The 121,896-nt window shown below is 49.4% G+C and overlaps 3 protein-coding genes across 4 annotated transcripts; 2 read left to right on the top strand and 1 right to left on the bottom strand.

Moving 5' to 3' along the window:
* The first annotated feature begins 428 nt into the window (after positions 1-428).
* Positions 429-41,306, top strand: LOC127392991 (tyrosine-protein phosphatase non-receptor type 11-like). Its single transcript, XM_051637571.1, has 16 exons — positions 429-500; positions 21,818-21,940; positions 28,184-28,378; positions 30,996-31,188; positions 31,298-31,417; positions 31,690-31,803; positions 32,229-32,325; positions 32,874-32,953; positions 33,705-33,860; positions 34,740-34,871; positions 36,158-36,312; positions 36,813-36,880; positions 37,710-37,861; positions 38,692-38,792; positions 39,294-39,413; positions 39,828-41,306. Exons 1-15 carry the CDS (start codon positions 487-489, stop codon positions 39,376-39,378), a joined length of 1,785 nt encoding a protein of 594 aa, XP_051493531.1. The 5' UTR covers positions 429-486; the 3' UTR covers positions 39,379-39,413; positions 39,828-41,306.
* Positions 41,307-43,962: 2,656 nt separating this feature from the next.
* RNF223 (ring finger protein 223) lies at positions 43,963-45,248 on the bottom strand. The gene is made up of 2 exons (XM_051637451.1): positions 45,197-45,248; positions 43,963-44,853 (listed from the first exon to the last, which is right to left on the bottom strand). Exons 1-2 carry the CDS (start codon positions 45,246-45,248, stop codon positions 44,006-44,008), a joined length of 900 nt encoding a protein of 299 aa, XP_051493411.1. The 3' UTR covers positions 43,963-44,005.
* Positions 45,249-67,845: 22,597 nt separating this feature from the next.
* On the top strand, positions 67,846-85,445 carry C20H1orf159 (chromosome 20 C1orf159 homolog). 2 transcript variants are annotated; one of them, XM_051637185.1, is made up of 10 exons: positions 67,846-67,916; positions 68,489-68,644; positions 72,896-72,986; positions 74,369-74,444; positions 76,199-76,303; positions 77,235-77,300; positions 78,538-78,672; positions 80,765-80,790; positions 81,128-81,158; positions 82,799-85,445. In XM_051637185.1, the coding sequence occupies exons 3-10, from the start codon at positions 72,915-72,917 to the stop codon at positions 82,894-82,896; spliced, it is 609 nt and encodes a 202-aa protein (XP_051493145.1). In that variant the 5' UTR covers positions 67,846-67,916; positions 68,489-68,644; positions 72,896-72,914; the 3' UTR covers positions 82,897-85,445. The 2 variants fall into 2 exon arrangements, with proteins under 2 accessions (XP_051493145.1, XP_051493146.1); XM_051637186.1 differs by lacking the exon at positions 77,235-77,300.
* The last annotated feature ends 36,451 nt before the right edge of the window (positions 85,446-121,896 follow it).

Here is a 121,896-nt window from a genome sequence, read left to right as displayed (position 1 = left end):
GGGTGCGGGGTGGGGGGAACGGGAGGCGGGGATCGGGGCCGGGGGGTGCGGGGTCAGGGGGACCGGGGGGGGGGGGATCGGGGCCGGGGGGAGGCGGATCGGGGGGTGCGGGGTCCGGGGTGCGGGGTCGGGGGGACCGGGGGGGGGGATCGGGGCCGGGGGGTGCGGATCGGGGGCTGCGGGGTGCGGGGTCGGGGGCTGCGGGGTCTGGGGTCGGGGGGTGCGGGGCCGGACGGTGCGGGGTCCGGGGTGCGGGGTCGGGGGGTGCGGGGCCGGAGGGTGCGGGGCGAGGCCGGTTGTGCGGGCGCTGCCCCCCCCCCCCCTCCTCCCGGTGCTGCGGGGGGGGTGGGCGGGGCGGGGGGCGGGGATTCCCCCGCGTCACAGGGAGGGGTTTCCCCGGCGGCCCCAGCCCCCGGCGCCCGGCGGGGCGGGCAGTCGGTGCGGGAGCGGGACGGTGCGCGGAGCCCCGCGGAGCCCCGCGGAGCCATGACCTCCCGCAGGTAAGGACCGAGCGGCTCCCCCCGCTGCCGTGGCCACCGCCGGAGCCTCCGTGGCCACCAGACCCGGTCGCCGCCTCCTCCTCCGCTCCCGCAGCGCTGGGCTTTGCCTCCTTTGCCCCGCGGGTGGTTGTGCTGGCCCGGCTGCCCCAGCTCGGTGGCCGTGCTGGGCTCGCAGGCTGCTGCTGCTGTTGGCCCTGGGGCTCAGGAGCTTTTGGCCGCTGCCCCGAGGGCTGTTCGGGTCCCTCTTGGACGGGACGAGCGCCCCGGGAGAAGCGGCTGCTGGAAGCATCTCGTCCAGGCTGGAGATGCTGGAGATCCCGCTGGTGCGGGAACAAGGCGTGAAACTTGCTTGGAATAACTTTGTGGGCTGTGAGCTGGAGAAAGCAGAGTCGGGGGGGGGGAGGAAAGACCCTGTGGTGCCTCTGGTGTGTCGGTGGTGCCTCCCCAGCCTCTCCCAGAGAAGCCGTTTCAAAGCTTCAGTCTCTTTTTCCCCCCCCGAGGACTCACACAAGGAGGCTGTGCGACTTGGGGACATGGTCCCTCCTCAGTTCCTCCTCCCCTGCCGTGGCTGAGTGGTCATTAGTCATCCAGGGGATGGTCTTTCTGTGCCCGTTTGGCTGCCAGCTCCAGGCACCAGGTCCCACCCAAGGCTCCCCCCAGGCTTCAGTGCAGAGGGGCTTCCTAACAGCTGGTTTGGGGGTTCCTCCTTCTCGTCTGTCTTTCTGCAGCCTCCAGGTGACCCAAGGAAGCGTTGGTTGCTACCAGAAGTCAGGGGTGTTCTGTAAACCCCAGGAGGGTGAGGCTGGGGAGGAGCCCTCCAGCTGGTGGGCACTCCAAGTGGGAATCGGGCTCAGTTTTGGGACAGGGAGCACCCCTGGGGTGTTGGGACAGGACCCAAGAAGGGCAGGTGCTGAGTGGGGTTCCCAAAACCATCTCTTGAGCATGTAGAAGCTCCAGAGTCTCCTCAGGCCTGTTCCTGCAAAGCCAGGACTGAGGGGCTTGGTTGCTTTGTGGTGTTTTGGGTCTCTTTTTGCCACCCAGCACTGGCTGGCTGGCCTGTCCTGCCCTGTGTGAGTGTCTGCCTGGCTCAAAGTGTGGAGAAGCAGCTGAGGAAGAGGAGGCAAGTGCTCATCTGGGCACCACCTGGAGCTACAAACCCTGCTTGGGGATGGGTGATGGAGTAGAGAGCAGAGGGCTGGGACCTGGGGGCCCTGGATTTCATTCCCGTGCTCTCTGAGCCCACAGGCAAGTCAATATTTATCCACAGTTACCTCTGCCTTGCTCACCCCACCCTGTTGGGCATCACCAGCAGCCTGCTTGGAGAGCAAGGTGGTTGTCATGCTGCTCCCTGCAGGAGCCCTGGGAAGGGCTGGGAGCTGGGTGGGTTGGCTTTGGTGTTGGGGGCCGATTGCTCCCAGCCTCTGCTGCCCTCATCCTTCCCACCTGTGTGCTGGAGTTGGCTGGATTTGCTGGTTCTCAGGTCCAGGGCTGTCCCCTGGCTGCGAGGTGGGGTGCTCTGGTGGGGGCAGTGGAGCTTTCAAGACCATCTGCTGGGACTGAAGGATGCTGCATCCCCTTCTGCCCTGGTACAGGGGCAAGGTCTGAATCCAGGGAATGGCTTCAGGAAGCAGGCGTGTTGGGCCACCAGCCTGTAGGGAAGGAGGGACAGATCTGATCACCTAAGGAGGGGGGAGAATTTGTGAGAATTTGTTGCCATCAGCCTGAACCATCAGCTGTGTCAGAGTCAGCTCAGAGCTGCTGCCAGGGCCTGGCTCTCTTATTCCTTCAGCAGCAGCATGTGGAGAGAATGATGGTTTCTTTCCCTCTCCCACCTTCACTGGCATGGGACCCCTCAACTGCAGGAGAGGTTTGGAGGTCAAGGAGGTGCTGCAAGGACAGGGAAATCCCAGCTCTTCTGGAAGGGCAAGAGCCTGGGAATCCAAGAGTAACAGCTGCCCCTCCTCTGCTCTGTGTCTGCTCAGGTGCCATTAGGGGCTGTTTGCTATGGTGGGGGGATCATGGATGAACCTGAGACACCCCCATGGCTGAGGAGCAGCCTGCAGGTCCCAAACCCCCTGTTTCTTTTCCTGGAAAGGAGCTGCAGAGTGTCTGGAGTGCTCAGCCAGTGGCAGCTGGTTTGGGCATTGCCCTTGTCTGCAGGGCAGGTTTTTTTCCTTTCCAGCCAGGTTTCCTGGGATGCCATGGCTGGGAGGAAGGGCAAGTCTGGAGGAAATGATTGATGCTGCCTTCTGGGGGAGGATTGTCCCCAAAGCAGGGCTTTGCCCCAGGCCTGCAGGGTTCTGTCCCAGAGTGGCCCTGTCCCAGAGCTGAACTGCTTTGTCCACACGGATTTTCTGGCACGTTGTGGGTGGTTCCCTCTGAAGTCTTGGATCCCTTGTAATGAGGAGCATAAGCTGGGCTGCTGCAGCCCCCGGGGTGGGAAGTGGTGGCTGCTCCAGCATGGCTGAGCACTCAGGACTGGCCCGAGCCCTGCACGTGCTTTCCCCACAATGGTTTTCCCTGCTTGCTGCACATCAAATGCATCCAGCTGGATCCTGAAGCCTTCCCTGCTCAGCAGCCTGGAGCATCTGCTGCAGTGACAGGGGATAGAAGGCCAGTTCCCTGAGCAGCCTGTGGTCCCAGCTTTCCCACTCCCTTTTCCAGTGAGAAAAACACCCGCTTCCTGCACTGAATCCAACATGTAAATATTAACCTTCAGTGTTTGCAGTAGCTGATTACTTTGGCAACTTGGGGGGGGGATGATGTGGTAATTTTGGGTCCAGGAAGCAAAACCAGGTCAGTGTTCTGGCATCTGGGGTCTTCATAGAACGACCCCAGACTGGTCTGGGTTGGAAGGGACCTTAAAGATCATCTAGTTCCAACCCCCCTGCATGGGCAGGGACACCTCCCACTAGATCCCCCACTTGTACCCATCAACAGCACATCGTGGGCAGGGCTGAGGGTGCTGGTGGCTGGAACCATGTGGGCTGTGGGTCTGACCCTTTTCCTTTCCATCTCCTCAGGCAGGACTGGAGCACTGGGCTCTGGATACTGGGCACCAAGAGGGAGGGCGAGTTGGAGCAGATGGGGAGAGGTCCCAGCAAAGCAGCTTGATTTCACACCCTGCCTTGCTCACATCAACAGGCTTCCTGAGACCTTCCCAGCGAGGCAGCTGGTGCCTTTTCCTCCCCTCCTTTGCCCTCATGGCACCTGAACCTCAGCTCAGATTTCCCCTGGGTGTCTCTCCCTGGCCAGGCTTTGTGAAGGTGTCTTTGGACACAGGCTCTGTTAGCAGCAGGGTGGGAGAATCAAAGCCCAGAGGCTTTTAAGACTGCCCAGGCAGGCGGGGAGAGGAGAGCTGGGAAATGCTCTGCCAGTGGAAGGAGCAGACCTGCTTTTTCACCAGGCTTCACTGTGATAAATGAGGATGAGGACGTTGGCAGCAGCTTAAATTGCACTTCAATCACAAGCCCCCAGCCTGCTGCTCCTTTCCAGATAGGGCGAGTTCCTTGCTGCAGGTCATGAAATGTGGAAATGCACTGTTCTCTCCCCTCTTCCAGGGAGATCATCACTCTGAGGGAGAGATCCAGCCTTGCCTGGGAGAGCTTTTGGATCAGGCCCTCAGTGATTTATTTTTTTTTTCCAGTATCCTATTGGTTCCCCCCAAAGCAGAGCGAGCTGCTCACATTATGATCCCAAGACAAATGAAGCCCTCAAGGCCCTGGAGCACATTTCTCAGCTGCAGCTGGACCTCTTCTTCAGGCTGCCAAGGAGAATTCCTGGCTGGCTGCAGCAACAGGGCAAGGCAGAGCTCACCCAGGAGGAAACCAGCCTCCCAGCTCCCACTGCCAAAGCTATATTGAGGGCCAGTTTCCTTTGTGGCTGGGTGGTACCAGAGCTTCTGGCTGCTGCTTCCAGCAGGGTTTCAATTCAGCAGGTTTCTAGGAGGTGGTTCTTCTCAGGAACCTCAGAGGCACCTGAACGAATGGGTGGGAGCTTTATGCTCCAGTGGGGCTTTGCCAGTGGAGCAGCAGCTTCCAGCTGGAGAGTCCCAGGGGTTTTGGTGCAGGTCTTGCTTGGAAGGGGTCTGTCAGAGTGGTTCCAAAGAATGTTTATCAATATGGTGTTAGGAGCTTTATAAATGTATGTATATAGGTGGGTGCTGCTGCTTATAGCTGGACAATCCCAGGGGTCCAGGTGCAGGCCTTGCTCCAAGGGGATGGTTCCATCAGAGTTATTTCAAAGAATGTTTATCAATATGGTGAAAGGTGCTTTATACATAAATATGTATATAAATCTATATATATATGTCTGCAGCAGCATCCAGCTGGACAGTCCCAGGGGTCCAGGTGCACGTGTTGCTCCTAAGGGAGCCTGGAGAAGGCTGCTGGTGTCCTACCAATCTCCCCAGAGTCTTTCTGGTGGTCACCCTCCCACCCTTGCAGTCTGGTCGCTCACTAAAAACTTGCTATTTGCTGCCATTTGGGGTTACATCCCTGCCCTGAGGGACCAACAGAGCCAATTCCAAGCCTAAAACAGGCCCACACCTTCTGGGGGCAGAAGTGCTCCTGAGGCTACAGCTCTTGGAGCATTGGCTGGTCCTTTTTCTGCAGGGGGAATGGGTGACTTCTCCTGCTTTTTCCCTGCTGTGACCAAAAAGCAGTGGCTTGGGCAGGGCTGCACCTTCTGAGGTGCCTGGTGGGGTGGGATGGAAGGTGGTTCCAGTGGCACGTTCCAGGAAATGTGCGTGGGACGGGGCCTAATCAGATGATGGGGCTGGGCTGTTCACAGGCTTCCTGCCCAAGTCTGAGGGGAAGAAGGAAATTCTTCTCATTAAACCAAGCTGGAGATCAGGAACTGTGTGCTTCCTGTGTGTGCAGGGTTTCTTTTCTGCAAACAACTCCTGCTGCTGCTTGTGCCGTGGTGCTCTCCAGAGACCTCTGCCTGCTTGCAGGGGCTGAGGGACATACTTGGAGGAGATGGACGCTTCAGCATCTCCCCCTGGGCTTTCTGAGCTGCTGCTCTCCTCTAGCAGATGCTGTGGCTGTCATACCAGGCAGGTCTGATGTGGAGAGGATGTTGCTTTGACCCGGCTGCAGTAGAAGCATCTCTCGGGTGGCCTGGGAGGGTGTGACTGAGGGCATCAGGCTTTCCTTGGGAGGACCTGGGGGGGGGGAACACCCTACTTTGCAGCCCCCCTTGGCTCTGTGTTGGAGATTTTTCTCATGGACATGAGAAAGAGATAAGCCTCATCCTCTGCTGCATCTTCTTTTGCAATGGGAAGGTCTCAGCATCTCCACCCCGCAGCCCCATCCCGGCTGGCTCCTTGGCAGGGGCTCTGGGGCCTCCACGAGCCCTGGCTGGGGGTCAAATGAGCTCTGTCCTGCCCCCATCACTGGGGCACAAGCAGGCACCCCGATCAGGGCCTGGAGGAGTTGGTCACTGGGCCCAGCTGTGGCTACTGGCCAGGGCGAATCACGGCAGCGTCCCCCACAGCCCCTCAGGGAGGGCTGTGGGCTGGGGAAGCCTCTCCCAGCAAGGAGGGATTAGGTTTATCTTGCTTTGTGGCAGCTTCTTGGTGTGGAAAGGAGAGCTGGGGGAGGAGAGGGTGAGCTGGTGTTGGCTGCAGCTCTCCTGATGACCTGATCAGGTGAAGAGCCCGGCTGGTAGCAAGGATCTGCTCAAGGTCTCCTGTGCACGAAGCTGGTGGGGGTGGTTCCCAGCCTGGGCTTGCTGTGGGGTGTGTGTCTTGATCTTCCCAAGGACAACACAAGTGCTAGTGGTGGGAAAGCTGGCTGGCCTGGGAGGAAAGGTTGTGGCAGCAGGGAGAGGCAGGTGCCAAATCCAGGCACCTCCACGTGCATCTCCCCACGGCCCCTCTTGCACAGAGACAGGGTTGCTGTGCAGGTGTCCAGCACCCTGCAGGCCAGGTGATCTTCATACCTTTTGCATTACCTGGGGGAGGGGATCTCTGTGCTGTTGAGATCTCTTTCATTTCAGCCCTGTCCTTTTCCTTCTTTCCATCCAGTTGAGCAAGAACCTGCCTGTGACCTTAAGATAACGAGGTCTGGAAATTCCTCTCATTCCCACTGTACAGTCATTGGACTTATCTGGATGGGGCCATGACTCCTGAGCTGTCTGCTCAGCTCCTCTGGCTGCTACAAAAGAGATTGAATTTTACTTTTTTTCCACTTAAATACATCTCAGGCTTGCAAGAGTCCCCACCAGAAGAGCTAGGTAGGAAGAAGCTTCTCCTCGTGAGCAGGTGCTAAATAAGAAATGTGGCACTTCTGAAAGTTCCCTTTTTGGTCAGACTGTACCAGTGAGTCTTCAAGGGTCTTGCTGTGGCTATTTTAACCCAGCTGAGGGGGAGAGAAGATGATGGAGAGAGGAGCTTTCCCAGGGTCCCTGGTCCCCTCTCCCACCTGGCTTTGGAAATCCTGTTTCCTTCTGCCTCACCCTCCAGGACACGAGTGGGAACAGGGCTGAGCACCTTGGGCTCTGTCTGCCTTGACTGAGGTGGTTTGGGGAGATGGGTGCTGTGGGTGCCCAGGGGGTGGGAAAAGGCAGTGGTTGGGATGCCAAAGCCCTGGTAAAATCCCATGGTTTGCTGTGGTTTGCAGTTCCCCTCCACAGCCCCTGACAGAGGGAAGCAGCTCGAGATCTCAGGACCTGGGGAGTGTCTGTGGATCCTGGACACAGAGGAGAGCCCATCCCTTGGGATGGGTTGTTTGCCTTGGGGGTTTCAGGAGGGTGGGAAGGTGAAAAAGATTTCATTTCAAAACAACAACAACCAAAAAAATCCCCCTTCACACCCTTGAGCAGCATCCCTACCATGTAAGGTCCTTGCCAGGGCTTATATTTATCCTTGGTTTGTTTGTTTGGGGTTTTTTTTTGGGAGGGGGGTATTTTTGTTTATTTGTTTGTTCCACCCTCCTGAAATATTCCCACCAGTCTCCTCTCCAAGAAGTGTAACAAGCCCTGGACTGATTAAATTCTAAATATAACCATGATATGATTATATCCTCCCCCCTCTCTAACCCCCCCCCCTCCCCTTTCCAGTTCCTCATGATGCATCCAGGTAAAAAAAAAAAAAGAAATAGCCTTGGCAACCCTTCAAAGGGGACACGGGGCTGTATTTTTGTCTTGTCACCCTGCCCAGGTCTGAAATCAAACCTCCTGGTTTTTAATGAGCTGGTGGGGTTGGGTGATCCTGGGAGCTGAGGGTGTCTGGGCTCAGCAGGAGGGCTCGGGCAGAGCACGACGTGTCGGGGCAGGGGCCACGGGGCAGGAATCTCCTCTCCTGCTGCTGCCAAGTGGGATGGAGCCCAGGGAAGCCCAGATGCTGTAGCACGAGGCCACCCACCCATCTGGTCCCTCTCCTCCCAGGCTCTGCTCTTGCCTTCCTTTCCTACTGCCTCGGTGATTTATTTGTTTGGTGGTGGTTCTTGGAGAGGAACCTGCTGAAGGAGGAAGAGCCTGGTTAGCTGGAGCTCCTGGGTTCCTGGGCTGGCTCTGCTGCCTTGGGAGGTGGTTTTGGTTTTCCACAGCTCCTGGGAGAATGGCTCAGGGTGGGTTTTCTGCCCTTGGCCTCATCCTAGCAAGAAGTTGTTTCACTCCTGGCTGAGGGGAGCACAGTTCTTTTCCCACAGCCCAGGTCTGAATGTGCCACCTCCCTGGAGACACTCGGGGTCAGGCTGGATGGGGCTCTGAGCACCCTGCTCTAGTGTGAGATGTCCCTGCTTATTGCAGAGGGGCTGGACTAGATGACCTTTAGAGGTCCCTTCCAACCCAAGACCTTCTACGAGTGCTTAAGCATTATCCTACTCCCATTTTCCCAGCAGGAGGGGTGGGAGCCAAGTGCTTCCCTCTGCTGGGAGCTGGTCTGTGCAGCCCCTCTGGCTCTGCCACGGCTCCTTGACTTGCTCTCAGACCAGTTCTCTGGGGCTGCTGCTGGAGGAAAGGTGCCCACCTGTGGTTTGCACTGTGCAACCTGGAGAGCAGGACTCCCCAGAGAGCTCCCAGGGTGGAGATCAGGTGCCCCAGTGATGGGTTCTGAACCAACTAACTCTTCAGGTTCTCCTACTCACCATGACCCCGGTGGTCCAAGGTGGGGCTGGTCCCCTCCCGGGAGGATTCTGCAGCTTCCTGCCCTCTCAAAGAGCTCCCCTGCCTGAACCCAAGGGGCTCACCCAAAGCTGCTCAGCTTCAGGCAGCCCAGAAGGTGAGCAGGGAGCAGCCTCTTTGCTCTGCAGGGCTTGAAAAAACTTGCCAGCCACCAGATGGAGCAAAGGAACTCGAAACACCCACGGCTGACCCTTTGGTCAGGGGCTGCCAGGGGGCACTGAGGTGTCACCCCTGCTCGCTGGGCAGCTGCTGGGACCTGTGCCTTGCCAGGCTTTCCATTGCCTTCCTTCTTCCAAGCCTTCTTCCCAGGCTCAGGGTTGTCCTGGGGGCTGTCTCGGCCAGGTGGTGGGTGAGTGGAGCTGCACGTGTGTTGCAAGGCTCTTCCTTGCCCATCAACTGCTGTTGGGGCTGCAGGTCCCACTCCAGGACACCTCTTCAGTCTGGGCTGCTTCCGACCCGTGCAAGTGCTGCACCAGCAGTGCCTGGTTGCTCTCAGAGTTCAACCAACCCAGCAGCTGCTGTCACCAGCTCGGAGCAGGGTTTCAGTCCTGCCCGGGGAGCTGAGGTGTCAGTTGGTGTTGCTGCTGTAGCTTGAAAGCAGGGGGGGGGGAAGGTGTTGGTGTTGACATCTCGCTGGTCAGAGCTAAGAGGAACTGCTGTACTTGGAGAAAGTGCAGTCTGGGGAGGAAGGCAGCGTTCTGAAGTGTTTGAAATCAGCAGGTTTGGGGTGTCCCTCCTGACCCCTGGAAGAAGAGGGACACAATGCATCTCTGGGATCTGGACTGGCTCCTCCAAAGCCACCCCTCTAGCCTGGTGTTTAGCATTAGCCCCCTTAGAATTAAGGGTCTTCAGACCAGCACAAGTAGAAAGAAGCTGGGATTACCCCTGGCTGGTGCTGAGGGGAGTGCCTCCAGGCTGCTGATCTTGGGTCCAGGCTGTTTGCACGTGGTCCCTCATCCTAGAAACCATCTGCTCCTGCAGCAGTTGTGGTGCCATCAGCCAGGACAATCCTCCCACCTCTTGTCACCAAGAGGTGTTTGGGCAGTGACTCTACCTAGGGGAAAGCAGGCAGCCATTTCTTCTCCCTTCTTTGGCTTATACAGGAGTCAATATTTATTAAATATTTGTTTAAAGTGTATTAACTAATTCATATGTATTAAATATTTGAGATCTTTCTCCCAGAAGAAGACTCTTGCTCCAGCTGCTGCAGGTTTCCCTGGCTCCATGGCAGAGGGGCTGGCAAGAGTGTTGGGGGAGAAGGGAGCACTGAACAGGTTCCTGCAGGGAAGGGATGGCTAAAAAGCTGTGGGGGGCACGAGGGTGTCACGTAGTGAGGACACTGAGATGTGGTCTGGGCTCTGAAGAAGCCCTGCAGCAGCAATCAAGCACATTAATGAAGTGTCAAGGAAAGAGCTTGAGGAAAACAGGGTGGGATCTCATGCAAACATCTGGCCTGAGCTCCAGCAATCTGGTTGCAAATGATAAATGTCCTGGGGGGGGGGGGACATTTAAGCACGAGTTGACAGCCCAGTTAGCACTGCAGAAACATTTCTGAGCAGCCTGGAGGCTTCTGAGATCACTTGAGTCTGGGGGATGCTGAAGAAAGGTGTCTCCTTGCTCAGTGTTCTCCTCCCAGCCTGGGGTGGACATGGTGCACTTCCCAGGGAGGCAGGTTGGCTCCTTCAGCCCAGGGGTGACAGTGGGAGCTGTGGGGAGCAGGGGCTGAGCAGGATTCACTGTGCTGGGCACTGCTGGGGCTGCATCTCCAACCCTGGGGTCAGTTCTGGGCCCCTCAGGACAAGAAGGACATGGAGGGGCTGGAGCGTGTCCAGAGAAGGGCAGTGGGGCTGGGGAAGGGGCTGGAGCACAGGTCAGAGCAGGAGCAGCTGGGGGGGGGGGGTCTCAAGGAATAAGCAAGAGAACAAGAGGAAATGTCCTCAAGTTGTGCCAGGGGAGGTTGAGACTGGATCTTGGGAACAATTTTTTTCCTGGAAAGGGTTGTCAGGCCCTGGCCCAGGCTGCCCAGGGATTTCCAAGCCCTGTAGATGTGGTGCTGAGGGACACGGGGCAGTGGTGGCCTTGGCAGGGCTGAATGGTTGGACTCGATGGTCTCAAAGGTCTTTCCCAACCAAACCAGGGCCATAATCCTATTAGGAATTTTTTTTTCACAGCAAGAGTGGTTAGATACTGGACCAGGCTGCCCAGGGAGGTGGTGGAGTCACCATCCCTAGGTGTGTTTGTCATTTGGTTGTGGTGTTGGTGGAGATGGTTTAGGGGAGAACTTTGTAGAGTAGGGATGATGGTTGGACTGGGTGATCCCGAGGGGCTTTTCCAACCTGAATAGTCCTATGATTCTATGATCCTGTGATTGTCAGAGCCCCCAGGGAGACACCAGCTCTTCAGCACCCACTTTGCCGCCCTGGGGGGGGGTGTGCTGTGCAGGGGCAGCCCCAGCTCCCTGGAACCTCTTCATTTTCCCCTTTTTCCTGCAGCATTGCAGCTGTTCTCTCTGGCATCTCTGACCTCTGCCCACACCAGCAGGGGAGAAGTGTCTGGGTGCTCAGGAGGAAGCTGCTGGGTGTTCCAAAGCCCAGGTTTGCAGGGCAGTGCACAAAGCCCAGGCCTGGTCCAGTTGGGAAGCTGCTGATGCCCTTGGTTGTTTGATGCCACTTCAGCTCTTCCCGTGGCAAAACCTGGTTTGGTTTTTTTTTCCAGTGTTGCTTTCAGCCTTGGGATGATGACCCAGAGAAGGAAAGAGGATGAGTTTCTATTCCCTGGATATTTTGTTGAGCGTCTTTGGAAGAGTTTGGCTGTCAGGGTGATCTCAGTAGGAAAATCTGTCTTCTGTTTATGCTCTGGGGATAAGGAGAGAGCTCAAGTGCCAGTTCCAGGCAATGTCCTTCCCAGGGACAGCAAAGAAGATTTTTGAGGCTTTACTGCTGTGTTTGGGAGAGAGGAGCTCTCTTCTGTCACTGCAGCCCTTGGTTTCTTGCAGGAGTGGGAACACAAGTTCTTTCTGCCCAGGGGTGGCATGAGGGAAGGTCTGTGTGCCTGAAAGCTTGTCTGCATTTTCCAGTGGTGCCATCTGATCTAACACAAGGTGTTATCTCCCCCCGTGGACCCACTATCACGACGTTAAACCCCAGACCTGGAGAGATGGAGATGCTTGGCCATCTAACCACCCGTGTTGAGTGTCCCTTCTCGTCAGGGCAGAGAACTGGGTTCTCTTCTGCATCGCCCCCAGGAAGGGCTCATTTCTCTTTGTGCCTGAAGAAGGGGGACTGGGCTCTACCTTGGGTGCCCTCCAGCCTCGTGTCCCGTGTGCTCCTGCCAGCTGCCCAGGAAGAGCCACCTCCGAAGGGCTGTGCAGACCCACTTCTGCCCGAGGTACCCTTGTCCTTGGGGCCTGGCAGTACGTGCTGCTCAGCACATGGGAGCTCCCAGGGCTGAGAGAGGAGGTGCCCCACGGTGGGTCACAAACCCTGCTTTGGGGGGCAGAGAAACCCAGTCAGGGCCAAACGGAGGGAACGGCCTTTTAAGCTCCAAGCAGGAAACCCAAAAAGCAAGCAGGGATGCAAAGGTTTTTCAGGGCATCTGAGTATCCTGAGGGTTGCTCCCGAGGGAGCAGAGCCCAGATCCCTGAGCTGGTGATCTCCCTTGGTCCCACGACTGAAGGCCATGCCTGCTGCTTCCAGCCCAGCAGAAACCTCCGACTCGGCTTTGCGCGGGGGAGGCAGGTTTTGGTAGGACGGGCCGTTCAGATACAGGAGCCCCACAGCTTTGCCCACCAGCCATTCTTTTTCCTCCCCCCTGTAGCTTTGGCTGCCCATGAGCTGACAGACTGAAGCTGTCACGTGTGGTGGTTGCCCTCCCCAGTCCCCTCCTGAGCACTGAATTCACAGCTGCCGGCTTCGTACTGATAAGAGAACGAGATGACTTCCTTTTCTTCTCACCACCCCCGCTCCCTTCCAGAATAAGCTGGGCTGTTGTGTGTTTTTTTGGTAAATAACCAGCTGCCACCTCTTCACTTGAAACTTCCCAGGCTCCACCACCTTGGCCAACCCTCCTGAAGGATGCTGGAGGCTGGAATGTTCCTATCGGGCAACGAGCTGCCTTGCACATCCTAGAGCAAGTTCTCCCCACCTCCCAAACCCTGTGGGTCTTGCTGCCTTTTGGGCTGCCCTGTGGTTTCTGTGGACTAACGCGTCTCTCTGCTGGGTCAGGAGCCTTGACCAGTTATGGTGAGGTAGGAGATCTGCTCTGTGTGTGTGTGTCTAGCTGCTATTTTTAACAAAGCTGATATTTTTGAGCGGGAACCGAGCGGAGGGGAGAAGGCTGGAGGTCACCCCTGTGGGTCAGCTGGCACAGAAAGGTGGGGAGACTAATTAAGGGTGCTCATTAGCAAATTCTCTGCAGAAGAGCAAGACTCTCCAGAGGACACTACCCTTCAGATGCCTCTGCTGCCCATGGGTGCTGGTAACTTTCTCCTTGTGTGGTGTTAGCAGTTTTGTGTGTGTGATTGCCATAATGAATGCAATTACTGACGAGGCTTTTGGTGCTGACTGCAGCCTGGGAGAGGTGACCCCCTGCTGTGAGCACTGTGCTATTTCGTGATGTTATTAGATTTTTATCCCTAATTACCTCGTTAGCAATGCTGGGCTAATAGTTACTGGCTCATCTCTCCGTTTGCTCCGCCGTGTCATGCTCTGGGAACTGCTTGTTGGAGCATTGTCCCTTCAAGGTGCTGGGCATCTCTGAGTTTGGTAGGTGCTTCCAGACCACCTGGAAATGGCATGAAGTCAGAAGTGCAGTTTCTGAAGCAGTGGAGGTCATTTGGGGTGTGGAAGGTGTAGAAGCAGGTGTGTGGGAAAGGGTCCTGCTGGAGTAGGGAAGGGGGCCTGAAACGATCCCTCTGCTGGGCCAGGAGGCTCAGCGTGCAGGACACAGTCCTGCCTGCTGGAAACACAGGGAATGCATCCAGGGAATGCATCCAGGAGGGAGTGGGGCAGAGTCTGGAGCTGTGGTTGAGGCTGTGAAATGCAACAGGGCCGTTGTGCAAGTGGCTGTGGCTCTTTGCCACGCGGAACATGCCTTGGGTTTTCCTTTCTTCCTTCCTTCCTTCCATGGGCGTGGGCTGCAGTGCTCCCCAGGGGTTCAGAGGATGGAAGCCTGGTGGCAGCTTACACTCTGTTGTATCTCAAGAGCATCCCAAGGCTTTTTCTACACTCACCTCATTTCAGTGCTGTTCTCTTTGTGTGGCAGCAGGGGCTGGTTTCTCAGGCTCTGTTCTCTTCTTTGAGTGTGTTGTGCTTCACTGCATCATAGCACAGCAGCTAAACAAGCACTTTTCTGCTCCAGGAGGAAGCCTGTCAGTCAGACAGCAGCTGGGCCACTTTCTGTGCTGGCTGGTGATGTGTATTTTTAAAGCCCCAGCTGCCTGCCAGGTGGGCCTGCAATTTAATTTTAACTTGCTTTATGAGAACAGAAACATCTGTAACGTGGAGGCCAGTACATTTCCATCAATGAAAGGAGATTTCTCCTGTTAGATCTGTTGAGACCAGTAGGTAGAGCCTCCTCTGGCTGAGTTTCAGGTGTTCATGGTGGTCCTGACAGTGCAGGGAGTAGAAAAGGCTAATTCCAATAGAAGTTCAAGTCAGAAAAGTTGCAGCTGAAAATAAAAACCTCACACAGCTTCAGGGCTGATGTGCTCCAACCAGCCTGGGGGGACTTGGCTACTCCTTTTTTAATTAAGAGGACATGGGTGTGAATCCTCTGATTGACTTGGGAGAGTCCCAGCAGCCAGGGTCCTGCTGGTGCAGGTGAGTCTGGGTGTTGAAATGCAGGTTGGCCTGATACAGCCAGGCCTGCTCCTCCCATCCCATGGAAACTGAGACAAGTCAGGCAAAACTTGTGTCTTTTTCCCAGCAGTTTTGGGCTTGTGCTGTGCTCCTGTCCCTGGGAAGTTCTGCAGCACGTGCTAATAAGCCAGCAAAACCTGTGGGGATTGTGCCTGTACTGGGCAGGAGCAGGTTTTGCTCCTGAAAGCATCTGTTGGCCGTGGGATTGCTCCTGGATCCGTGCAGGCAGCGTGGAGGCTGGGGGTAAATCAGCTGGGTAGCATCCTGCACCCTGCTGTCCTCCTGGAGCAGCCTTCTGCTGAGCTACCAACTGGCCTTGGTTCCTGGCTGGAAAGTTCTGGAAAGGCACCTGGTGTCTGAAGTCTTCTGCTGCCTGTGGGAATGTGCACCAGCTGCCAGTGCCTGTCCCAGCCTCTTTTCTTCAAGTCCCATCAGTTCTTCTCTGCAGTTGACAAGAGTTTCTTTGAGGTTTGACAGGAGGTGGTCTCTAAATGACTGATTTTCATTTCCTGTGGCTCATATGCCTGTGTTCCTACATTCTTCTTGCTGCTGTGACTCTGTCCTCAGAGTGCTCTGTTGATAACACGTGTACGTTGGTGGGGCCAGGCCCTTGTGGGGTAGAGATCCATGGGATGCTCTGGAGAAGGAACTCTTGCATCCCAGAAAGAGCATGTAATATCTTGTTTTGGAAGTGAGAACATAAGTTTCCACTTGTGGTGGGAGGCCAGGCTCTCTAACAACTCTTTCCTTCCTGCCTTCAGTTCTTGGTTTGAAGCATCTCTTCCTGTGGCTAGAGAGGACCAGCTGGAGCCCCATGTTTGGCAGTGTCCTGTGGCTAGGGTGAGCCATGTGGTAGCCACAGGCACCACGGGCTGAAGAATGCAGGAGGGGACACAGACACGCTCTGTTTTGTATTGACCCCCCCCCCTCTGTCTCTGCAGCAGAGTGGAATGGTCAGCTGGAGTTTTCTCTGGCGTGTGGTCACTGTCCCCTGTGCCATCACTGTGTCCTCGCTTGCCACCCTTGGGGTGGACTCTCCTGGCTGCACAAGGTGGCCAAAGAGAAACCCAGAGCTGCTGCTTCTGCAGTTTGTGATGTGCTTTTAGCCAGGGGAGGGCTCGTGCAAGATGTGCTTGAGCTTTCACAGCCTGTTGCTCTAAGGGCTAGAGCAGCCACACCTCGTGTGTGCAAACCAGCGGTGCTGGCAGAGCTTCCAAGAGACACGGCCATCATCCCCCTTGGTTCCTGCACGTGTGCAGGTTCCTGGTCTGCAGGAGCTGACCTTGCTGGGGGTGTGAGATGCCAGGGGCTCACTGGGGGGAGGAGGAGACAGCAATGCAGCAGGTGCTGGTCTCCTTCACATCCTTCAGGTGCACCCATGGGAGCCTGTAACACAACTGGGCCCCGTGCTGCAGCTGGAGGTCACCCACTCATGCTCTGGTTGGTGTCTCACTGTTTGCTCTAGCCCTGTGGAGCACCGTGTCCTTTTTGTCTGCAGAGGATGTCTCTTCTTTTTGTGTCCTGGATCCTAATTTTGTCTGTGGCTTCCTTTCCTTGTGGCTGTAGGGTCTTTATCTGGGGAGTGCAAGCCATGATGGTGAGGGAGGTTTCCCGAGCCAGCAGCGTGGGGTGGGCTGTGAGGAAGTCCCCAAGATAGGCAGAGCCTTCAAACCAACCCCCTGGCTTGCTGTGTCTGCAGGCAGCGGGGATCAGGGGCTCTGCAGCTTGGACATGGCCTGGCCAGACACTGGGAGGGTCACTGGGACAGGGAGCTGTGAAACCAGCATCTCCAGTGAGCCATCCTCCCTTTTAGACCTGAGTCATTTTGGTTGGAAAAGACCTTTGAGATCCTGAAGCCCAACCATTCAGCACCACCGAGGCCACCACTAAACCATGTCCCTCAGCACCACATCTAAATGACTTTGCAATCCCTCCAGGGATGGGGACTCCACCAATTTCCTGGGCTGCCTGGGCTTGGCAACATTTTTGGGGAAGAAATCGTTCCTAATATCCAATCGAAACCTCCCCTGAGCACAACTTGAGGCCATTTCTTCTTCTTCAGTGGGAGAAGAGACCAACACCCACCTCACTACACCCTCCTTTTCAGGGAGCTGTGGAGAGATCTTCTTCCAGCTTTCCTGGAGCCAGGCTGAGCTGTGTCCCTATGAAACAAAAAGAGATCCAGATCAAAATGCTGAAGAACCAGGCGTGTGATGAAATGAGTGTCAGGACAGGGCAGCTGCTGTGCCAAAGGCCCCTGCTGGCCTAGCAGCAGGAATTCTTCCTGTATTTCCCACCAGCAGCTGAATGTGGATGTGGAAAAAAACCCCCACAATGTGCTGAGGTGTTGGTGTCCATGTGGTTTGCTGGTTGGGACAGAGCCCTGGCTGAGATGGAAGAGCCTGTGGGAGCATCAGCTGAGGAGCTTTGTGTCACAGCCTGGCAGGGGCTCCTTTGAGTCAAAAGGAAAAATATGAATGTGTCCCTCTTGTTTTTTCATCTCTCTTATCTCTTTTTCCCCCCCCATAGCAAGGCTGACACACTGGGTATCTAATGAGGAGGGTAAGAACATGACCTTTTGTCTGTAAAGTTCACCCAGGCTTCCTTAGCAGAGAGTGAAAATGGTGTGTGGTGCACGGAGCAGAAGGGAAGGTCTGTGTCTGCAGTTTCTTCTTACCCTTTCTGCCTGTTCTTCTGGAAAATTGCTATTTTTGAGCTGATGACCCGATTAATACTCTTGGATTTCCCCAGAGAGATAAAAAGGTGTGATTGCATTTTGACTCACAGATGGTTCTTCGCCCCCAGTGCTGGTGCTCTGGGCTCTGCAGAGCAAAAGCCACTGTCCCAGAGTGCTGGAGACCAGGCTGTGGGAGCCATGGTGGAGCACAAAGCTGCCTGCTGGACACCTTGAGTCCTGCTCAGGTTCTTTGAACTGTATGTTGTCCTCCCAGGCTGGTCAGCTTTAATAGAAATTAGGCTCCTCTTGGAAACGGTTCCACAGGGGTGTGAAGCACCAGCCCCAGTCTTGGTCCCACTGGCAGAACTTCATCCAGCCATGCTGCTCCTGGCCTCTCCCATGCTCTTCTTCCCAGGCCTCCCCTGGTGAGATCCTGTTGCAGGGACCACTCTTGGAGAGCTTTCTGCAGCATCCCTGACCGTGGGGCTTTGCTCCTCCTTGTGACTCTGCTGTAAAGGGAGTTAAGACTTAGAAAAGCACCACCTTAACGTGCTTGGGTGAAGGACTTCTGTGCCTGCACTGGTCCTGGCAGGCTTGGGACCTGAAAGCAGCTTGGAGATGGACTCGGCTCCACTTTCATCAGCCCAGACTGTCTTGGCTTCCCTGGATGGTTTGCTTGTGTCCATCCCAAGTGGAGGAAGGGATCCACAGCCTTAGCTGGCAGCTATGTGACAGGAGATTTTCCTCGTCCTTGGAGTGATTTCTCTCTGATGTCAGCCAGGATTAACCTGGAAATCTCATTTCTTGGGCAAAGAAATCTCATTTCTTGGGCAGAATCATCGCTTTAGCCACCTAACCAGCTTGAAAGCCTTTGCTAAGGGTCTGTGATGGATCGTGGGTGTGTTGCTGCTTGGTAGGAGGGTGGGGAGATGGAGTGGATGGCTCAGGGGGTGAGTGAAAGGGACAGCAGGTGAGGAGGATGTGCCAGTGGCAGGTGTGGACTAGAACAATTTAGATCAAGGGACTGAATCAGAGGGAGAAGATGAGAGCAGCATCTCGCATGTGTCGGGGAGACAGGACAGATGTGGATTTCTATTCATTAACAATTAATGCCAGCTGAGGCTCCAGAGCCAGCAAATGGAAATTGTCTGCACCAGCTCCCTGCCAGGAGGGTGTTGCTGCTGCTCCTGGTTTTGCAGGAAAGAGCTCCTGGAGAGCTTTTGCTGCTGGCTCTGGCTTTGGAACGTGTGCTCTCCTCTTTGAGCAAAGGCCACCCCCTGGCCCAGGCTGGGGGTCTGCCCAGCTGCCCTCCTGCAGGGGCAGGACTGCCACTGGAACGACAGGACACAGGACTGACCTTTCCCTTGCAGGCAGAGGCCAGTGCTCACCTCCAGCTAAAACCTCTTTGGCTGGAACCTCCCTGCCCAGCCTGTGCCATGTGGGGAGAATCCTTTCTGAAGAGCGGTGCGTGAAACCATTTCTGACTGTAGCAGCTGAGTTTCAAACCCAAGTGTGGGCGGTGAGTTCACCCCCCCCTCTGTGATGTGACACAGAGGAGTGTTGGGTCTGCTGCAGCTCAAGGCTTTGCCTTTCATGAAGGTCATCACCTAAGGGGCAGAGACACGGGCCGAGGCTTCTCTTGCTGCAGCCAAGGTCGTTTCACACCCTCCCTGTGCAAACAGCCCCCGCGTGTCCTTCTGCAGGACCTCAGCACCCAGCCCACCTGCCCTTCCCTGCTGTTGGTGCTGTTCTTGTCTAGAAGTGATGGAGTCACCTCTGCTGGTGGAACCAGACTGGCTGCATTGACACCTGCTTTGCTTTGGGCTGGCTGCTTGTGCTGCTGCTGAGAACCTGCTCAGTGCAAAAGCTGGGCTCTCGAAATGAGCCAAAGGGTGCTGGATATCTAGATTCTGCTGGCATTTGATGAAAACAAGGTGTGTACCTTCTCAGAGAAAGCAGTTGACCGTTCTCACCAGGGTGTGAGATCCACTGGGAGAATGCTGTGGATGTAGGGAAGGATTTGGGCTGGTTCCTGTAGCAGTGACTTTGGCACCCAGAGAGTGAGCCCAGGCTGTGCCTGCCGTGGCAGTGGCTGTGATCACCTGGAAGCGTAGTGAGAAACCTTCTGTTTGTTTTCAAGTTGTTTACAGAAGGCTTGGGGGATGTTGGAGGATGTGCGCTGGCACCGTGAGCTGTCCCTGTGCTAATTGCTTTAGAAAAGGAAAATATTTACCTGTGTGTAGAAGTGAAGAGATTTGCAGGCTACATTGATTTAGTACCCTCCCTCCAGGCTGTGCTTGGTTAATGAGTCTTGTCATGGGATTTCAGTTGAACCAGACTAGAACCAGCAGGTGTGGAGAGGCTGCAGCAGAGCAGAAGGGATGTCTGGTGAAGGTTTAATCCCCTCCTCTCCCTGTTCCAGGTTCTTGTGCCCCCTCAGCTTGCTGGGCAGGAGCTGGTGTGGCACCAAGCCTGCTGACACAGTGCGTGGGCATTGTCTCTCGAGCCACGTTTGCTTTGATCTTCTCCAAGCCTCATAAATAGCAGCTTTACCATCACACCTGCTCCACATCCTCTTGCTGATGTTGGGCTGAATTGGCCTCTAAGCCCTGGCAGCACCAGAGGGGCTGCAGTAGGTGTGTGCTTGGGGCTGCCTTCTCTGGGGATGCCCCAAAAGGGCAGAGGGCTGGGGCAGCTCTGCTCTGGAGACAGGCTGGGAGAGTTGGGGTGTTCAGCCTGGAGAAGAGAAGGCTCCAGGGAGACCTTAGAGCACCTTCCAGTGCCTGAAGGGGCTCCAGGAAAGCTGGGGAGGGACTTGGGACAAGGGCAGGGAGGGATGGGATGAGGGGGATGGATGAAAACTGGAAGAGGGGAGATTAGGTTAGACATTAAGAAGGTACCGTCCTCCCATCCCATCCTTCCACATTGGAAGGTTGGACATCAGGTCCTTCTGCTCCTGTCACCTTCTTCCCTGTGGCAGCCCAGAGCCTTGGACACTGGAAGATTTACAGCCCCAGCCCCTCTGTCCTCATCCTGACGCCGAGTTGTCCGTTCTCAGCATCACACAGCTCTGGCTCCAGCTGAGATGCAGCATCCCAGGACACGGAGCATTCACCTGGGAGCCTTGAGGGACAGAGGGGATGAGGAGAGCCTACCAGAGCTCCCATCCCCTTCTTTTACCAGAGATGTTTCCTTAGCTTTCTCCTGCTGTGCTCTGGCTGGTAACATCATGCTGGTTTTATGGCCATTAGGCGTTCAGGGAAACCCCCTGGGTGGCCCTGGGCAGGGCTGTGAGGTCCCCGGGCTCCATTAAGCTCCATTAGAGGCCCCGAGTCCTGTCCCAGCAGCAGTTCTGCTCCTCACTTAAGTGCTACACGGTGGCTTTGTGGCAGGGTGTCACTCGTGGTGTCAGGAATATGAGGCTTGGAAAGGCTGGGATTCCTGTTTACCATCTGTTTCCATGGCCCTTCCCTAACAGACCTCTCTCCTCCTCCAGAATTCAAGGATCTTTCAGCAAAACTGTTTGGCTTGTGGTGGGAGGGAGGAAGGCCCAAGCCATGGAGGAGACAGTGACATTTCTTGACCCTTTTTTTTTTCCTTTCCCATGTCCCTTGGGGACAAACACCCTGGGCTGAGCCTGTGCTGATGGTGGTGGGGTTGCTCTCTGGGTGGGTTTCCTGACGCAGGCACTGGAGGTTACACACGTTTCTCTGCAGCAGTTGAGATCAACTGCAAGAGCCTGTGGGGGCAGCTGGTTTACTAAACATTTCCAGAAATGCTCCTCCTGGGAACCTGCCTTTGGCTTTGCTTGGAAAACTCAGTGTTGTGGTTTGGAGCAAGGGGGGGGGACTGCAGCCCTGCCCTGTGCTGGGGCTCCCTCTCTGCCCAGGGGGAGTTTTGGGTCTGCAGCCTGGTCTCCTGTGGTTGGTGCTGCCCAGAAACACTAGATACTCTGGGTTGTTGCTCTCCAGAGTTAGCTGGGGATCATCTGCTCGTTGCTTGTGAGAAATACCCCTGCAGCCCCGTTGCAGAAAGCTCTGCTGGGGCAGGAGCTCAGGCTGGAGGTGCTTCCAGAGCAGGGTGACTCTGGGGTGCCCTTTGTGGGACTCGGGAGGTTGCTCAGTCACAGAATTATTTTGGTTGGAAAAGACCTTGAAGATCAAATCCAGCCATTCCCCCAGCCCTGCCAAGGCCACCACTCACCCGTGTCCCTCAGCACCACATCTAAATGACTTTGAAATCCCTCCAGGGATGGGGACCCCACCAGTGCCCTGGGCAGCCTGGGCCTGACAACCCTTTTTTCCAGGAAGGAATTCTTCCTAATATCCAGTCTAAACCTCCCCTGGGCAACTTGAGGCCATTTCCTCTTGTCCTGTCTCACTTGAGAGAAGAGACCAACCCCCACCTTGCTACAACCTCCCTTCAGAGCCTGGCCTTTAGAAAGTGGATTTTCAGTGGCTTTTCAGCTCTTCATGGTGGCACCTGGATGGAGGGCTTTTCTGAGTGAAGGACGTGGGCTGGGTGAGCTGCTAGCTAGGGTTGGGGCTCGGTGCCCACCTTGCAGGTAAGGAGATGGTGTCTGCCCCTCAGGCAGCAGGAGGGCAGGGCAGGCTCAGGCTCCTCACCATTTCACATCTCACCTTTGCACTTTGCAGGTGGTTTCATCCCAACATCAGCGGGATTGAGGCAGAGAAGCTCCTCCTGACCAGGGGTGTCCATGGCAGCTTTCTGGCTCGACCCAGTAAGAGCAACCCGGGAGATTTCACCCTCTCTGTCAGGTAAGCAGAGGGGAGGAGGGGAGGAAGGGGCTGTCTCCAACTCTCCAGCACCTTGCTTGACCTACGTTGGCTGCACAGAGATGACCTCTCTGTGGTACCCCTGGAAGCTCCAGGGTCACTGTGCTGAAAGCCACACGATACTTCCCTGGGTCTCTTCATCCCTGGGGATTTCACAGCCCCGTGTCCTGCCAGGGCAGGCTTGGTGCTCGTGGGGTGTGTTTCCAGAGAGCGTGTTCAGTCCCAGTGGGGATGAATCATCTTCCTCTGATTTCAGAGGAACCTAATGGAGCTGCCCTAGGAGGGACTTGGGTTCTGTCTCTGTAAGGGATCCCAGGAGCAGCCCCAGCAGAGAGTGAGCTTGCTGACCAGCCTCACCGGGGCCAAAACAGGATTGAGGGCATCCTGGCCTTGTGTTCTCTGGGACCAAAGCAGTTCCAGAAAGGAAAGGTGCCATTTTTCCAATGTTCTTTGTGAAAGTAGCTCCATGTGAGGGAGTAGAGGAGATGCAGTGGGTAGAACTTCATGAAGGGAAGAGGCACAGAGGAGCCTTGAGCCACTGAGTCCCTGAGATAAAAGGAGCAGGTTGTGGGTTCAGGACATGAACCTTCCATGAGTGTCACGCAGCTGGGGAAGCAGCTCAGCAGAGGTTTCTCCAGGCACTTTGCGACACAGACCTCTTCTTTGTGGTGGCTTCAGTTTCATCTAAACAGCCCTCGTTCTGTTTAGGAAACTCTGGGTGAGTTTATAAACCTTTGGGCCAACACTGTGTTTAGAGACAACTTGGACAGGGTAGACAGAGCTTTTCCACCTGGCAGGGCCCTGACATCAAGCAGTCCCCCCCGAGCTCTCCCACAGCTCCTCACCCTAGGGAGCAACACAGTGGAAGGGGAAAAGTCCAGCTTCTCCTGCACGTTGGCTGGGTGGGGAGAGTTTGGGTCTGACTTGACTTCACTCCCCAGTCATCTCGCCATCAGAAGCGGAGGCGAGTTAATGAGGGAGGGCAGGAAGTGTTTTTTAATTAGCATTAATGAAGAGAGCTGTGGTGGCTGCGAGGGGGTACGTGTCAGTCGGGGGGGGAGGGTTGTCTCCCTGGGAGCTCAGTGTCCCTGCTCTGTGAGTCAGGGTGTTGTCTGATGGTGAAGTGCAGCGCTGACAGCACCTCCTTAGCCAGGCACCTGCAAGTAGGTGCAGGTTATGGCTGTGCAACCATGTCCTGATGTGGAAAGATAGCCAGTCAGCAGCATAATGGCCCTGGAGCAGCAGGGTGGTTGCCACACCAGCACCCCTGGAGTCAGTCAGTCCACGGGGCTGCCCAGTTCCCTTCCCTTAGCTCCAGCCCTGTGCCTCAGCCCCAGGCCACCAGTGTTTCTGCTGCTGTGGTTTGCTGCCTTCCACTGGTGCTGCTGCCCTTCCTCCCTGCTCCCACGTGCTGGGACTGAGGGGATAAAATCCTGCCCACCCATGGAACAGCTACGCCTGCCTGCTGAGCCCCAGAGCACTTTCGTTCTTGCTCTTATTTCTTTACCCTCCTCTGCCTTCAGCCTTGAACAACTCTCCCGTGTTGGCCGTAGGATCGAGCCCATTAACGCCCTCAACGCCCGAGCAGTGCCCTGCACTCATGCCAGGCAGAGCAGAGGCCCTGACTTGATATCACAGTATTGAACAATCCCCCCCCAACCCGCTGTCAGGCTGTAACCGAGTGGAAAATCTGACCAGCTCACCCAGTTCTGAGTAAACCAAAGCTGTGACATGTACCACGTTTCCAGGAAAGCGCGTTAGACGTGACCCACCTCGGAGGCAACGTGGTGAGCTTTGGGGCATGGAAGAGAAGGAAATAATAATTCTTTTGTTGGCTACTTTGAGCTGCAAGCCCTCCCTCCTTCCTAGCTCATCCCGGTTCCATGTCATGACCTGAAGCAAGGCTTGTCCTGTAGTCTCAGGCACGGAGGATTTGCTTGGACGTGGTCCCTGGTTTGGCAGACCAGTGTTGCTCGTGCTGCAGCTGAGACAAGTGCTCTTTTTCCACTGCTGATGGCCCCAAAACGTTGCCATAAATACTCCTGAGAACTAGAGCTGCAAGACCTAATAGATTATAAAACAAGTAGCTTTATGTGCTGTGAGAGCTGAGAACTTGGGTGGCTGTCTTCTCCCTGTGGTTTTCCCCCCTTCCCTCTTACATTACACACACACAAAGATGCAGCAGCAATGTGCTGTTATTCTCACCTACCATTGTATCTTGAGAGAGCTTATTTATTACCTCTAAACTGGACAGGTCTGTCTATTTTTTTGTCCTCTCTGAGAAGTAAAAGGTTTTCAAAAGGAACGATACAAGTCCCTTCAAAAATATCCCTGAAATAGAAGTTTGGGTAGGAAAAAAATCCCTTTAGGAAAACACTCAGAACCTCTTCCTCCTTCTTTCAACCCTCCTTCAAGCTTCTTCAAGGGGTTTTGAAAGCCAGCGAGGGGAAATGCAGCTCCTTTGAATGGCAGAGAGGATGTGGGCTGAAAAGGAAGCAGGCACTGGAGCTTTGGCTGCCCAGACCACACACCAAGTGACCACGTGCTGCTGTGTATCCAGCCCTGTGTCCCTGAAGAGAGGCTAGGAAATGATATTGCAGAAGTGATGAGAAGGTTTCCATGAAGCTCTGTGGCTGCTTTCCCTTTTTTGACCTCCGTGTGTTCTTCCAACCTTTCCCATTGCAGCAACAAATCTTCACAGGGTCTTGGTTTGTTTTGCAGCTCCTAAGAGGCAACCACGTGGAGAGGACATGATGTGGTTAATTGAAGGGATTATGTTGGTCCTGGTTTTAAAATAATAGGAAAAACTCTTCAAAAAGGCCTCAGCTCAGAGTTCAAAGTGCTGGCAACTTGTCATTGGCCAGACCTGGCTCCTTTCATCAGCCTTTCCTCTTCTGAAACGTGCTCCTTCTTGGAATGTCTCTGCAGTGAAGTTGAAGAGCTTGTTCCACCTGGAGGACCAGACACACCTGCTGCCATCGGGTGCCAGGAGGGCTGTTTCTGAGAGGTCTTTGTTCAGTGTCCTGGTGGTGTATCAGTGCCAGGTCCTGAATTTGGACTGATTTGACTCTTCTTCTTCTTTAGATGCTTCAGCAAATTTGTGGAGCACATCCCCAGGGAGGAACGTGGGCTGGCAACTTCAGCTGAAGTGTTAGGGTGCCGGGGAGTCGTTCTGAGTAAAGCTGTAGTAAAAGCCACTGCCTTTTGGCTCCCTGCAGTTGCTGGAGTGTTGCTCTCTGCAGGTGTTGTGGTGTTTCCTCAGCCCAGCCAGAGCTCTGCACCACTGGGTCACTTGGTGTGGGTGGTGGTCCTCATGGCAGGGCTTGGATCCTGCAGGAGCTGGGTTGCCAGTGTTTGCAAAGGGGATGGACCCCAGCACTTCATCCTCGCTTTGGAGTGAGTGCCTCCCAAAACCTGCCCTGCATGGGAATGCTTGGAAGAATGCCTCAGCTCCTGAGCCTGGAATGGGCTGTGAGCTGGAGCTGGGCTGGCAGGAGAGCTGTGGAAGCTGGGATGGTGGGAGCAGAATCAGCTGCTATCTAGCAAGGGGGTTTGGGAGGATGCAAGTGGAGTTTGTTTGCTGCCTTCTGATGAGTGCCTCTTGCAAAAACTATCCTTGCTCTTCCTGGGTGCTGTGTCACAGCTATTTCCTAGAGGGACCTGCTCCTGGGTTTGCTTTTAATATCAAGCCTTCCCAGTTTTAACCACATTTTTTAACTCAACAGACCTCCTTTTGAAAGTGAGGGTTGTTAGGGGAGAAATCCAGGAGGCCGTGCAGGAAAAGCCCCCTGTTTCCAGCCTTCAGTGCTTCCTGGCTCTACCAGAGCATGTTTGCAGAAGAGCAAGTACTTCAAATGGCTTCTGAAGAAAGTGAACAGCATCTTATAGGTTTGGCCAGGTCTGGGGAAATGGCTTGAGCAAAAGGAAAAGGCATGTTGAAAGTTTCCCTAAGTGGTGCTTGGCTTGTGGCCATGGCAGCAGTGCAAGTGCCAGGACAGTTAAGAGCCATCTTAGGGACTGGGAATGAGGATTTGAAGCTCATCTCTAGAACTGTATGTTTGCAATTGCATGCAAACGTCACTTGCTTCTGTTCTGCTGTGTTGGTGGATATTGAGTTTTCTCTGAGAGCCCAAAGTAGCATTTAATTGAAAGCAAACTTTCAACCAGGCTTCTAAACCCTAGGGGAGGTTCTTCTTGTTTTTCCATAGAGAGCCTTTGGGGGGTTTTTTGGGTTGCTTTTTGCAGCTTGTCAGGGGGGGGGTCACACATGCATGCTGTGAAGTTCTGGGCTTTCTCTGACGCAGGCAGGAAAAGCACATGATCAAAAAAAAGACTTTTGGGGATGCAACAGCCCAATGTATTTCTGACATTTAAAGGGGCTCTTCTGCCTTCAGCGACAAAAAAGGGTCTGTTTGGGGCTTCTGCGAGTCCCTCTCTTATTGAATCTGCTCTTTTGTGAAAAAGAGCAACCTGGATCTGCCCTGGTGGTCACTGCACTGTGGTTTGACAGGTTGGAATATTTTGGATCAAGAGGGGTGTCTAGCTGAGGAGTTGTGCTGATGATGTACAGAAACTCAGCTCGGGATGGGGGCACCTCTCTCTTGTCTGACTGCTGGCTCTGAAGCTGCCAAAATCGTGGCATCTGCTATGAAACTCGGTGTCTGTCTGAGCTGGGTGCTCTGGGGATCTCCTTTGTGCTTTATTTCAGCAGCCAGTGTGTGGAGGGCAGCCTGTACTGGGTGCTGCCCTCCAGTTCTGCTGCCTGGTTTGGAGCCGCATGAGGGAAGAAAATGGGAAGGAAATGGGGATGGATCAATGCCCTTTGTGTTTCGCATGACCTTGAGGGCTCATGGGATAAAGGACCCTGGTTATCTCTCTGCTTTTCATCCCCAAAGTGCTCAGAGGCCGTGGGGGTGGGGAGGCGGGGCTGTGAACTGAGCCTTTGTAGGTCTGTGATGGGGTTGGGATGTGGGGAAGGAGCTTTGGAGCCTCGGGCCAAGTGGCAGAAACACAGTTTCTCTTCTGCTGCCTTCTGTGCTGCACAAAGGCTCTTGGTGTCCAGCTGCTGGCCGGGATGGCCGGAGCACTCGGTGTGCCAGCTCCTCTTGGAGAGGAGGCATTGTCATCCCAGTGCTGCCTGGGCTTGGAATTTCACAGCCAGCTTTCATTTCCATCTAATGAGGTCTGCTCCCAGCCCAGGCTGCCAGACTTTGAAGTCTCTGCCCACGGGACAGCTGGAGCTGGCATGCCAGGCTGGGTCAGAGCTGTACTTACCAGATGTGGCAGGAAGAGTTAACTCTGGGTCTCCAGACACCCAGGAGTGCCACTCAGCATGTTGGGTGCTGTCTCCAAGGCCTTGTTGTCGAGGTCTGTTCAGGATCCAGATGCAGAATTTCACACCTCAGGCCTGTTTGTCAGTCTTTTGCTGGTTTTGTTCTGCTGTTAATGTGGGATGATGGGGATGCTGTGGGTGCTGTCTCTGTTCACACTCAGCTGGCTGCTGACATGGAGCTGGCAGTGACTGGGCATCACCTCCATGCCAGGCAAAACATCCAAGAAGGGCTGTGTGAGCACAAAGAATTGCTGACACTACATTGACAAAGTCCTCTTTAGCAACTGGGATGGAGTGACTGTGGGTATGGCTGTCTGTCAGGGAAGGGTTTTGGGAAGAACCACAGCATCCCCTGAGGCAGATGGAGCCTGGGGGTTGAGGGCCAGATCTTCATCTCTCTCTGAAATCAAGAGGTAGGGTCCAGGCTCTGAGGCAGGCAGTACCTACAGCCCAGGAAAACTGAGCAGGAGATGTTTTTTTGGAGCTGGGGCTGGATGTCCAGCACCATCCAGATGCTGGGTCTTTCACTGCAGTGCTGTGGTGCTGTGCCCTGCTGCAGAAATGGGGTCAGTCCCACTCCTGAGATCCCCCGTGTCCCAGCTCTTCCTTTAACCTCGTGCACAGCCCCATGTAGCTTTTGGTGGAGGAGGAATTATTCACCTCCTCTGCGTGAGATCACCTGGGAAGCAGAAAGGCTGAGAGCCTGCAAGGTGCAGAATCAGTCCTTGGCTGAGTAACCTTGGCCAAGGAGCATCCATCCCTTCTCCTGCTGTGGGAGCGTGGCCAACGTGGGTGGATCCGCGTGGTGCAGCCTGAGGAGCTGATGGCCCTGAAGCCCAGGCCTGCCTTTCCATCCTCTCGTGCCTACAGTCTGGTTTGCCTTCCTTTCTCAGAAGAAACGACGAGGTGACACACATCAAGATCCAGAACACAGGGGACTACTATGACCTCTATGGGGGGGAGAAGTTTGCCACCCTTGCAGAGCTGGTGCAGTACTACACCGAGCAGCACGGGCTGCTGCGGGAGAAGAACAGCAATGTCATCGAGCTCAAGTACCCTCTCAACTGCCAGGACCCCACCTCGGAGAGGTAAGCCATGCTCTCTCACAGCTCTCCTGCTGCCTGGTGATGCTGTCTTCTCAGGTGGCTCAGGTCCTACAGCTGCACCTGGCCTGGCTTTGGAAAGGAGCCCGACACGCAGTGTCTGGGTGTGATTTAGCCTTAGCTGCACAGTTGCCAGTTGGACTTGATGATCTTGAAGGTCTTTGCCAATCAAAATGATGCTGTGATTTTTGTGTCTAGGATATGGTTCCCTCAGTGCTCTAGGTGCAGCCATGGCCAGAAGCTGGTGAGGTGCATCAGCAGGGCCCAGAAGCTGACACTTGCTCAGTGTCAGCATGTGCTGACAAGGTTTCTCTAGATTTTAGACAACTGGGAATGAAGAATCATGAAGAGTTTGAGTTGGAAGGGACATTAAAGGCCATCTAGTCCCATCCCCCTGCAGTGAGCAGGGACATCTTCAACTCCATCAGGTTTCTCAGAGCCCTGTCCAACATGAGCAGTGTGAGTCCATCCCAAAGGGTCCTGCAGGTGAATCCTAGCTTTGGTTTTAAAAGAATTAAAACACCTGGAAGTGACTTGTGTCTGCCTGCAGAACAGTGGGTAGAGCTGCCCTGACAGAAGTCTTCTCCCACCCCGTCCCAGTCCATAACCTCTGTCCATCCCAGTTGCAAGGGTGGGGATGGCTGACTTGCTGGGAGGAGCTGCTTGCCCTGGGCTACTTCAGGATGTTTCCACAACCAGTTAGTGACTTGCTTTCCTCCCCTTTGGTTGTGACACTCCAGTGACCCCCTTTTTCCTGTTCTTCCCCCCTCCTGTTTCCCCAGGCTCAGATGCAGCAGCTGCCACAGAGGGCTGCAAAGGGGGAGGCTTTGCCAGGCGATGCCCAAGCGGGTCCATCATTAACTTGAGAGGGTCAGGTGAAGCTGTGACTGGTCTCAGTTCCTGAAATGGAGCAGAGACTCTCCCCTCGTGAGCCAGCTGGGAAGTCCCTCCAGCCCATGTGCTCCCTTGTTGCCAGGGAGGTTTCTTTGCTCGTTCCAGATTGCAGGGTAGCATTAAGCAGAAGCTCTGGAAACATGGGAAGCCCCTTCAGCTGGGTTTCCCCCTCCTGTCCCGCCAAGGAAAGTCGGGCTTGGCAAGGAAACTCCATAAAGGTCTCAGCTCCAGACCACACATCTGGTGGTATCAGGGAGAAGGGAGGAAAAAGGGTCCAAGTCCTCTAATTCTATGAAATGCTGATGGTGGCAGAAGGCAGCAGGGTGTGTGGGGGGAGCAGTGTTTGCAAGGTCTGGGCCTGAAGATCGTGCTGAGTCGGGACTCAGCATCACCAACTCCTCTCCTGTAAACTTTGTCCTCCAGGCCCAAGTTGCTGAGACGTGACGTGATGCTGTTGCATTGCCCCTGCAAGGTTATTTTGAGCCTCTCTGCATTCCTGGCAGCTTGGCTGGCAGGCCAGGAGCCAGCGTCCTCTTCAAAGTGGGACCTGTGGCCTCTCCCCAGAGCCACTGCTGGGCGTTGATGGAGGGTGGGGGTTTGGAGGCTCTGAGGCAAAAAAAAAAAGAAACTCTGCTTCCCTCCAGCCTGCTCCTTGTCTCTGTGGAGGGCTGGAGCAGGGTGCTGTGCCCCAGGTGGCTGCTCTGAGAGGTGAGATGTTTGCTGAGCTGATGTAGCCCAAAGCCAGGTGAGCTGCCAGCCACAGTGCCCAGCATTTGGAGGCTGTGCCCATGGTTGGGCAGGTTATTGGGTGCTTGAGCCCAAGGTGTGGTGGCAAGGTTGCTACAGGCTTCTGACCAGGTGGGTTCAATGAGAACCTGCATTTCCTTGGGACTGCAGTGCAAGTGTGTCAGCAGGGCCAGAGAAAGGACGAAGAGAGATTAGATGGAGAAACAGGGGCACATGCACAGAGAGAGAGCTGGGGCATCTCGTGGCCACCCAGCAGGGCTTGGGAAGAGCTGAACACAACCCTCCACGTGTGGTGGTGATCCCTGGCCAGGGACGTGGCTGTGAGCAGGGCTGAAGAGGGAGAAGCCCCCTGGGCACAGTGAGGACCCTGATTTTGCCCCTCCAGGTGCTTCTGTTCTCCCACAGCCAGACCTGAGTGAGGGTTTGAGAGCTGGGAGGACCTTTCTGAAAATTCTCCTGAACTGTGTCAAAGCATCTTGTTCCTGGTCAGGGTTGTCCATGCTCATGTCTGATACTGTCCGACTGTAGCCTGCTGGCTCCAAGAGGTTTTTTCCTTTAAATATGAAAAGATGAAGGAAAACACAGCTATCTTCAAGTAAGAGCTGCCAGAGTCGTGTCTCTTACAGCTTCGTCAGAGCCCTGGCCCTAGATGACAGTTCTTGTCACCCATCACGTGGCAGCTCAGTGCTCTGATGCCATTTCACATGTGGCTGGAGGACTGAGCCAAGTCCTGACGCTGCCAGCCCCAGGCCAAGGTATTGATGTGACATTGCCAAGTGCTGGAGGAAAGTCACTGGGGCCTGTTTCTAAAATAACTCAAGCTGGTGTCACGCCAGCGGGTGAAGAAGTTGGGTTGGGAGCCTAGAAATGGGTTTCCCGTGAACACCATCCCAGCAGCAAGTGTGGCTCGTGTCCCTCTGTGCCTTTCTGAGCTGACCTTGCTCTCCTCCTGCTCCCCAAGGTGGTACCACGGGCACCTCACTGGCAAGGAGGCAGAGAAGCTCCTGACAGAGAAGGGCAAGCCCGGGAGCTTTCTGGTGAGAGAGAGCCAGAGCAAACCAGGAGACTTTGTCTTGTCAGTGCTGACAAATGAGGATAAGATGGAGACTGGGGATCGGAAACCGCACGTGACCCACGTGATGATCCACTACCAGGTGGGGAAGGTACCATCCTTGCTCACCCTGCCGTGGGTGCTGGGTGGGGGGCCCAGCTGGGAGCCCTTGTGTCCAGGTCTCACTGTGGTTTTGTCATCTTCTCCCACAGCCCGACGGGAAGTATGACGTGGGGGGAGGAGAGAGGTTTGACACCCTCACAGACCTGGTGGAGCACTATAAGAAGAACCCCATGGTGGAGAAATCTGGAGCTGTGGTTCATCTGAAGCAGGTCAGAGCTGCTTGGGCACGTGTTTGTTGGTTCTGTGCACAGATCTGCCTCTGCTCTTGGAGAGCTCTATGGCCCCAAAACAACCCCCTGGCTACTTGGCATGCTTGTCCAGGGTCACGCTTGCCACAGAGGTCCCTGGCCCCACAATCAAGGCCTCAGGAATGAACCCAACTCCTGGCAGTACCCTTAGGGATTTGGGAACTGTTTATTCAAGGAGAACATTCTCTGTCTGTCTGTTACTGAAAGTGGTTTGTGTTTCATCTGTCTTCCAGCCCTTCAATGCCACCCGCATCAACGCAGCCAACATTGAGAACAGAGTGAAGGAGCTGAACAAAATGGCAGATCACAGTGAGAAGGCCAAGCAAGGGTTCTGGGAAGAGTTTGAGGTACAGGATGCTCCTGTGCTCTGTCCTACTTGTACCTGTGGGTGAAAAGAATCATATTTGCATGGGAGTGTTGTGGTTTTCCAGCTCCAGGGACCTCTTCAACACTCTTGCTTCTTTCCTTGTTTTTGGTGTTCAGCTGAGCTGCTTCCTGGCCCTTTTTCTCATTGCTTTTCCTCATGTCTGAGGCAGTTTCTCCTTCCTCATCCTAGAACTGCCTACCTCTTGTTCCCTGCAGGGATTTCTGCCTCCTCCCCCATTAACTCTCTCATCAAGCTGCTTCTTGGCTCCCTTTCCCTTCCTGCCGGCACTCCCTCTGCTCTTCTCAGCAGTAGGAAGCCAAGGGGCTTGTCAGAAGAGCCCTTCCTTTGCCTCCAACCCTCCTTATCTGCCCAGAACAGTTTGTTCTTGTGTACTCTGCTCCACAGATGTTGCAGCAGCAGGAGTGCAAGCTCCTCTACCCCAGGAAGGAGGGACAACGACCAGAGAATAAGGCGAAGAATCGCTACAAGAACATTCTTCCCTGTAAGGAGACCCTGAGTACTGGCTGGGTTTTGTTATTTACACCACAATTCTGCAGCCTTCTCCGGGGCCAGTTAACCCTGCAGAGCCTTCTGATCCTAGTCGAGTTGGGAAGAGGTCTGCAGGGAAGTGGTCCAGCTAGTTCATGGCCTTCTCCATCCCCTCTCTAACCTGGTTCTTCCCTTCTGCGTGGGAAACAAGCGGTGAATCGCTCTCCTCTTTGTGCTGAGAGTCCAAATGTGGTGCAGATCTCCAGTGTAGCTCAAAAGTCATAGGGAGCCAGAGCCTCCCAAGGGAACTTGAGCTGAGGAGAACCTGCAACACTGCCTATCACTGCTAGCCATCCTGTGTTGCTAGCTTGGCCACATAGCTGTGGGACAGGTAGTGTGGGCTGCTGCTGTCATGAGGGGAGCGTTTTACACCACCTTCTGCAGCAGCTGCCTGGGTGGCTTCACAGCAAGGGCCTTGTGGCAGCCACTGTGCCCTGCAGTAGAGCCCACCCGTGCTCCTGAGGGGCTCCTCTCCTCATTCTGGGCTGTCTTCTCCCTCAGTTGATACCACACGGGTGGCACTCCGGGACGTGGACGAGAGCGTACCTGGGTCAGACTACATCAATGCCAACTATATCAAGGTACTTGGGAGGGGGGGGGAAGGTGCCACGTGGGGGCTGTTCCCACCCTGCTGCCGTGTTCCTGGTGGGTGGGTGGGGGGTCTGGTTTATGTCTTGAGAGAATGGCCTGTCAGGACCAGTATCTTTCACTGGCTCCAGGCCAAACACTGGATTTTTCTACTGTATCCCAAAGGATCTCCTCATTCTAACTCGTCCTGTTTCCCCCTATCTAAGAGTTTATCTCAATCCCAACCTTTCCTTCCCAGTTCAGAAGGTCCTAGGGGACTGACTCAGAGTCTCTATCATTGACCATTATCTCAGAGGTCAAATCATAGTTGTCATATGTAGTCTAAGAGCTGCTTGAAGCTGCATTTCCAGCAGTGCTGCTCTGGCACTTAAGCACCAGCCTTTGAGAAACCTTCAAGGTGGCTTCATCCCAGCCATGTCCACCTGCAGCTTCTGCAGCTGCCTGCTGGCAGGAGGCTGTGGGGCAGTTACGTGCCTTACAGCAGCATAAAGGTCCCTGGAGGCAGCCAGACCATTTTGCTGGCGACTGTTGGAGCTCGTGGTGAGAGAGGTTCATGTCCACGGGTCTGATGAATAAAGCAAAATCAGCTCAGAAACCCAGCGTGGCAAGGTCTGCCAACTTGATGATCTTCAAGGCCTTTTCCAGCCAGAATTATTCCATGATTCTATGACTTTGCTGCTAAAGGTGCCTTAAAGCAACTCTCAGTTCCTTACTCCAGTCTCACTGGCTTTTTCTCACCCTCAGAGCATCCCAGAAGACGGAAGGAGCTCGGAGCACTGCAAGGTCTACATCGCCACCCAGGGCTGCCTGCAGACCACGGTGAATGACTTCTGGGCCATGGTTTATCAAGAGAACAGCCATGTCATTGTCATGACAACCAAGGAGGTGGAGCGGGGCAGGGTGAGCACTTGCAGGAGCTGCCCCCACACCTGGAAGTTACCTGCTGCTGGTTGTGTTTCGTGATGCTGTCTCTGCTTAGGTTTCATTTCTCCTCTGCCTTGTAATGCTGCTTCATCTCATCGTGATGAAAGAAACGTTCTGCTTTGCTCTGCCCCACCAGTGCCCGCAGCTCCACCAGTGCCCCCAGCCCCAGCAATGCTGAGGGGGTGCCCCTCCTATGACTTAGTTCAAGGCTCTGTGGGATGGCAGGTGACAGAGAAGCAGTGTGTGTGCCACAGCCAAGCTGGAGAGTGTTTGGGGGGGAGGCATTGCAAGCTGAGTGTGAGAGGGACAAAAGTGGTTCTGCAGCCTGTCTGGGTCCCACCTGTCCACCTTTCGCTGGGAGTGAGTGGGCAGGAGCCCAGGAACAGGGTGAAATACCTGCCCTAGGAAAAAGGGGAGCTAATGATGGTTGGCACCAGGAGTTGGGCTGATGGGGGGAGGCTGTGCCTGGTGCAGCAGTGGGGTGGACAGCTCTGCTCTCCAGCTGCCTTCTGTGTTGGCAGGAGGACAGGAGGGTGCAGGCGGGCTGGGCAGCTCCTGGGGATGGAGACTGGGCTCGAGAGTGAGGCAAAGACCAGAGCACCAAGCTCGAGTGCTGCATGTCAAGACCCTGCCTTTGGCAAAGGAGCGCCTGGCTGAGGAGGGGGATTCCCCAAGGGATCCCATCCCTGGTGGAGGAATGACCCTTCCCGCTAGATCCCCGGGCGGGCGGGAGCTCCCCACGTCTCCTCTCCCCTTCCCACCTCTGCGCGGGGCTGCCAACCACCGCAGCACCCCCGGGCGAGGGGCCAGGGGCTTTCACCTCCCCTCAGGAGCCACCCTGGGGTGTCTCTGCAGAACAAGTGCTTCAGGTACTGGCCGGACAAGGGCTGCAGCCGGGAGTACGGCGGGATCCGGGTGCGGAACGGCGGCGAGCGCGAGGCCCAGGGCTACTACCTGCGGGAGCTGGAGGTGCTGCGGGCTGGCCAGGTGAGCTGCTGGGGCTGCCTGGGCTGGGCTCCTCTGCGTCTGAGGGGTCATTCTCTGGTTTGGGGGCAGGTGTTTCCTCTGTCATACTCTGTTTTATGTCTCGTTCTGTGTTTTACATAGAGCGATACACTTAATCTGTAACAGCGGGTGTCAGAGCTGGGGCAAAGTAGCCCAGAGCTTAAGCAGTGGGGCCTTTATGTATATAAAATAAATGTATTATAACTTTTTAATAGATATAAAATTAAATTCTATATAAATATAAAGCATTAATGATCTTTTTATATATATATATATACATACACACACACACATAGAATATATATACATACACACACACACACACACACACATATACACACATATACACACACACACATATACACACACACACCTGGTCTGGTTGGGTGGTGTCCCTGCTCTCACAGCAGGGAGGTTGGAACCTGAGGATCTTCCAGGTCCCTTCCAACTTTCACCATTCTGTGATTCTATGTAAAATTAACTTCATTTACAAATACATATAATTAACTTAATGTGGCCCAGTACTTATCACAGTGGGCCTATTGTGCATCCATATATATGTATATAAAGTTAATATAACTTTTATATATATATTGAATCTATATATAGAATTGACTTAAAATAACTTCTATATGTATACACACTAAACCTGGATATATGTATATAAAGTTATTATAACTTTATGTATTTTTTTTAACCTATATACAGAATTGACTTAAAATAACTTCTATATTTATACACACTTAACCTGGGTATATGAATATGAAGTTAATATAATTTTATGTATTTTTTTTAACCTATATATAGAATTGACTTAAAATAACTTCTATATTTATACACACTTAACCTGGGTATATGAATATGAAGTTAATATAACTTTATGTATTTTTTTTAACCTATATAGAATTGACTTAAAATAACTTCTATATGTATATACACTTAACCTGTATATATGTTTATAAAGTTAATATAGCTTTTATATCTATTTTTTAACCTATATATGAATTGATTTAAAATAACTTCTATATATATATACACTTAACCTTTACATATATAGAATTGATCAGCTTATATATAAATATATACTAAACTGTTACATATTTATAATTAACTATATATTATGTATATATTATCTATATAAAGAATTAATTGAGTGGCCCCACTGCTGAAGTTCTGGGCCCCTTTGCCCCAGGTTTGGTCAAACTCAAGGAAGGTGCAGGTGCCTGGCAGGGTGTTGCTGAGGGGTGCTGGGTCTCTGCTCCCTGCAGGACGAGCACCCAAGGCTGGTGAAGCACTACCAGTATTTTAGCTGGCCAGACCACGGGGTGCCCAACGAACCCGGGGGGGTTCTCAGCTTTCTGGACCAAGTGAATCGGGCTCAGCGAAGCATTCCAGGCACGGGGCCCATCGTGGTGCACTGCAGGTAGGAGCTGGTGTCACAGGGGACATCCCCCCCCCCACCACCACCAACCCCTGCAGTGGGGATGGGTGATAAAAATGTGGGGCTCTTCTTTTTTCGTCCCACTTGTGAGCTGCTGGTGGGCGAGGGGGGTGTAAGGATCCAGATGGGAAAATGCAGCCTGTCTCCAGAGCTTCCCAGGGATGAGCAGGCCTGGGGGGGAGCTGGTAGCTCTGATGCAGCCTGGTAGGTTCTGATCTCCTCAAGGTCAGCATTTCATAGAACACTTCCAGGGATGGAGCCTCCACAGCTTCCTTGGGCAACCTGTTCCAGTGTCTCACCACCCTCATAGTGAAGAATTCCCTCCTAATGTCTAAGGGCAAGGAGGGGCATGTCCTTGGCTAATAGCAGTCGTTCCAAACTTGCCCAAGATGGACCAGGCTGGCAGATGAGAGGTGGAGCTGGGCTGGCTAACTCTGTTTCCTCCTGCACTTATCTGTTTGTTTTAATTTTTCCCTTTCCAGTGCTGGAATAGGACGCACAGGCACCATCATAGTGATAGACATCCTGGTGGATATTATCCACAGGCAAGGTATGTCTCACTGTCTGCCTGGTGGCTTTCACCTCTTGCCTTGCTCTGGGATAACCCTGCTCTTGTGCAAGTGGTGGGGATGTGATCTCCAAGCAGTGGGTTTGGCTTGTCCATGGAAGCAGTGACCCCTGGATGCAGGGGGAGAAGGGCTTTTGTGCTCTGCCCAGCTCCCTCTTCCTCTGTGGGCCAAGAAGTGGAGCTTGATTGTCACAAGATGTGAACCCTCCCCAAGTTGGAGTGCACCTGGAGACAGCCCCCTAGTAAGGGAGAGGTTTTCAGCAGCCCAGCAGGGTCTTCTCTTTGGGGCCAGGATTTTAAGGTCTCCTGGAGCACCTTCTTTTATTGAGGTTGGGGAGAAAAACAGGTTCAGTAAGAGTGCCAGTCCAGTAGCCCTTCTGGAAAGAAGTCCCCCAGACTCTTCTGTGTAGAAGGGCTGTGACCCTTACCTGAAATTCCAGAATTCTGTGGTTATCTCTGGGTCTGCTCTGGCAGGTGGACCCTCTTCAGCAATGGTTGCATCTACCTCCTAAACCAGGCAAGGGTGGTAAGTCTGGACCTGTAGGAAGTTGCTACAGAACAGACCTAGTCCCCCCCATCCCTTGCTCCAAGCAAGCCAGCCCTCCCTCAGCCATTTCCAGTCAAAAGAAATTAAGGAAATAATAACCTTTCAAAATCTCCTGCGCACAGAGACGCACCAAAGCCTTTCACAACATCCCAGGGCTTTGCTGACACTGTGTTGTTCAGCCAGAGGCTGAAGCTTTCGACGTCGCCTTGATAAAACAGTTTCTCAACTGAATTCCCCCTCCCTAAACCTCTCGCTCTGGAGCAGGTTTGGACTGTGACATTGACATCCCCAAGACCATCCAGATGGTGCGCAGGCAGCGCTCGGGCATGGTGCAGACAGAGGCACAGTACAAGTTTGTGTACATGGCTGTTCAGCAGTACATCGAGGCTGAGCAGAAGAGGCTGGAAGAAGAGCAGGTGAGTCCCCTTGGGCTTGGTTGGAAAAGCAAGGGGCAGAAGAGGAGGATGACCATGAGCCAGCAATGTGTGCTTGTGGCCAAGAAGGCCAATGGCACCCTGGGGTGGGTTAGAAAGGGGGTGGTTAGTAGTGGTTCTCCTCCCCCTCTATTCTGCCTTGGTGAGGCCAGATCTGGAATATTGTGTCCAGTTCTGGGCCTCTCAGTTCAAGAAGGGCAGGGAGCTGCTTGAAAGAGTCCAGGGCAGAGCCACAGAGATGATGAAGGGAGTGGAACATCTGCCTGATGAGGAAAGGCTGAGGGAGCTGGGTCTCTTGAGCTTGGAGGAGACTGAGGGGCAACCTCATCCATGGTTACAAATATGTAAAGGGTGAGTGTCAGGAGGATAGAGCCAGGCTTTGTTCAGTGATGTCCAGTGATAGGAGAAGGGGCAGTGGGTGCAAACTGGAGCACAGGAGGTTCCACGTAAAGATCAGGAAGACCTTCTTTCCTGTGAGGGTGACAGAGCCCTGGGACAGGCTGCCCAGAGAGGCTGTGGAGTCTCCTTCACAGGAGACATTCAAACCCACCTGGACACGTTCCTGTGTGATGTGCTCTGGGTGCCCCTGCTCTGGCAGGGGGGTTGGACTGGGTGATCTTCCCAGGTCCCTTCCAACCCCTAAGATTCTGTGATTCTGTGAACTTCCACCTTCTCCCTGGAGCTCCACTGCTGCCCTGAACGCATGGAAAGAAACCCATGGCCGCTGTTCTGTGCTGGCAGCCAGGATCTTGTAAGGCTTTTTGGTGTGTCTGCTTCGAGTGGGGGTTGACTGTCCCTGCTTTCTCTTTCAGAGGAGTAAAAGGAAGGAGCGAGACTACCTGAATATTGGTTACCCTCCCATGGAAAAAGGCAGAGCCAAAGGGCAGCCCCCCTCACCACGGGCCCAGTCTGTGTAAGTTCAGTGTCCCTCTGCAGGGCTAAGAGCTTGTGTCACAGCAGAAAGAACAGCTTGAGCAAAAGTCTCAGTGTTTACCCCTTGCCAGCCTGCCCCATTCCTGAAACCAGTTCCTGGCTGTCCTGTGGGAAGGGCTAAAAAGGAGCAGGTGATCCCACCCCACTGTCAGCAGTGGTGGCAGCAGCTCGTCCTGCGTGTGTGCTACCCCAGCCTCCCTGGAGGTGTTCAAGGCCAGGTTGGATGGGGCTTGGAGCAACCTGGTCTGGTGGGAGGTTGAAGGTCCCATCCCCAAGCTGGATTTGAATGCAGGAGGGCCAGCCCAGCCAGAGGGAGACAACACAGAACGGAGAACAAGGGATAAACCTGGTGTGCTCCTGTCTACAAGGCTGGGGAGGGGAAAAAGGGAGCTTGGCTGGGCCATTGCCTGCTTCCCACCAGCCTCTGGGAAAAGATCTTGAGCAGTGAGGCTGTTAATAACCAGGCTTCGTTTCTTGCCAGGGCTGAGGATGAGTCAGCTTCCGTCTACGAGAACCTGAACATCAAAAGCCCAAAGGTTTCAGGGATGAGTAACACGGGGCGATAAAGGAGCCGGAGGTGAGCTGTGTGGAGGCTGTTCAGGTAGGAATGCTCCCCTGGATCATCCCAGAGTGTCAGCACGCTCTGTTTACATCACCTTTACTTCAGCTGGGGGCTGGGTGGCTCTGGCTGTGCCAGGGAAGGCAGCTGTGCTTTGGGGGTGAAGAAATGTGGCTGTGTCCAGCTGCTGGGGGGAGACCAGGGGGAGGAAGGTCTCAGCAGGAAAACACCTTTGTAACATGACCAGCAGTGGGGCTCAAACCAGGACAGGGGTGGGGGGAGATCTACTTTTTGGGCTGGTTGTCAGGAAGTTCTCAGGCTCAGAGAGGAACTGCTCTGTGTGCAAACAGGCAGGAGAGACACTGGGGGGTGGGAGGGAGTCTCAGCTCTGGAACCTTATCCCTGCACTTTTCTCCCCGTTACAAACCAAGCCATCCCTCTTCTTTTGGAATGCAGGTTTTACAGTGTTGATGTCCACCCTTCCCACATCCTACAGCCGTGGACAATGTTTGGTTTTGTTGCCCATCTTGCCTTCCCCAAGCACCTTGGATTCGGAGAGGAATCAGAAGCTGGCCATGAGAAGCAAGCAGAGTCTGCACCTGAAGGACATGCCTCAACCTAACTTAGTCATGAGAAGGTTCTTCTCCTGTTCTCCCCTGTCTCAGTAGGTTGATATTTATGTGGAAGTGCCTCTGGACATTCATTAGGGCTTCATGGCTCAGTTCTAATTTTCTTCTTCCTTGTTTTTTTTTAATTTAAGATTCATTTTTTTTTACACACAAATCGTTCAGAGGAACAGAAATGACTACCTGCTTAGGAGCTTTCCCAGGGTTGTCCACTTAGGGCATTAGTAAAAGGTTAGTACACTTGAATGTTTTCATTAGGTCAGTCATTTCTAAACTAGAAGTGTTTTTAGCCTAAATCCTGGAGTCACCTTGCTGCCTGTGAGGGTGAGAAATAGAGAGCACTGCCTGGACCTGGGTATCTGCTCCTCTGTTGATTCTCCTTCCCACTGCCCTTTGGCTGTACCAGTTCTAGATGTCTATGCAACCCTGCTGGAGCACCCAGAGCAGCCCCTGCTGCTGGAGCACCCAGAGCAGCCCCTGCTGCTGCAGCACAGCGTGGGTGTGTGTGCCTGGGTCTGCCTGCTGCTCTGCTCCAGGCTTTCCCAGCAGGATGGAGACAGAGGTGCCAGCATCTCTGTCTTTGTGTGGGTCTGCATGTTGAGCTCAGGGAAATCCCACCCAGCTACGGGTGCTGGAGAGCAGGAAAGCAGCTTTGTGTGCTGTGCTTTTAGCCACCTCCAGTGGGTACCAGCCTGGGATGCTCATCTGAGCTGAACCTCCTGGGCTGGGCCCCTCTAAGCTTGATGCAGCTCTGCCATTACCTTGCTGCATGACCTCTTGTATTTGGGTTCTCCACCCCCCCGCAACTATATGACAAGGCAAGTGTTGTATCTGCTGAGTAGGAGTGTTGTAGGAGTTTGTGACTTGCCCTGCACCACAAAGATGAGCATGTCACTGAGTGGAGCCTCCCAGCTCTGTTGATAAGTCCTGACTTGTCACTGCCAGTGCTTCCCACTGTGCCAGCCCTGTGAGCAGTCCTGCCAGAGACCCCTTCCTGCAGCACCTCCGGGGCCTGGAGGTGTGCTCTGTGGGCAGCCCTGGGGCTGAGTGCCAGTGCCTGAACCTCCAGAGCCACCTGGGGTCAATGTTGGGGTCTTCCTGGGTCTCTGGGGTGGGTTGGACTTGCTGCATGGTTGGGGTGGTGGTGCCTGGAGTGTTGGCTCCAAGTGTTGAGCAGAAAGGTTTGAACAAAAGCACAATGACGTGCCTTGGCTGTATTTCCTGGCTGGTCTTTCTGGTCCCTTGTTGCAGGGACAGGAGAACTGTTTATTTTTATTGCACTTTTAATAAATGTTGACTATTCTCGAGGCTTTTTTTTTCCTTCTTCTTCCTTTCTTTCATTTTAAGTAGTTTGCTTTTGGGGAACATGGCTGAGAGCTGGTGGCCAGCAGGGCACCCTGAATGTCTCCCACCACCAAATGCTGCTGTTCAGGACCTGATTGTCACTCACTTTGAATCTTCCTTTTGACTACATATGAGAGAGAGGTTCAGCTGCACCTTAGCTCAACTTTCCAGATTCATTTCCAAGCACAGGATGAGAAGGGGAAGTGCAGAGGGACAGCCCCACCAGGAGGCTACTCGTTGGAGCTGTGAGAACACCTCTCTGGCCCCTGTCCCACCACGATGGATTTTAAGAGGCTGAAGATGTTATTTCCTTCTCCCCTGCTCTTAGGTCTTATCAGCGGGAGATGAATGGTAATAAAGATGTCATGACAAGGCACTTCATCTTTGCTGGGCTCAGTCCCAAATGTCCCATGGGCAAAATGGAAGTGCCTTCTCTGCCTTAAGCCTTGGCCAGTCGCTTTTTCCAAGAACACACTTCAATGAGTGTGGTGGGGAGATCCTTTTAGCAGCAGCCATGGGGGGGGAAAGGCTAGAATGGTACAAGTGAGAATCCCTGTCAAGCCCAAGGAGTTTGGCAGGAGCTGTGGCAGCGCCTGGAATAGTTGCTGCAGACATGTGGCTGGCACAGATAATAGCAGCCTGCAGCTGAACACCAAAGGTGGTGTAGATACAGCACTTTTCCACAGAAGTTTTGCATAGCAACAGGCTCCAGCTACTTCTGTTGCTTCAGCCTTTTCTGTTTCGAATTAGATTTCCTGGAAAGGGAAACTGGAAGTGTCTTTTCAGCCAGCTGGGGAGAAGCCAGAGATGAGCAGCCTTTGCAGCTTCTCATTTTTCAGGTTAAAGCAGGTATGTGCAGTGGGAATTTGCACCTGGGACAACACTGCCTAGGTAGTAGTCAGTATGAATTGACAGGAGAAAGTTCTCCATGTGTGCAGGATTGTACAACACAGGCTTCATATCCCAGGGCCTGGGAATGCTGCTGGACTCAGGACGGCTACGTGAACACCTCCAACTGCAAGTAAGAAGGGAAATGTGGAAAAATTGCTGCAAGATTACACCTTGCATTGTATAAAATATAATTTAATACATACACGTATGGTACTTGCATACAACACTCTCTTACATCCACGTGTTTGAATAGAAAACATTTAACTGTAAGCCGCCTTCCTCACGAAGACTTGTGTTAATCACTGTCAGAGGATCACTGCATTAAATAAAAATATAGCGTAAGCAACTGGCCTGTGTCTTCGTACTGACACATTTTTCAAGATTAGGAGGGTAAAACTGTCAAAAGATGGAACTCCTGTCGTTCAGGCAATGTTTGCCTGTGACACCTACAGGTGAAGGTCGCTGATGAAGTCCCTGGAGGGGCCGGGGTGTCCTGCTGTGTCCGTGTGCTCACCCCTCTGGTGAAAATTGCTTTCCAGGTAGAGATGAGCGATTGATTTATATATTTTTTTAAGCCTCTTTTTAAGAAAAAGGAGGAGGATGGCTCTGTGCAAACCTCAGCAGCAGGGTGGGTAGCAGCGGCAGAGCCATGTTTTGCCAGCAGGCGGCAGCATTTGCAGCTCCAGCCCTGGAATGGGGTTTGTTTTTCGTCTGATTTTTACGGATTTCACGTGTTTTTTTACCCTCCCCGTCCCAGCTCCTCTTAGGAATAATCACGTAGATCCTTCAGTTTGCAAAATAATAATAATAATAATAATAATAATAATAATAATAATAATAATAATAATAAATAGCCCTTTGTTCCCTGAGGGTGTTAGAGGAGCTACGCTCATTGTCATCTCCAGCCAAGACAGCCCCGAGGTCTTTGCTTCCAAAGCCTGGTTTCCAAGGAGAGCTCAGCAGCAGGATGCTCGGAGCTGCCTGCAGCCTTCCTGGGCCCGAGGCAGCTCATTTCGGCAGAGCTTCTGGAGGTGGTTGCGGGTGTTGGAGGACAAGCACAGCCCCAGTGCGGGGAGGAGGCTGGGGGTCTGCCAGCAGCCCTGGGAATGGTGGAAAAGAAGGACCTGCTCCTGCCTCAGCCCTGGGAATGGTGGAAAAGAAGGGGCTGCTCCTGCCTCAGCCCTGGGAATGGTGGAAAAGAAGGGGCTGCTCCTGCCTCAGCCCCGGGAATGGTGGAAAAGAAGGGGCTGCTCCTGCCTCAGCCCCAGGAATGGTGGAAAAGAAGGGGCTGCTCCTGCCTCAGCCCCAGGAATGGTGGAAAAGAAGGGGCTGCTCCTGCCTCAGCCCCGGGAATGGTGGAAAAGAAGGGGCTGCTCCTGCCTCAGCCCTGGGAATGGTGGAAAAGAAGAGGCTGCTCCTGCCTCAGCCCCGGGAATGGTGGAAAAGAAGGACCTGCTCCTGCCTCAGCCCTGGGAATGGTGGAAAAGAAGGGGCTGCTCCTGCCTCAGCCCTGGGAATGGTGGAAAAGAAGGGGCTGCTCCTGCCTCAGCCCCGGGAATGGTGGAAAAGAAGGGGCTGCTCCTGCCTCAGCCCCAGGAATGGTGGAAAAGAAGGGGCTGCTCCTGCCTCAGTCCCGGGAATGGTGGAAAAGAAGGGGCTGCTCGTGCCTCAGCCCCGGGAATGGTGGAAAAGAAGGGGCTGCTCCTGCCTCAGCCCTGGGAATGGCGGATGGGAAGGGGCTGCTCGTGGCTCCCCACCGTGCTGCCAGGGCTGCTACTGGAAGGGGTGCTGTGTCACGGGCGCTGCTGGGGTGGTGTGTTTCGGGGGGAGATACTCGGGCCTGGTCATGGCAACAGTCCTGGTGAAGCAGCGCAGGTTGCCCGTCTTGAGGGCGCACTGGACCGGCCACAGGATGATGCAGAAGAGGATGATGATGAGGGCGGAGAGGAGGACGATGCGCTTCCAGTCGTCGCACATGTCGCAGCGGGACAGCCTCCCTGCCAAGCCTGTCGGAGGGGCCTCCGAGCTTTCGGGCTTGCTCATGGCAACGTCGATGGAGATACACGAGTCTGGGTTCTCGGGGTCGTCGGATGCCTGGCGGCAGCAGAGCTTGGTGCCCTCCATCCAGAGGACCTTCTCCTGCTGCAGCTCGGGGGGCAGCGTGGCGAGGTGCTCCTTGCTGGTCTCCAGTGCTGGGGCTCCTTCCAGAGGGATGCTGGTCAGCTGCCTGCAGAAGGGGCAGGGGAGCTGGTCCTCTGGCTGGTTCTGGGGCAGCCCCGTGCTCAGGCGGGCCACGCATTCCAGGCAGAAAACGTGGGAGCACTGGAGCAGCTTGGGCGTCTTGAAGGTGTTGTCGTAGGTGTTGAAGCAAATGGAACACTCCACCGGGGACGCTGGCTTTGGAGACGTGGGGTTGGGAGAGCCTGGCTTGTCGGTTGGGGACCTCGCCTTCCTCTTGCCATCTCCTGGGGAGGTGACGATGATGGGGCTGATGGGGATGGGGATTTCACTTGGAGATGCAGGGACTGGGCTGGTGGGAGATTCCGGCGTGTTGGAGTGCCACAGCTGCGTGAAGCACGACATGACGGAGCCCGAGGAAATAAAGAGAGCCCTGGGAGACTCTAGAAGAGAAGAAAACAGCCTCCATTTTACATGATGTGAAGACACCCGTCACCAGATCTATGTTTAACCCCTTAGAAGGAACAAAGAGCAAGTTCACAGCTTCCACTGCATCCGGAGTCTGGAACAGATCCCTGCTAGAGGTGAGAAGGATACAGGTAGCCTGTTAGAAGCTGCATACCAAAGGTGAAGTGAAACATCCTGCAAGGAAGCAAGCAACCAGCAGAGATCCACCATCCAGCCCAAGCCTTTTCACCAGAACCCCCACGGCACTGTAGGTGGGTTAAGTTTTTTTTTCCCCATACATGCCTCCCTCTGGGCAGAAAAAACACAACACAAACCTACCCCGGGTGGTGCTCCCCGACACCTGAGCAGGGAGGAGAGCAGAAGACTCCATGAGGTCTAGTAGGGACCTCGCTATGGCAGTCTATTAGTCTGGGAGACACTCAGATATTATGGTGGCAGCATGAGCAAGGCCTAAGGGACAGATAAGACTGTTGAGTTGTGGAGGCAGCAGGGGGTGAATCTCTGTGGTGGGCTCAGAGCTTTGGGCCTTGAACCGCGGATCTCTGCTCTGCTGAGCAGCCAAGGGAGGCAGCGCCCAGCGATGCTGCCTGGGTTTGACAGCCCACAGTGGGATCTTGAGCTCCCTCCTGTCACAGGAGTGCCCAGAGGAGGGGAGGAAACACTATGCCAAGTTGGTTCCATCCTCTGCCTCCAAGCAGCGTGAGAAGCTCCTCTGTCCTGTCACCGTGACACAGCAAGAAAAGCGATGTTGGAGGAAACAGCCTCGGTGCGAGGGGTGTTCTCCACCCTTTCCTTGTTCTTCCCTCTCCTCAGCCCTGGAGAAGGGCCAGCGAGGCCACAGCCTCACCGGGTGCTCTCTGCTCTGCTCTGCAAGCAGCTTGAATGGCTGAAAAGCCACTTGGAGTAAATTGCTTTGCAACTCACTCCGGCTTTTCCCATCAGCTGAAGTTTTACCTTGAATTCCAGTTACCCTGAGCAGGACAGGCAGCTTTTCACACCTTCTGCTACCCAGAAATATCACTTCTCAGCTGGTGAGGACTTTTTGCCTGAAAGCGAGCGATTAGCTGGAGGAAATTCCCAGCCCTGGTGCTCTATGCCTGGGGAACATTTTTTTTAGGCTGTGTCACTGAACTAGCCGGGCTTGATTCTTTCTGTTGGGAGATGGGCCGATGACAAGCCAGAAATGTTCAGATTGCTGCTGTAATTATAGGGCTGCAGTCAGTCCAGCAATGCCTCACCAGCACGGGCTCCTAGAGGCTCCACAGCTTGTCATGAAAAACCAATTTAAGGTATCAAAAAGCCTGCACATTCCTCACATTGCACACACACACACCAAAAAATCTCTATTATTTAAGAATTAAGCATTCTCCCCTCAAGGCTGGTATTTTCTGAGCTGAAACCACCTTTAAGAACCTTCTTTTCCTTCTCTTCTTCTAAACAAAGACATTTTTGTGAAGCCTCTCCTCCAGTTTTCTCTTCAGTCACACACTATCTGCACGTTTCAGCAAGTTGTCATGTTTTTTTAATGCACTTTTTTTTCCCCTGGCTGCAGCTCACCATGCATTTTTTAGCACCATCCGGCAGAAGCTGCTGAATTACAAAGCCCAGTTTGGCACAGAAATGAGGGGAAACCCCCTGAATTGTTGTGTGTGGGTTTTGGTTTTTTTTCACTAAACCTTCTGTTTTGCAGAGCTCTATCCAGCCCAGTTCTCTGCAGCTGGAGTGTTGGTCAGAAACCAGGAGCAGCAGAACGGGTGGCAGAAGGTAACCCCAGAGCAAGCCCTGGCTTGTGCAAACTGATTTTATAACCTCTGTGAAAAAGCTGTTGGGTTTTTAGTGGCTGGTGATCCAACAGCTATTTAGCAACAGCAGTATCTTGGTAGTAAACTGGAGGAAGTTTACTCACAACAGTTGCTCTTAAATTAAGATAAAAGCTTTTACCCGCATTTCCCCTTCGCTAAAGGTGGTTGTGAGGCTGTAGGTGCTCTCAGTTTCAATCCATTTTGAGTCTACCTGGTTTTAATCAACTATTTTGGTGTTATGTGGCATCTTGACCAGACCTGGGACAGGGTAAAAGTGGGGAGAGCTGAAGAGCAGGGCCCAGAGCTGGGGCAAGGAAAGGCAGTTTTAGTTCCTATTGTGCCACACGGGGCAGCTCAGCCTCTGCCTGCTCCGTGTGCCTCCTGTGTGGCTGCAGAGGTGATGCTCAGGAAGTTAAAATTGGGGTTGGGCAGCAGGGAACACAGGGACCAGGATTCCTGCTGGGCTGTGCTGCTCAACCAGAGCCAGTCAGTGAAGCTGGAGAGCCCCAGAGCAGAGCTGCAGTGGGCATCTCAACTGAACGAATTCGATTCTGGGGGGGGTTGGTTGGGTTTTCGTTTTGTTTTCCTTTTTTCTTACACACCCAATGTCTTTCTCTTTAATACAGTATCTGCAATAGTTCAGCCCTTGATGGTCACACTGCATTTCCTCAGACCCTGCAGCTACTTATCTCTCCTTCCCAGCTATTTACCTGGGCTTTCCAGAAACTCTGGGAACATCAGTAAATAACTAAACCGTTCCAGAAAGACACAAACTCAGATTCAAACCTAAGTAGTTAAGTACTTCTTTCCTGACAAGTTCTAGAAAACCTCTTTCCACACCATAAAACCAGACCAAAGAGAACATGAAGACAGTGGTCTGTAATATGATTATGAGTCCCTAATCCCAGAATGGTGAAGGTTGGAAGGGACCTTAAAGATCATCAGGTCCCAACCTCCCTGCCATGAGCAGGGACACCTAATGGTATCTTTAACTCAGAGCAACTGAATACGCAGCGAGTTAAGAGGTGTACAGATTAAAGTCTATAAATACCTGTTCAGAGGGCTGTTTAGAAGGAGAAAAGCATGTTCTGGGCTCTTGATTTCTACCCCTGAAGAGTCTTCTCTCCAGAGGACAGTCTTAGGCTCGGGGTCTTTTGTATTTGTAAGGCTCCTTCTGGTATCCAGGCTTCCCAGTAGCTTCCCAAGTTGTTTCCAAGCATGGAAGGTCTGGCAAGACAAGTAACCTCTAACAGCTCCCTGGCTACAAGTGGCCCTGCTGCTGTAATTCAGGTATCTTTTATACCTTCCTGGCTGGAGGTGACTTACCTGCTCCACCTGCCTTTCCCCATCCCCACTGAATCACTCCCTTGGCTGCGAGCGCTCCCGCTCCGGCCGGTTCCTGTGACAAACAGGACAGGCTGGAATGCTCCTGATAAGGACACCCCTGTGCCTGCCCTCGGGAAGCGATAGGAGAAATGTTTATCCCTTCATCTGCTCTGCTCTGGGGAAGGCTGCCTGCTTTGGGGTAAATTCTTGCAGTTCTTCAAGTGGCTTTAACATTTTTTCAGTCTCTCTTCCCAACCCGCTCCAGTTGGTGCAGATACACTGGCTGCCTTTCACAGGGCAGCAAACCTTCCGAAGGGAAACTTCAGCCCACCTAAAAATGCCAATTATTAGCCTCTTATTCCTTCCTGAAAGACAAATAATTTGGAAGTGCCCTCAACTACTAGCAGAAACAAGATGCTGGCAGTCAAATTCCTCATGACCGGTTGAGGAAAAGAAAACAAACGTTGCACGAGAAAAACCCAGTGTAAGTTTGAAAGCTGGTTGTAAATTTGTCTGCTTCAAACTCAGGTAGAATTGGTCAAAATAATACTGTCTGGATGGTCGGAGAGAAGGAATTTCATTCTTTGCAGCTTTTGGTAGGAAGAGAAAGATGATTTGACCTGCAAATGTTTTGTGGTTCAAAGGACATCGGCCCATGAGCCAGAAAAAAAATAGAACAAACCAATTTACACTCACGTGCAGATAAGGAAACAAGTGTGGGTGCCTGGGGAGAGGGGGGGAGTGACAGGCAAACATTTGTAATTTAGTCTAGTTCTTATTTGTGGCTTATCCTGCTCTTTTTGGTTGGTGTGTTGCTCAAAGAAACCCCACAAGGTGGTCTGTGGTTTTATCTTCAGGATGGTATCGGAGAATCACAGAATCGTTTCGGTTGGGAAAAACCCAAACACTTGAAGATCATCGAGTGCAACTAAATCCCTTCTTTGAAAAACTTCACTTTCAAAATGGGTGGAACTGTATCCATTTTTTGAGACAGGGAAGTGTCTAAATCCCTTGGACTTTTTCATGGCAATCAGATGCAACTCACTTTGGTGCCACATTCCTCTAGTTCAGGTCACACCGCTCAGTTCGAGGGAGTCGAAATCCCAAAGGAGGTTTTCAGGAACACAAGAAGCATTTTGAAGTTCCTGAAGTTTTAAACCAGTTTTAAGATTAAAACTAAGGTCACCAGGTCTTTCCACAGCTAGAAGGACCTGGTCCAGAGCTGTGCTCCTCCAGTGGATTCAAGATGAGTGGGTGACTCTAGAAGACAAACAACTTAGTGGAGAATGCAGGTTAAGACTAAACTTTCTCAAATCCACATCCCAGTGGCCTGGCTCCCTCCAGGCTGTGTCCCTATACCACAGCAATCCCTGATGCTGGGCTGAGCAGGGAATACCAGCATGGAGCTCTTCTCCCCGACTATTTATGTTGCTGCTGAGGGCTGAGTGAGGCTGGGAGCTAGTAGTGGTCAGGGCTGACAAAGCAGGATGCTTGATGAATGGCTCCAGATCAGATTTTTAGAAGTCTTGCTCACTGAGTCATTGCCCAAGTGCCTTGGTAAACTGGGCTCAAAATTAACCACCTTTGGTTACATTTGGTAACACACCAAGGAACAAAATGTTTTGGTTTGGGTCTAGGTGGGACCTTCTCCCCTGGTGGTCAGTGGAGCAGCACTGATTCCCTCTGCTCATGCTCTAAAGACAGAAACAGGCACGTTTACAGCCCCTAAATCCACTGGCAAGACCAGCAGGGCTGAACATCGTGCACAGACCAGCTGTGGGCTGGAGTCTGGGGCGTTTCTGGGGCTGGTTTCCCGTGGCTCTCAAGGTGATTGCTGCTGGAAGGGGTTGAGACCAGCCCCAACACCCAGAGCCCGGGGCAAACTGGGCCACTCCATGCTATGCCCACGTGCCACTGGATTGGGAGGCTGAGCAGGGCTTGGCTCCCAGGGCCCGTGGGAGGCTGCTGGGCTGCTATTTTTGTCCTCTGGTTGGAGGAACAGCCCGAGTGTGGCAGGAACCACAGCTGGGCTTGGGAGGATCCCAGGGGATTGGGAGCAACGGGCTGCGGGAGCACGTGCTGTCCTGCCTGCACTTACAGAAGCACTAAGGAGAAACAGGTCCTTGAGGAATGCTGGCATTCCCTTGGACTTGCAGCACCTGTGGGCACCTCTCAGAGGCATTCTCTGCTTCCAGGTGTAGGGGGACTCAGACACCAGCCTGAAAACACTCCTGCTGCAGTGATTTTTGCTGAGCCACGCGGGAATGAAGAGAGGGGGACTGGAACACGCTGGGGTGAGATGCAGGAGACACATCTCTCTGCTGTGAGCACTGTGACCTGCAGCAAAACTCTTTGTTCCCGTGGACTCCTGTGCCTCGTTTCCTAAGTTCATAAAGACAAAGCAAGAAGGTAATCAATGAGAGATAATTCATTCATGATTGATAAGGAAAATAATGATAAGCCTGCCTTTTTTGTGTGTTTGGGTGGGAGCCTGGGAGCAAGGGGTGCTGCCTGGTCCCTTGGGCTGGTCCCAGTGGCTCCAGCCAGAAATTATCCCAGGATCCCACTGGCAGCCAGTGACTGTGACTGGAACATCAGGGTTTCAGTGGTCACACCCACCCCCATCACCTCTCCTCATTTCACCAGCACCGGCAGCTGTTGCCAGCTCATCCAGGGCTGTGGGGGAAGTGAGGAGACCTCCTCAAGGGTAGGGATGCTTTTCAGGGGGAGGATTTAGGAAGATTGGTAAAGAAAAATAGTATTTCTAACAGCAACAGCCAACTGGCTGGGGACGTGAGCGTTTGACAGCCTGCAAACCAGGCTCCTTAGTCTGAAGATAAGTGAGTAGACTGCAGAATACCAAAACCAGACTGCTGGTTGGAGCTTTAGGCTGTTTCCTTGGCTTGTTTTTTCCCCCCCTCCACTGCCTGAGTATCTTTTCATTCTCTGTGTAGTTCATCTCAAGTGGACAAACTAAAGGGCCCACACGAAGATGGATGGAAAAAACAAAGCAAAACCAAAAACCACCAGGCAGTGGGCAACAAGCTTCCTCTGAACTCTCCTTGCATTCAAGGCTAGCTCGTTTCTCCTTATTATGTACACTTTAGCACATCTGGGGGTCCTACCTCTTTGATAATGTTTTGGATATTATTTACAGCTCTGCTTTTTTTGGGCTATATCCTAAGTGTAGAGTCTGGAGGGTTCTAGAAGGCTTTTTGTTCTGGGACAAACCCAAGGGAGCAATTGCTACAGAAGCACAGAGGTAGCAAGAGCCAGACTGTTTTGGGCTCAGGCTTTGCAGGACAGAATGTAGGTAGTGTCATTCCTTCCTACAAAAGACCCAGGTTTGTAGAGCTGCACATCACTTTCAGGGGAGAGAATAAGGATTTGGCTTAGGACAGATGTGCTGGTTCGAACTGGGTGAGAAGAAGCCTGTTGCAAACGCCCTTGTGCAACAGGGAGGAGAAATCTGCAGGATGAAATGCTTGCAGCAAGAGGAGGGTGCTCAGAATACGTTTCCTGTCAGCTCACACCTTCACCTGCCTGCCGAGCTACTGAGTGAAAAGATACACACGCACAGGCTGCCCCTCAGCTTCTGTAACTGCTGGCACCCGCCCAGCTCAGGAGCTGAGCTCTCCACCTTATTGTCAGCTGTTAATCAGATGCAGAAGAAATGGGGAGACCCGCTAGCTGCCTGAGAGTTTTCCTGGCAACCAATCCCTTGGCCTGGAGCTAACGTTGCTTCGGGATCCTGGAGCCAGAAGGGCTGATGCTCTGTGCCATGAATGCCCCAGGGTGGGGAACTGCACCATTAGGTGTTGTTTTCCCAGGCTAACTCAGGGAGCTCTTTTATTTGTCTGCCTTCACGTGTGGCTTGCTGCCTGAGCAGGCTGCTCACTGGGAGTCTTTCTCATTGTTGCAGCAGTTTGCACCTCCAGCCAGATTGGGCTGTTTGAATTCCAAGGTATCTATTACGTACTGTCAGGAAAGGGCCTCTGTGAGTCATCAGATAAGCTAGATGGGAACTCACTGTAGGATCCTGAGTATAATTATATTTTATCCTGCTCTAACTGTTTCTAGCAGACGATCTCCAGGCAGTTCACAGGCACAGGGAGCTGAGCCTTCCAGTAACTGCCTGTCGAGGACGGTATCTTGGTTTACACTTTTATGGTGTGTTGAGAAATGGTGCTGTGACCTCTGTGGGAGCAGCACTGCCTGGAAAAGCTGTGCCCTGGGCAGGGCAGAGGGAGTTGCCAGAGCAGGGGAAGAAGGGTTTAAGCAGGTGGTGGGGTGGGAAGCACCATCAGAGTTCTGAGAAAATGCCTGTGAATGCTTATCTGCTCTAGGAGGTCCTGCTGGAGCAGGGAGGTTGGACTAGGTGATCTCCAGAGGTCCCTCCCAACCCCTACCATTCTGCGATTAAGCTGGGTACAGATTGAGAGATAAACTGCTCCTGTCAGAGCCACAGGTGGTGCCTCTCAGGTGAGTCCTGCCCATCTCTGCTGACAAGGCCAAGCCCACCTTGGGGAACCCAGTTCCTCTCTGGGCCCACCTGGGACCTAACTGCTATGCTCTCCTTCTCCTGTAGTCACCAGGAAAGCAGCACGATTAGATAATCATTACAAGGCAGAGATACAACAGAGCAAGTTTCCTGCTGCTCCCCTGGAGCTCAGGTGATGATGACTGCAGTGGCTGGAGGGCAGGTGATTCAGCCCCTCACGGCCAGGGGCTGGGATGGCAAGGATGGCATCCATTCCCTGGGCATAAGGTCAGGCCTCTGTTTATCCAGCCCATTATTTCTGAAGGAGTAAGTGGCTTGGACCAATGGCTAAACTGTGGTCTGTCAATCATCAGTGAAGCCGTGAGAGCACGGCTGGGAGGCTGCTGGCTTGCCACATCTCTGTGCTGCTCCTGCTGTGGCTTGCAAGGGGAGTCTGGTATCAACAGTGGCTCAAAGGAAGAGTAAATCACAGCAGAATGGAGGTCCTGGGGAGTGCTCAGTGAGTGTGACAGCTCCCTGAAGTTAATACCCACAGTGTGGCCCATGGAAGGAGGGGGCCTAGTTGAAGGGTCATTAGGAATCCCCAGGCTGGGCAGCTCCAGCTGCCTTTGATGCTGCAGGGCAGCTGGAGCTGGGATGCAGCGCGTGGGAAGTGCCTGGGAACCAAAGCAACTGCTCTCCTGGCACACAGCTGGGATGCTCTTCCCTGGACCAGTAAGGCAGCTGGTCTGGTTGCCAGCCCTGGAAGGACTTGCCCAGAGGCAGCAGGGGTGGCACGCTGGCGGCCAGGGGGGCTCTGGGCAGGACTGGAGGAGGTGGCACTAGGAATCAGGTGAAGGGCAAGGCTGAGGAGCTCTCCCCAGCAGGCTGCTAATTGCTGTGCTGAGTGTCCCGCAGAGCTGCTGTTCCGGGTTACTCACTTCCCGGCCCCTCTGGGGACATGATCAACCTGGGAATGGCTTGTGATGTCAGAGCTGAGGAGTGAACCTCTGCAGACATCTCGTTTCTCCTCTCCCGGGACTTTTCCTTGTGCAACAAGCCACCTGCTGGCTAAACCCTCCCTCCCCACCTGGGATGCTGCTCTAGAGGGCAGCTGGCCAGGGGAAGAGGTGCCTCACCCCCCCGGGGCTTGCCTGGGCTCCTCAGAGCACACCCAGCCGGGCAGGGCAGTTGCAATGCTAGTGTGGCTGGCCAGGGACATTCCCTGCTACCCCAGACCTGAATTCCAGCCTGTAGCTCCCCACCAGGTCACTACAGAGAGGATCTGGTGGTGGTGGTGGTGATGAGGGACAGTGGTGCCCGTGGTAAGTGCTCACACCCTCAGGGCTCTCTACTAATGCTGATCCTTTCAGGTTACAAGCAGCACATTCTGAGTGGATCCCTCTGGCTTCCTTCACCCTGCAGGAATCCACCAGCTGGAGAAGGATAAGATGGTTGACACACCTTCTCAGCCATCTCCAAGGACAGGCCTGACCCTAAGTTCTTTCACCAGAGGGGACAGTGACAGGACAAGGGGTGATGGTTTTAAACTGAAAGATATAGGTTGGACATGAGGAGGAAATTCTTCCCTGTGAGGGTGGTGAGAGCCTGGCCCAGGTTGCCCAGGGAAGCTGTGGCTGCCCCATCCCTGGCAGTGTTGAAGGGCAGGTTGGATGGGGCTTGGAGCAACCTGGGCTGGTGGGAGGTGTCCCTGCCCATGCAGGGGGGTTGAACCTGATGATCTTCAAGGTCCCTTCCAACCTGCACCATCCTGTGATTCTATTCTCTACTTCTGCATCACGTTCTTGCCACCCCCAAGGATGAACCAGCAGTGTTCCCCCTCTCATCCCCACGGATTTCATCCCACAGTCCCTGTATGACCTGAGCACTCCCTTTGCCATGATGCTCAGCCACACACCACGGGGTGGCCGTGGTAACCTCTGGGACCTCCAGCTGGGGACCTTGGGCTCAGTGGCCCTGAGCAAGCACAGGACTTCACCTGCTGTCTCCTTCCCTTCCCCATCCCAGAAATGAATTATCCCTGAGCCACATCACAGTCATAAAACTCTGCATCAGGCAAGTGCTGCTTCTCTTTTTCTTTCTGTTATCTTTCTCTAAAGCCCCAGAGACAAATTATCCTTCCTTTGCCCTCTCCCCACCCAGCACAGAAATGATGGATGCGATGAAGAAACTTAGGAGGTGCCACCATAACTGTCCTTTTCCACCTCTGATCCTTTTATATCCCTATTTTATAACTGGTGTCTGTATTTGCTTTGCATGCCTTGAGTTTCTGAAGTACTGATAAGAGTTGATCTTCTCCAGGCAGTGGTGGTTTCACTTCAGTTCTGGCTGGTGCAGAATAGGTTTAGTTCTTGTCATTAAAGCTGCAGTTGGGTGTTCATTTGTGTTACTAACATATAGAGTTAATCATTCAACTGCTTGAGGGAGGAGGGGATAATATCCCCAGTGTGAGACTGGCTGCAAGGACAGTAAGCAAACTATCTTGGTGAGTTGTCCAGGCTGAAGAGAGCAATTTATACTTCAGTCCTAAAGAATGGGGTGGGACAAGAATGCAAACCATGTCCTCTATGAATTTGTAAATATGTTAGTAGAGGCAGAGATGTAAACAGAGGCTCAGCAAGGTAAGGCAAGGTGAGAAGCAGGCATAAAACCTCCTTTTAGTGCACCAGATAATTTGTGACCACTACCTTTATAAGGAGGTATAAAAAGAACATAAGGATGATCTTTGTGCCTTCCTAAAAGCTTCATTTATAACTTCATCCCAGGGTCTGGCTCTGTCCCCAGCCAGTCCCTGACATGGATCTGAGCTGGAGAGACCCTGTGAAAATGATGGGAAGGCAGGATCCCCTGTGCAGGTGACACAGCCCAGAGGAATGTGACAGCTTTGGTATTCCCAGAACAAACTCTTCCCTGTCTGGCAATACAGATATTAACTCTCGTTTACATATGAAATGCAAATGTTTGTGGGGTTGGGTTTTTTTCACCCTCACTTCCTTGAAACCTAATCCTGTGCTGAATAACAACTGTTTACAGGGAGCTCAGTGAAAAATGAGGATGCTCAGCAGCTTCTGGGAGCTGTTTGGGCCCTCAGACAAATTCAGCTTCGTGCCCTGACACTCATTCCCAGGTAAATCCTACACTCCAGCAGAAGAAAGAAGGAAATCCTGTGAAGTTAACGTGTAATTGCTGCATGTTCTCCATAGAAATCTTCCATGTAGTTAACAGGATGAAAGATGAAGCTCTAGACTGGGGATCTGAGGTAGCAAAGCCCCAGAGACCTGACTCTGGATTCAGCTTTCCAGGATGTCTCAGGGATGTTCAGGTACACCATGAAGTCCATGCCTTAGAGGTCCCCCTACCACTACCCCATCTCTGCCAAATACATCCATGACCATATTCCAGCTCTCCTGATGAGCTGTGGACCTTCTTTTGGAGAGGAAATGGCAGAACAGAGATGCCAGCTGAACTGAGGCCAGGGCAGGGCTTCCCACAGCCTGTGCCACGGGCTCCTCATCCCTTTGTCTGGACCTTCTCCCAGATATGGAGTGACAACATCCCCTTGGAAGGTCAGCACCTCCATTTAGGAAGTCCTCAAGTAACTAGTTCTCAGTGATCAGAGCATGAAGGGAGAGCAGAGCTGCTCTGGAAGAGCTTTGCTGTATTTTCAAGGTACCTGATGGATGTTTTAGCAAGGGATGTGACATTAACAGCTAAACTAATGGTGTGCCAGTTTGCTTTTCCTCAGTACAACCTTCAATATTTGTACAATCAACACAGAATCATGAGCTGGGTTTCTCTAATCCTTCTTGTCATTCTTGCTAACGATCAAATTGATGAAATAAAATGAATTTTTGGAGGAGCATCAGGCTTCCCAGGGTCTTTCTTGTCATTTCGTACACAGATTGAAAATTATTTTGCTTCACATTAATGCTGTTGTCAAGGAATTTTCAAAACAAAATTTGGAAGCAAGTTTAGAACAAAGAATTGTTCTGATTTTCCACATCTTGTGCTTCCTGACCAGGCAACAGCAAAACACAGTTTCCACCAGGGAAACAAACCTTGACTGTGATGCAGGTGTCAGGAGGGGACAAGTTTCTGTGTCCTGGTGTTGTACAGGATGGATTTTAGAGCCACGAGTGGGTGTCTGGCAGGTTTCTGGCTCCTCTGCTCACTTCCCATCTCTGGAAGGTTGCAGTTACCAGCCCGGAATGACCACATGCTGCTTCATGTCCCTGAGTGATGGGGAGGGAATCCCAAAGCAGGGAAGGAGGAGCAGCAGGGCTGGTTTAGGGATCTGGGTTCCCAGCAGGGTGTAGATGAGGACCAGCAGCTCCCCAAAGCCCCAGTGCCCCCCTGGGCACAGCAGAACTTCCCAGATCCACCATCAGAACATCCCAGCCTCAACCCAGCCTCAGCTCTTGAGACAAAATGCTAAAAGTTACACAATTATGAGCATTTTATTTCATTCTCTGAAGGGTTAAATACATTTGCATAAACTGACAGATGAATCCCTTCATTTCTTTATTGCCATATTCTTGTTTATGCTTTTCCCCGGGTTTAGTTCTTTACTTTTCCTTGTAGAATCTTTTATCAACATTCAGAGAACAGCTTCTTGGAGTATGTCACTTATTTATTTGAATTTACTGTGAGCAAAGTAGTATTGAAATGCTGCTGCCTGCGGAGATGACATGTTGCTTCTGGACCCAGAAATCCAGAGGTGTGGAATGAGAGATTGAATAACTGTGAAATTAGAGAGGAGGGGGGGGAAAGAGAGAAATCATTGGGTCTTTTGCTTAAAATGAGGCAGGCACAGGGTTCAAACTTCCCCATCAGAGAACTCATTAGCAAGATCCTGCCGGCGTGCCTTGATTAACACCTTGATTAGGTGTTAATTTGGGAGGACTGGAGTATAAAAAGGAAAGCCCAGGGCTTGGAAGGGTTTTTCTGCTTTCTTTTGTGTCTCTTCCTCCTGAGCTGAAGCCAGGGTAGTGCTAAACAAGGGCTGGAAGACTAACTGGAAGAAAGTGAGTTGTAATTATAATTTGGATGGGCATGAATACCTTACCTGATGGTGGGTGGTGGTGAGTTGTGTTTTGTGGAGCTGTGTCCCTCTGCAAAGCCTTAGGGAAGGTTGTCAGGACTGAGTCTTCAGGGAGAATGTCCCTCCTGGGATGTGCAGTGGGTTCTGGGCAGGTTCTTTTCTCCAAGCCTCTCTTGCCCTAAGCTGAGCTTGTTGAAGTGGAAATAAGCTGTCCTGGTGAGCAGTGGGTCCGTCCAAGACAACAGCTTCAAGCTGAATTGGTGAGAGAGTCTGGGAGTGCAACAGTGAGGTTTGGAGGGAGGGGTGACAGCTTTTCTCCTAGGCAAATTCTGCTGAGCTTTCAGCAGAGAGAACAGCTGGAAGGGAACTGTCCTGGGAGAGGAGAGAGGGAGGGATGTGAGGCTGGGCATCAGGGGCTGCTGCTCCCAAACCCTGTGGGAGGTCCTTTTATAAAAGCCATTGAGAAACAAGATGCCAGGCTCCTTCCTCTGCCCCTGCAGCCTCCTGAAGCACGGCTGCCCATTCCCTGGGGGTGAGACAGGTATTTCCAGAGCATCAAGGAGCAGAAAGCCTGAGCCCCCGGGGGCAGGTGAATAAATGGCAGCGACTTCCAGGGCTGGACTCCTGGAAGTGGGAGAACCAGCAAATTATCCAGCCAGAAACCTCCTGGCAGGAAATCCTGTTGCGCAAAACTCTTTCCTTGTTGCTTCCTGTGCTGTCATTTTAATGGATTTTAGGGTTTTTTTCAAGATCAGCCCATTTCTCAAAGGCCGTGGAGGACCGAGGGGACCGAGCTCTGTGCTGCATCTTGATTCATTCTCTGTGCTTTCTTTTTGCCTCTCGGGTGCTTTTGAGATGCCCTACAGCCAAACTTGCTCTCGCTGAGATGCTCTGGGGCCCTTCCTGCTCCCTCTGGGAGGTTTGTGAGGTTGGAGTTGTGAGCTGGTGCTCCTCAGTGTGAGAAACTGTGGCGCCAGTGACAGCCCCACACGGATCCTGCAGCCAAGCACAGTTTATTTACATCCTTGCAAGAACGGGTGACCCAAACAAGCAGGCACCCCCATAGCAAGGTGAATAACAGTTTCTATTCCCTATTCCCCACGCAAAGTTCCCTCCCCTGTTCCCCCCTGGCTGGGCACTCCAGGGTTTCCAGCCTCTCTGACGCTTCTAATGATCCTCTAAGTTTCCCGCCCCTGTTCACACACTCCATTCTAGCAGGTCACTTTTTACCTTTTAAGGTAAAATTTTGACCTTTCTTGCCCCCTTTGGCTGTCTTCCCCATTAACAATCTCCTGGTGTCATCCTGCCCTGAGGAGCAACATAGAAGTAGCTTTGTTGGGTCTGATCTTGGGCCATAAATCCTGCTCCATGTTCAGATCCCAATTAAGTCCCTCAGTTTCTTGGGCCATAAACCCCTCCAGGTGTCATTGGAATGTGCAGATACCTCACTTATCTCAAGAAAACTGTTATATTCCTAACACTAAAGTATATATATGTGCTCAAACTATATTTCCTAACACTAAAATATATATATATGTGAACCAAACCCAACACTACGTTTCTAACACTAGAATGCAAAATCAACACTCCATTTCATTTCTAACATCAGCAATTGAGTCTTCTGTGTGAAGAGGGCACAGATGTGAGAGGGGCTGGTGAAGGAGCCAGGGAATGGGGACACTGCAAAAGGCAGGGGGAGAAAGGCAGGAGTTTGCATCAGGCTGGGCAAAGAAGCTCTGCAGGGGAGCAGAGCAGGTTCCCTCACCCTTGTGCAGGTCTTAATGCAACATTTCTGCATGTTTAGTAGAAGGTAAATTTATCAAGTATGGTAATTAGATGAATTACAGCTAATAAGGTTGGAGTCTTGCTCAATTTCCAGGCCTTTGCAAACATCATCTGTACGTTTCACACAGGGAGAAGGGGAGGGAAGGAGAAAAGGGGGGTTGGGAATCCCTCCTGAGGCTCCTGCTGTGAGTACAGACTTGGAATCTAAGCTCCATAGGTGGGTGTGGAAGTGCATTGAAGTTGTAATGCTTCCAATCATCTATAGCTTTAATTACCATTACATTGCCTGGGATGCCTGAGACTCCTTCCTTTGGTGCAAAATTAAGTCTTACTTGCTTCTCTGATCATGTACGTCACATACTGAAAGGCCTGGGGTCTTGTCTGGTTTTACATACACATTTGTGTGCTCAGGACTTGGCAGGAGCCTGTAAGAAGGCTGGGGAAGAGCTTCTTCACAGGGCATGTGATGATAGGCCAAGGGGTGGGGGTTTTAAGCTAGAAAAGGGCAGATTTAGGCTGGACACCAGGAAAAAGTTCTTTAAGGTGAGGGTGGTGGATCACTGGAACAGGCTGCCTGGAGAAGTTCCTCTAAGGGACTCACCCAAGCTCCCTAGAGCTGCAGACCTGCTTTCCTTGTGGAGATTTATTTTTTTTTGCATGTTCAGGCTTCTAAATCCAGCTGGACTTCTAGGAACAACCACACAACAAGAGTCATCTCCCCTGCTTCCTGTGGTCCCTGCTCCCAAGGCTCATCCATCACCTTGCACTGATGATGGCCAGTGAAAGGGGAAACGTGGCCTTTCCCCCTGAACACCAAAAGCTCAGCTTTTTAAAAAGAACTTCCCCATAAACCAGCAAATGAACCAGTCACCAAGACAAAGAAACCACCAGAAAAACCTCCAGGGGCTGCAGAAATGATGACACTACGTCTTAAAAATTCAGTAGTAAGTTGCTCAAGAATAGTCTGCTCTTGCCCTCAGCAGGAGCCACTGTGGCTCTTTTTGCCCAGACACTGCTGGTTCATTCCATAAGCCCATTCAAGTTAATTTTTCAGATCATTATTTTTTTGTTTAACATTCTGGGACACCTGTGCAAGGCCCTGATCTCTTCAGGCTGCTAAGACAGAACTTTCACGGACGTGGATTTTTGTGCTTATCAAGCCAAAGGCAAAATCCCACCCAAGCAAAACTGCCATTTGCTGGTTATTAAACCTTAAGTGGAAGACAATACATCACAGAAAAGAATCTCTTTTCCATGTAATGGTAATTAAAGCTATAGAAGATTGGCAGCATTACAACTTCAATGCACTTCCACACCCACCTATGGAGCTTAGATTCCAAGTCTGTACTCACAGCAGGAGCCTCAGGAGGGATTCCCAACCCCCCTTTTCTCCTTCCCTCCCCTTCTCCCTGTGTGAAACGTACAGATGATGTTTGCAAAGGCCTGGAAATTGAGCAAGACTCCAACCTTATTAGCTGTAATTCATCTAATTACCATACTTGATAAATTTGCCTTCTACTAAACATGCAGAAATGAATGTTGCATTAAGAATGATGAATATTTATGGGTTTTCCACCTCCCACCTTTGCCTGCTTTACAAATATTTGCATGCCAAGGCATTTTGTTTTGGAACAAAGAATGAATAGCTAAGGGGAGGGGGGGGGACACACCCCAATCTATAATATAATTTGTACAATTTGCAGAGAACAACTTCTAGTGCTGGAAGAGTTTAGCCAACAAGTGTCACAAATCCCTGTGACTCTCTGCCATGGCCACATAGAAATAGTTTAAGTGGAAAGACTGATTCTCCTCCTCTCACAAACCAGCAGATATTTGGGAGGGGGGGGGGGATTTATTTAAATAGAGGGGAAGCTGCAGAGTTTTTCATCAGTGTTACAGTCCTCTGCACAAATGGCCTTGTTCTCTTTCTGCACCTGGATGATGCTTTTCCAGGCAAATGTTGGCTTTAATATTTAGGGTGGGATAATCTGCTTGGGAGGTTGTGGTCCTTTGGTCACCCACGGGTCTGGAGCCTGATTCAATCATATTTATGCAATATTCATATGCAATATTAGGAAAGGCTGTGAAACTGATGAGGCAGGAAGGCAATGCAGGGTGGTTCTGGTTTGGTCAAAAAACCAAAGGTCTTTAATTCTGTCAGAAATGATAGTAAGCTTGAATAAGAATATGTTCTTTTTGAATGCCTCTTGTCCATGATCAGACCAGTTGTGGCCTGTGAATTGCTTCTCTCACACCCTGCTGGAGCACAAGCAGCTCTTGAGCCCAGGTGTTGGTTTATTTTGGGCTCTGGATGCATCAAGGCTACCATGGCTTTTCATTCCTCTCCTGCTTTTAAACTCTCAGGGTTTAGATAGATTTACACTTCCTAGACCCATGTGCTGTGTTTAAATGGCTAAGATTTCATCTGTCCTTTGCCTTTGAACTGACAACAGCTTGACTGAAAGGTGTGTTTCTCAAGGAATTCCCAGAAATCAGGGAATTCTCTTCGTATTCCTCAGTTACCAGTTAAATCATCTGGGAGTGACAACTGAGCTGCTCTGTGGGTCAGGAGCACATCAAGATGTGTCCCCAGTTAACAGAAACATTGCCAGTGGATTAGCAGACCATAAAATGATGTCAGTGCTGACAGGCACTCTCTTGACAAGGTAAGTGATGTTTTTATTTCTGTTCTGTTGGTCACAGCTGCTGGAGAGCAAGAAGTCTCTGCCTGGCTGGGTGTCACCCAGGTGCTCCTCCAGGAAAGGTGAAGAATGAGTGAATGTATTTGTGAAAGGGAGTATTATTTACCATCTGGTTGTCTGAGCCCTATTACAATATTATAAATACCTTCTGGAGGCTTTAAAAATAAAAAAGCTTTTGAGCTTCTCCTTAATGTGAATGCAAATCTACTGGTGAGCTTTTGTCATGTAAAGCTGATTTGAAGGAGGAAAGACTTAAACCTTCCTATCTCTGCTCTGATCAAAAGCAGAGCTTTGGAAATGCCTGTAGGAAATCAGCAGTGCTTCCTTAGGGAAGAGCAGCCTGGGTGTGTGAGATGTCACTCAGAGGCACCATCAGGGCAAGAAGCCTGGCAGACAGAATTCCAGAGTGGAAGGTTAAAGATCATAGGAGGTTCAAGGTGAATATCCAAAAAAATTTTTTTACTGTGAGAGTGACAGAGCCCTGGGCCAGGCTGCCCAGAGAGGCTGTGGAGTCTCCTTCACTGGAGACATTCAAACCCACCTGGACACGTTCCTGTGTGATGTGCTCTGGGTGACCCTGTTCTAGCAGGGGGGTTGGACTGGGTGATCTTTCGAGGTCCCTTCCAACCCCTGGGATTCTATGATTCTATGATTCTATGATCATGACTCATCTGGGGTGGTGGGAACAGGAGTGGGTCCCTGGAAGAACTGATGCTTTCATGTATGACAGGCAAAGGAGTTCAGATCTGGGAAAACTCGGCAGCATTGGTGCAGCTGGTGGTGTGCTCCAGGGGTCAGGATTCCCACCTTGGTCCTTGGTATTCACTGAAGAATGTCATTGGTCAAAGAAATAAGGGATAGAGGTTGCTCTGGGCCATCCAGGTTTCCACAGCAACCTCTAGGCTCATCCCCATTCCCCAAATCCACCACAGTGTCCCTTCAGAGAGCAGCTGGTCCTTGTAGGAAGTTCTTTGCTGTGAGGGTGGGGAGAGCCTGGCCCAGGGTGCCCAGGGAAGCTGTGGCTGCCCCATCCCTGGCAGTGTTGAAGGGCAGGTTGGATGGGGCTTGGAGCAGCCTGGGCTGCTGGGAGGTGTCCCTGCCCATGCAGGGGGTTGGATCTGGATGATCTTTAAGGTCCCTTCCAACACAAACCATCCCATGACTCTGTGATGGTGCTTTGGAAGACAGGAATGAGGTGAGGGTTGTTGTGCCTTTAGCAGCTTCACAGAGCAGCTTCTGTGACAGGGACAGCAACCCCCCTGGAGGCAGTTGTTGCCCAGATGTGTGCTGTGCTCTCTGCTTGGCTTCACAGCTGCCACGTGATGTGCAAAGTGAGAGTGGTTTTTGCTTTGTCTCCACGGGGAAGTCTTGGTAACTGCCTCAGCCAATTGTTAAAAAGCCACAAACCAGGAAGCTGAGAAGACAGAAGGTTTCAGTTGGGTGCAGAAAGAGACAGGGCAGGAAGCTGGGACAGAAACCTAATTAATACAAGCCCTGCAAAAGCAAGGCTAGACCTCAACCTTCAGGATGCTGAGGGACCTCCCAAGCACAGCTCAAACCCTGTGGTTTCCTCTTGGCTGGGCAAACTTCTGGAGAAGCCTCCATATCACACAGATTTACTGGAAGTGCCTACAGAGAAAATGGAGAATATGATCCTAGAATCCCAGACTGGTTTGGGTTGGAAGGGACCTGAAAGCTCATCTAGATCCAACCCCCTGCATGGGCAGGGACACTTCCCACCAGCCCAGGCTGCTCCAAGCCCCATCCAACCTGCCCTTCAACACTGCCAGGGATGGGGCAGCCACAGCTTCCCTGGGGAGCCTGGGCCAGGCTCTCCCCACCCTCATGGTGAAGAATTTCCTCCTCATGTCCAACCTCAATCTCCCCTCTTTCAGTTTAAAACCATCACCTCTAGTCCCATCCCTCCCTGCCCTTGTCCCAAGCCCCTCCCCAGCTTTCCTGGAGCCCCTTCAGGCACTGGAAGCTGCTCCAAGCTCTCCCTGGAGCCTTCTCTTCTCCAGGCTGATCTAAAAGAATATTTTGTTCTCCTTTCTCACAGCCTGACAGGAGTTGATAGATGAGATCTTTCCTTTAAGTAAGGTGCAATCATAGTTGTTTTCTTCATTTTGGAGCAATTCGTAAGTCTGTGTCTGGGGAGGGGATGGTAATGTTGACACCTTTCCTGCCAACCCCTCAAAACAACCTGCAACAACCCCCTGCAAAGCTGTGTCTGCCAGCAGCACTTCCAAGAGATGTCTGGACACGTTGTGTGAGGAGGAAGTTGAAAACAGCTGGATGGAATCACTCAAGGTGGTGAAAATGGTTTGAAAAGCACTGTTGAAGCACAGGAGACACGTTTTTGAAAGCTGTTATGAATCCTGTGTCTGGTGGTCGTTACTCCCTGCAGCAGGTTGCATTGTTTTGGTCACACAACAGACCTTCCATTGTCTCCCACTTCTCCCCACCCTCAGCCTGGAAAGGTCACTGCCAAAAGCTCTTTGGACTGGGTGTCTTGTTCATGAACTCGGTGTTGTTCTGGGAAAAGAGGTGCTGATGGGCAGCCAGCTGGTTTTGAAGGCCTGCCCTGCAGGTTTTTTAGTGCTGCAGTGGCAGGAACGATGGGCCCAGTGAGAAGGACAGAGATTTAGTGGATTCTTGGGGGGTTTTACCAGCATCCACCATCAGTTTTGGTTCTCAAGGGTGCTGCTCTCTGCCCAGCTGTGCCTGCCCATCTGCAGAACCTTTTCCTGCCTTGCAAATGAAGATATTTCTTGACCCTAAGTGCAAACCTCACCATTTCTGCCTCGCCTTCCCCCATCTGTACATCTGAAAGCAGCACATCTAGTCCTGCACAGGCAAGGGGGAGAGAAACTGAGCTTTACAGAGTGACTGGTTGTGGAGAAATACAAGACGTGTGGGTGTCAGCTCCTAAACTATGAATAGGATTTAAATCACAGCCTCTTAGATGGGTTGAATCTGTTAGGCAAGAAGAATTCCAGCCCCACTGGCACTGGCTTCAGCCAAGTGTCCTTCTCTTGTGAGGGGCTGAGAGAAGGTCGGGGTGGGAAGGGGTCACAAAAAAAGCCTCCCAAGCTGCAGGACAGATTTCAAAGGGGCACGTTCATGAAGTGATGCAAACCACTTCCTGGCTAGGGTGTCACTGCAAGTTTTATAGCTCGGGGAGGGAACAAAAAGGGCCTCACCTTTGAGGAGGGAAGGATGAGTTTGATCCTGGGGTGAAGCAGTGGTTTTGACTCCACGTATCTGTGGTAGTATCATTGTGTTTGGTTTTGCACCCAGCAGCTTCACTGGATCCAAAGGTATTTAGGAGTTGCTTGCACTGTTCTGCTGACATGCAAGCTGAGCATCTCACTGTTCTGTGTGACCACAAATGTCACCAACAGCAACAGGTCATTGCACTCTCAGCACTTCTGCTACTTTATATTTACCAGGAGGTGCATTTGTTGGGTGCTGCACAGAGAGCAGAAAGGAAACAAGTCTGTCCACCCACTTGCCCCGTGCTCATCTCTCTGCAGCAAAGTGTCCTGAATCGTTCCTTGTCTCCTCACTTTGGGGGAGAAACTTTATCCCACTGATTTCTTCACACCTGGAGCAGAGCACTGAGTCTTTCTCTGAGATTCTATGATCAGCTTTGAAACATTGCCCTGACTTTAGAGGGGGGGGAAAAAAGCCAACAGCCAGTAACTGGCAGGTCTTCTGAGGTATCCAGATGAGGAAATTTGCAAAGAGCTTCAATTCATTTTCAACTGCACAGTTATATAAATATTTAGTGAAACTGAAGGTGAATTTTCTTGGTAAATGTTTTTATTTATTACACTCAACTGTGTAGTTTCTTCCTTGCTGGCAAAAATTCTTTGGATGCTTAGTGAGAGGACAAGGGGGGGTGGATTAAAACTGGAAGAGGGAGATTGAGGTGAGACATGAGGAGGAAATTCTGGAGTGTGAGGGTGGTGAGAGGCTGGCCCAGGTTGCCCAGGGAAGCTGTGGCTGCCCCATCCCTGGCAGTGTTGAAGGGCAGGTTGGATGGGGCTTGGAGCAGCCTGGGCTGGTGGGAGGTGTCCCTGCCCATGCAAGGGGGTTGGGAACAGATCATCTTTAAGGTGTGTTGTTTTGAGTGCTTGGCAGGAAAGGTGTCAAAATTACCATTCCTTTCCCAGACAGAGAATTATAAATTGCTCCAAAATGAAGAAAACAACTATGATTGCACCTTACTTAAAGGAAAGATCTCATCTATCAACTCCTGTCAGGCTGTGAGAAAGGAGAACAAGATATTCTTTTAGGTCAGCCTGGAGAAGAGAAGGCTCCAGGGAGAGCTTGGAGCAGCTTCCAGTGCCTGAAGGGGCTCCAGGAAAGCTGGGGAGGGACTTGGGACAAGGGCAGGGAGGGATAGGATGAGGGGGGATGGTTTTAAGCTGGAAGAAGGGAGATTTAGGTGAGACATGAGGAAGAAGTTCTTTGCTGTGAGGGTGGTGAGACCCTGGCCCAGGCTGCCCAGGGAAGCTGTGGCTGCCCCATCCCTGGCAGTGTTGAAGGGCAGGTTGGATGGGGCTTGGAGCAGCCTGGGCTGGTGGGAGGTGTCCCTGCCCATGCAGGGGGGTTGGATCTGGATGTTCTTTAAGGTCCCTTCCAACCCAAACGATCCAGTTATTCTGTGTGATCCAGGAGAGAGCAACTTTCAAATAATTTAAATATATTTATATATATATATAAAGCATTCTATAGACTCTATACGTTTACCCAGTGATGTCTGGCACCGCCCGTGATATTTGCACCTTAAATTTGTTGGAGCAGGAGCTACTTGGAACAAATTTTGGCCTGCGTCTTGAGAGGCGGGGAGCTGCTGTTGCACGGGGGTGTAGATTTCGGGTCAGCAGGGCAGCTTTTATCCGCCCCGAGCCTTGGTTGTGCCCAGAATCTCTTAATTAGGGCTGAGAAGCTTCTCTCTCCCTCCCGGGGCGTCCGCGTCGCCAGGCAACGCGCAAAATGGCGGCGCCCGCGCGGGGCACGCTGGGAGTTGTAGTCCCGGCCCCGCCTGTTCCCCCGGCTGCCCGCGGGCACACGGACTACATTTCCCATGAGGCACCGCGCGCGGGGGAGCGGACGCCGCAGGGCAGGGCGGCGGGAGGGGCTTTACCTGCGGGGAGGAGGGCGCAGGTGGCGCGCGGCGCGGGGCCTGCTGGGAGTTGTAGTTCGCGGCCGGCGGCCCTTGCGCGGGGCCCCGCGGGCGGGCGCGGGGGGCGGGAACTACGAGTCCCAGGGCGCCGCGGGGGGCGGCGGGCAGGGCGCCGCCTCAGGGCGGGGGGTACGAACGGGAACCGGCCGGCGGGGGCTGCGGGGCGGGGGGTCCCGCAGGTGAGGGGGCGGCGGGGGGAGGCGGCCGGGCGGCGGGAGGGGAGCAGGGAGGGAGGGAAGGAAGGAAGGGCCTGGGTGGGTGAAGAGAATCCCCCCCCCCCACGGGCCTCGCCCCATTGTTCCGGGGGGCAGGTGAGGGGAGGCGGGCCCTGCCGGCCCAGGCCCGGGGTTCCCCCCCACCTCGGGGGTCCCGCTGCCGGGTGGGGAGGGGGTGTCAGGGCCGACCCCTCCAGCGTTCCCCGGGCGGGGAGGGCGCGTTCCCGCCGGGGGAGCAGCTACCACGGGGGGGGGGGGTGAAGATGGGGAAGGGTCCCTCCTCCTCCTCCTCCTCCTCCTCCTCCTCCTCCTCCTCCTCCTCCTTCCCCTCCTTCCCCAGCTCTCCCAAGGCGATCTGGTTCCCCATCCCCGTGTCCCTGCTTCTCCGCAGGCGTTAGGAACCGGATCGTCCCTCTCACCGATAAAACTCGGGGTGCTTGTTTGCCTGACACCCCCCCCCGGCTCCCCGCAGGTCTGTTGGCAACCTCAGGCTACTCAGGGTTGTGGTTTTCAGTTCTCGTTTGTTTGTTTGTTTGTTTGTTTTCCCCTCAGGAAAAAACAAAAAAAGATTTCAAGCAGATATCTGCCTCTCTAACACAGATTTTTTTGTTGCACTTTTTAGGGGGAAAACCCCTCAAACAAACCCAAAGAGGCCGTGCACGTGTTGGGTGTACAAAGCCTCTTTCCCTCTGGTGTGTAACTAGGCTGTTGGTAACCAAACCACACCAGTATTCCTTTCTCCTCTCCGTTTCTAAGGCTGCCAGGAATGTTGTAACAGCAAAAAAACAACCAAACCCGTGTCACTTGCAAATGTCTGTTGAGTGAACAGCTGTAAATGTTGGTGTTAATGGTGCTTGCTCCAGGTCTGCAGCTGCTTTTGAAGCAAAGCTTCAAGTAGGCATCTTCATTGTCTTGAGCTGAAGGTGTGTGGTTTTAATTGCTGGCCTGTTGCATAATCGTTTTGATGTGAGGGTAGAGATAGTGGTTCTTTTCTGTCGTGGGGGCACGTTAAGAAAGCTGGAAAAACAAGTCTGTCTTCGGCAGGTCGTTGTAAGCACAGCCCCGGATCTTCTGCTGTGCGGGTTTGTTGTGAAACACTTGCAGTGTCAATGAGGAATTAGCAGTAAACCACAGACCACAGGAGTTCTTTGTTATCTGGGGGAAGATGCAGAGCTCCAGGTCGTGCCTCTGAAGCAGCTGGTAAGTGAGAATTTAGGCCTTTCCATGTCCTGTTGTCTGTGAGACTTCATTTTTGACTCTTCTGTTTTATCGTGGCTCGTTCAAGGTCACATCAGAATGAAGAAGCTTTTGGGAGTGGAGTGAGTGGGGATATAGTTTCACACTCTGAGCTGAAATTTAGGCACTATGTGTTTTACTGCCACTTTTTCTTCCATCTACCTTGCTCAAACAATGCTCCAGCAACTCTTGAAGCAAGAAAGATACTGACAATACCACAGAAATAACAGAGACAATAGAAAAAATTCCCTTGCTCAAACAATGCTGCAGAACACTCGAAGCAAGGAAGATACTGATAATACAACAGAAATAATAGAAACACAGCTCTTTGTGTGGAAAATGTAGACATAAAGATAAATTAAAGAACATTTGCTGCCAGGAGTGGGAGGAAAAAGTCTTCTAGTGTGGAGTGCTCATGAGTTATTTGTGTTCTTTTTGAAAAGGAGGCAAAATTCACTTGGTGAATCTTGATGTTTTATAGCTTGTGTGGATTGTGGCACTTGAGATCCCAAGTTGACAGTGATTTGAGGTTTGTTTCAAATGTGGAATTCTGGTGTGAAAGACTTGTTTTAATTAAAACGTCTGTGTTCACAAATCTGTGTTGGCATCTCAAGCATAAATGCCTTGTAATTTGGGCTCTGGTTTGTTCATGATGATACCATTTGAATTATTAATTTTTAATAATTCAAAGAGGAAGCTCTGCCAAACATGAAACCTATTCCATGGGCTTGTAAGTTGTTTTGCTGTGGGTGTCTAATCCTGACTGATCAAATTCATATGCTTAATTTAAAAATGAAAACTTCAGCTCCCTCTCTCAGAAGTGTGGTTGGTATTTGTATGTACCAAATGTCTTGGAGGTTCTGGGCCTTTTTCCTTTCTGAAATTCAAATGATGGTGGAAAATATTGTTTCAGTGGGCAACAGAATGCTTATGATTGATTTTTGGCTGGAAAGCAGGGAAATGAGTTGTGTTACTTCCATGGATTTGTACTGGGAGACCAATCCATGAAGTTGCTGCCTTGTTTGGAAGTTCTGCACTTGATTTATTTGATTAACAATCACAAGCTCTTCCTAACCTTGCTGAGATGTGGCACCACCAGACTTTAGGAACTCTGTAAATGTCTTTTATATTATTACATATGAAGGATGTTGAATGGTTAAGTTTGATATCTTTCATGGGAATTGCTCTAAATTAAAAAAAAAGTAGGTATCTATCAACATGGCTTGAACTTCTGTTTCATCCAGATAGATCATATTTATGTATTTTATTAATAGCCTTCTAATTTTTACTGGCTAAGAGAGAATCCAGCAGGATGTGAAGAAGTGGGACCTGAAGTAAAATAATGTAAACTGAGTAAATATCACATATGTTTCTTATGTTTGGAAGCTTTAAAGCAGCTTGTTCCTCTCTGCTTTCTTTTTCCTCTGGCTAAAACTGGTTCAAACAATACCCAACAACAAATATCTTTATATAAAGCTTAGATATTGTCTCTCTCACACAGAAATAAAAAATATTGGCTGATGATTTGAAGGCAAATAGATCTCGTGTCCTATTTCTACTGGAACAGCTGCAGGGCACATGTTCTAGTTTGTTAGGATCACTAGTGGCTGGGAACAAATATCTGCCCATAAAAGCAAGAGTATTATTGGGTAGTGTCTTCATTTATTTCAGGAATGGAAATACAGCCAATATTGAACTTGGGCTGTGTAGCTCTTTGCATTCCCAAAGAGGAAGATTCAGCACTTGCAAGTGGCTGGTTTCACAAATGTTTCCTTGTTTAGTATGACTTGGTCCTGAAAATCAGATTTCTCTAGATAAAAAGGGTTTTACTTGTTTAAACAAATGCCTTTTTCATCTGATTTTCCTCAGTATTTGCAGATGTTACAATAATCAGGTATTGACACAAATCTATGCATAGCATCAAAACAATTTATCAGCAAATGTCTTTACCAACTCTAACTGTTTTCCCTAAAGGAAGTCTTTCTCAGGCACAAATAAATATCTCATTTCTGAAGACAGATTGTAGAAAGCTGATGGGTAATAAGGCAAACTCTCTGGAGGTATTCCTTTAAAATGCACATCTTGAGGATTGTCTTGACTTTCAACTTTGCTGGACTGCCTTGAAAAGCCCCAAAGTTGTGTTACTGAAGTTTTGCTAGAAGAGAGGGGCATAAAAATGAACTCCTCTGTTTTTAGAAGGTTAAAAGTGCATATTAAAGTGACACCCAGTGTGGTCTAAACCAGAATTATTCGTAGCATTTCTAGAAGTCCTCTCACAGACACGGGTGGGCTGCTCTGTCAGAGGAGCTGAGTGCAGTGCTCACACCAGCAATCATTTACTGAGGCATGAGTAGCTTCTGTTCTGCTCAAATGTGCTCAAGAAGAAGCTCATGGAATGATCACAGGATGGTGAAGGTTGGGAGGGCCCTTAAAGATCATCAGGTTCCAGCCTCCCTGCCATGAGCAGGGACACCTCCCACCAGACCAGCCTGCACAAACTGTTACCATCCAAGCTCTAAATTGGGTGTTCTTGGCTTTTGGAAGGATGTCCTGCACTCCAGAAAGGTTGTCTCCTTTCATCCTCTGAGATGACTTCACCTTTTTATGAGATCAGGTGTTTGCATTTGAAGTATCTTGTTACCTCAGGTGTTGTTGAAGAAGAACGTGAAGGGGTGTGAGGTGGTGATTTATGAGCTGAGCTGTAGAGCAGAAATGTGTCTCTCCATCCTTGTGTAAAATTCCCGAAGCTAATTTTTCACCTCCTGTTTCTGGCTGTGCCACCACTTCCCAGCAGTCTGTAAACTGCCATCATCCATGTTCATTTCCACCCCAGGATGTGGTGGTGGTACCATTCCTGTGTCTCGTTGCTCCTCACATTCCCTGGTTCCTCTCATCTCAGCTACCAGCAAGGCCCCCATCCTCACCAACTGTAGAAATGAGCTGTAGCAGTAAGGCTGGAATTTGCTTTCCAGGGTTTTTAGTCCTTGATCTTGGAGCTTTCAGCTGATAGCAGGGGACAATACGAAGTTTTCCCACCAGGCTGAGCTGATCTTGTTTTGAAGTTTGAGGCAACAGCCTGTGTGGAAGTGATTTAAAAAAAAACCCACAACAAACCAACTGCACGGAAATTAATCACAGGAACTGCTCAATGATTTTGTTCTTCAGAAAAACAACCTGCCAAGGGGTCATGATTCCTACTTTGCAGTAACTTAAAAACTCATCCACTGGATTTTTTGTTTAACAAAAATAGCAACAGAGCTCAGTTTGTGAAATGAGTCACTGCAGGAGTTTTCTCCTGTAGCTGAAGGCTTTCTTTTGGGCATTTTTATTAATCTCTGGTTAGAGAGCTTTGTCTGTCTCCATTTTTTAATTTCTAATATGAAAGACAGTGTTTTCCTGAAGCTGCAGGTTCTGAGGAGTGAATGTGGCTTCCAAGATGACACTGACTGGAGAATAGGCAGATGTTACAATATTGACACAGGGAGTGGCTAAACAGTGCAGATCAAGCATGATGTAGCTGCTCCTAGTTTATCCAAGCCATTTCATGTCATAAATGTGGAATTTCTTTAGGCTATGCTTGGAGTTATTTGGCAAAAGTGGAGGGGGGGAGGGGGGAAGCCAGCCTTGTAGCAGGCCATCCACAGCATGCTGTTCCACCTTGAGAGGGTCTGTTCTCAGGTAACTGAGAAATGCTCCTTATTAACATACAGACTTCATTAATGCTTCATGACTGTGCTGTCATGGGAGAAATGAATTACAGTTGCTGCCTTTTCCAAGTGTTGTGTGCTGCCTGTCCTGACACAAATCCATCCCAGCTCAGTGCTGCAGCCAGGGGAGCCTGTCCCTGTGGGGAGGCTTATCAGTGGTGGTGCCAGGCAGGAACTCTGCTGGAGCAATCACATTGATTTTTAGATCCTGGGTGTGGAGTAGTCTCTGAGTGGCCCAGTTTGGAGCAGCCTGATAAGGTTCCTTGTTTCTTAGCAACCAGCAGCTGCCAGAGCCAGAGACCTGCCCCTCTGCAGCTGGAGGGAAAACTCTCAATGTCTCAAATTTGTCTCTTGAACCAAGGTAAGTCATTGCCCCGGGCATATTTAATTGAAAGTTCTTTGCATTCAAACAAAAGGGATGTGTTGGCAACAGTTCCTCAACAAAGGGAAAGTGTAACTTCTCTGTCATTAATAAAGCATTCTCACTTCTTTGCCTCTTCTTACTCAGACCTGTGGCTTTCCTGGGCATGGAGGTGCAGTATGTCCTTCTCCTAACAAGACTTGTAGCAGAAGTTGCCAGCAAATCTACTGAAGGTTCGGTAGGTACCTGATGGCTCTGTCATATTGGGTGCTCTAAAAACAAAAGGATCAGATCATTTTCCTCTCACACTGCAGTTCACAGCAGCTTTCAATTTCAGCAGCAGTGGCCTGTGCTGCTAGCAGTCAGTAACTGAAACTCTTGCAGGGGGTCAGTTTGTGCTTGCAGGAGGGTTCAACCAACAAAACTGTTAAAGAAACTGATCTGAAGCAATGTTATCTACAGATCTGCTGGTTCTTTACTGTAGTCTGCCTCACCATGAGGCTCTACCAGTGTGAAGTCAGCCCACTCATTTCAGTCTGGACTGTCCCAACCATTTCTCCTGCAAGCTTTGATCTTGGTCACCCCTTGATTTGAGGGGTTTTGCTGATTAGCAGAGTAAAACTGGCTGTTACATGTTAGGGTTTTTTAAATTTACTTATATGGCTGGATATAGCTCGTGTTACTTTTGACCAAGCTTCATCCCTTTTAAGACTGATTTGGTTTGCTATATTCCTTAGAGGAATGTACCTACAAAACTTTAAAAGCTGGAGGAGTTTTGTGGCTTATTTTTCTTACACGGGCTCAGGGAGTGGCCAGGTTGGATGAGGCTTTGTGCAACCTGGTCTGGTGGGAGGTGTCCCTGCTCATAGCAGAGAGGGTGGAACCTGATGCTCTGTTAGGTCCCTTCCAACCTTCACCATTCTATGATTCATTCTGTGATTCTCTGGTGTGCCCAAGTCTGTATGGGATGTTACTAATACCTATCAAAAGAACCACAGAGCTTCTAACAGCCATTTATCTCTAGGCTTATGTCACAGCTTGTTGTAATTTGTAAATAATTTTGAAACTGGCTTTTATATAAACAAACAACATTAAAAATCAACGATGTGCCTTCAGGATATGTGAAGTTAGTCCTTTATATTAAGTGTTGAAGGAAGAAGCTTTTCTAGTTGTGCTGGATTGCTCTACTGAATGTAGATTCTATCACCACTTGCAGGATGGGCTTTCAGTGGAAACTGGGCTTTGCCAGTAGGATTTCTCAGCAAATCTCTCAGGGCATTTGTGTGGTGCTGTGAGGAGGATAACTCCCCCTCTGAACTGTGCTTCACTGAAGGATTTAACAAGTATATTTCTAAACCTTTTTTATTTGAGGCTTTGTCCAATGTCAGCAGTAGAGTGTGTGTTTGTTCTCAAAGTGTTAGTTTGGGTCACAGCTGCCAGGTCAAAATCAGCCTGACAAGCTTGTTGTGTCCTTGTGAGACTTTGCTTAGTGCAAAGAGAAAAAGTTTTAACTGTTGTTACTCCTTAGTCCTCTGCATGGCCTGTAGCTTTTCATTTTTATTGAAGCATTTTACCAAACTTCACGTGTGTGAATGGACTGTAACTTCCTTTTTTTTTTAGGTTTCAGAATCAGAATGCTGTGTGGACATGTTGGATTCAAACAATTCCTGTCCAGTAACCAACCAGTGCAGTCCAGGTAGAGTGTGTCATTGTTTCATAATGTTCCAGATTGGGTTTTGACAGTTGACACCAAAATATAGTGCTTGATTAACTGGGGAGTGAAAACAAAGTAATTAGTGCAAATTGAAGTCTGTCTTCTTCTGTATACACAAGGTAATACTACTTATGACTCACAAGTGTTCTTGCATGGAAAGGAGAGCAGACAACTAGTAACAAGATTATTCTTCATCTTTTTTTTTTAGTTAATGTGCTGTTGGATTATGTAAGAGCTATTGGAAATGCTTAAAAGCCCTAAAAGCTCAAATAATGAGCATAGAAAGCAATAATGCTTTAATGTGTATCCAAAGGAGCATTAGGAATAATTTCAATATTGTCTTGTTAGCACAAAATGCCTCATGCTTCCTTGTGCCATACATGTAGGGCTGTTTTCTTCTAAATGGAATTAAAAGCTTCTCTCACCCTCCAGCAGCAGCAAAAGGGTGATCTTTTTTTAATGCTATTTTAGTTAAAATCAGAGTGTGAAAGTGGGCAAATAGCTTCAGAGCCCAGAGTAACAAGAGGCTTAAAAGCTGGGGTCCACTTCTGGATTCAGACTTTTCCTTGTGATGTTGAAGCATTTTATGTCTGTGTTCACTGCTTCATTAGCTGCTCTCACTGTTGCTTCATTTAATGCAGTCATTGCTGCTTCTCAGTGCTCTTAGATATGGTATAAATGATTGTCTCCAAGCTATGGGATTGTGTTCTCTTAAATCTTATTGTAAACTGATCGTCTGCCAGTATCTTTGGTGTCAGAGAAGTGCTTTGATGTTTCCTTCCTATTAGTGTAGGAAGTCTTTGCCCTTATGTGGGGTCTGTTTGTGTTCAGATTAAATGTCAGATGTGATTTATTAGTGTGGGCATCAAAAGTGCTGCTTCTCTCAAAGGAAAATGTAGCAGCAGAGCTGTTTTCAAATCAGCACCTTACTAAAGGTTTGCTTGATGGGAGAGATGATCCCAGCTTGGCTCAAGGCTCTGTAGAACTGGATTTCAACCAGCACAGTAAGTCTTTTTCTTTTCAAGAAGACTGTAATAGGATCTAGTAGGAATATCCTTCTAATCTTCCTGTCTTAAGTCTAAGCCTCAAGTGAAACCACCACAGCTTTATTGTATTAAATGAAGTTGTTGTTGTTGATGTGCCCTAAATAGATTTTTCTTCACAAAGACATAGCAGTAGGTGCATTTCAACATAAATTGGGAGGCTTGAAGACTGCAAACACAGGCCAGGATGAAAGTTTGATCAGTTCCCAGCCTGCAGGGTGGGGTGGCTGATACAGAGCTCTCCCCATCTGTCACAGCACAGTTTCAACAGGCTTGAGGTGTGAATAGTTTCACTAGTATCTATTAAAGTGGCATTAACTTTTGTTTCAATGGTGTGTGGCCTCTGCAAATAAACAGTAACATTTTGCTTCTTTTTTTAGTATTGTTGAGGGTAGTTGCAGGTTGTCAGACACTTTCCATTCTTCTCAAAACCAAACCATGTAAAGCTGTGAATGGAGCTGTGTTGAGCTGCCCTCTGGGAGTTGTTTGTTTGTAGCTCTTTCTGCTTTTCTGGCTGTTGAAAGGTTATATCCTCGTAACTTGGGTAATACAATAAGAAGCAGGAGATGTTTGTAACCAGCGGATGAAAGAGAGGGAATTTCTGTTGCCTCTGCCCCTTTCTGAAGACTAGGAAAGATCTCCAAGTGTCACTTCAGTTGTTTTCAAACCTCTGTGCATCTTCTGCTCACACAGGTTGTTACAGACGGTGGAATGAGGATGGCAGTAGCAGCTGCATTAGATGCAAAAATGAAACTCTTCCTGTTTCATCTGTTTACAATCTGACTGAATGCAGGAACGGTGAGTCATGGACCATCCCTTCATTTTCATGGGTCTTTCTTGCTGCTGAGATCTCTTCTTGCATGTGTGGTCCAGCAAAGGCTGTTCAGGAAGGCATCAGATGCTGCAGATGTTTCTCTTTCCCTCCCTTGCAAAACTTCAGCCTTTTCCAAAACCCTAAAATCTAACTTTGGAGCTTTTGAACAAGCAACAAATCCTATAGAAACTTGGAATTTTAGTTTGCAGAAATTGTGCAGAGTGCTGTGGAACCATTCCAGGGCTGAGGAGGGGGAGGAAATAAAAATCTTCCTGTGTATTAGAGTAGCTAATCTGTGAAGCCAAATGCAACATAAAAAAAGCCAAACCCACAACATTCTACCCAGTGTAAGTTCTTACAATTCAAGGGAATAGTCCAAAGCATCATAATGATTGAACTTACAGGGTAGGACCTGTATCAAACATAGAGTGAATCCTGATTTATGTGGCTTTTTCAAGCTCTGCTGTAAGAAAAAGGCATTTGCTGTGGGCACATTTGCTATGGGCTCCTTCAGAGCACACAACAGCTCAGACTATGCTTGAGTGCTTTGAGAAATCTCTATTAAGAAGCCTTAGACTCATTTTGTACCTGTGCTTTGTTTGAGAGGTGAGAACTGTTCCATTCCTTGTAAATATTTTTGATGCAAGTGATAAGAAACTTGATTTAAGTTTCTGGGAAATGTGCTAGTGAATTGTTGCCTTTTTTTTTTACAAATTATGGTGATGCTGGTTTACTTCCTTTCTTTGAAACTCTCAAAAGAGCTGTAAAGAATGAGTTTTTCATGGGAGAAATCAGGATTCTTACACTACTTCAAATAACAACTGAGAAGTATAATAGCCTTTTACTAAGATTTTCAACAAATCTGTAGGTTTTGTCAGATTTTACTTGAAAAAAAAATATTCTTTTTGGTTCCAGCTGGGAACAGAGGAATGAATTTCCAAATGAATATAAGCACTGTACCTCCTTTCATACAGAACATAGGTGAGTATATGGAAATAGCTGTTGAGTGAAGGCTTTTTTATTCACTGCCACCAGCCTCTGCATGACATGGCATTTGAAACAAGTTGTAAAATATGTTTTTCTGGAGCACAGGTTTTATTCTAACTGTAGTAGCCATTTTTACTCTTTTCTTTTCTGGCTTGTTCTCAACAAGAATGTTTTATAAGTCTCAGAGTTGAATTTTGAGGTTAACTGGATTTTGCTGAATGGTTCTTTCATCTTGTCCTGGTGATCTAAAAGTTATTTTCTTTTTATTTTCTATTTATCCCATCCCTGGAAGTGTTCAAGGTTGGATTTTGAGCAACCTGGTCTAGTGGGATGTGGCCCTGCCCATGCAGGGGGGTTGGAACTAGGTGGTCTTTAAGGTCATTTCCAACCCAAACCAGTCTGTGATTTTATTAAATGATTCTATGACTCTGGTACAGGTTGAGCTGGTTATTTATGAAACCCCAGAACTTGAGTTTTGAACCTTATGCTGCAAGAGTGTTGATTTTTAGAGGTGAGGCAACACACTACACATCTGTTAGGTTGTGGTTAGCCTTCCTGGAGGTTGGTTTTGTCACTGCTGGCCAGTCCATTCTGTTAAAAAAAAATCAAACTTGTTTGACACCAGTAAGATTAATGCAAATTGAGAATATTTAGATCACAGCTTTGCACACTTCAGCAAGAGAGAGGATGCCACAGGAAGTGACTTAGAGTGGTTTCTGTGTCAGTCACTTGTGGGAAACATGATCCTGGGTGTCCTGTACCAGTGGTATATTGTCTGGTGACACGTTCTGTCTTTAACAGACTTCATTTAAGGAATAAAAGAACACCATAAATGCTGAGTGTCTCCAAGCACTAGTTTTTTGAAAGTTATAGAAAAGAAATAGAATGTTGGATTAAAAATGTGTGGCTGTCTTCAGGGAGGCAGAGACTGTGGCTTTCCTGACATTTGGCAGGTGGGGCTGGGGAAGGTGTTCACGTAATGAAATGAGTGTGAAACATCTTTGCAGAAGTTTCAGTGACCTCTGCCTATTTACAAAAAAATTAAAATAAATCAAAACAAACCCACACTTCTTTTTTTCTCCTATGAATATCAGGACGTTGGTTGTTAGCTTTTGTTTTAACACTTCTAGGAGAAATGATTTCAAGTGAATAATAATGTTTTCTGTCTCTCTCTTTCTCTCTCTCTTTTGCTTTTGTTTTGGTTGGGTTGGGGTTTTTTGCTTTTGCACAGGGGGCCCAGAAGTGGCAGCCTCTCTCATCCTGGGGACATTTTTCATCAGCTTATTCCTGATTCTGTCAGTTGCTTCTTTCTTCTACCTCAAACGTGCCAATAAACTCCCTAATGTTTTCTACAGAAGAAACAAAGGTAAAACATCTCTGATTGTCTGTTTCATTTCTAAAGTTTGGGCTTGGCTCAGTCTCTCCACTTAAAACCTTTTAAGCCTCTTCATGTCAGTGCTCTGACTTAAAGCAGCTACTAGTGCTGTCTCTCTGGATCACCCAAAGCAAAGCAATGATACTTCTGCTCTCCTGGTGTGTTGGCAGGATCCTGTTTTCATGGCAGTGCAGGGGATGTCGGTTCTCACTCTGTGTGCTTAGCTGCTTGTTACACAGTATCTCTCCCTAACTCAACTGTTGTTTTTTGTAGCTTTCAAAGATTTGCCAGAGTACAATACTTAGCAGCTGTCACTGAATGTTAGGTATCTGATTTCAGAAGGAAAAAAGAAAATCATTGCTTTTTGCTCACAGGGTGTTTTTATAGGACTTTATAATACTTTTTTATTGCTGTACATAAAATGCCAGACACTTACAAAGCTTTGTAAAAAGCAGTTGGGTTTGTTTGTGTGTTTTTTCTTGGTTTAAAGAGAAGGAAACTGTACCACCAAAGGGCAGTGGACTTACCATGAATGTGTCAACAGCAGGAGAAGGGGAGTGGAATTTGAGATTCCTGATTCACCTGTTTGCCCTCAATGCAGGATTTGCTGGGGCTTGGAAGAGCCAACTGCCTGATTTTTGGGGGTTTTTTAAAGCAAACACCCCTTAGTTTTTCATTTTCTAATGAAATTTGTTCTTTATTTCCACTATTCCTGTCACTGAGAAATGAAGCCATGTAACTAATATGCAGTGACCTGACTTCATGCCAAAGTGATCCCAGGAGAGCCAAGGAAAGAACACCTGGGATGCACTGAGCCAGAGGGCACCAAGATAGACATCTGGATCTTTTAGATGCTTCAGTTTCTGTGAAGTTGTTCTGTGTGTCCACACTTTACTAGTCTTCAGTTTCTAGGAGGGGGTGAGCAAAGTATGTGGAAGGGGGTACCTCCATTTTTCCCAGTGTTCTGCATGAAACTGCAGGTGATCTATGACTCCTGCCTCTCACCCCTTCCATGCAGGCACTTTGAGTGATTCCCATGACAACGTCTAGCCCAGCATTTGCTGTCTTAGAGCTCCTTCTGTTGAAAGCAAGCTGGTTACTGCCTAGGTCTGCTAAACAAATAGACCTCCTGTTACTTTCATTCCTGTCTTACAGGACCAAGCTCAAGCTAGACTGTCATAATAGAAATAAGCTTCAAAAGAGAAAAAGGGGCTGGGTGGATCAATACAGACTCATTGTTTGGCTAAGATTGCTGTATCTAGTCACAGTAACTTTGTGGAACCACATTGCCAGTCTCTGGTACAATTCCTTGGAAAAGTATACAACAGTAGCTACCTAAGGTCCAAATTGATCAGTGCCACAGGAACTGCTAGTGTCCTAAACACAAATGCCATGTTGAAACCTCTAGCTTGCTTTTGCATGTCTCTTTGAGTAAATTGAGTGAGTACAGGATTCTCTTCAGTTGTTAAGTGGGTCAAGAGCTGTCATGCTATGACATTTCTAAGCTGGCAGGATATCAGACCACTGCTGAGGCTTCAGTGATGCTGGTCTGACTTCTGCATTTTGTACTGGTAGTTCCCTCTGGCCCAGCAGGCTAAAGCACTGATGTCCTCCTTTGAAGGAGAAGCACTGGAAACATCTCTCTGGCTTATTGCCATGGCAGCTTGCATTCTGTCTGGATGATGATTATCATGTGGCCAATAAAGGCAGGGACCTCTTGTATAAAAGGGTTGCATCTTTCACTGCTCAATTGTTTTCTGGCTCAAAGTGCCATTTGTCCTATTGAAGCTTCTTCATGTTAAAGAGATGCTGCTCTGGCTGCCTTCTTTGAAAGCAAAATAAGTCATTCTTGGAGACCTTCTGCAACCTTTTATCTCTCATCTTGAAAAGAGCCCTGCAGGAAACGTATTTACTACAGGGATTTCTGAATGTTCTGGTCTGTTTCAGAAGTCTTTGTGACAAAACTGATTTTTTTTTTTTAACAATAGAACTATTCTGTTGCATGCATGTATGTTTTGGAAAACTAGCTGTTCTAGCCTTCTAGATGAATGATGGTTAGTCTCTCTCTTTCTCTCTCTTTTAGCATCTGTCCTCCAGCCTAGTGAAACAGTAAGTAAATCCTGTCCTTCCAATAGGAACAAGCAAGCATAAAATATCAAGTAAACAATAACTTAAAGTTTTAGCAATCAATGAGGGAGCTACTTAATCTGATGTTTGAGAGACTGAAATGGAAATAAAAGGTGGTTTGGGGTTCTTTGTCCAAGCTGGGGGAAAAAAAGGTGAAAGGTGAACACTGACCTTATGGGTTGTAATGAGGTGCTTTCTCCAAGAAAGACAATGTAGACAGTAAATATGATTGGAACCTAAAATGTTCCTGCATTTTGAAGTGAAAGACTGTGAAGACAAAAAGTGCTTTGTTTGACATATTCATTCTTCTGTTATGCAGGCATCCATGATACCTCCCCCAGCCTCTTCAGGTGAGGAACTCTTCTCTGCTACAAATATTGTGCCTGTTGGCTTCTCTTTTATACAACTTGTTACTGAAAAGCAGGCAAGCTATCTCAGAGTGGATATGCTGAGAACACACAGCAAGTCAAAAGAATTACCTGCAAAGCCTGGTATAGAACTGTGGAATCTGTTGAGGGGACAGAAATCCAATGAAATCTGCCTGGTGGACCTTTTTGATAGGATTTATTTAATTCAGGGAGGCATAGAGTATTGATGGAGTACCTTCTATTAAAAATAGATCTTGGACAGCTCCTAAAATAGATCTTTGTCTTCTCTATCCTAATAGAAAAGTCTTGCAAGAAGTTGCAGTATCTTTTCATAAGTGCTCAAAAATCACATTATTCAGTCTGGGACCTATTTTCAGGATTGGAATCTTTGTGACAATGCCAGGCTGGCTCATTTTCAGGCTTGCTGATTTGAAGCTCATCAGCTTCTTGAAATGAGTAACTCAGGCTGTTTGGAATATACCATTTGGTGTGTATGTGGTGTGGGGGGTGCTTGTAGCTTGTCTCTTTTGGACAGTGTGGGTTTTTAATAAATGTGAAACTCAGGAATTGATACATTGGGGATGGTTTTCATTTAATTAGCTTGTGTCTGTTTCCCTCCCCAGTTTTTCCTAGTTTCAACCTGTAATATTACTGCAAAGTTCCTACTCTAATCCACTGGTTTAGACCAGATCTTGGTAATCCAAGGGAGAAAACTTGCTTTATGTTGGGTCTCTAAATTTGTGCTACTTCTAGGAAACAGTACATCCTGATCTTAAGCTTTGACTGGGTCATTAATACTGTAATAAACCATGAAATATCTAAATATGACTCTCCCAAAATTTGCACTTAAAAGGGCAATGGATTACACCTAATCAAATCAAGGCATATAACCAAGTTTGAAGAGAAGTAGGTAGTAACGGATATTTTGCAAATGACAGAAAATAGTTTCTCTGTAGGTGAAATGAATTTAGAGTGGCTGGGAAAGTGGATTTCTTTGGCCAGGGCAATACAGCAAAACACCTTGTCTCTGTGCTCGATGCATGTACTTGCGAGACATTGATAGAACCTGTGGTGACTTGAAAGGAAGACAGACCAAATCTTCTAAAAACTTAAAGAAATAATGGCCTTCCTAAGCTCTGCAGAATTTCTGGTCTCACTCCTCATGTAGGCCTTTTATATCAAGATGGTGTTGTTGGCATTTCCTTTTTGTTAATGCAGCCTTTAACCTTTCAACATTTGATTTAAATTGGTTCCACACCTAGTCTGGTTCTGGCTGTGAAGCTGACAGACTTTTCTTGAGCAACACTGGCATCCTGACTTTGACTTCTACATCTATTTAAAAAGCGAGTTCAGTCGTGGAGGTTTTTGTGAGGGCTGGAAATGGAAAGGTCCATGTGCTGTCAACACTTAAAAACACTGGGAATGAGCAGGTTATTTAACAGACTCTTCGGAAGTTTCTCTGGGGACTTTTGCTCTCGCCGCTCTGTGCAGGTTGTTTCTGTGGCTGGTTGCTGGAGGGGTTTTGGAAGGTGCAGCATGAGTTGGGTGGGTGAGGAATTGCTGGCTGGGCTGTGGTGCTGGTGCAGGAGGTGCTAACCCTGCTTCTCTGCCCCCCATTCCAGTTCGGAAGCCACGATACGTCAGACGGGAACGGTCTCTAACGACGTCTGCCTCTGCTGCTATGATCTCTTCTTCCGAAACCAGGGTCAGCAATGTTTAACCTTCCTTCTTGACTGAGGACTTGAGCAGTGGACACAGTGTTGAAGAAACTCTTTCTGACCTCACTGAAGTGCCAGGAAAACGCTGCAAGCAGCTGACCTCAATGGAAGCCAAATGACTGTGTCAAAGGGTTTGTGCCAAACGTTAAGAGAGGAATGAACTCGTGCAGAGATGTCCCTGACAGGCTCCATCCAGTTTGGTGAACTGCTTTGGTGATCTTGAAATGCACTATTCCAGCTCTGTGGTTTCCTTAGTCTCCTACAGATGCTGTGTTGAAAATCTTGAAAGAATCTGCCTTTCTTTGGTACACTTTCAGTTTTGGCAAGTTCTTCTTCCTGTGTTGTGTGGTGGTCTGTGTCCCCAGAGCTGGCTGTCTCAGTGCTGCAGGACAACACAAGATGCTGGGATTGCTCCAGGCTGTGGACTTGCTTGAAGGACCCACTTGTAAATGCTAACACTAAGTGCCACTGCTTTATGCTGTAGGACAGTGTAATGATCCTTAACATGCAAGTATCCTTCTGAAGCAAAAAATGATGCCTCCTGGAGCATCCTCTTCAGCCTATGACAGAGCTGACCCTGTTTTTTAACTGTGAATATAGACCCACTATCCAGATATTGTCACTCTTGGTGCTTTTGAAGGCTGTGGTCATTATGGGTCCAATCCCAAGTGTAAGAATGTGTTGGGAAGCTTTTCCAATGGCTTCAGCTCAGTCCTTGGACCAAGAGGCATTAGCTTTGTACCTGATAGGCTGCTGTGTCTGTCCTGCAAAGACTGTCTCCACTGGCTTCCTTCCCTTAACACAGCAGTTGAAGGGAATCCAGAATTCCTGCAGGGTAGATGGGTCAGTGAGTAGAGGGATGAACTGGAGAGGTCAATTTCTGCCAATGCAATAAGGAGTCTCTTTGCTCAAGCTCCTCATTAACCTGCCTGACATCTGCAGGCCAGCACCTTATGACAGAGCTCAACACCTTTTCTCCTCGTGGGAAGTGTCAGCCTGAAGAGCCCCCACTCTCAGATGCTTGTTCTTGCCTGTCTGATTCCAGCTGTGTGGCTGAGTAGTCACTTGATCAGGAAATCAAAGTAGCTATAAAATAACTTTATCTTTTTTTTGCTAGGTTATCCTGCACCAGTTTTTCCCTGTTGCCATGTGAACACATCTCAGCAGAACAGGCCCAGTGCTCTGGGCATAAGAGTGGGTGACTGGGAAAGAAGTGAAAAACCCGAGGTTGCTAAAGTGGTTGAAGCATCAGTGTCACCATATGTGAACTTCTAACTATGCAGCTTGTGCATTCCCACCTACCTGTGTTGCTGTTGCCTGCTTTGGTTTAGCTGGCACTTCATTGTGGGTCTGTGCTCCTAAAATAAATTCCTTGGGAGTTCTTCATCAGCATCCACTGGCAGGAACAGAAGCTGGAACAGTTGGTTCTCTTTTTCAGGAAAATGTGCACAGAAATGTCTTGAGCTGACATGACACCCAGATGGAGAGTCCAAAACTTGTGATCCAGATTCCTGTGTCTCTCTGGTTAAAAGATGGAAACTGGGATGGAAGGGATTGACCTTATTGAGATCTTTTATCTGCTTATGAGATAATGAGATCACTTGTAGCATCCAAACAGGCTGGGGCAAAGACTAGGGATAAAGAACAAATTATGAAGGGGCCTCCAGGTCCCCAGAAAAAGCCTAAATTGCTGTAGGGAGAAACTTAAGGTTGTTTTTTTATCACAAAGATAAATAAAACCTCTCTTCTACTGGACAAAGCTAAAAAGAGCAGAAAATGCCACTTGGAAACCAACCCTTGAGGAAATGTGCTTCATAATTCCCATGTTCCAAGTTCAGGAGGTGGCAGGTTTGTTTCTGTCATTTTGGTGTCTTTTTGTGCTGCTGTAGTTTTCCACAGGTAGAAATGATGTCTGGAAGTCATAGGGTTTGGTGGTGTCTTTTTTTCCTCAACTTGGTTGCTGAATATTTTCCTGACTGCTAAGGAAAAGGAGTAACTATGCAAATAATGCCAAGAAACTGCACCTCTGGAAGCAGGGGGTCTCTGCTTTGTGAATCTGTCGAGGATAAGTGCATTCTTATATTGCTTAGTTGCTGATTTATTCTTTCCACACATCAATTATGAAGGATAATTCATCTCACTCTTCTGTCTGAACCCTGCCTTATCCTCAAGTGCATATTGTAACTCAACATCCAGCATCTAATGCTCTAACTTCTGTGCAGTCAAGTTTTTCTCAGTGGTAACATCTCTTTCCCTTCCCATGCTCTTCCTGCCCTCCTCACCCCAAGCAAACTCCTAAATCCAGTAGGTATATTTGCTGGTTTTTTTGAGTTTCAGGAACTGTTTGGTTTTTGTTATTGCTGTCTTGACACAGTGCACTCCTGGTCTAAACAGTTTCTCAATCATTTGCACTGTCAAATATATAATGTGGTTTTGGTTTCTATCTCACTCCAAAATAATGCAGACATGAATATATTTTTTTAAATTGGCTTGAATTAACCCTGATATTTAATGTATTTGTACATTTTTAAATGGTGCCAAAATAAATGTATTTGAGCTCTTTTTGGGTGGTTTTTTTTTCATGAACTGTGGAGGTCATTCCTGTGTTTCTTTTTCAAGTACAGAATGAAGGGATCAAAATTAGCACCCAGACTAGGTCATTGTTTCAGCTTGTGTGGCATGTTGCTTCCACCAGCACTGAAGCTAAAGCAAAATAAATGTCTTTTGAATAATTCTGCCCAGTTCTGCAGCAGGAGAGTCAGGTTGTTCTTCACACCTTGGAGCCAGACAGCAAAAGCCACCCATGATGGCATCACCTGTAGTGCTGGGACTAACTCTTGAGCAGACAATGTAGCTTTAGTAAATAGCAGAATTTTATCATTAGTGTGTGTTTATTTAAATCTGATTCAAAGAAGACAGCAGGAGTAGCAAGAAACTCTAGAGGAGAAGGCTGCTGAACAGTGTCCAATGTACTAGAAATTGAGATAATCAGGATAATTTCCTATCAACTGAAGATTATGGCCTTGGCTTTGGATGTCTCTCCCCATCTAATCTCTGCTGCATTTTAAGTAGTATGGGTTTTTTTTTCCTTTCCCTTGGCTCCCTGGAAATTTGGTACTCTGGTTGGATTTCTTCCTTGCAAATCTATCTTGTGGTCTGAACTTCAGTTGCCAGAACAAGCCCCAAGAAGGGAGGGCTGAGCCATATGGTCTGAAGGACTGGTAGTTAAATTTGGCAATACTCTTTTCTTCCCCCCCCCGCCTCACAAAATGAGCTGAAGGAGCCTGATGGATGAGAAAGATGCTGCTTTTAGTGAAGTATGCTGATGGGGAAGGAAAGGCAAATGCTGTCATGCCTGCTGTGCAGGCACTGTGGAAAGTCTTAATACATTTTGTTGTCAAAGCCAAGGTGAGAGCGTCGCATGCAAAGAGAAATGGACCTGGAAGATTATCCTACTGGGAGAGGAAGACTTAAAAGTGGATTTGGCAGTTAAATGGACTCTGACCACCATGCCTGCCACAAGAGAACAGCCTCTGGGAAGAGGAAGCACTAAGTGTCCTTGCTATTAGTCACCCGACTGAATTGAGGAGGTGAGATTGGCTGTCCCCAGCAGTGAGTGGCTTTACAGCAGGCCCCAGTTTGAGGCTGTATGTTGCACACCTGAGAGAAGCTGTCTCCCTTATCCATGTGACACCATCTGAAGGTGAGTGTGTCGTAGGTGGGAGACTCTGACAGTCCCTCCTTAAAATGGCAAGTCTAAAACCGTGTGTTTCACAAAAACCTGTTACCCAGTTCTAGGCCCTCCAGAAGGCAGGTGTCATGGACATCAAGAATGAAACAGGGACATTGCACAGACATTTTTGTAGAGTATTTTATATACAGAGTCTTTTGCTGTCTGGAACTGCAGGAAGTTTGCTAGGTTAAGTGATAACACTTTGTGCAAACATAATGACTAAGGTTCAACCTGCCTTCCCCCAGGTGTTAATCAAAGTTCACAGAAAGTACATCCTGAGGTTGTCCTGTGTCTTTCTCTGCAGAATTCTTTTTTTCCCCCCTTCTCTCCCCCACCTCAGTCAGAAGTTTCTTGGCAACGTTGCTTGGAAATACACCTGGAGTTATGGGTTCAAGTCTGTAACTCCCTGGCAGTAAGATTTGAAGGTTGAAAGCTGTAAAACTATAGAAGAAATTGAAGGGGAGTAGAAAAAGAAGCTGGAGCCACAACTTGGGTGCTAATTGAGAAAAAGGAGCAATAAAGTTTTTGTCCTTGTCCCTCTAGAGTTACACAGGGTGTGATCTAAGTTGCATGGGCAAAGAGAATGGAAGAGTAAGAGAACCTCAGTTGATAGAACAGCTTGAGGCTCTCTTGACTACTTGAGCTGTGTAGGTAACAGGAGGGGAGGTTCAGCAGTGTGGGACTGCAGGGAGAGGCTGCCTGCTGCAAGGGGCTGTGCTGGGCCAAGCCAGTGCCTGCACTGGTGTGACAGTAACTTTGATTGAGGAGACAAACACAAGTTGTACCTGCTTGCACTCAGAATGAGTTTGGTTGTCATTTGAAGCTGTTTGAAAGAATGCAGTTCATGCCTGAAGCCTGCTTGCATGGCCCCTGCTACCAGCCCTCTGTGGTTTGTGGAAATGTCTACCAGCTGCTTTGCATTTTTGTCATTTATTTTTAATGCTCCCTGGTGAGGAAGAAACCAAAATGATACAGTGTTTATCATTTTAATAGCCTTGACATATTTTTATTGCTAACTGAATGGAAGCAACAGTATTCAGATAATTGCACTTCCTGTTTGAGAGCCTGGTAATTTATGTCCCTTACTAAAGTATTAAAAGTGTTTTTAAATGATAGTTTCAGGAAGATGTGATGCAGCTCTCAGATATTTGCTCCAGATGATTAAATTTTTACCATTAAAGTGGTTGTATTCTGTAACAGGGCTAATACAGAAGGGGCTGGGTTTTAGACATATCATACTGATTTTTTTAATATGTTGTTTATAAATAAGTCATCTCTTTTGTTGCAATTTTACATCCATCAAACTGTGATCTTCTCTTCTGCTTCACCATCCCAATTGTGATCTTCTCTTCTGCTTCACCATCCCAATTGTGATCTTCTCTTCTGCTTCACCATCCCAGTCACCACAGGAATGCAGTCACTTGGAGGGGAGGGCTCAACTTCCTAAAACTCAGGCTGTTCCACAATGCTCATCAAATTACTGTGTCAGTGCCTCTCAGACCCCCCTTTAAATACCAGGATGTCCTTCCTAGAGCATGATCTTCCCTTACAAACTGAAACCTCATCCTGCTGGTTTTCTCTCTTCTCTCCATTGTGTTCACATTGCAGGGCACCCCCCAGGTACCAACAACAAAGGACAGGAGATGGCACCAACATTTCTGTGTGCTCCTTATGGTGTGAAGATTTCCTACACTTCCTTATGAAGTCTGAAACTTCCAGTGAGGGTAAGGAAAAGGGAGACTTACATTTAAAAATACATATACACACACATATATATACACACACACAGTGTAGCTAATTTTAAATGCTGCTCAAACCACTTTTGGCAAAGCTTAAAACAGCTACAGAAATGGTTTTAGCAGCTCTTGTGCTGAAGAGAATGATTTAGGGATAACTGTGGGGAGGCATCTTGTTTGCATGCAACTTTATTGCATGATGGACTGCTAGTTTCTAGTGTCTTGAGAGAGGAGCCATAAGGTTCAGGGCTTTTCTTGATTGAGAGGACTTGTGATTAGATCTGTTACAAGGGGGGAAAAATGCTTTCTGTCAGCATCTGCTGGCAGTTCACAGCAAGCCCAAATCATGACTGCCACTGAGTTTCTTCAGTCAGGCTCTGTGAAATCTTTGGCAGTTCACTTCCCAGCACACCAGTGGCCATGTCCCAGGCCTCCAGAACTGGGACATGTGGTCATTTGCTTGGTGCTGCTGCTGCCCTCCCAGCAGAATTGCATCATGTCAAGGATTTGCTTTCCCCAGCACCACCACCCCTTTCGGGGTGAAAACTTGAGCACACATCATAACTGGCAAGGAAAGAAAATACAGAAAAGACAAGAATGGCAATTATCTTCCATAATATTTGATAATCAGCCATATTTCAGTGGTGTTGGCTGGACTGTGACCTTCACAGCTAGAAACAAACCACAAATCAGTCTTGGCAGTGCAGAAATTATGGGTGAGAGAGAAGATTCTTCAGTGCTTGGGACCTCTGTCACCACAGAAGTATTTTTAGCACGACCTCATCTGATAAGGGCCAGTTTACAGAGTTAGATGCAAACAGTCCTTCAGAAGCTCTGCTGTTGTTGGCAGGATTGGAACAATTTCTCCTCCAGCCTTGCTAACATCCACCTGAGAGGCAGGGCTTCTGGGAAACAATCCCTGAATCCCTGTTGGCTTCTGTCCTCTGGCTCAGAGTGCTGCTGGGTGCTAATAGTTATCATTTTTTGTCCATATCTGTCTGATGAGAGCTGCATGTGTACAGCCCTGAGTCTCCTTTACATATCCATGACATTAAACACGAGCAAATGAACCCATGGGGAACCTGTTCTGCACTCAGCAGAAGACAAAGGCAGTAGGTAGGATTAATGTTGTGCTTTGGATCCAAGCAGCTGAGCAAAAGCTGTGCAGCCCTCTGCTCCCTCACTGAGCTCTTTTTCCATCCCTGTTGCTCCTGCTGACAAGCTGAACAGACTTTTAAAAGCCCAGCAACAGCTTTCAGTCATGGAGCAGCTGATGCAAACCGTGGCACTTCATTTGTATGTAGGTGCCATCAACTGGATGAAGTGCAACATCTTTTCACCCTGCAATTTTAGTGGGCAAATACCTGACAAAATGCAGAGAGCACCAGTGAAGGTTAAGTATTACTTGAACTGCTTGCTCATTTGATGAGAGTTTCTGGTCTGTATCTTAGCTAAAGAGCCAGTTAAAGCAGGAGAGAATGAGCTTTTACTCAGGGCAGACAGTTACATTTCTATTGCTGGAGTGATAAAGACGATTATCTGGATGGAATATGGTCTTGCACACTGCAATTCCACACAAGATTAAAACTCTTATCTTGACTCTGATCGTGCTCTGGTTTCTTGGGATGGTTTGTGCTCTGTAAGTCCAGTGGTTGGTGTCACAAGCCCCTCATCCCTGCTGAGGGTGGCTGAGACTGGAATGGTGGGAGACATCCTGGGAGGCTGCAAAGAGCAGGGGTTGTGATAACTTGCCAGGGGCTGTGAAAGCACCTTTGTGCCTGTCCCTTGACCTGTGAGGCTGGTTTATCCGTGAGGATCCAGCCTCCCTGCATTCCCTAGGTCTGAGCTTTCCTGGAGCCCTCGGGGTGGTCGGCAGCTCTGGTTTGTGCCCTGGTTTCTCTGCAGGTTTGCTTTGTGTCTGGGTGTTTTTCGTGGCTTGTCCCCTTGAGCTAAAGCACGGCTGTCCACTGCTTTCAGGTCCTAAATCCATCCAGGCAGGAATGGGTTTGGGGAGCAGTCCTTGCACTCTCCTTCCCCTCCCCACACTAAAAGAAAACAGCAGAATGTAAAGGCTGCTTTTCCTTGCATCGAGCTGTGCTTCCCACACCATCTCCTGCAGGGAGTGTGAGGAGGGAGCAGGGAAAGCACCACTGGGGAATGCTCCTCTGAGGTGTCCTCATGGATGGCAGCAGGAAAATTGCTGTTGAGTGAGGTCACTCCTCTTCCACATGCACCGACTGGACTTCCCTTTGCCTTTCAGTCTGTCTCCAGCTGGGTGGTGCCTTTGTGTGGGCCTGGCTGTGAGAAGCACTTCACTCCTGGGCAAAACAGCTCGGGGCTTTTTTCCAGTTCCCAGCAAGCTCCCCTTGCTGCCTGGAAACCCTTCTCACATGTATTTACTTTGGCAATCCCGAATCTGCAAGGGCTCCTGTTTTGCAATTAGACTTCCTTTATGTTTTACATCATTAGGAAGCCAGGTTTTCTAAAACGGGGTGGATGTTTTCTTAAGGAACTCCCTGGGAAGTTCACTCAGCCCAGTGCTGCTGATGGTTTTATGCTCCTGGTAGGAGCTGACTCACAGAAAGCAATGGTGGAATTCTTTGTCTGGGTTTAATGTTCTCAACCTTGAAGATGAGAAGTGAAAAAGTGGTGGAAAAAAAAAAAGAATTTAATGGAGAAGTACTTTCTGTGGCAAAGAGATGAATGCAGGAGAGCTGCTCATTTTGGTAAGGTGGAAAAGAGTTGAGCTCCTTAGCACCAGGAGTTGTATCAGTCAGTCCTTTAGGTATCAATATTCTAGCTCTTCAAATCAGGTGAAAGGGAGGTGGGTAGTTAAAGGTTAGTTAATCTAAGGCTAGTTACAAAAGGAGGGGGAAAAAAAGGTGCTGTTGGTGGTTCTGCCTGCCCTGCAGCAAGGTGGGAGGATGGTCTAGAGAGGAGCTGGGTCTTTTCATTCCTGCAAATCTCTGACAGGGCTGGGTGGCTCGGGTTACCAGCCCATGGATTACCAGCCCATGGATTACCAGCCCAAAGATCAAAGACAGGGTCTTTCATGCACTATGAAAATAAGAACTTTGAATAACTGTCTGGCTCCTGTCTTAGGGCTCTCAGCCATGGTCAAAGATCAAGTAGGATACCAAGAGGGATGGATTTTCTCACCTGTACAGCACCAGCAGGCTCTGCTCGTGTTGTTGGAGTTCTGTACAGAGAAGCAAATGCACTCTTTGCAGGTTGTCAATCATTCTGGCAGCTTTTAGTAGCTGAGCAGGAAGTGAGCAGCTATTCTTAATTACTTTTTCATCAATGTCTAAGGAGGATGGCAAAGATCCTAGCTAAATTAATTGCATGATAGATTAGGCTGTGCTCTGAACCACAGAGTCTTTCACTGCTGTAAACCTTTGGAGATTTAGGGGTTTTTCTCTTCTTCTGTTTAAAAACAATGTAAAAAGAAAGAAATTCATCTTCGATCTAAAGGAAATACTGTTTAAGAATATGATTAACCAGAGAAACTAAGAAATTCCAAATGGAATTGCTGCAGTTGACTAAGTGGACTGTGGTAGGTCTGCTTTTGTAATGTGGGAGATATTTTAATTGTCACTTTCTGAGAAGCATCAACTTAAATCTGCTCTCAACAGTACTTTTTCTTTTTCTGTGTGTGTCTATCAGTAAAGTGTTACCATTTTAACAGCCCATTGGAGCCTGGGGCAAGGGTTTAGGCTGGGAAAGCAGCATGGAAATAAGGAATACATCAGGCTTCTCTACTCAGGTAGCACAGATGCAAGTTTGCAGCAGCTTTCATTTGCAGAGTGTTTATGTGCCTGTTGATGTGAATATTGTCTTGCAACTATTGCTTGTGCTGGAATTTCTGCCTTCAGGTTAGGACTGGGAAATGCAGCCTGAAAGATTCACTCCCTGTCTCTCTTATCCCTTCCATTGTGTTATGCTCAGAACAATATCTGGCTTTTCTGTGCAGAGTCAAAGTGAGCAGGGGAAGAATTAATTCTCTGACCACAATGCAAGGGTCTTTCCTTTAAGCTCTTCTCATTGACCTTGAGCAAGTTACTTGAGAAGAAAAATGGAGCATTATTTGCAAGCTTTCTGGAGAGCACATGAAGGGCTGGGAAGTGCTGAGGTTTGACCTGAGTGTGTGACAGGGTATCTAGCCTTTCCAGCTGTATGGTGTCAGAATGTGAGCACCACTTAAGAACTCAGGGAGTGAGGAGTAAATGGGAACAGCTTCAGACATACAAGCCTGAGAGTGTCATCCCTGCCCTCCTTGACATACCTGAGTCCTGTTTTGGCTGCAAAGGAATGCTGAAGTACCAGGGAAGAAAGTGTGAACAGGAAGATCTGTTACCAGGAACAACTTTTCCTGGAGCTTGCTAAACCCAGGGCTAGGCCAACAGCAGATGTCAGGTGAGTGGGAGAGAAAAACAATAGTTAAATTAGTGCTCCCCTGGGAGCCAGGGCACAAAGCAAACACTTGAGGGAGGTGGGTTTTCCTTGGGGAGCTGTAGTTGCTTGTTGCTCCGTGGGGGACTGCTGAGTTCTGACAGAGCTTCCTCTTGGGGCTACAGACTGTGGTGCTGATGTGGAAAATGGGCAAGCTGGAGAATGAAGGTAACATTCATATCATACACCAGACTCCTAAGACCTCTGGGCTGCAGGTTTAAAGCAGGACTTAACATGTCACTGTTGTGAGGTTCAAAGCAGATTTTTCCTCTCCCATATAGTCAGGGTGATTGCTTTGATTTTCTGACTCTGCCCCTTTCCTGTACAGTGCAGTTCCTGCTGCCCCAGGCACTGCCTGTGAGGCCTGTCTGATCATTCTTGCTTTTACCAGCATCCCAGTAAATATTGTTTGAAGACCAGGTGTATATTCCTGATATGCCATTTTACAGCACACCACACAGCTCTTTATTGCTGGGTGATGCAAAGTCCAGGACCATGACCTTTGGAAAGCTCTCACTCTCCCCTAAGGAATTTCACAAGTAAATCACTGACTTTTCTTGCTGATTATTGCAGTTAAGCAGTGGGGAACAAGTCCCCTGCCCAATTGTTTTTATTTTTTTTATAGCATTCTATCCAGTGAAGTATGAGGTAGCTGGTGGTGGCTTGATCTGTGTGTCCCAAAAGTTAGATTCTATTTTAAAATCTTCATATTGGAGGCTTCCATTTCTTTCAAAGCTGACTTGGAGCAATTGTCAAACTGATTTAAGTTTGATTTATGAAAATCATGATTCATGCCAGCTACAAGATGCCCTTTATGCCTCACATACTTCCCTTTATGCCTCACATACTTCCCATGTGATATCAACGCTTGCTAAAAATGCATCTTCTAGAGACAAGGAGATGAATGAGAATTTTGACTGCTCAGAACTTAATTTCAAGTCCTCATGCAGGAGCAAATGAAAAAAATCTTCAGGGAGTGCTTGCTGGAAGGGCAGTTTTTGCTCCATCTGGGGGCAAGACCCTTCTCTGCTGTCACAGTATCTAACCAGACAGAGCTCAAAGCAAATGCTAGTCCTGCTCACCAGTGCTCTCACTCATGACTTGTTTCTAAGAATGCTCCTCTTGTTAAAGGAGCTAAATGAGTCTGAAAACAAGTTTTACAGCTAAATGGCAGGGAAGAGATGGCTGGAGATACTTGCTCTTGTTTACATTCAAACCACTTAGTAACTGCATCAGTTTTTGAATGCATTTTCTTTAATAGTGATGGCTTGAAGAGATAAGTGCTTTCTTTATAAGCCCTGACTTAGACAAGTAAACAAAAAGCTGGTTATGACCAGTATGGAAACAGGACCTGTCCTGTGGCAGTGAAATCATGTTCTGACCAGATCTACAGCTCTTGGGCTTTAGGAAAAATGTACCTAAAAGGGCAGGTGGGCAGACAGAGGGAGCGTGTGTGGTTGTTTGTTCATGCCCATCAAAGGAGCAAGGGCTCTGATAAGCTGCTGGTGCTGCTGGTGTTTGCCAGAACTGACAGGAAAGGATCTTTCATTATGTCCACATGGTGTGAAAGCCACAGGAGGGCTGTGATGCTGAGTGTGTAGCTGTGATGTGTGCAAGAAACTGATCCTGGTGGTTGGAGTTTGCACCTCTTAGTACTCTTATTTGTGTGTAGATCTTCTGTGTCTCTCAAAGTCCCAGCTGGAGGCTGATACCAACAGCTGATTCAGCCTCTGCTACATGTTGTAGTATGAAGCTGCTCTGCAGCCTCTCTGCATCTTCCTGCTCTGGCAGGGGTGTTGGACTCGATGATCCCCAGAGGTCCCTTCCATCCCCTGCCATTCTGTGACTCTGTAACCTGCGTTCTGTGGAAGGCAGGTGATGGTCTGTGCAAGCAGGTGTCAGGTACCCAGGACTTCATGCAGCACGGTTCTTCCTCGGGCTCCTGGTGCCTTTTGTCAGGCTGTGGAAGTGACCCAATTCCCATTCTTGCAGAGCAGGAGACTTCTTTCCCATGCAAACCTTCTGGCTTAGACCTCAGCCAGCTCGATTTCCAGTGTCTGTTTAGAAGAAGATGTCACCCCTCTGAGACCTTGAAGAACCTCCGAGGTGGGGGGGGAGTCAGGAGGGCTCAGCAGTGTCCCTCCCTCCCTCCCTCCCACCAGCCAGGCAGTTTCCTCTCTGAGCTGCTGCATCTTGCATCCGTGCAGCAGGAGATGGGCTGCGCTGGATTTGAAGTGGAGGTGGCTGCTGCTCCCCCCTTCCCCATTGCTCTGCCAGCACAGAGCGGGGCTTCTTTCTGGTCCTCCGCCCCAGCCCCACGCTGGGGGGCTCTGCTGCTCCTGGGAGGTGCAGAGTCCTGCCCTCCTATCTCTAGGCGAGAAGAAAAGCGAGCCTGGTGGGTCGGACAAAGCCGGCATTGTGCTGAGTGCTCCAGCAGGGGCTGGGCAAGGGCTTCGTGCCCTGCGCATCCCCTGGGCAGGGCTTGTGAGCAAGCCCCGGGCAGCCCGGCAGAGCGGCTGCCGCTTAGCTGAGGATTCTCGGTGTCCAGAGGGAGGAGGAGGCAGTCTCTGTTCGGAGTTTGATGCGCTCTGCTCCCTGCTGGAGCTGGTGTCTGAAGTTCCTACAGAGCACCGAGGGTGGGATGCAGGAAGCAGCTGCACAGGAGCACCCAGGGCACTGGGGGATTGCTGCCCCTGCTCCCAGCTGATGGAGCTCTGGGCCAAAACAGCCCCGAGGGGGGGGCCTTCAAGCCTGCTCACACTGAGGCTGTAGAGGTTTTCTCCATCTCCCTGAGCTACCTGCCTGTGTGGTTGCCTAAACCACCTTGATTTAAAATATCTCCTTAGTAAACTGGGGATGGAGAGCTGTAGTCAACTGCCTTGACTGTAGGTCAGCTATCAGAGGTTCTGCCTCTCCAGGAGCAGCTGGGCAGCATCACCAGTTCTCCTCCATCATTGCAAACTGGGCAGTCTTGATTCACCCTGCTAGCAGGCTTTGGAGGAGCAGCTCAGACCTTGGCAGAGGCTACTTGAAAGGAAGCAGGGCTGGGTAGCACTGTCCTTGGAGGCTTGCTCGTGTTTACTGCCATCACTGCAGTTATTGGAGGTGCAAAACCTTTGTAGAAGTTTTTTTTTTTTCTGAAAGCTCAGCTTTCCATCTTTGTCCAAGGTTGTTTTTCTTTATCAGGGGGTGAAGTGATAGGACAAGGGGTCATGGTTTTAAGCTGGAAGAGGGGAGGTTTAGATTGGACATGAGGAAGAAAGTCTTCAGTGTGAGGGTGGTGAGAGCCTGGCCCAGGTTGCCCAGGGAAGCTGTGGCTGCCCCATCCCTGGCAGTGTTGAAGGGCAGGTTGGATGGGGCTTGGAGCAGCCTGGGCTGGTGGGAGGTGTCTTCAGGGGGTTGGAACTAGAGGATCTTTAAGGTCCCATCCAACCCAAGCCAGTTGTGATTCTTACTTTCAACCAACAGTGACACTGGTCAGCCACACTGACAACTTCTGGTATTGTTTTTGAGCAGGTTTGGGTGGGGATTTGACAAAGTTTAACAGAATTTTCATGCTGGAGTTAGTTCAGAAAGCATTGGGTTATCAGCCATCACCCCGGGGTAAAACAGATCCTGTGTGTCATGTTCTGGACCATCCTTTCTCCTTGTCGAGACCTGAGGATGCTCTGAAGGGAGGAGTCGTTCTGCAGCAGCTTCCTGGGCTGGTAGGTGGTACATGAGTGACACCGTGTGGTCCGCAGCATCACCTCAACCATTGCCCTCGTCTTGCCCACCTGCAGCATGAAATCCGCCCACAGCTCCGTGCCGAGGTGTGTGCACACACCAGCCGGGTGGATTTGTCACCAAAAGGTCGTTGCCTCTTTGCTCCCCCGAGGCCCAAGGAGAAGCAGCTGATGGAAGTGCCACCAGGTGCCACCCCAGAGCTGATGCACGTTGTAGCACCTCACAGCAGGGACGTGGCAAGACACAAACAGCAAAAAGACCCAAATCTTTGAGTGGCAGCCTCCAGATCACATTTTTAAGGCAGATAGAGAATCAGTTCAGCAGAAGCATTTGACATTTTAATTGGCTTGGTTGTGAATCATTTTGAGCACCTACACCAGTGATGATAAATTATGGCAATTGCTCTGTTGTGGTTTTTTTTGTGTTACAGATTATTTCCTCATTCTACAATACCATTTCAGTAAGAAAATTTATTTCTGATTAAGAGGGAGAGTGGCAAATAGAATCTTATCTGTCTTGATGATAAGAGAAGGACTTCGTGGTGAATGGGGAAAGGAGAAGCCCAGACCTTGCATTCATTTTTGGTTTGCAACCTGTCAAGAATCTTCTACCTCGTGAGAAATTCTCCACTGGAAAACAGAACAAAAAGAACAAGTGAAGAGATAAGATTTGAAAATCTAATTCAAAGCATATGCTGCCCTCAGATAACACAGCCAGAGCTAATCTGGTTCTACAGGTAAATAACCTTTTAGGAGATGCAGAGCTGAGCACTGATTAAGATGAACCAAGCGTGTAATTTCATGAATATCCACACTCCCACTTCAGATTCAGCAGGGAGAGTGCTTTGGCTAATTCCAAAAGGGAGACAGATGTCTGAACTGATCTCTAATGGAACCTTCCTTATCTTCAGCATTATTATTATTATTATTATTATTATTATTATTATTATTATTATTATTATTATTATTATTACTACTATTACTATTACTATTATTACTATTATTGTTATTAATTATTGCTATTATTATTATTTAACCAGATTTTAATTCTCAAGAATACTGTTGGCTTGGCAGCTTCTCCATGCAGGCAGAGCCCTGCCAGGATGGCTGCTGACAGTGTAAGCACACCCCAGGTGAGCATGGGGCTTCGTTGATGACTCTGTGTTCCCCTGGGATGGGAATATCTGCCCCACCAGGACTAAAGGTCCTGGAGCAGGGTTGGCATTTCCATGTCTTCAGATGGAAGGAGAGTGAATATATTTTTCACCATCCACGTGATTTCATTTTATTTGTTATAGCTTTTCTTCTCCCTCCCCTCCTTGAGTTTGGGAAGACAGTCTCTTGGGCAGTAGATCTCATCTGTTGTGAGGCTGGAGGAAGTGGATGGTACATTTTTCAAGTGTGTTTTCCAATCTTTGTCCCCAGATGCACTTGGTAGGTGTGCTGCTCTCTTTCTGTTGCAGTGTGGGGACTGGTGTGCTCTGTTTGTGACAGAGAGGCAGCCCTTACTGAGCCAGGAAACCTTGCTTACCTTATTATAAAGCCATATTATTCCTTTGAATCCTGCTTTCAGGGAGAATCAAACCTGATTTTGGAAGAAACCAGGGTTATGAGCTCACTGGGGGGGGTTTCTCATAAGGAATTTTTCATTTTAGTGCAATGTGATGTATAAAACTGCTCAGAAAAAGGAAAATACAGCACATCCCCAACATGCTCCCACAAATCCCACCTCACATGTTTCCTTCACCCCATGGATGCTGTTCTTTCACTGTAAGAGTCCTTTAATTCTTGAAGTCATTGTCACACTGCAGAGGGCAGTGGGCAGAGTTGAAGGATCAGGAAAAAGCTGATGTGGAAACAGGGGATCCCTAAAAGCAGACGAAGGAACAGGTGAGGGGATGAACACCTCTCCCCAGGTAAGCCCCAGGGATCTGGCAGGAGGCTGGAATAACACAGGGCTGGTAGTGCAGTGAGTGCTTCAATTAGGCAGCATACAGTACAATTAACTGCCTGCAATTAGAATGAGGGCCTTAATTACTATGTTTACATTTTGCATCCTCTCTGCTGTGATCAGACAAAGCCTTCTCTGCATACAAAGCTGGGCATAAACATTTTGCTTTTCACTCTTGTTCCACTACCCTGTGCTAATTTAAAGATCTAAGATTGAGTTTTGGCAAATGATGATCTAGCTCAAATCACATCATAGGAAGCAACAAAGGCAGCAGAGTTTTGACAGTTATTTTGGTCTGTCTGTTGCCCTTATGCTTAATGGGTATGGATGTTTGCTAATCATGTCACACTCATTACTGTTCCTCCCAACTGCAAGCATGTATAACATGGATTTTAAAGCCCCTTAAAAGATGTTTTGTCTGGAGTTGCTTTCTTTTCCCTAAGCAAACAGGGATGTTTGTCTGCTCTTGCAGGCAGGGGGATATTTTTTGCTCCCTGTCCCAAGTGACTGCAGCCCAAGGCTGGTTCCCAAGGTGTTCCAGAAGTTAACAGCACAATATCCTCAACTCATTTGTGGTGTCAGATTTGGCTTTTGAAAGCCCAGAACTCCCAACACTCTGTAAGTTGCATCAGGATGTGTCTTCCTAGAAGACCCAGCCTTGATTCCAAAGGTGTCAAATGGGGAAATCCCTTCTGTCCCTAGATAAACTGCTCCCAAACTTTCATTTCTCTTCTGCAGTGCTTTTACCTTTGCAGACCATTTTCAAATCAAAGCAAGGTGAAGAATGATCTGTTTATTGATGTCTTTCATGTCCCATCCCAGGGCCCTGGCAAGAGGAGCTACCCCCAGGCAAATATTTACTTTACAAATTGGGTTAAACAGGATGGAGAAACTGAAGTATTTTGTGCTCTAATTGGAGTAAATGATCAGATGATGCAAGGAAATCTGTGTGGGAGAGGGTACTTATCTGTTTGCCTTATCTTAATGCATGCTCAGAAATAGGAAGGCAGTGATAAGGATGGTTTGTGAAGGGAAGGAAAAGGCTGAGAGGGCAGAAGTCAGAGGGATGAAAGTGGAGCAGAAAGTGGACATCCCAAACCTCAAGGATTTAACTCAGCATTCTGCTGTTGCTCCTGTGCTGTATGAGACTGCATCTTCCAAAGCAGCTCATGTTCTCTTCTGATCAGGCCCTTCTTAAGGGTATTTTGGATGTGGCACATTGACTGACAAGGTCAAATAGTTTTGAACATACAGGCTAGGATTTCTGCTGCTGTAACAGCACCAGAGAGAGCAGGAAATGCATCACCTCCCTGGTGCTGTTCTCTGGTGACATTACCTATTTGAAAGGTACTTTTCTTTCCCTGGGTATTAATGAGCCCTGAGAGGGAAGGCAGAAATAGAACTTGGTAGAGAGACGTGTGAATATGTAAGTGGATTCCATGAGCTGTGGTTTATTATTAGATGAGTAGGGACTAGTGAGCTCTGGGACACTGCACCTTCTTGCTGCTAATAGGCCATTTTATTCAATGTTGGGCAACCACCTTCTGAGTGTGGTGACTCTGCATGGTAGAATTAGAAAAGCAAGTTTATTCTTACTACTTCCCTCTTTGGAGAAGTGATTACTGCAGCAGATGTCTGGTTTTTATACTTCCTGTTGCATGGTAGGAGCCTCCTGGGTTTGTAGGTGTCAGGCTTCGTGCTGGGTGTGTCACCCCGACTCAAGCTGCTGCTGGAGAGAAGGAGCTTGAGAAGGTGAAACAAGTGTTAGGACTGAGCAGTGGTAGCACTGGTCAGTGTCTCTGTTTGTTCTTCCCTGGTGAAAGCTGGCAGATGAAGGAAGTCCTTGCAAGCATTTCTCAAGTACCTTGATTCAAGACAAGTAAACCATCTGCACTCTTGGTCGGCCATACAGCTTCAGAGTCTGCTTGCCTTGCTTTCCCTCAATACCCCAAGTAACATATGAGCCATGCATCCTTGGGGAGGTACAGATGAAATACATCTTTAAGCCCTAGGTTGCTTCTTCAGGTGTTTTTCACACTGACTAGGTCTTGCCATGCTGAGCTGTCAGCAGCCCTGGGTGTTGAGTTGTTGTACACAAGGATGTGCATTTGGTCTGTGGCACCCCAGCAGCACCCCAGCTGAAAAGAATCAGAATCACAGAATGGTTAGAAGTGGAAGGGACCTTCAAGATCATCCAGTCCCACCCCCCTGCATGGGCAGGGACACCTCCCACCAGCCCAGGTTGCTCCAAGCCCCATCCAACCTGCCCTTCAACACTGCCAGGGATGGGGCAGCCACAGCTTCCCTGGGCACCCTGGGCCAGGCTCTCCCCACAGGAAGGAGTTTCCTCCTGATCTCTAACCTAAATCTCTCCTCTTTCAGCTTCAAACCATTAGCCCTTGTCCTCTCACTACAAGCCCTTGTAAAAAGTCCCTCCCCAGAAAGGAACTGACTTTGCAGGACTCAGAACGTGACTTTGGGTGGGTTTAATTTGCTCTCCCAGGGAAATACAAGGGAGTAGGAGCTATTGTTTCCCTTCCTCCCTCCCCTCATCAATCTCAGGGCACTCTTTAGCAGTCAATTGCTAATTTTTTGTTATACCTGTGGAAGATCACGTTGCTGCTGGGTAGGCTGGCAGAAAGACACTGAGTGCTGGACCTGGGATTCATTCCAGTGAATGCTGGCAATGCTTCTTTATGTGGCTCTAGGTAGAAGCAGGGTAACCACGGTGGTGTCACCAGCTGCACCTGGGTTGCAGAGCCACGAGCTTTTCCTAGTTTACAACACCAGGAGGTGTCTTTAGCATGGCTCCATGGCAGGAGGCTCTGCAGCCTTCAGGTGTGTCTTGGGTGAGACACAGAAAACAGTCAGTCCTGGAGAAGGTTTCTGCTAAAAAGAACATGTGAGATGCAGCTGAAGAGGGGAAAAGCCATGGCAGGCTGTCCATTCAGAGGGACATGGCCCTCACCTGCTGAAGCAGTCTGCACTCTATTGGCTGTGTCTTTCCACACGATTTACTCTTTGACCTGTTGTTCTGTTTTCGTTCAAACCTGGGGTTCCTCTGATCAAGACTTTCCCTGTGACCCCTTCACCACTTGTGCCTCTACCTGAAAAACTTCCTACTGCAAAAAGTCTGTCTGCCCCTCTCCTTTTTCCTCCTTACTTGAATTTTCCTTTTGCAGTCCCAGGACAACGTCTGTGCCCTCTCCAACCTTTGGGAGATGGAAATCCATAAACCCAGAGCAAGCAGCTCCCGGTTGGTGTGGCCACTTGGGGGGGTCAGAATGCAAGGAAGGCACCTGCCCTCCTCCTCCTCCTCCTTCCAGCCAAGGAGGAACTTGTGTTCCAGGAGATGCTTTAATCAGTGTGTTTCTGGCTTGGTCAAGCTTCTGAGTGTCAGGAAACTTGCTGGTTGATGGCAAACACAAAGCAGGAGCAATCAAAAATCATCTTGGCAAGAAAGATGAAGCCTTCCTCCTTCTATAAGGTTGGGTTTTCTCCAAAGAGGTTAATTTTTTGCCTTGCAGCATTAACTGTTGTTGGAATAGGAAACAAAGGACCCCAACCTGGACTGCAGCCAAGAGTCCCTTCTCTGAGAGGTGTCACACCTCCCTCGGCGTTGTCCAGTCCCATCTGGGTGTCCCAGCAGCTCTAACTCCCAGTAGAAACCAGTTTTACACACACACACACACACACACACACCCAGCTGGTGATCTGGTCTGAGTGCCACCTCATCTGAAGACTGCAGGAGACTAAAAACAGGCAGTCCAGTTTGGTGCTGTTTCTTGTCTCGTGTTTGTGTGCCCCTGAGAAACACAGGAACTACTCCAGGGCACTCCTGCAGGAGGGGGAAAAAACCCAAACAGCTTAGTCTCTCTGAAATCCTCTGATTAAACTTTGAACTGGAACCAGATATGGGTGGGAGGAGCGCGGTGAGGAGCTTGTGAATATTTCAGGATCATAAAAGAAGTGGACTTTTTGAACACAGGAGTTGTGTTGTAACCAGAATTTTCATATAATCAGCAGCAGCAGGTTAATCCTCCCCTCTCAACACACACCTACTCCTGCAAGCTGTTCACTTCTACCAGTTGCCTCTTTGCTAATAAGCTTTGAAAAGCAAGTTCGTTAACGTGCTGACTGCCAAGCTGTGCTTTAATGAGCCTTTCTCAATGCCTCCTATCTTATCTGGAGCTTGATAAGGACACAACGTCCCTGTGACATTGCTATAAATCACATTTTATGGGTGCATCTCAATATTAAATGCCTGCTGCAGTTTGGAGGTGTCTGTTTGCTTTGGAAGGGGTCGTGGTGCACAAAGAGTGGTCTGAGGTTTTCTTGTGACATGGGGGTTGCTGGGGAAAGACTTTTTGAGGTACATGAGAGGCTTCTGCATGCATTTGAAAATGGAGGACCTTGCCATCTGCCTTCCATGTCCATCAGTTCATGAGCTGTGGGAGCTGGTTGTTAATTGTGAGCACTAATTTTACCTGAAATGAGGACTTTTTGTTTTTCCCTTCTCTCTCAGGTCTGCATGAAAACCAGTGGCTTGCCTTTGCTGTGTCCAACAGGTAGGCTACGGGCTGAAGAAGACCTGAGCTGATGAAGTTAGGGACTTCTGGTCTGCTTGACTGGCACACGAATGCATTTGAGATGAAGGGAGTAATTAAGGAGGCAGATGTCATAAATAAACTGCCTGCTGCAAGCTGTAAAAACCCAGTGGGGAATGTGACCTATGCTCAACATGAGGAACCTACAGACAGAGAGGTAATCCATGCTGGACCTCTTTGGCTCCTGCTGTACTCTGGAGCAGGTTTAAGATGGCACCAGGGGTGGGGAGACCCTGGCCCAGGCTGCCCAGGGAAGCTGTGGCTGCCCCATCCCTGGCAGTGTTGAAGGGCAGGTTGGATGGGGCTTGGAGCAACCTGGGCTGGTGGGAGGTGTCCCTGCCCATGCAGGGGGTTGGGACTGGATGATCTTTAAGGTGCCTTCCAACCCAAACCAGTGATTTTTACAAATGCCACTGAGCTGCTTTTTCCAGAGTGAAGATGCCCTGCCTGCTGGTGCTGCACGGAGTAGCCCTGCTCTGCAACATGCAAGGAATGGTTAAGCTCCTGTCGTTCATCTTGTAAGCAGGATTTTCAATACCTCCTGTATCCAGGAGGTTTAAATGCCTTCTGTATCCAGCAGAGCAACACAAGGTGTTTGTCCTTCATCACCCGTGTGGGTGGGGCCAGCAGCCGTGACTTGGAGCTGCCTCTGATGGACGTTGCCCAGTGATGGTTTCCACTTGCCGTGGGCAGCAGCTGCTGCAGAAACCCCCTCGTGTGTGTCCTGGTCGTGCAGGGATGGGTGTGAGGAGGTGACAGCCTCGGGCACGGAGGTTTTGCAGGGTTTTTCTTGCGGTGCTTTCAGCCAACGGCCGTTGTTATTCATGCTGCTGTTTGCCCACCTGGAAAACAGCCCCTCCCCAGCAGGCCTTTCCTTTCAGCTGCTGCAAATGTCCAGGGCTACCAGGAAGCTGAGTTTGGGGAAGTTTCTTGGGTTTGGATTTAAACGGTGTCAATCTCTGGAGGTTTCACTGAGCCCGACTCTCAGCCTCTGTCTGTACTTGAGGCTGGGAGTGTTTTTGAAGTCACACTTCAATGCTAATATAAAATAACTTGTAAAACGCATAAAAACTGCCTATAGGCTCAGGTTTTGATCCTTCTGCTAGTGCTGTGTTTGAGATGGAAATCATGTATTTCTCAAAACTCTCCCATTTTATTTGTCCTTCGATCAAATCCCGTTTCTGCATGTGGTTTATCTGGAGCTGTGGTGCTGAGGGCTTGGAGAAGAACAGTCCCAGTCTCTTCTTGGGCTGGACAGAGTCTCCTGAAGCCTTTGAGACTGACATTTTGGCCATCCCAGTGAGTCATTTCGTTGTTCATTAGACAAAGTCCATGCCTGAGTTTGGAAGCAAGCCCTTCCCCCCCCCTTCTGCAAACACAGGAGCTGTGAGTTACCTTCTTATCTGCTGCGGATCCAATATCCACGTGTTCCTAATGATTCCCTTTCCAGAACCACTGCATCACCCACCTGGAAGGTTCCACGTTGCAGCCAGGTTCTTGCCTTTGTGCTTTTGGGGCAGTGAAACAATGCAACCCATCAGGCTGGGCTGTAGCTACAAGCCGACCTGTTGGTACATCCTAGACAGGTGTTTGCTTAACTCTCTTGTGCAATGAGTGGTGTGGGTGACAACGGGTGCCCAGAAACTGTCATTTAAGAGCCCTGACAAGTTGGTTTAGGAGAATGTTTCCCTCTTCCCTGAAACACATCTGGCTCAGCTGAATTTCCCATCCTCTAATGAGGACAAACATTTCAAACCTTGTCTGTGCTCACAGCAGAGGGCAAGGTGGAAACAAACCAGGGAATTTTGCTCTTTCCTGACCAACTCAGAGGCTTTATTCAGCCCATTTTTCTGGTCTAGCAACGTCTAATCCACAAAGACAGCAACTCAAAATGTCTGTTTCAATGAAGCTTTCGTGGTGCAGGTGCTCAGCAGCTACAGTACACAGCTCTCAGGGTGGAAAGGACAGCTGCTGCACTGGAGACAAAGGATCAAACCTGGGCAGAACAATGACTTAGACAATAATGACAATAAGGACTAAGGTGTTTGCCATGGGGCTGAGCTGGCATTGCCAGGTTTGTGGTTTGGTGTCTGCTCCTGCCTGCAGGAAAGGAGGCAGCTTCTGTACTGGAACTTGTGAGAACCCACATTTCTTACCAGCAGGGTGGGAAAATGGAGTTGAGGCCAACAAGGAGGATGATTAAACGAATTCTTAAAGGCTTGAGTGAAGTATTCTGTCCTGTTCTGCACGGATTGGGGGGTGATTGTTTGCTGAGGACTTCACCACCCTGGCAGGAGAAAAACTTATGGTGGAATCATCACAGCCAGGTGGAATGAGCACAGGCCTGGGTGGGATTCAGTGGCTTCTTGCTGCTGGGTGATGTAGTTTGCTCTTTCTCAACGTCATGGCCCACGCTGCCAGATGGAAGGGGGCTTGAATAATTCACATGACACAACGTTATTTAAACATCAGTTCATTTGGAAACCTGATCTTTTCAACCTCTGAGTGCAGTGCAGGAGATGGGGTCCATTCCCAGCTCTCCCAGGTGTTTGATGTGTAACTTCTTCACAGAGCTGAGGCCGCTTGTTCCTTTGTTTCTTTTCCTAGAATTTTGCACGTTGGTTTTGTTACTTAAGGTGGACTCTCCTAGTTTGTGTTGGTCATGTGCCTGGCACAGTGGGGCCTGAAATTCAGCTGCCCCCTCTCCAGAGGGAACATAACAAACAATATAGTCGACTGGAATTGCTAACTACTGCTGTCTTAGCAGTTCTGAGCGGATCAGGTTGTATTAGCTGCAGATCAGTACAATTATTTGTATTTTAAAAAGCCCAACAAACTGGGACATGACATAATCTACAGTTCTTGAAAGATACAATCACTCAGCTATGTGGTTATCTCTTCATTTTCCCAGAAAAAGGTCAGCATCTTTGTGCTAACCTCTTCCCCTTGTTCCTGCCACCCCAGCCTGGCAGCTGGAAGGGGCAGTGCCAATGAGGAGTCCTCCTTCCAGTAAATAAATTAAAAAAAAAGAAACCTAATCAAGCAGCCAGAGCGTGTGAGACCCTGTTTTGCCTCCCAGAGCTGAAGTTAAAAATTATTCAATGTAAAATTCCTGGCCTGTGAAACAGAGGCTCTGTACTGTACCAGGCAAAGATTTTCACCAGCATTCTCTTGCTTAGCCAAGGCTGAGATAACAGACACTGTGAAGCACTTGGTGGAATAAATCTACAGTTCCCAGATTCCATCGGGGTGTTCATCTTCCACCTTGTTTTTCCTTTGCTGAAGAAGGCACTGAGTGAACTTAGAGTTGATATTTGACTTGACTCCTGGTTTTGTTGGGTTTTTTTTTCCCGAGAGCAACGCCAAGTGAAGCTTCGTGGTGTTGTTTGGGTGTTTGGTTGGGGGTTTTTTTTTCCCCCTCCGCTTTTAAATGGCAACGACTGGAGAGAGAAAACAAGTAAGTGGTGAGACTTTATCTTCTCTTAATGAAGAGCTTTCTCAAGGGACTGTTGTGACTGTGCTTTGCAACGTTCTGAGGCAGTTTTGAAAGAGGTTTAGGAGCAAAAGGTAAGAATGCCTGAGTTTTGAGAGGCTGACTCAAAGGGAATAAGGCAGAGTGGCAACAGTTCTCTGGTCCAAGGTGACTTCTTGGGACACAGGGATTAGCAGCAAAGTGATTCTTGTTGCTGGCTTGGGTATGAAAAGAACTACCTGCAAGTAACTTCCAGCTTTCTGGTAAATTCTGAAATGGCTTGAGAAGCAGGAGGGAAGTTACCAGTGGAAGGAAGAGACAAACCACTTGCTTTCTGATGCTTTTTTACAGCACAGGGATCTGTAGTGCTTGATATTGTTTGTAATCCTGTCTTGGCGTTTACTTGGGGATGTGAACTTGCCTTGTTGGCTCATTACTGTGCTCACCAGCCAGCCTGTGAAGCTGGTTCCTAGGCAGAGGGGTCCCAGATTTGTGGTCCAAGGCAGGAGATGGACATCGTGGTGTGGGCTTTGTGGAAGCAGGTATGCAGTGCCTCAACACAGGAGGCCTCACACAAAACCTGGGCTCTTTCTGCTGGGCAGGCAGCTCAAAGCAAAACAAATCCTGGCTGGATGGAGGGGTACAGTTCCTGGGCAGCTGTCAAATGCATGCACAGGTAAACTGTAGGATTATTATCTCCAGTTTGCTGTCTGCAAATGAAGTAACAAGGTACTGTTTTCTGACTTTATTGGATGGTTTCATATGTCTGTGAATGTCCAACACTCACAGGGAAGGGAAATCAGTATTTTTTTTTAATTATATTGAAATCTTAGCAAAACCAGATGCTGTAAACTGCAGATTCAGGGTAATATTATAGCAGAATCACAGAATGATTGGGCTGGAAGGGGCCTTAAAGATCAGCTAGTTCCAGCCCCCCTGTATGGGCAGGGATGCAGGAGGCAAATGTGGATCTGGGCTTGAAATACAATTCTCAAAAAGAACTTAGCAGCTCAAGCCTCTTCTGCCATGGTGCCAAGTGTTCAGGGCAACTGGAAAAAAACCACTCAGGTCACTTCAGATTGTCCTTGAGAACACCCCAGGAGTAGCTGCCATTTATTTCAGTGGGGCTTTTTAACAGACCAAGTGTCTGTCCCCTCCTGTTGGGAACCTGTGCACCCCTGTAAACATTTTCTGGGCTTTATTAGACAGAGTGATGAGCACCCTTCTTATTATGGTGCCTTCTCTTTACACTCTACCAGGGAAACTTGTGGCTGCCTGTGTTCCACGCCAGGAGCAGGAGAGAAATCACAGTGTCAGAGGAGCCAGGACTTCTAAGGAAGTATTTGCTAATTGCTGATGATGCCATGAATTCATTTTGGAAATGATAATAGATCACAATGATGTGCCAGACTTGCAGGACCTTCTTAGTTTCCATTCTTCCTTCCCTAAGTGCTCTTCTGCTTCTAGGAATCTTCACCACAGCCCTCAGGTGTTGTGACCTTTCTTTTTAGTGCTGTGGCCTTTGGCTGAACTGGGGTGGTAAGAATGAAAGCAGCATCAGGGCTTCTGCCTGCTCTGTGACATCAGGGACCTTTCCTTGCCTGTGTGGGGCCAGATCTGGTTGCAGGAGGTAAAACTTCACTCTCAACTGGTGAAGTTTTTCGCTCTTTAGATAAAACCACCCCTAGGATTCTAGGCTGTACGTGTGTGTGTGTGTATAAATATAAATATATAGAGAGAGGCTACATGCAACAAACATTTTCAGAAAGCACAGTGGATCAAAAGCCCACAGAGGGTAACAGAAAAGCCACTTCCCTGGAATTGGGATCAGGATTTTGATTGACATCAACTGTCTCTTTTCTAAGAAAAAACACCTTTGTTTTGATGATAACATAGAGCTACCTCTTGTTGACACTCCAGGCTGGGACATGGTGTCTCAGGCCAGCATCTTCCCCTTAGAAAAACAGAGTTAATGTGTTGGGTTTGCCTTTGGGTGCCTCTTAAAGGTGACATTTCTTGTCTGCTTGGGAAAATAGTAGAGGCTTCTTCCTTGGGTTAGGGATCCGTAAGAAGATAATGAGATCACCCAAAGGAGCTGGTTCTCATTTGAAGGCAACAGAAATGGTTCTCAGGCCCATGAAGGCCAGCACCTGAGACCACAACATAAGCAGCAACCCTGGGGTTGAGGACAGGCTCTTCTGATCCTCAGCTTCTAGCTGGAGGATCCGTGGGTCTGGAACGGCACTTGGTGCAACCACCACCAGCTATTGCCACAGTGATAGGGTCTAGAAGCAGGTTGTTGGTGCTTGTCCTTGAGGGGTTAAAGAGGGAAGGAGACTGCCTTAAAACCCCAGTCTCCTGTCTGTCAGACATCCCCCCTGCCTGGTTGATCACCCTGCTGCAGGTCCTGTGTCCCAGTGGGCAGCAGGGGCAGCAGCCTCAGCATGAAGCCCCCGTAGCCACCTCAGACCTATTTATTCCTTCCTCACAGAGACAACTCACATGGTTCCTCTTTCAACGTTTTCAACCTATGAAGTTGTTCACCTGCTGATCTTTGTTTTTAAAGTTCAGTGGCAGGGCTTCCCCCCCCCCCCCCTCTGTTTTCAGTGCACAGGCTTGTCTTTTGTACTTAAAGCAGGTTGAATATTTGTAGCAGCTTCTTGGCCAAGGCAAATCAGTGCAGTGAGGTGAGGTGCACTCAGCTGAGCAGTTCATTGGCCCGAGTCCTAGGGATTTAGAAACCTGAGAACTCCCTCTCCCTTCTGTGCACGAATGTAAATCTGTGTGTTTCACAGCCCCTCTGCTTTGAATTACTTCTTACAGCCACCCAATAAAACCTTAACCAGCAGTTTCTGCCTTCCCAAGGAAAAAAAAAACACATCACTATGCATTCCCTCCTATGCTTGGGTGATATTTTCATCTCTGGGTTTGGGAAACATTCCCCAGCAGGAAGAGACAAGGTCTTGAAGCACATGAACTACAAGCTGGAAAGAGCATTCGTGCTCTTTTAAGCTGATGTTTGTTCCACGGAACACGAGTCACACGAGATGCTGTGTGAAAAGAGGGAAGAATGTATGTTGTGAATATTAACAGTGTAAAACTTGCCATGAGATCAATGGAATCATAAAACAAGGTCGCTAAAAATCAAAATGAAAGTGGATGCCCAGAGAAGCTGGAGAAGTTCTACTATGAAACACTGTCCTATCAACTCAGAAATGCCTATTTTGTAAAGTATTGCCACAGCAGACAAAGCAACTCTAATCTGCACCCAAGTCATTAAAAGCAAAATGGTCTCTGGTTTTTTTATGTTCAAGTGATATAATGAGGAAGGAGATGTAAGGACATTTTTGCTTCTTAGATGTAGTTAAATACAATAGTGTGGAGTTTGCAGTTAGAAATCAACCCCCACGTGCTTCCCTCCCTGAGCACCCATCTGCCAGTGTGTCACTCCTGGGTCTGTCATGGTCTCAACTATTTATGTGACTGTTCAAATGTCAGGGTTGTCTGTCCCTTCAGAATCTCATCAGCCTTCTAAAGGAATTTCCAAGGGGGGCTACTAACAACCAAAGGTTCATCTTTATAACAAGATGCTCCATTCTTGAGCAATGAGGAGCTTTGTGAAGGGCAGGAAAAGCTGCAGTACTGGGGGGCAAACTTGGAGCTTATGTAAAGGCTTCTCTGTGTGTTTATGTAAGACCTGGAACACAGCAACATTTAAATAACATGTTTATTATGTGGTTTCTCTGTTTCACAAACAGTATGAAGCTAAGGGTGCATGCAGGTTTTCTGGAATCAGCCTGCATGGAATGCCAGGTGGGCCTAACTTCCTTTTTCCAGGAAGCATTGATGGCACAAAGGTTTCAAGTTCTCCATTTCCTATCTACTTCCCTGCAGTTGAAGCCACCTGAGCATGGTGCTATGTTACCAGAACACTTCATCCACAGTAAGTCACTCCTCAAGTTGTGTGGATTGAGGGATGCTTGGATTTCATGCTGGTCGTGTCAATCTGGGTCTGCTCTGAGAGGAGCAGAGTTCAGGAGAAGGGATTGTCTGTGGTAACCCCTGATGTGACTCTCTGGTGATTCACACCAGGGATGTGCAATTCAGAGTATTGGCTCCCTTGGTTTCTTCTGATGGCCCAGATCTGCACTCAGTGTGGGGTTCCTGGGCTCAGGTCACCTGCATGATCCTGGTGGGACCAGCCCTTTTGCTGGGTTGCAGTGACTCACATGAACCTGCCAGTGTTTGCATTTAGGTAACTGGGCAAATAAATGCTCTAAAGGCATCTTTTCCCTACCCTAGTGCCTGCTTCTAGATTTGGACCTAATAGCAGGACTGAGTTAGGCAAAGATTGCATCATATAATGAATCCTTCTGTATCTTCTCCCTTTGGGGCTGCTTTTTCCTGCAGCCTTTGTTGAAAGGACTGAAACCTCATTAATGAAAATACACCATAGGTTTGTTACAAGGTCTGGTGGTGCTGAACAGCTCCCAAGTGATGACTTTGCCTCCTGTCAGTCTGCTTTGAACCAGATATGCTTGTTCTGCATCTTAGTAAGGAACATACATTCAAGAAAACAAGATCTTTGTCTTGAATCCCTGCAGCCCATGATGGAGGTAGGGATTCCCTCTGAGATGTCTCTTCTCATCAGCATACAGAGAAATGGGGCTTGGCTCCAGTCTCTGGGTAGAGTATCTATATTTTTTTTTATATAGCTGAAACAGGAAAAAAAAACTCCAGCATTTTCCATCTCTTCTTTGTTCCCAGTTAGTCCATCTTTGGGGAGAGGTTCTGCAGGCCTTGGGAAAAGAAACCTGGTGTGGAAAGCTGTACTCTGCTTTGATCAGCTTCTGAAGCTCTGCCCAGCTGCCAAGTGGTTCAAAAGGCAGAGATGTGTGAGAACTGGTTCCAGAAATCCTGGCCTTTTTCAAACTTCCCAATTTCTTGGTCCCTTCTGCCAGTGCCTTTTTTTTTCCAAACAGTTTTCAACAGATTTTAGCACCAAAGCCAGCAGTTCTAAAACAAAAGAGGCTTTGACTCCTGAGAAAAAGGCCCTTTAACCTTCTGAAGGTGCTAAGCTTTTTTTTTCTTTTTGCTGAACTTAGTAGCAGAATGAAGCATATGCTGCAAACCTCCCAGGAAGATAAGAAAGCAAAACAAACTCCTAGAAGCTTCCCTCACAGAACCCTCCAGTGGATTATTCCCTGGAGAAGAGGAGGGGAGAGGGAGTGTCTGACAGGAATTCTCTTTTGCTCTGATTTCATGGTGCACGTTTGCAGTGCTGGGAGGAATTTCCACCCTGATGCTCACTGAGAACAACAGTTGGGTCAGGGAGCTGAGGAACCCTGGGCTATATTAGCTCTGAAGTGGGTTGCTCATGTTAAGAAGAGAGATCAAGAGGCTGTGTCTAACCTGGCAGTTTCAGAGATGTGGGCAGGGTACCAGGGACATTCATGCAGGCTCTCAAGAACCTTTAGCTAAAAAAACCTTCCTGGAATGAGAACAGAAGACATGGAGTATCTCCTCAGTCCCTCCCAAATAAATTGTATTTCAGTGGGCTTAAAGATTCCCCCAAATGGTCCAGAGAAAGAAGAAAAGTGAAGGTTTCACACTGCTCCTTATCTTTTTCCAGTCTCTACCAGGACACACACTTGAAATCTTTCCCCTTGTAGAGTTTCAGGCAACTCTTCCTTTTCTTTAAAGATGAGCTATGAAGACAGCATAATGTTTAACCTCCTTGTCCTGATTAGGATGGAATGTTAATTAATACTTATTCACTGCTTAATGTCAAGTGCTGTTGAATGTGCAAAAGAGCAACATGAATGGAGTTCAAAAATTATGATAATGAGGCTCTTCAGATGGAACCTTTGATTTGACTCCCGTTATAATTCCCCCTGTTTCAGTTAATATTCTAACTCATTAGGTACATACTGGATTTTTCCAGGGAATTGCTTTGCTTTGGATGTATGTGCTAATCATCTTTCTTAGTGGGCTAAGCTTTTGGATGAGTTAATAGTGTCTCACTCTTTGCCCACCTACTTGTGGTGGTCTTTGTACAAAGGATGCTGTGCTCAGTCTCGACTGGAATGTTATAGAATCATAGACTGGTTTGGGTTGGAGGGACCTTGAAGATCACCTAGATCCAACCCCCTGCACGGGCAGGGACACCTCCCACCAGCCCAGGTTGCTCCAAGCCCCATCCAACCTGCCCTTCAACACTGCCAGGGATGGGGCAGCCACAGCTTCCCTGGGCAACCTGGGCCAGGGTCTCCCCACCCTCACAAGGAAGAATTTCTTCCTGATGTCCAGCCTAAATCTCCCCTCTTGCAGTTTAAAACCATCACCCCTTGTCCTGTCACTGCCCTCTCTGGTGAAAAGACTCTCCCCACCTTTCCTGTAGCCCCTTTAGGTATACAAAGGCTGTTCTAAGGTCTCTCCAAACCTTCTCTTCTCCGGGTTGAACAGCCCCAACTCTCTCAGCCTGTCTTCACAGCAGAGCTGCTCCAGTGTAGCTCAGAAATTCAACATCCAGTTTTCCATCTAGCTACAGGTTTGCCACTGTCTCCCTGGTGGCTCGGATTGCTTCTGCTGTCCTTAACTCCCCCTGGCAGATACAGCTGTCCACCTTGGCATTAAACGTGTCTGCTGCCTTCTTCCTCTGCCTTAACTGAGCTCAGTGGAAGGACTGTGCCCCTCATCCGAGGCAGTTCTGCTTCCTCCTGCTCACCTTCCAGTACCTCTCTGCAGCTGGGGTGTACAGCTTCACAGTCCCTTGTGCCAGGCCTTGGTCTCTCCTGGCCTGACACTGCCACCTTGGGAAAAGCCTGACTGCCCCTACCTGGGAGTGGAGCTTTAGAGCTGAGGTGGCAAAATGAGAAAGCAAATCCCACTTGTCACGCACGAGGGGCTGAACCTTCGGCTGCAGCACTTTGGGAAAGGCAGCAAGACACTTGAATGGGAAGCTCCAGTCAGGAGTCCAGTGCAGAGAGGCAACAGAGGATGGGTAAATCCTTCCCTGGTGCTCGATGTCTCCCTTTTCTGGTTGTGCAGTAGCTTTTAGGAGGCTGTTACTGGACCGAGGAGTGCAATAGTTGGTATAACTGAGGCAAGACATCAGCTGGTTTGGCTTCTGCTGAGAAGAGTTCCTACAATTACCCAAACTGACTCTGGATTCAAACCCTTGGCTCTTGTCACTGCTCCACTACAGCAAAATCTGAACCATCAGGATAGTAAATCCAGCCAGTGGAGACACGACCAGTGGGGGTATCACTGGTGATTGCAGGGTGAACGTTTCAATAAGGGTGAAATAGCCAAGTGAGGGGTTAATGTGCTGTAGGTCGATTTTTTTTTTCCAGTTCAACCCAAACTGCCAGTGGATCCGGTTCCAGAGCTTGGTTAAGTTCCTGCACAACCCCTGATTAAACAGGAAAAACCTGTGAATTGTTGGCTTTGGATCCTGGACTGAGGACGTGGTGCACTTGAGTAACACGCAGGGCTTCAGTGTTTGACTTCAATTTCTAAAGCTTCAGAGGGAAGGGAGAAAAAAATCTAGGTCTCTTTATAAGGGGGGGGGGGGAAGATCTAATCTGTTTACACCCTGCATTCCTTACATTCCTTTGATACTCTGCTACTATAAAAGCCCTCAGTTCCCCCCTCCAGTGTGAGTTTCATGGAGCTACAGAGAAGCTTTTTGTAGAGGCAGGCATGACATAATTTATCTAGAGGTCCTGTCTTCTTTAGACACGTGTGCACCTACATTGTCTTTGGGATTATTTCATGCTCTGAACAGCTCTTTGTTTTTCCCTCAGAGCAGGAGACAGGCAGGTACCCACCTGAATTCAAAAAGACTTTTTCCATGGTGAGGACTTAAAAGGGTCCTGCTATGGGAAGGCCCTTTTTGGAATAAGCAGCTCAGGGTTTGGGGTTTTTTTTTGTTGGTTGGTTGTTGTGTTGTTTCTTTTTTTCCTCCTGTTTGAACGTGATGACTCAAACTTGGGGCAAATCCAAGGCAAATAAAAGGTGCAGACACCTCCAGTTGGTTAACTCCTGAGTTGCTGTGAGCAGAGATCAGGAAGCAGACTGAAACTGCTTCCCATGGTGTAGGTTCCACCCCTCTCCCCTTCCCAGCCTTTCCCAGGGTACCTGTTCTCCACACTCTCCTGATCATGAAGGCCTGGGTGGAAGTTGAAGATATCTTATCTTCTGCTGCTTTGGGTATTAAATCATCTCCTCTGCAGCAGTTTACTGTAGCAGAGGAGTTAGGAGAAGGAAACCTTGTCCAGGTTTCCTTCCCCACGTGCAGTCTGTTGGATGTTGGGTTCTTTTTGTCCATGGGGCACTGCTGTGTCAGGCCACTGGAACCCCTGGCCAGCACCATGCCAGGAGAGGTTGGCTCAGGACCCGTGAAATGTGAGCGTGGGGTGATTGGTTTTGCCACCTTCAACCTACCACAGACCTTCACAAACTGCTTTGGTGTGTGGGGAAGGGGCAGCTGAACCTACATCTGCTCTGTAGGACTTACAGCCTGGAGCACAGATGCAGGTATTTGGACCAGGAAGGCACTCAGCCTTTGGGAAAGGGGAGAAAGCAATTTAAATACTGGGACCTAGCTATGGCTAATGAACTTTTAAAAACAGGTGGCCTTCATTTTTGGTGAATTTCACTTCTCCTGCTCCACTTGAAGGCTATCCAAAAGATAGGGGTGCAAAAAGCCCCCCAGAGAACCCAACCCCCTGAAGTCCCCCTATCACCCTCCTTACAATCCCCTCTTTCCTAAGACTAGTCTGGATATTTGAACACTTGGCTGGTTTCTGGATGCAGTGGTTTGGGCAGGAATTGCTGCCAGAACTGAAAATAAACAGGATGCTCAGAAACACAGTCTATCTGAGTAAGGCAAATGTCACTGAAGTGTCTGAGGGAAGAACACCTGGAATGCTTTGGTCCAGCTTTGGTAGCAGTGTTCTGTTTAACCAGCTAGTGTGGCTGCTGAGGCACTGCAGCCTTGGTCTCTGAGGTGGAATTAGCTTCTTCACCTCTTCACCTGCTACTATCAGCAAACAGGCTCTTACTCAGCTGGCTGGAGGAAAGGGAACCAAAAAACCTTAGTAGCAGTGCCATAAATCCCAAGTTCAATGTCTCCAAGGGGTATAATGTAGCCACAGCTTTCCAGTTCTACAGTATTTAACTCCTTGCTTTAAAAGTACATTTTGTCTGCCTTTAAACCCACAGGGGCAAAGAGATCAACTTTCACCTTGAATGAAAGAACATACAACTCAAACATTTTGTCTTCCTATGAATCTCTCTCATTTTGCCTTGAAAAGTGATGGATGGAACCAGTGGCTCTAATAATTAACATTGGAAATAAGGGTACACTTTGCATAACTAAACATTAATATCCTGACAGGTGTCTCTGAAACAAAGGCAGTGTGTGCAAGAAATGGCAACAGAATATCTGTAGCTCCCATTAGGCATCATCTAAGCTCAGTGATCAGCATCTCAGAACCAAAAAGTGATTTGAATCTCAGCCTTGGATCCCAGCTTCCTTCTGTGATTTACCCTAGCTCTGATTTGATTTGCAAATGAAGGCATGAGCACAGCAATATTGGTTTGACTGTTAAAATATTTGCTGGGAAATGGTGTGAATAGAATGGAACAAATCCTCAAGGTGTTTAAAAAAGAAACAAAGCCACAGGAGCTAAACAGAAGGGAAAACTCTCTTGAATGTTGTGCAGGTCAGTTTTCTGCTGTCAGCTGGGGGTCATGCTCATTTCTTCCTGTTACCTGTCTGTCCCTTTCCCTGTCCCTCCCACTTATCAGCCTTGAAAATCAAAAAGATAACATGCATGGTCTGAGACAGAGGAACTTGTTCCTTTTGCACAAATCCGAGCTGAAATTCCAGCCCCAGCCTTGTCTGCTGTCCTTGCAGAGCAGGGGAAGGAGCACTGAGCTGTGACCTGCTGCAACAGTCTCTTAATTTCTGCTGCAGAAAGGAACTGAGAATATGATTTGGGGCTTTTCATGTAAACTGAAGAGTCAGTCTCTGCTCCTGTGGTTTTTTCCCCTCTCGAGTGTCAGAATTGGGAAAAAGACCTTGTCATGCTGGAGGGCTGCACGGTTTTCCAGGATCAACGTGGGCTTGTAGTGAGAGGACAAGGGGGAATGGATTAAAACTAGAAGAGGGGAGATTTAGGTGAGACATGAGGAGGAAATTCTTTGCTGTGAGGGTGGTGAGACCCTGGCCCAGGCTGCCCAGGGAAGCTGTGGCTGCCCCATCCCTGGCAGTGTTGAAGGGCAGGTTGGATGGGGCTTGGAGCAGCCTGGGCTGGTGGGAGGTGTCCCTGCCCATGCAAGGGGGTTGGATCTAGGTGATCTTGAAGGTCCCTTCCAACCCCAATCATTCTGTGATCCTATGATTCTGTGAAGGATTCAGAGCTGATGTTGTGATCAGTCCTGCTAGCTGGAAATGTGGGGATGGAGGAGTCCTGGTGCTTCTCCAGTTGGAAAGTGGATGGTTATGAGTGATGGCAGCAACAGAGTGGGTTTGGGAAGCTCCTGAACTCCCTGTGGTGTGTTTGGGTCAGTACTACCCAGGCTGGCTACCAAGAGGAGTGTTTTTTAAAAATGCTTTGCTGCACCAGGAGCTCTTAGGAAGTGTCTTTTCTAGCAGGCTGAGGGCTGTGAGCTCTGCTGACACAGAGCCCTGCTGGTTGCCACCAGCCAGGAACCTCTGGCTGCAAGCAGTGAATGAATGTGTGTGTAGCTGGGGGGCAGAGGGGCTCCCTCCATCATGCAGGTTTGTTTATTCCCTTCCACGTGTATACCCTAAGCTTTGGATTTACTCTTTGCTTGCCTATTTGTGCTGCAGCACTGAACCCTTCAAGCACCTCCTGCTCCACTCTGGAAGGCTTCACCCTGCACAGGGTCAGCAATTAGGGAAGCTGCTGCTTGAGGTGCTGGTAGGAGGTTTCAGGACAGTGGGACCTCTCCAAGGAGAGGGGGGGGGACAGGTGCTGTGTGTCCCTGACCCAGCCCAGGACCTCTCTGCTTCTCCAGCCCAGCTGTGCCTGGCACGTTGTGCTCAGCCCAGGGGGTGGGATGGGCTGGAGAACACCCTGCCTGGCATGAGGGGCACAGCAAGGGCTGCCCAGATAAGCTGCAAGTTAATGAGTTATAGAGGCTGGAAGAGAGGACATCACCACAGGAGACCCATGCTGGCTACCTGCAGCACTTAGGAAATTCATTTATTAGTCCACCTGAGTGAAGAGATGCTTCCCAGAAACCTTCACCCTCTCAGACTCCCTGCAGGCTGTTTATTGGATATTTTTTGTTCTCTTTGAGGCTGTGATCTACATTTTTTTGCAAGTGAGTCACAATATTGTCACCTGATACTTCCTCCTCTGGCTGAGGGTGAGCTGTTAACCACCCAGCCCACCTGCCCTCCAGCTGAAGATCAGGGCTCTGCCTTATCCACCCTGGATAGAAGGATTATAATGACCTCATTGAGTCTCTGGATGTTGGAATTCAGCTCGGAGTTGGGCTTCTACCCCTTGCAGCTGGGTATATTAGTGCCTCTTCTGTGCATTTCCTATTGATTGTGGTCTCAAGGAAGGGTCTAGCCAGGGATTTGATGTTCCTGTTGCCTCTCTGCATCCTGTGCAAAGCTCAGAATCTGCCATGCCAGCAGATCCAAGTGGTTCTATTCCTTGCTTCTCCCTGAACACAGATACTTGTAAGCAGGACCCCAGCAGGACACTGGGATGGTATCAAGGCCTGCAGGGCATTCCCCAGGCTGTGATGCACTGCTTCCTGCAGGGCACATCACCCCCATCTGATATATATATATATATATATATATCTCTGTAAAAAAAAAAATAAATAACATTATTTCCAATATGAACACATACATGGACCTGAAGTCTTGTCCTGCAGAGAGAGCTGGATAATGTGCAAACCAAAAATCCAGGCCTCAAATACTGTCTAACTTCTTTCCAGCATTCCTGTTTCATCATTCACATCCCTTGGCTTCCCCTTGTCATTTGTTTTGCTGCTCGTTTCCCCAAAGGTACCTCATCTCAAAGGAATGAAATGTTTTGAGCCAGTGCCTGCAGGCCCCCTGTTAATTTGTTTTATGGCCCTTTGCTCCAAGCTCATCCCTCCTGTTTTCCTGCAAGCAGAAATTCCTTTTTCATCTAGGCTAGCTGTTTGAATCAGCAAGTTGAAAACATCACCCTCAATCGACGTTGGGCTCAGCCTGATTTTTCAAGTGTCCAAGTGATTGAGAAACTTGAGTTGTGTTTGTAAAAGTGATCAAAGCCCACATGCCAGATGTGAAGGTGTTTCAGAGTTTCATCTATTGGTTTGAAGGAGATTTCAGTTCCTAACCATGTGCCAGAAGGATTTCATGCCTTAGGGCTGACACCCTGTCTAAGGAATGCAGCTTTCCAGCATCTGCTGAAATTGTGGATGCTATGAAAAAAAGATCTATGAGCTCTTCTTGTTTCCTTTTGCCTCTGTTTCTGAGCAGAACTGAGTCAGCCCAGCCATGGGGCAGCTGGCAGTCCCAGCCTGACTTGGGTTTTGAGAAACATCTTCTCTGCTGCTTCTCCAGAGCAAAAGAAACAGCATCACCTACAGACAGACATCAGCTGCATAGGCTTGGGGCCACACTGGGAAACATCACCCAGCCTGCTGACCTGGGTGTTTTGGCTGCAGTCATAGCAAGTTTGAATATCTGGTCCCTTCAAAAATAAAACAGAATCGTGAATTCAGCCACAGAGAGACATCATCAGTCATGCTGATGGGGCCCTGAGCAACCTGGTCCAGTGGGAGGTGTCCCTGCCCATGCAGGGGGTTGGAACTGGATGATCTTTGAGGTCCCTCCCAACTCAAACCACTCTGGGATTCTATGCTCTAATAGAATGAAACACTCTCCTGCAGATCCAAGCTGTAGATTAGCTCACCTGTCACTTCCAAGTTTGATTTTGTTCTTATCAATAAACTACAGGTGAGAAGGAGTTTTGTGCAGCAAACACAGGGCTGGGTGGAGCAAGAGCAGTGCCTCTTGCCCTCTTGCTGGTGCCCTGTGTGGATTTGGCAGAGGCTGAGGGAATGGTTGTAGGCACTGAAAACGCTCACAGTGCTACAATCATAACATGGCTGGAGCAAAACTGCCAGAATCTGATTTTCTCCAAGCAAATAGCTGCTTGGCCTGGTGCTCTTCTTTCTTTTCATTGCAGCTCATTTAGTTACAGATCCGGATCCTCCACTCCCTTAACTGCAACTGCTTGGCTCTCCAGTGAGTGCAACAGCTCCTGCCATGAGTAGACAGCTTCCAAAAAGAGCTGAGATGGGAGGAGCAGCAGCAGCACAAGGCTTGTCAAATGAACCAGGCTCAGCAAGGCCATGCCAAGGTTATCTAGGTATGGTTGGATTTGATCCTGACTCATCCAGAGAGCTTCCTGGCTGGCCAACACCCTTTCCTACTAACTGCTCTGGTGGGAAGGGTGACTCAGTGTGCTCAGCAGCACCATCAGAACTGCCTTCCCCTGCCCTTTCCATAGGGGCTACCTTGGAGGCTGCCAAGAGAGAAAAGGGCATGTTCTAACTAGCTGGTTTTTCATGAGTGTGGTGCCTTTCACAAAGAAATTGCTCTGTTTGAACTTGAAGAGTAAACCAGGAAATTCCGAGTGAAGGACAGTGCTTTCTCCTGAGCTGAACCTCCTGAACATCTTGTTGGATCACACCAAAGTGTTCCCATTCCCAGCAGGGGCAGTGGAAACACGTTCTCCTTAGAATTGGCACAGTCTGGACTCTCTCACTGACGTGGTCAGCCAGGCAATCCTGACTGCTCAAGTCAAGGGATGGTTCCCCCCCACCACCCTCATACTTCCCTTGGATTCACATCGTGTCTGGCTGGGTTTGTGGAAGGCAAATCTCAACTCAAAAGCTCAAAAATCTGTCAAGGACAGAGAGAGGCAGATGCTCCATGAGCTGAAAACTGCCATCCCACCACAGCACACAAGCAACTCCTTGCAAACCTTATTGTCATCACACCTCCTGCAGGGGAAAAAAAAGAATCATAAAAATTGAAGGCAACCTTTTTTCATCTCAACTAAACTTGAATTTTAAGAATTTAAGAGTTTGACTCTGGGGATGCCATCAAATTAATGAAGAACAGACTGTTTTTCTAGAAATATGCAGTATCAGATGAGGCTTTTTTCAGAAACTGGACTGGCATGACCCAAACTGTTGGCTTCAGCAGAGCAAACGAAGCCTTTTCAGAAGTTACAGACACCATAGATTGGCTTTAACTGTTCTGTTTTAATCAAGAAAATCCAGCCACAAACCTTCTCCCCTCCAGAGCTGTTTATGGCTTGTCTCACTTCTTCTGTTTGGTCTTTTCCCAGATTTTTCTGGGTTTGGTTCCACCCCCCTGCCAAGACCAGATGTTTACAGGGTTTGCTATAAGCAGAGTTCTGTGGGATTTGCTAGTACCATCTGCTTTATTAACTTGGCAAATTAATGAGAAATCAGATGAAAACAGGGCTCTGTATCTTAGCCTGGCTGATGCACTGATAGGTCCAGCTCTGCATCCCTATCTTCTTTTTCTTGGCTAGAGAATTTCTAGAGTTTCAGAACTGTTGCAGTATCAATAGTGATATGTTTTGGAGCCCGTTGTTATCCTTGTTTATGTGCCTGCTCAAATCTAATTAAGGCAGAAGGGAAAGTGCACTCAAAGACCCCCTTGTATTCTGGGAAATCTGATAATGCTTATGAGAAATGACCCAAACTATTAACCTTAAATACTCCACGTTTGTGAACAGCTCTTTCATTATGTGTGGAAATAAGTTACCTTGAACAGTCAGAGTACTGGAAGAGTTGATTGAATTGATACTTGCACGGGCTGATCTTGAAGCAGGGAGTAAAAGCCCCCGGGCTGTGCAATGCCAGCTCCAAACAGAGCCTGGTGTTTGCACATGTTCACTCCCTGGCAGTGCTTTGGGTGTAATTTGGGGAAGAAATGGCTGGAAACAAAAAAAAGGTCTTGAATCGAGTCCCGTTGCAAGCAAGGGCAGGACTGACCATAATCATGTGGGAGGAGTTTTGGTGAGTGGTTCACAGGAAAGGGAATGTGCATGAAACGAATCCCTTCCCCCCCCACCCCTTTATTTTTCCTTTCCTTCAGGAGAGGCATCTAAACATTTGTGTTGAGTGGACTTTGTGTTTCAGCTCAGTCCCTGTGAAGCATCTCCAAAATGCTGAGATGGCAGAGAGGCTTTCAGCACCCCTCCTTATCTTAATGTGTGCTACCTGTTGGCTTTGGTTGC

Source organism: Apus apus, chromosome 20, assembly GCF_020740795.1.
Source record: "Apus apus isolate bApuApu2 chromosome 20, bApuApu2.pri.cur, whole genome shotgun sequence".
NCBI lineage: Eukaryota > Metazoa > Chordata > Aves > Apodiformes > Apodidae > Apus > Apus apus.
The sequence above is the reverse complement of the archived record's forward strand: the minus strand, read 5'-3'. Positions and strand labels throughout refer to the sequence as shown.

Bases quoted from the DNA above. Each gene is read 5' to 3' on its own strand.
- C20H1orf159 (XM_051637185.1), top strand. From the start codon at position 72,915: ATGGAGGTGCAGTATGTCCTTCTCCTAACAAGACTTGTAGCAGAAGTT. The intron at 74,445-76,198 runs GTAGAGTGTGTC...CTGCTCACACAG, and splicing joins AACCAACCAGTGCAGTCCAG to GTTGTTACAGACGGTGGAAT. The intron at 77,301-78,537 runs GTGAGTATATGG...GCTTTTGCACAG, and splicing joins TCCTTTCATACAGAACATAG to GGGGCCCAGAAGTGGCAGCC.
- RNF223 (XM_051637451.1), bottom strand. From the start codon at position 45,248: ATGGAGTCTTCTGCTCTCCTCCCTGCTCAGGTGTCGGGGAGCACCACC. The intron at 44,854-45,196 runs GTAGGTTTGTGT...CTTCTCTTCTAG, and splicing joins GTCGGGGAGCACCACCCGGG to AGTCTCCCAGGGCTCTCTTT.
- LOC127392991 (XM_051637571.1), top strand. The intron at 31,189-31,297 runs GTGGGGAAGGTA...CTTCTCCCACAG, and splicing joins ACGTGATGATCCACTACCAG to CCCGACGGGAAGTATGACGT. The intron at 37,862-38,691 runs GTGAGTCCCCTT...TTTCTCTTTCAG, and splicing joins AGAGGCTGGAAGAAGAGCAG to AGGAGTAAAAGGAAGGAGCG.